This window comes from Carica papaya, chromosome 9, assembly GCF_054855325.1.
Source record: "Carica papaya isolate Zhongbai chromosome 9, ASM5485532v1, whole genome shotgun sequence".
NCBI lineage: Eukaryota > Viridiplantae > Streptophyta > Magnoliopsida > Brassicales > Caricaceae > Carica > Carica papaya.
Genome location: NC_142317.1, coordinates 14,249,827 through 14,394,005, shown reverse-complemented (window position 1 = coordinate 14,394,005; position 144,179 = coordinate 14,249,827). Strand labels below are relative to the sequence as shown.

General features: G+C 34.7%; 7 protein-coding genes and 1 long non-coding RNA gene across 44 annotated transcripts in view; 2 read left to right on the top strand and 6 right to left on the bottom strand.

Annotated features, from left to right (window-relative positions):
- LOC110807876 (Protein kinase superfamily protein) overlaps nucleotides 1-3,076 on the bottom strand; it is a 3,783-nt gene extending 707 nt beyond the window's left edge. The window contains exons 1-6 of the mRNA XM_088211006.1: nucleotides 2,648-3,076; nucleotides 2,378-2,512; nucleotides 1,866-1,998; nucleotides 1,557-1,752; nucleotides 191-315; nucleotides 1-51 (exon numbers count right to left, since the gene is read on the bottom strand). The exon at nucleotides 1-51 is cut by the window's left edge and continues 108 nt beyond it. Coding sequence (XP_088067132.1) covers nucleotides 1-51; nucleotides 191-315; nucleotides 1,557-1,752; nucleotides 1,866-1,998; nucleotides 2,378-2,508 — 636 coding nt within the window. The 5' untranslated portion in view covers nucleotides 2,509-2,512; nucleotides 2,648-3,076. The remainder of the gene's footprint in view (nucleotides 52-190; nucleotides 316-1,556; nucleotides 1,753-1,865; nucleotides 1,999-2,377; nucleotides 2,513-2,647) is intronic.
- Nucleotides 3,077-11,280: 8,204 nt separating this feature from the next.
- LOC110807863 (uncharacterized) lies at nucleotides 11,281-27,902 on the bottom strand. 27 transcript variants are annotated; one of them, XM_088210767.1, is made up of 8 exons: nucleotides 27,210-27,902; nucleotides 23,746-26,301; nucleotides 15,968-16,174; nucleotides 15,046-15,653; nucleotides 14,449-14,602; nucleotides 13,183-13,256; nucleotides 11,624-12,215; nucleotides 11,281-11,532 (listed from the first exon to the last, which is right to left on the bottom strand). In XM_088210767.1, exon 2 carries the CDS (start codon nucleotides 26,162-26,164, stop codon nucleotides 23,855-23,857), a length of 2,310 nt encoding a protein of 769 aa, XP_088066893.1. In that variant the 5' UTR covers nucleotides 26,165-26,301; nucleotides 27,210-27,902; the 3' UTR covers nucleotides 11,281-11,532; nucleotides 11,624-12,215; nucleotides 13,183-13,256; nucleotides 14,449-14,602; nucleotides 15,046-15,653; nucleotides 15,968-16,174; nucleotides 23,746-23,854. The 27 variants fall into 27 exon arrangements, with proteins under 27 accessions (XP_088066893.1, XP_088066892.1, XP_088066900.1 ...); XM_088210766.1 differs by having other exon boundaries at nucleotides 15,046-16,174; XM_088210774.1 differs by having other exon boundaries at nucleotides 14,444-14,525; nucleotides 15,046-16,174.
- Nucleotides 27,903-62,051: 34,149 nt separating this feature from the next.
- On the bottom strand, nucleotides 62,052-66,646 carry NBR1 (ubiquitin-associated (UBA)/TS-N domain-containing protein / octicosapeptide/Phox/Bemp1 (PB1) domain-containing protein). Of its 2 annotated transcripts, none has more exons than XM_088211279.1 (7): nucleotides 66,326-66,646; nucleotides 64,132-65,267; nucleotides 63,902-64,028; nucleotides 63,585-63,815; nucleotides 63,318-63,467; nucleotides 62,388-63,236; nucleotides 62,052-62,297 (listed from the first exon to the last, which is right to left on the bottom strand). In XM_088211279.1, the coding sequence occupies exons 1-7, from the start codon at nucleotides 66,347-66,349 to the stop codon at nucleotides 62,199-62,201; spliced, it is 2,616 nt and encodes an 871-aa protein (XP_088067405.1). In that variant the 5' UTR covers nucleotides 66,350-66,646; the 3' UTR covers nucleotides 62,052-62,198. The 2 variants fall into 2 exon arrangements, with proteins under 2 accessions (XP_088067405.1, XP_088067406.1); XM_088211280.1 differs by lacking the exon at nucleotides 66,326-66,646 and having other exon boundaries at nucleotides 64,132-65,068; nucleotides 65,178-65,267.
- Nucleotides 66,647-67,769: 1,123 nt separating this feature from the next.
- LOC110807868 (plant intracellular Ras-group-related LRR protein 9-like) lies at nucleotides 67,770-84,443 on the bottom strand. Of its 2 annotated transcripts, none has more exons than XM_022033158.2 (3): nucleotides 83,504-84,443; nucleotides 68,930-69,099; nucleotides 67,770-68,850 (listed from the first exon to the last, which is right to left on the bottom strand). In XM_022033158.2, exons 1-3 carry the CDS (start codon nucleotides 84,248-84,250, stop codon nucleotides 68,220-68,222), a joined length of 1,548 nt encoding a protein of 515 aa, XP_021888850.2. In that variant the 5' UTR covers nucleotides 84,251-84,443; the 3' UTR covers nucleotides 67,770-68,219. The 2 variants fall into 2 exon arrangements, with proteins under 2 accessions (XP_021888850.2, XP_021888851.2); XM_022033159.2 differs by having other exon boundaries at nucleotides 68,930-69,096.
- Nucleotides 84,444-86,139: 1,696 nt separating this feature from the next.
- Nucleotides 86,140-92,746, bottom strand: LOC110807873 (C2 calcium/lipid-binding and GRAM domain containing protein). Of its 5 annotated transcripts, none has more exons than XM_022033169.2 (10): nucleotides 92,052-92,746; nucleotides 89,509-90,705; nucleotides 89,209-89,391; nucleotides 88,851-89,134; nucleotides 88,521-88,637; nucleotides 88,302-88,343; nucleotides 87,910-88,172; nucleotides 87,650-87,810; nucleotides 86,668-86,938; nucleotides 86,140-86,566 (listed from the first exon to the last, which is right to left on the bottom strand). In XM_022033169.2, the coding sequence occupies exons 1-8, from the start codon at nucleotides 92,401-92,403 to the stop codon at nucleotides 87,735-87,737; spliced, it is 2,514 nt and encodes an 837-aa protein (XP_021888861.2). In that variant the 5' UTR covers nucleotides 92,404-92,746; the 3' UTR covers nucleotides 86,140-86,566; nucleotides 86,668-86,938; nucleotides 87,650-87,734. The 5 variants fall into 5 exon arrangements, with proteins under 5 accessions (XP_021888861.2, XP_021888859.2, XP_021888860.2 ...); XM_022033167.2 differs by having other exon boundaries at nucleotides 87,650-87,821; nucleotides 92,052-92,742; XM_022033168.2 differs by having other exon boundaries at nucleotides 86,816-86,938; nucleotides 87,650-87,821; nucleotides 92,052-92,742.
- LOC110807875 (transcription termination factor) lies at nucleotides 91,465-95,664 on the top strand. The gene is made up of 3 exons (XM_022033173.2): nucleotides 91,465-91,485; nucleotides 93,193-93,458; nucleotides 95,335-95,664. Exons 2-3 carry the CDS (start codon nucleotides 93,315-93,317, stop codon nucleotides 95,488-95,490), a joined length of 300 nt encoding a protein of 99 aa, XP_021888865.1. The 5' UTR covers nucleotides 91,465-91,485; nucleotides 93,193-93,314; the 3' UTR covers nucleotides 95,491-95,664.
- Nucleotides 95,665-120,567: 24,903 nt separating this feature from the next.
- On the top strand, nucleotides 120,568-121,376 carry LOC110809918 (Octicosapeptide/Phox/Bem1p family protein). Its single transcript, XM_022035901.2, has 2 exons — nucleotides 120,568-120,712; nucleotides 120,810-121,376. Exons 1-2 carry the CDS (start codon nucleotides 120,568-120,570, stop codon nucleotides 121,196-121,198), a joined length of 534 nt encoding a protein of 177 aa, XP_021891593.2. The 3' UTR covers nucleotides 121,199-121,376.
- LOC110809925 (uncharacterized) lies at nucleotides 121,046-136,006 on the bottom strand. 5 transcript variants are annotated; one of them, XR_015816123.1, is made up of 4 exons: nucleotides 135,637-136,006; nucleotides 131,047-131,404; nucleotides 124,164-124,437; nucleotides 123,677-123,937 (listed from the first exon to the last, which is right to left on the bottom strand). It is a non-coding gene; the product is annotated as an uncharacterized LOC110809925 (long non-coding RNA). The 5 variants fall into 5 exon arrangements; XR_015816125.1 differs by having other exon boundaries at nucleotides 124,164-124,428; XR_015816124.1 differs by having other exon boundaries at nucleotides 124,164-124,420.
- Nucleotides 136,007-144,179: the final 8,173 nt, after the last annotated feature.

Sequence of the window (144,179 nt, the reverse complement as noted above, 5' to 3'; positions counted from 1 at the left end):
ATGGTTGTAGTGCTTCTTCTCTCCCTGCCTTAATGTAACAGTACTGTACAACTGGCAACATATAGCCATTGCAATTAAGCACTACTTTTGTCAAGAGGATATTAAGATAGAGATTGAGAAAATTATAGAAAGACAGTCAAGGATGAAATAAGAAAAAGAATAAACTATGAGGTATTCTTTAAGGAAGTACCTCTGGTGCCATCCATCGGTAAGTTCCCGTTTCAGCAGTCATCATTTCTGTTAATGATTCTTCTCTAGCTAAGCCAAAGTCTGCTAGTTTTACTGTCTTGCGGTCTGCTGTCAAGAGCAAGTTCTCTGCGAAGAAAACAATTCAAATCAAGAAACCACTCAAAGCAACCAAATTCTCCTCGTGTGATGCTTGTAGACAAGCATGCACAAATTAGGCATCAACCTTCAGTTTAAGGAGCATTGTTAACATTCTAAGAGACACTCACAGAGAAAATCATATAAGATCTCTATTGTAAACAAAGTTGATGCATGTGAGACATTAAGGAACCATCAGGATTATAGTTAATCATTGAAGCAATATACTCTTTCTAGCCATGTAGAGTTGCTTCATCAAGCAGTCATCAAGGCCCTAAACTGCTAATGCTTGCCAAGAAATTTTCAATCTGTCCCTAATGTTATTGTCCTGTAGCCAAATGCTGACAGCATTTGGCTGTGATGCAGAAGAAACTGATTTAAGAAACCAGACGACAAACAGTCATGAACTACAATTATTCCCCTCCACAAAAAATGAATTACTCTTTTTACATTTTTACCATGTTAAATAAAGTCTGTTTTTGTAAAAGAAAAAATAGAAAAAGCTAGATGGAATATTAAACCATTGTGGATACCTCCGTTAAGGATATGTAGTTGCAGAATGTTACTTTCACCAAAATCATATTAGTTTGTTATGATAAAATTTAATTTAATCACAACAGTTCTACAAATACACTAACGAGTTAAGTCATAGGCTTGTTGAATTAAACATTATAAATTCATTACCGTCAGTTCATAATACATTCACAAAATAATGAGTTCTACGTTTTTAATAAATTTCAAACTTGTGGCCTTCAAATAAATTGTTAGAATTTTAACTATTAAACTATCATATTGGTGGTAAATAAAGTTTTTTTTTTTAATTATGTGAATAAAGGTTCAAAGATTCACTACCTACCTACCTCACTTCAGACACAACAATATACATGTCCAGATATGAGATACGTAGCCTTGGGCCTTTCTCAAAAGCCAATATTGACTTTATAGTAATGACTGAATAACCCGACAACAACACTTCTAAGAGATGAAGGCTAAATAATGAAAACCCTTATATCGATAAACTGCCCTGTTTTGGCACCCTACAATATACCCAGGCAATGTTTGAAACAGTAGATAGTAAGAAATAGTATGAAAATTTGATGTTTTCCAATATAACCAATAGAATACAGGGACAAACATGAGCTACCATAAAAAGTGTCATTTTACAAATTCTAAACCTTCTCCTACCAAATTACACCTTAAAAGCACCAGAGAGAAAGGATACAAAAGATTACCAGGTTTGAGATCTCGGTGTATGATGCCATGAGAGTGTAAACATTCCATAGCACGAGCAATGTCAAGGGCAAAACCAACAGCAACACCAGTATCTAAGCACCTCGGCCTCATGTTCAACAAATATTTCCTCAATGTTCCTGCCAGCAAAAGCTCAGTCACTATCACCATAGCAGGTTCTTTGCAGGCACCTATAAACTGTTGAAACACAAAGGATTCAACATTTACAACATTTAAGTGTTAATTACAGATAAAATTTACAATAGTTTCCAAATACAGCTAGCCCACTAATCTTGAGATCAAAATAAAACCTTGACTAAGTTTTTATGTTGAACTCGAGATAACATGGAAACCTCTCTTGCAAACCGTGCTTCTCTCTTGGCGATTTCTTCTGGAGTTTCTCCATTGTGGACAATTTTGATTGCAACAGTCTGGTTTTTATACCTTAAGCAAACAAAGGCAAAAAGAAAAGCAAACCACTGAGACAACACCAAACTGTAAACCCACCAGAGCAGGAAACTACTAATTTCTTGCGAAAGAGCTAAAACCAAATTTATCCCCAACAATCAAATGCAAAACAGATTCAATTGTCAAAAAAAATCCCGGGAAACATAACATGGGAAGATTCTGAATCAACATAAAGAAAAATGCATTAGACCAACCAATTACTGATAACTTAATAGGAAGATGGATTTCTCAATCTATCAACAGGGAACCCAATTCCTTAATCTGAAAAACATATAGTCTCAGCTAAATTTCAACTTACAGAGACCAACAAAGAACGAAAAATATAAATTTAAGGAAAGAGAAGTTGCAGACTTACTTTCCTTCGTAGACTTTGGCATGGGCACCCTCTCCAATTCTTGGGCCAACAAAGAGATGCTTGGGATCAATTAGCCATCTGGCATCTAATTTGAACTCATCAACTGAGTGATACCTATTTCCAGATTCCATAATCCTAACAGACGAAAAAATTAAACATCTATGCCTATCTTGCTTCAAAATCCAAAAAGGAAAGCATTGAAAAGCTCGTTCACCACAGTGGTACAGTTGGGATAAGATGACATGAAACAGGGAAGCATACAAGACATACTCTGCGTATATAATCTCGTCTGAAGAATCAGGCCCGGAGATCGAAACTGGGAGATTGATGGGTTACATGCTACTGAGGAGGCAAAAGCAAGAAACCCCATATGTACAAGCATAGAGGGGAGACTAGAGAGAGAGAGAGAGAGAGAGAGAGCTCCAACCCCAAAGAAATTTGTTTAAAATTTCATGGGGAAAGAGAAGAATCCCCATCAAGGGGAGCAGAGGAACCAATCACAAAGGCTGAAAAGAAAACTAAAGGTTTTCCCCATTAAAACCCAATGAAGAACAATGAAATGGGGAGATACGAGGTTTGGTGTTATATTTGTTTAAACGTTAAAGAGGGTACAAACAAAACAAATTAGAGAGTTTCTTCAGTCTAGATCTGCAGACAGAATCATGGAAGGGATTGAGTGTGTGTTCTTTTTTTTTTTAAAAAAAGTAAAAAAAAAAAAAAAAAAGCAGAAAGAGAGAGATATTTGTATTGGCAATAAAGAGTGTGGGAACCATATAGTAATCAAAAGCACATGGCAACTGATTTTGTCAAACATAGGGACAACCCACTTACAAAGAAATGCCTGGACTACCTACTTCAACATATGGAGCATCTTATACGTCCACAACTTACAGGAACAATCCTATAGTAATGCCCATATTTTAGCTTTGATTAAATTGACAATAGGGTTTTTTGATAATGTGTTTCGTTCTCTGACCCATATATATGTATGTATACAACAATCTAATCTTATTATTTTCTTTTCTACTAAAATTTTTAACTATTCTTCAGTTTCACATAATACCCATATTGTACATTAGTTTTCTTTCATACCCAAAAGAAGAAAAAAATTATTTTGTACTTTGCATGACTATGGAAGTTAACAGTTTTCTACCACAGAGAGTAAAAACCAGAAGTGGTAAATATATAATTTGTGGGAAATGAAGACACATTCTATAATATGACAATACGATGATAATTTTCATTATTTATCATATCATCAGTCTTTAAAAACATGTTCTTAAAATTTTTGCAGTTGTTTTTCGAAAAAAAAATAAAAAATGTTGTATATAAAAAAATAAAGAAAAAAAGAATTTAGCTCGATCATATTTTAATCTTTATCAATAACATGATGGTTAAACAAAAATTATAGGGTATGGAGCTAAAAATCTTGTTTAGTAAAATAACATAATAAAACAAATTAAAATAAATATTATAGGGAATATAGAGTAACTTGAAGTAAAAATTGATGAAAAATAAATTTGTTATGTTAATTGTTTGACCACCAATAAGTAAAAATAAATTGATGAGCCTTCTGTATTTATCTAGTTCACTAAATGATGGACCAGAATCAATATTTAACTTATGATATTTAGGAAGAGCTATCAAAGTAGGCTTAGTATCAAGTAATCCCATGTCCTTCAATATATCTAGTACGTATTTTCTCTAAGTAAGACAAATGTCAACTGAAGACCTGACAATCTCAACACTAAGAAAATATCTAAAATGTCCTAAGTCTTTGATGGTAAACTATCGATAACGAGAAGCTTTAATTGTTATAATATTCTGCTCATTTGTACCTGTAATTAGAACGTCACCAACATAAATGAGGAGGGCTAAAAATTACTATTGAGAAGATAAAGTGAATAAGCAATGATCATGGGCGGACTGTGAGAAACCATAATCACACAAATGTTGTGTAAAGACATGATTCCATTCCATGGAGGCCTGCTTAAGCCCATAAAGGGACTACTTCAATTTGCAAACTTGACCTTGTAAAGCTTTATCATAACCTTGTGGTAGTAGCATGTATACTTCTTCATGTAATGTACCATGAAGAAAAGCATTATTTATATCACATTGATGAATAAATCACTCTCTAATAGTAGCTAGTGCTAGAAATATCCTAATGGTCACTAACTTGGCAACATGAGAAAATGAATTAGTATAGTCAATGCCTTCAATTTGATTACAACCCTTAGCAACAAATATTGCCTTATACCTTTTTATAGAACCATCAGGTAAGTACTTAATTTTGTAAGCCTATTTTAATCCAATAGGTTTTTTTCCAGTAGGCAAATCAACTACTTCCCAAGTCTCATTGGTTTTAAGAGCCTGTAATTCATTTTGCATAGCGGTTATCCAATTTGCATAAGTACATGCTTGCTTGAAAGTTACAGATTTTGAAGTACTTGACACTTTTGCCAAGAAACACATATATTCAGGTGTAAAATTAGGTGAATGATAAAATTGATAAGTTCATAATGGATAAGGGGAACCTGTACCAACCTTTGAAACTGAATTTTGTTGGATGAGAAAGGATGGTTGTACAGTTGTTAATACAAAATCACTTAACTAGCTTGGTGGCTTTCTAATTCTAGAACTATGTCTGACAGGGAGTAAGGCTCTGAAGAAGACTCAATAGTAGCAAGTAATGTGACTGAATCTGAAGAAGGAGAAGATTCAATAACAGAGGTATTATTCAAGGAATCATAATCATCAAGAACATGAAATGGAAGAGAAGTATCAACATACTGAAACTTATAAGGAAAAATATCTTCATCGAATACAACATCACGAGAAACAAACATCTTATAAGAAGAGAGATCAAAGACCTTGTAAGCCTTTTGACCAAGATTGAAACCTAAAAAGATGCATTTAAAGACCCTGGGATCAAATTTACTTTTATGTAGAAATGTATTTGAAGTATAGCATAAGCATCCAAATGTCTTAAGTATGTTATAATATAGGGTTTAATGAAACAACATTTCAAAAGGAGTTTTTCAATGTAAAATAGAAGTTGATAGTTTATTTAAAATGTGGGTAGTCGTTAAAATTGATTCACCCTAAAATTTTGTTGGTAAACCAAATGGAAAAAGAAGAGCCCTTGTAATTTGTAAAATTTATTTATGCTTTCTCTCAACTCTATCATTTTGTTAAGGAGAAAATGGTGTAGATTTTTTTATGTAAGATGCCATGAGAAGAAAATAATTTTTGGCAGTTATTACTGGTAAATTCATTGCCATTATCAAATCTGGTAACTTTAATAGAAACATTAAATTGTGTATGCACCATTTTAAAAAAATGAGGAGAATGGAAATCACTTGTGTTTTGTATGTCATTAAAAAGGTCCATGTAAATCTACTAAAATCGTTAACAACGGTGAGAAAATAATATGCATTTGTCATAGATGGTTGAGAATAAGGACCCAAAACGTCAACATGAATTAGTTGAAAAATCTCAAAAGAATTAGAAACACTGTTTGAAAAACTAAGCCGTTGTTGCTTAGCTAAAGGATATACATCATACAAAAATAAATCTTGAGACATTTTATTATTTATAAAAGGAAGGTGAGACAACACCAAAGGAGATACATGACTAAGTCTTTTGTGCCATAAAAACACTAATTGTGCATACAATTTATTTTGAGAACCAGAAGCAACATTAAATGAGAATTAATAAACAAAAATTAGGAATTTTGTGAATATGTTTCAAGCAACCACTATGATAAAAAAAGCAGATCAACATCAAATGAAATAGAATCTAGGATGTATAACCTACAGACCACATTTCCCACAATCAACAATCTCTCAGTCTGAAGGTCCTGCAGCAAACAATATGAATAATAAAATAAGAATCTAATTAAAGTTGTTTCTGATAATTTATTGACTGATAACATGTTATATTTAAAGGAAAGTATATGCAAGGTTTCCGTAAGAATGAGGTTGGTATGTAGGTGAACATCTCTTATATGATGAAATAGTTTGAGTATTCCATCAAATAGGTATATTGGGGTTATACGATTTACTGGTTTAATAGGCTGAAGTTGTTTAAGGTCATGGCATATGTGATTCGAAGCTCCAGTGTCTATAATCCAACTCCCTACTTCTAACAAACTCAATGCACTACATGCAAAATTAGGAAAAATGTAACACCTAAAACTTTTTATTTTATTATTATTGGAATTTTGTTTGTTTTTATTTTATTTAAATAATTAATTTATAAGATTTTAATTTAATTTAATTTAATTTAATAGAAATAAAAATAATAATAATGATAAAATAGAGTAAAATTATTTTTTGGATTTAATTGAAATTGATTTTGGGAAAAGGGTGAAAATTTAGATTCTAGGAGTGTTTTTGAAAGGAAAATCGAAAACGGGGGTCAAAACGTAATTTAGAAAAATTACGCCACGTCAGCAGCCCCGGCCAACCAAGACATGCCGCGTGGCAGGGACGCTGACACGTGAAGCCATGCGGGACAGAGACACGTGGGCGATCCGCGTGCGTGCGATCGGACGGTCCAGATCCGTTCCCACGCGCACGGACGACCTAGATCAAAAGCGTGCATGGACGGCCCAGATCTCACGCGTGCGGACAGTCCAAATTTGATCACGCACGGACTGCCTAGATCGCATCGCGATGGACGACCTAGATTTATTTCTAATTTAATCGTGATCGGACGGCCCAAATTAAATTGTGATGGACGGCTCAGATTAAAAGGAGAATGTTATAAATAATCTCATCCATACCTAACCCCAAATCCTAGTCGCCAGAACCCTCGCCGGAGAAGACAACCCAGCCACCGGAGGAACCGACTGCCGCTACCCGCCGCTGCATCGGAGCACCTTTTGGTAGCCAAATGAGGTAAAATTTCTCCCATTGGCTCGTTTTTCGATGCTGAACCTCCCTGTGGCCAAATCAGAGCAAAATCACCGGTCAATTGGTGGCTGAAGTCCAGCAGCGTCGCTGCAGATTTTCTTAATTTTTTCCTCCGATGAGACCCTTTACGATTCCCGTTCGATGTAATTTTTACACCACTGTGACCACCGTCCTTTTCTCTATAGGTTGACCGGAGCAAAACACCAAATCACAACTCGCACCAGAGGATCCGCCGCCGGTAAGTCTCGATTTTCTGTAATTTTTTAGGCCATTGAGGGCCCTAGGGGTGTTTTATCATAGGAACCAATGCAAGTTTGGCCGAATTTGGCCGAAAACAGTCAGAAACGACCAACCCGAGGCCGTCGTGCCGGAATTCTAAAATTGGTCGAACAGGCCCTAGGTCTGATTTGGAGTTTTTTAGGGATATGTGCAGGTACCAGAAGTGTGTTTCAGTTTTCGAAAAAAAAATTAGGGACTGCCCGTAGGCGCAGTGAGAACCCGATTTCAGACTCCGAAACAAGTAAGGATCCCTCACCCTATTTCATATCACGGCATTAAATCTTAATAAATGATAAAACGGTATTTTATGAATTAATAGATATGTATAATTAATTAAGATTGCTAATGGGGTCCGATCCTGATGTACTTATCGGTCTGTTTTTGTTTGATGTATTTTACAGTCTAAATGCAGTATAGTATCTGATTGTTTATTCTGTGGTTTCGTATACATGAATAACTGTTTAATCTATTATGGTTTGAATTATTGTGAACCCGATGTTGTGTTGACTTGTTTGGTGTGCGTTGCTGGTTTGCGTATTTATGTTGATTGGGTAATCAGGACTAAGAAAAATAAGGATGGTATGTGAATTTATAAGTGGATAAGTCGACAGCCTCACTAGATATCCTGTGAGATGGTTGACGAACCGGGTCCATAGAGAACACTACCGGGAACGTGGTCTCTCATATCGGACGGGGTATGGAGACTTTAAATGTTTTGGCGTTCATACCGGACGGGGTATGGGGACGACCCGCTTCACCCTCATATCGGACGGGGTATTGAGGTTTATGGTTTTGGCACTCATACCGAATGGGGTATGGGGACGACCCTGAAATTAAGGAGAATGGTTCACGTGTAGCGGGGATCCCTATAGATCTCCATGAATACTAGTAGGCTGATAAAAAAAAAAATTTATTGTCTGATGATTGAAATACAAAAGTATGATATATGTTATGTTACAGAGTGTGCATGATCTTATGATGTTTATAATGTTATTGTTTTCATAAGTTATTTTTATGAATCTCACCGAGGTAAGCGAACCGTAAAGGGTTTTATTATTGATAAATGAATTTGTTATGAATTATGCTCTATTGGTCGTTTTTGTTTTCTACCAACCTTTATTACTGTGACAGTGAGATAGTGTGACATCTTTACTGGGTTAGTGTAACTCATTCCTTACTTAACCATTTCATATCAGGAGGACTTGGTTCCCGAGCCCGTTCCGCAGGAAGACGGTGAATAGAAGCCTAAAGATTTATTAGTTTTCCTTATAGTATTCATTCATAGTATTTCCTTCAGTTAGTTTATTCTTTCATATCTTTAATACGTTTTGATTATTGTGTAAGAGATGTTAATCATAATCTATTTCATTTCACTTCCGCACTTAGAATAAATATATACATTTCCTTTTAATTTCTCGGGCCGTTACAAAAAATGGTACCTGCAAAATCAATAAAGTGTGTCATGTTCACTATAGGTCCTTCTACTGTATGTAATATTCTTGCCTTTCATATACTTTGTCATTTCAATTTGTATAATGTTTTACATCTTGCTACTTAAATCTATTGAAACATCATTCTCATTCCCATCCTTAATGTCCACTTTTGCTACATTAGCCACATTACGAACTTCAGTTTTCTTTCTAGTTTCCACAAATTCTTTATACTAATATGGCACCCCATGCAGTTTGAAGCAAGTTTCTTTTGTGTTTCCTGAGTAATGGCAGTATGTACACTACAATTTTGACTTATCAGCTTTACGAAAATCAGGCTTACCAGGAAGCCTTTTATCAACAAGCCCTCCTTTATTCAATATTTTATAATTTTGACTATGCACCAACATTGTTGCATTACTTGACATCATTCATTCTTATTTGTACCTCTTTTTGCTTTTTAACTCTTAATACCATGGAATAAGCCTTGTTGATATTAGGTAATAGATCAAGCATCAGGATTTGATTTCGTACACCATTGTAATTGTCATTAAGCCCCATCAAGAATTGCATCAATTTGGTTGAAGAATTTTGATAAGCTACTTCTCTTGCTGCTCCACATGTACACTGTGACAAAGGCATCAAACACTGTAATTCATCCTATATCTTCTTGAGCTTCGTAAAATATTGAGGAACAGTTTGATTGCATTGTGTAATTGATCTAATTTATCTTTGAACTTGATATGACAAAGAGCCATTATAGATTCCAAATCTTTCTGCGAACTCATCCCACAAATCTTTAGCATGTGTGGTATACAAGAAATCATATATTATATCTTTTGAAATTGAATTCAAAATTCACGACTGCACCAAAAAATCTGTCTTCTGTCATTGCTCATACTATGTATTTTTGTCATTTAGTTTCTTATATTTCTCATTTATAAAACCTAATTTGAGTTTTGTTCCTAATGCTATCTCATAGATCTGCTCTACGTAAGATAGTTATCCTCATTCAACAAGGTAGAGACTAATGACATACCTAGATTGTCGGATGAATGCAGATATGGAGAATTTGTATTACTAGTGGCTCTCATTCTTGGTATAATTCCAAATCTTAGTTTAGCTTCTATGTTATTTTCTCTTATCTCTATTATTCTTTAATTTTTTCAAATATGTTAATCTCAATAACTCTAAAATCTTACAAATTTTGATTTTATTTTCTGTGGACCTTATAACTCTAATATTGTGAACAAATTTTTATAGATAAGAAAAATGATGTCTAGTGAGAAAAAAAATATTTTATTGATGATAGAAAAATGAATCATCTAATCATCCATAATTACAAACTCTTATTTATATGTAGAATTTGAAAAATAAAAAAGAAAAATTGAAAAACCACCTATATCCAAATGTAATAACTGCATAACAAAATAACAGAGTACATGATAACTTAAAGTGATACAGAAGTGATACGCACCGTATCACTAAACTTCTTCAATAATCACAATACAATGTCTTTTATGTTAAATCTATTTTCATTAAATTTTTTCATAAATAGAATAATAAAAAATATTCTACATAAACAAATTAAATTTAGTAGTAATCAAAATTAATATTAATTTTAATTTAATTAAGAAAATATTAAATTATTCATATTGATAAATTACTCCCATTTTCTTTCTCGAAAAATAAATACCTAAATTATTAACACAAAAATAAACAAATAAAGTTTTCCCAAATTTTTTATTTTTATCAGAAACTCTGCCACCATTTAATTTAATTGAAAAAAAAGGAGCAAAATCGGAGGCCGAGACCAGTCAAGTTAAGAAAGCGAGTGAATTGTCTGGATGCTCCATTTCTATTGTTAGTGGGTTTTAAAGGTGTTTGGCATTATTGATGAGCGGTTGGTAGGTTGATGGCGGTTGATTGGGAAGATGATTAGCTGCAACTGGATTTGTAGGGTTTACAGGACATTGCCCGGGGCCGCCATGTGCTGGTTGTTTATTAGGATTGCGTTAAGTTGAGCAAGGAGGAAGATGAGGACGGTGAGCACTTGAGGTTTGATCTTTGGAAGCTCCACTGTCATCAGCTTCGTAAACCTTGATTTTATTAGTTTTTGTTCATAAACTCCATTGTTTTTGTCTGGATCGTCCTTGAATTATAACCATAAGCTATTATTTTTGTTATTCTTCTTTTAATTAAAATTGACATCATTGGTGTTTTAGAAAAAAAAAAAAGTAGAAATTTTTAAAAATTATTTTGTAAAAAATATGTATATAACAAATATAAAATTTTTATTTCTCTATCGTGCATATACCAAACTACCTGTTTTGGAGTAGATAAATAACCATCATATCATGTCTAAGTCTATTTATTCATTTATATATATATATATATATATCTAAGTTCCGCCATAAGAGCCTTCCATTAGTTAGGATTTCTTCCCAGACAGGAGATCCATGGCCATGGCTTTGATGCTCCCATTGTCTCCAGTCAGTATTCTGTTGACTTCTTCATCACAAAAACCCTGCCACCAGAACCCATGTTTTCAGAATTTTTTAAACCTCCAGATACATTTTTACTCCACCTCGTAACTTAGTGTGCATAACACAGCTTACCATCTCGTGCAGCTCCTCAAGGATGGGATCCCACTCTGAAACACCACAGAGAGCATCAACAGACTGCTCCAAGTTGTATCCGTTGCTCCTCAGTACTCCTTGCTCAAATCAAACTCCTCGAAATCCATCTCCTCAAGTTCTTTAAGCAGGGTCTTTGCAACAATATCTTCAGTGATTTCCTCTGATAACAATGGCATACCCAGATAAGGAGATGGATTGGAATTATCTACAGGGGCTTTTTTCGTTGGATCACTGATGGGTTATGATGCAGATGAAGATGAAGGGGCCCGTTGAGGATCTAAAGAATAAGCATCCGGCACTGGATCATAAACAGATGGGGGAGAGAGCCTATCAAGGAGCAAAAACATAAGCATCCTGCACACCTTCTTGGTAAAATTCAGTTCCTCTTCTTTTGGCAGTTCGTCCGCTGACTTTATAATGGTCAGTTTAGGCTCATTTGGCCTTGGTCCAAGAATCTCCTGCATATGGAAAGACTGAGGATGGCAAAGTTGCACAGGCTTATATATTCTTTAGCAATCAGTTTCATTACCCATTTCCAAACAAAATATTGCAAAGATCATAGTCTTCTTTCCTGCCAACACAAACACAGATGCATTCAAATCAGTAAATAAATAGAAACTAAATTTGAAAAGAAAAATCATCAGACATGTTGCCAAGGACTAGAATCTCCTACAACTTGAGTGTAATACCCATTGATAATTATTCCTTCCACTAGTTTCATGAGTTGCCAACAACAAAGTCTCTACATTATCATTTTAGGCTACCCCAGCATGATTATCTTTATGCTCTAGTCTCTTTGCATGACACTCTCTACTATAATGATCATATTTTTTCCAATTATAGCACTAAATATGTGAGTAGCATTCATATTAATAGTGATCATATGTTTTGCATTTATGACTTTGGATGCGAGATTTACCTTGAGAATATTGATTCTCTCTTGCTCCTTGTCTTAAAGTTGTTATGAAATTTTCTACTTTGCTACTTCTGAATCTGAGCCTCATTGATTATACTGGGATCTAGGTGTTTCCTTCTCATTCTTTAAATCTACTTTAGCCTTTAAAGCTTGTTCTATTGTGCTCGAAGACCTTTTTATTCATACACATTGTATGACTCTAATGAAGGTTATAAATCATTAAGAGTCATGTTGTCCAAATTTTTTCAATGGCTGTCACCACATAATCAAATCGACTGGACAACGTACGTAAGATCTTTTTCATAACATGTCTCTTTTTTATTTGATCTCTATTATTTTTCATCTCATTTACCAACTTCTCTATTCGTGAAAAATAATCAAGAATACTTTCATCTTTTTCAAATGTTTCAACTTCGCCACAGACCAAGACATGATATAGTTATTGGATGAAACCCACAGCCATCACAGCATTATATCCAGGCACTAGTCAACTGTACAACCAATCCTCAAAAACTTCAGGCACTTTTTAATTACATCCAGAAAGCATTATCATCAACAAGAGCTACTACATCACCATCTTTGTCAGTGTAAGTTTACAGTAAGTTCAGAATCAGAAGCGAACCTGAAGAGACTGATGATTTTTGCCCCAAGTTCACTCATGTCAAGATCAACAGCTCATTTCCACTGACACAAGCACTGAAACGAAGAATGTCTGCTAGTTTTAGCATCTTGTGTCTGCCATCAGGGTAAATTTTATGCATAAAAAGCAATTCAAGTCAAGAAATCAACCAAAGCAAACCAATTCCCCTTGTAAATGCTGGTATACAAGCATGCATAGGCATCAACCTTCCATTCAAGGAGCATCTTTAACATTTTAAGACGCACTCAGGCACAAAGCTATACAAGATATTTATCCTAAATCATGTTAATGCACACACGAGAAATTAAATGAACTACTAGGATTATAATTAACAATTACAGCAACAAACTCTTCTTTGCTAGGCAGAGTTGCTTCATCAAGCAACCATCGAAGTGCTAAACTGTTACACCATTTACATAGAAAATTTCCAGTCTGTTCCCCAGGGTAGAATTTTATTTTTCTCATTATGATGGTGCATAGCCGTGATAAGGTTTTATTTATTATTGGAGTATTTTTAGTTTATTATTTAAGAATCTTAATAAATTTAGGAGTTTATTTTTTTAATTAGTATCATATTCTATTTGTATTAGGATTCGTATTCCTAATTCTATTATATTACTATTTCCTAGTTTAATTCTAGTTGGAAAAAGATTATTATGATAGCTTGTAATTTCGCTTATCGATCATTCAAATATTCAATAATACTTCTTAGTATTTCTCCCAATTTATTGTATGAATCAATCAACCCTTAGGCCTGATGCCTAAGAACCCTAGTGATATCTAGGTTCTTTTTTCCTGATTTCTTAGTAGGAAAATTAACCATAATTTGTCCAACATCATATTAGCCGTCCAGTTTCTTCAGTTCCCTGATTTCATCCTTGACTCGAACTAACTGTCCTGTGACAAACTGCTGACTCTTACAACATACTTCACTGTGATGCAGAAAACTGATTTTAAGTGACAAATGATAAATTGTGAACTACCATTATCCTCAACACAAAATCCAGAGTGAATGAACCATTTGATTTAATTGCATTTATATCATGTTAGCTCTTCATGTATTGCACTTTTCTGAATAAAGGTTCAGATTCACTAACTGCCTCACTTCAAGCTCCAAAAACCTCCATCTATTGTTACCTGCAGTTTCATGTAATACTAGATCATTCCCATACATAACAGTTGTTGTTTGTACCCAAAAGTGATTGATGTCTAGAGCCTTACAAGTTTTGCAAGAGACTTGTACCTTACCTCTAGATGGCGACACCAACAATCTTTTCATTCTTTCTCATGAATCATGCTGACAACTCAATAAGTTTCTTCTCGCTCTGCACGATTAGCATTGTTGTAGGTTCAATATGAAATATTGACCATTCATAGAATGACATGGCGTGTTAACAATTTCCTATAACAGAAAGTATAAACTAAAACTGGTAAATATGTAGTGTGTTAGATATGAAGAAACATTCTATTAAATAAGATAATGGGGTGATGATTTCCATTGATTATCGGCATAAATACCTAATTCGCCTCCGTATTATTTTGTTTTAATCAAATTTAACCCTGTTTCAACAGATTTTGTTCAACAGGTTTACCGTCAATGTGGGAAGAACAGTATCAGTTAGTAATTGATCAGAATCTGTTGAAACTATTACAGTTATGGCAGTTGAACGACATCAGTTAGTAGCTTAACAGAATCTGTTGTAACTATTCGTAAGCTGTTAAATCAACTATAAATAAGCTGTAGGAGAAGATCAAGAATAAATTTTGGCAGACTTAATAATAGACTATTACTTTCTTTCTTTTTGTATTATATGGAGTAGTCAAAGCCACGTAATTTGACTACACCTTATTGCTGTATCACTGAAGTCGTCTTTTTTCCAGTAGATATTTCAAACTCCTTTAATCTGCTTTGACAATAAAAGAGGCAGCTTCTAAACAATGTTGCCACTTCGAGACTGCATGCAATACTGCCATTGATTCCCTTTCATACACGGACCGAGACTTATTTCTTGCACAAAGGAGCTTCTTGCATTAGGACAACTCCTTACATGTCCCCCAAGCATCAGTTCTCCAACAAAAGGCTTAGAAAAATCTGGTAGCCCTAAAACAGAGCCGTTGTCATGACTTCCTTCAATTTATCAAAAGCTGCAACTGCTTCTGTACTCCACAAGAAGCCACTTTTTTCAGCCTGATAGAGAGGGCTTGCTGATCACTCCATACCCTTTGATGAATTTGCGATAATATCCCGTTAGCCCCAAAAATCCACACGAACTTTTCACTGTTTTGGGTTGTGGCCATTTCACCACAACTTCAATTTTCTAAGGATCCATTCTTACTCCATTTCTGGAGATAAAATGGTTCAAATACTTGATTTCTGTCTGCAAGAAGGAACATTTAGATCTTTTGCAAAAAGCTGATGTTCCCTTAACAGTTCCAACACTCTTCTCAAGTGGCTGCAACGTTCATCAATAGTTGAACTATAAATTAGAATGTCATTAGAAAACACCAGCTTGGACTTCATTAATTGATCTTGAAAAACATGATTCATTAGATCCTAGAAAGTGGCCAGTGCATTTGTCAACCCAAATAGCATTACTTCGAATTTGTAATAGCCATGATGAGTGCAAAATGCAGTTTTTGGAATATCATATTCTTTGTCTTTGATATGATGATATCCAGATCTAAGATCAATTTTAGAAAAGATTGACACACTGCATAATTCATCCAACAAATCATCAATAATAGGAATCAGAAATTTATCTTTTACCATAATGGAGTTCAGCTCATAGTAATCGATGCAAAATCCACGCGTTCCATCTTTTTTCTCCACCAAGGGCCTTATGTTGACCAGTTGCAACCGTGGCAGATTTTTTTCTTCTGTTTGCCTATTCTGATCACCATTTTCTTCACCAGTGCCTACAACACGGAAAACATTCCTCCTATTTGCTGCTGATCTTGTACCAATTTTTTCACACTGCCATTGGTTATAGGAATTAATTTATCAGAGTCAGTGGAGCCATCGAATGTAATCTCTGGTTCTTTAAATTTGAATTTTGACTTTTGAATTGAAAAAATCAAAAATTAAGGAACTAAATTGCTTCATCCAATCTACCTCCAAAATCACATCACATTAAATTACTTTGACATCGTAACAGACTTGATAATTCTGCATGATCCACTTTACCCCTTTGCATTCTTTTCTGCTTGTAATTTTCTGCCCAGTAGTCACAATCACTGTGAAGGCCTTCTTGCTGACAACTCTATTTTTCATCAGCTTAGCAATTTTTACATCAACAAACGAGTAGGAACTGCCACTATCCAGTAAGATTATCACCTCCGTTCTTTTCATGATCCCTTGGATTTTCAATGTTCCTCCAATAGAAATTCCTTCCATTGCTTGTAGGGACAATCTTCCCATATCCTCTTTTTCACGAGCAATTGCGTCCTCCTAATTATCTTTTTCTACTTCAGGTTCCAGACTTTCTTCCAAGGCCATTAACGTTTTAACCTTGCACTGATGTCCCAGGAAATTTGTTCTCCACATAGAAAAAAGGGATTGGATTCTTCTTGGTATATGTCTCATTCTGCTGGTTGTTTTTATATTGTATTCCTTTTTGGTTGGGCATGAGTTTGGGACAAATTTCTGAGGAGGAGTATATTGTCCTGTACCTGAGAAATATTGACTTTTTACCATCGCCATTATTGATTGTTCTTGCAGCAATGCTTGCTCAAATGCTTGATTTAAAGTATGCGGTTTAAGTAGTTTAATCATAGGTCTCATTTCAGTCTTCAGTTCACTAACAAAACTAGAGATAAAGTATATTTCAGTTACTGTAGGGTTATCACTCATCATCACGGCCCTTAAATTCTCGTGTTGCTCCCGATGCTCTATCACAGAACTCACTTGCACCAGCTTATTGAACTCTACAATGAAATCTCTTCGGTTTGGTCAAGGATATCGTCTACACAATTCTTCCACAAACAGATCCCATTATTCAGGGCCATTCCATGCTTGCCATCTGAAGAACCAAACATCCACCTTTTCTCCCAAAAATATGGATGTTGTTTCCACTCAATGCTCATTGGGAGTCCCATTCACTGAAAAGTATTTCATGTATCTTCTGATCCAGCCAAATGGATTTTGAAGAAAATTGAGAGAAAATATTCTTCATTTTTTGATGAATGATTTCCACACATATATATACAAGTCTACTACCCTAACAACCTAACAAATTTTGGAGAGAAACCTAACAAAATTCTGTTTCTAAGGACAAATTTGTTGTAACAAATTTGTTGGTGATTCTCTCCATTTATAGCACATAATAGCTGTAAATGGTTCCTCCATTTACAGCACATAACAGTTGTAAATAACCATTTTTAATCCTAATTTATTATTCTAATTATTATATTTTCTACATTCCCCCTCAATCTAGTTTACGTATATGTTGAGTAAATCTATATTAGATATTATGTCATCAAAGGTTTTCTTAGGAAGAGTTTTACTTAGAATATCTGCGATCTGTTGATTGGTTAAAATATGCATCAGAGTTATAGTCCCATCTTCCAATTTTTCTCCAATGAAATGATGATCAATCTCCACATGTTTAGTTTTATCGTGATGTACTGGATTTTTTGCCTTACTAATTGTTGATTGGTTGTCGCACCAGCATATTGTTGAGAACTTTTAATTCTTCAAATATTCTCTTCAACTATACACCTTCACAAATACCATGAGCGAGAGCTCTAAATCATATTCTGCACTGCTGCGAGACACAACAGACTGTTTCTTGCTTCTCCAGGTAACTAGGTTACCCCAAAGATAGGTACAATATCCTGACGTATATCTCCTGTCGTTTGTAGAACCTGCCCAATCCGCATCCATGTAAATTTCAACACCCTTTCTGTCTGTTTTTTGAAAGAATAAACCTTATCCTGAAATTTTCTTGAGATACCTCAAAATCCGATACACAGCACTCATGTGATTTTCTGTTGGCTGACGCATGAACTGACTTATTGTACTTACTGCAAAACTAATGTCTGCTCTTGTGTGAGCCAAATAAATAAGTTTCCCAACAAGTCTTTGGTATCTCCCTTTGTCAACCATTTTATTACTGATTCTGGATCCAAGTTTGATAACTGAGTCCATAGGGGTGTCAGCAGGCTTACTTCCTAGCATCCCATTCTCTTTTAGGAGATCTAGAATGTACTTTCGTTGAGAAACTGAAATCCCATTTTTTGATCTAGCTACTTCCATACCGATGAAGTACTTTAGTGCTCCAAGATCTTTTTTTTCAAATTCTTTGGACAAAAATTCTTTAAGTTTCTGAATCTTCTCAAAGTGATCTCCTGTAAGAATGATATCATCAACATATACAATTCAAATAGTCTTTTTACCTGATATGCAATGTTTGACGAACAATGTATGGTTGGATTGACATTGTTCATATCTTTTATGTTTTACAGCTCTTGTGAATCTGTCAAACTATGCTCTTGGAGATTGTTTTAAGCCCTAGAGTGATTTTTTCAATTTATACACTTTCTGAGAGTTGTTAGTTAATTCGAACCCTGGTGGTATATTCATATACACTTCTTCCAAATCGCCATTAAGGAATGCATTCTTTACATTTAATTAATATAGTGACCAGTCAAGGTTAGATGCAAGTGAAAGGAGTACTCGAATAGTATTGTGTTTGGCAACTGGTGCAAACGTCTCCTGATAATCTATACCATATGATTATGTATAACCTTTGGCTACCAGGCGGGCCTTAAGCCTGTTCACACTCCCATCTATATTATATTTGGTTGTAAAAACCCATTTGCATCCCACTTGACGCTTTCCTGGAGGAAGATCAGTTAGTTCCCATGTCTCATTCTTTTCAAGTGCCCTGATATTATCTAGGACAGCTAACTTCCATTCTGGAATTTCCAAAGCCTTATGTATTGTTCTGAGTTCAGGTGAACTGCTGTCTATTCTGCTCACAAAAACATGATGTTCTGAGGATAATTTGTCTAATAAAACATAGTCCTGTATAGGATGTTTGGTGCATGTTCGAGTGCCCTTCCTCAAAGCAATAGAAATATCATAATCAACGGAATCAAGAGTTAGTACAGAGATTACGTTACCTGGATTAGTGGGGAATTCATGGCAGTGCTTGGATAATTCGGGTGCTTTTCCTTTGTTTCTTCTTGTATAGACACGTAATTCACTCGTTGCAGGTAATGTGCTTTCTATAACAGGTTTTGGTTCTGATTTCTTTTGTGAGATTTCGGGTTCAATCTCCAAGGAAGGTTTGTCTGGTTTGTGGGTAGAGAAGTGGTACACACACATCCCACAACTGATATTCCTGAGTGAATGTCTCCCCCTAAATATCAGTGATGGGATAAAATGGTTGATTCTCAAAAAAGGTGACGTCCATGGTATTATAAAATCGGCAGGTTTCTGGAACTAGACATTTGTATCCTTTTTTATTTGCAGAGTACCCAACAAAAATACACTTTATTGCTCTTGGATCTAATTTTCCACGAAGATGTTTATGAATGTGGATATATGCTAAACACCCAAATACTTTAAGTGGCAAAGTGTTTAAGATGTGAGAATCATGAAAGATTTTTGAGAGAATAGTGTATGATGATTGAAACTGTAAAATACGGGAAGGCATCCAATTAATCAAATAGGTAGCTGTAAGGACAGCCTCTCCCCAAAGATATTTTGGTACATGTGTGGTGAACATGAGAGATTTAGCAACCTCAAGAATGTCTGTTTTTTCTTTCGGCTATGCCGTTTTGCTGTGGAGTATGAATGCAGGAGGTTTGATGAATATTGCCATGTTCAGTAAAGTATTTTTCAAGAGTATTTTAAAAATATTCACAAGTATTGTCGGATTTCAATACTTGGATGGTAGCATGAAATTGGGTTCGAATCATTGTATGAAATTTTTTAAATAGGGATCCCACTTCAGAATTTTCCTTCATGAGAAATACCCAAGTAATTCTTATATGGTCATCAATAAAAGATACAAAACACCTAGTTCCGGAGACGTTGGAAACCCTGAAAGGGCCCCAAACATCACTGTGAATTAATGCAAATGGTTTAGATGGTTTATATGGTAGACTATGGAATGAACTTCAAGTATGTTTAGAAAATTGGCAAACATCACACTGTAATGAAACTGGATCTTTTCCTTCAAATAGTAGTGGAAACATCCTTTTTTTGTACATGAAGTTTGGATGTCCTACTCTATAGTGCCACAACATAATATCATGATCATTATTTTTGGAAATAAGAACAGAGTTTTCACATACTGCATTGTGAACTTGTCTTTTAGAGGTGTTGACTTGAAACAAATATAATCTCGAGCTCATCCTAGCACCACCAATCGTCCTCCCCGAGTCCAAATCCTGGAAATTACACATATTAGAAACAAATTTCGCAGCACATTTCAAATCTTCACATAGCTTGCTGACAACCGACAAATTACAATCCAAATTCAGAACATGGAGAACTGAACAGAGTCAAATTTGGAGACAAATTTACAGAGCTCATTCCTGCCACTTTTGAGAGAGAACCATCTACAATTCTGATTGAAATATTTTCTTCACATCTTCTGTAATTTTGGAACATTGAGAAATCGCCACTCATATAATCAGATGTTTCAGAGTCTACCACCCACACCTGTCCTTTTTCTAAAAGAGCAGATAAACTATGAATATTACCTTTGTGTGCCACAGAGGCACTGACCAGGTGAGATTTCTTAGACAAGATTTGTTAGAGGGCTTCCAACTGTTCAGGGGTAAATGAGTCTTTTCTCATCTCATCAAAAATTACTTCCTCAGCCGTCATGTGATTTCCTCGAAGATTGCTGGAGGTCTCTGCTTTCGACATTTCCACTTACCCGAAGGTGGTTTCCAGTCACTTGGCTTGCCGTGAAGCTTCCAGCAACGTTCCTGAGTGCGCCCTAGCTTCCGACAGTGGTTGCACCAGGGCCTTGTCTTCTTCGTTCGACTGTCAATCGTTCGGGTTGTGAAAGTTGAAGAATTTTCAGTCTGGTGAGGTTGGTCATTCTCTCCCATCATGATCTCCCGACGACTCTCCTCGCATCGAACCTCAGACAAAACTTCTCGAAGACTCGGTAAGGGTTTGGTGCTCAGAACACGTCCCCGAATAGTGTCGAGATTTTTGTTTAGCCCTAGCAGGAATTTGAAGACTCGTTTTTCTTCCACAAAGATTTTGAAGTTTTTCGCGTCCTCGGGGCAGTTTCAGTGATGCTCTTCGAAGGCGTCCATCTGTTGCCAATTTCGACTAAGGATACTGTAATACTGGGTGAGACTGAGTTCTCCTTGTCGAAGGTCATGAAGAGTTGACTCGATTTCGAATATTGCAGAGGTATTTTGCTTGCTGGAGTAGAGTTCCTGTGCTGCCTTCCAGATTTCATGAGCAGTTTCGTAGAGAAGGAAATTCTCTCCGATTTCAGGAGTCATTGAGGTAATGAGCCAGGACATGACCATATTGTCTTCGATCTCCCAGGTTTGTGCATTTGCATTGGATGCTGGAGGAGGCATGAGCTCGCCAGTGAGGTGCCCATAACGCCCCCTTCCGCGGATGAAGAGACGGACAAACGACGACCATTGAAGGAAGTCGCTGCCATCGAGTTTATGTCCTGTGATACAGGATGATGGTAGTTCACTTACAGCTCTGATTGTTGCTGTGTGATGATAAGAACCAGAGGAAACTTTTAGTGGAGAGGATGGAAGCTCACCCGATGCCATTTTTTATTACGGCTCAGCAGGGTTTGATATCAATTTCTTTTTGGATCAGGTATTGCTCTGATACTATGAAGAAATTGAGAGAAAATATTCTTCATTTTTTTATGAATGATTTCCACATATATATATACAAGTCTACTACCCTAACAACCTAACAAATTCTGGAGAGAAATCTAACAAAATTCTGTTTCTAAGGACAAATTTGTTGTAACAAATTTATTGGTGATTCTCTCCATTTACAGCACATAACAGCTGTAAATGGTTCCTCCATTTACAACACATAACAGTTGTAAATAAGCATTTTTAATCCTAATTTATTCTTCTAATTATTATATTTTCTACAGATTTGTACTGTCAAAGACTAGAATTTCAATCTTAGGTACCAAACTCAAATTTTCAACTAGATATTGCTTGCTATTGCTGCTTCCTCCAGTTTCTCGCACCTCTGACTTTGGCAGAATACACTTATCTGCTGGATTAAGCTGGGGTTGGGTCATTGGCATCAACTTGGCTTTGGTTTCTTCTGAATCAAACAGCTCTAATTCCACTTTGTCAGGAGCTCTAGACATGAACTCTGACTTGTCAATAGTAATCTAGTTTTATGACTGATATAGGTGAGAAAAGAAGTTAAGATGTGGAGGGAGAGAATAGAACTAAGTTGAGAGAGAGAGAAAAAGAAAGAGAAAGTATGTTATATTATTAAGTCTGCCAAAAATTATCATCAATCTTCTCCTACAGCTTATTTATAGTTGACTTATACCTAACAACTTGCTAACAGTTACAACAGATCCAACAGATCCTGTTCAGCTACTAACTAATGTCATTCAACTGAAATAACCATAACAGTTTCAACAGATTTTGTTCCATTACCAACTGACACTGTTCTTCTTCCCACGTTGACGATAAACCTTAAAGGGTTTACTGACAAAGGTATGCAGAAAGTCATTTACTTGCCAGCAGTTCATCTTGGTTACACATGGTTAAGCATCTAAATACAAAGATGGAAAGGATTTCTTTAAAGGGCCTCCCTCTACAGAAATAGTGATTAGCAATATGCTTTGGATCACCAATGTAAATATTTTTGCTACAAGTTATAAAGAACATGGCACATTGTAGTGCGCAAGACCATAAGCAAAGGTTTTTATCCAACTGTAGCACTTAAGGACAAGCTCCCTTTTAAAGAGGGAAAGTGATGTTATGGACTCTTAAATCAGTGAAGTCCACAACACTAGCAAGTTTATTTCGTTTTCCAAGAAGCTTATTTCAGTTTTCTATGTTCTGTTCAGTTTCAATTACTTGCATTTTAGGTAGTTTTACTGTGGGTGGTCACGCATGTAGTGGGTAGTTTTATTTTCTTCTTGTTACTAGGTATATCTACAGAATGTGGGTTCTCTCGAATGAGTCCATTTCTCGTTTCCAACCATAGACAATAAACAAAGAAAGCATCTAACTCCAGCCTTCAATCTGATTTTACCCTTTTTACACCCATTACTAGATCCCCTAAATAGTGGTTATAACATGAACATTAAAAAAAAAGAACTTTAGTAATAAACAAATGAAATAATGAGAAGCAAATAAACATGAAAGAGACTGAAAAAACGAAATGAAAACCGGATGACAAAACAAGACCATAAAAATGTGACTTTCTATTTGAAAGGCGAATAGTATTCATCAGAGAGAATATTTTGCTAAGAGAAATATGAATTAGAAAAATAGAAACTAGAACTTTTCTAAGAGAATATTTTTAATTCCTTGAAATTTAATGTATAAAGAGGAGTCTACCTGCTTCTGTGACCTTTTGTGATGGGTACTTATGTGGCAAAGAGAACAAGTGTGATTCTCCACTTTAGGATGAAGGAAATAATAATCCACCAATATTCCAAATCAATGATCATATTACTTGGCCAGTTATGACAGGCATTTCCCCTAATACCTTATACGCAACATAGTCTGGAGAGATACCCTTCTGTTTCATTTCGTAAAACAGCTCATAGGCTTTATCAACATTTCCAAGTCCTTGGTACCCAGCAATGAGAGAAGTATAAGTAACTACATCAGGAGTAATTTTGTTTTTTTCCATTTCATCAATCAACGAATGAGCCATATCCAAGCGCCGTAACTTGCAAAATCCATCAATTAAACATGTGTATGTGACAGCAGTGGGTGAATGGCCTTTTCGCAACATTTCATCAAACAAAGCCCAAGCCCTCTTCATATCACCAATTCTACAAAATCCAGCTATAACAGATGTATAACAAATACTATCTGGTGTCAATCCCTTTTCAATCATTTCTTTAAATAAACTGTACGCTTCAGACATTTTGCCCCTTTGAGAGAACACGTTGATAAGAATTGTATATGTAACTGTGCTTTCTGTAACCCCAAGTTTAAACATTCTTGCATACAACTTCAAAACCTTCCTTGGACTTGACTGTCTAGCGAATTCATACAAAAGAGTGGAACAATGAACACCATGAAGTACATTCTTCTTAAGCATTAAAGGAAGAAGTTCAAATGCTTTTTCCAATTTTCTTCTTTTGCACAAATTATTGATGACTGAACTGTACGTATATGAATTAGGAATAACCCCAAGGTCTTGCATAAACTTAAGCAGTTCTAATGCTTTCTTTAAGTGCCCATCTTTGCAATATCTATCAACTATAACATTAAAGGTGAAAGTATTTGGCAAGACACCAGTTTGCTGCATGACACAGAAAAGCTCCAGTGCTTTGTCTAAGAACCCCATCTTACAAAATCCATGAACCAGCCAAGCAAAACTATAAATGTTTGGAACCAAACCACTGGTGATCATCTCCTCCAACAGGTTTATGGCAGATATCAGATCTCCCTGAATGCAGAACCCAATTATTAAGTGGTTATAAGACGTCTGGTCATACTCATAACCTGAAGCACCAAGGTTACGAAAAATTTCTAGTGAAATTTCCTTCATTCCACTCTTACAAAGACCGATAAAGAGTGAACTATATGTACAAAGAGAAGGCTTTATACTAAAATGCATCATCTCCTCAATCAAATTGAGACCTTTCTCAACATCCCCTTTCTTGCAAAATCCATCAACCAAAGGGCTGTAACTATAAATATCTGGTGATATTCCTTGGCTCTTCATTTCTTCCAAAACCTTCAAAGCTTCATACACTTCACTTTTTTGACAATAGCCATAGATAATGGCATTATAGCAATAAGAATTGAGAGGTTTGTTTTCAGATTTCAAATTCTGAATAAATTCCAAGGCAATTTCAACACAACCAGCTCTACTTAGTCCATCGATATATGTACCATATGTTACAACAGTCGGGTTTTCTCCATTATTCTCCATATCTTCTAGAATCTCAGTTGCTTGTTTGATATCTATTTCCTGCTCATGACATCCTTTGCAATAAAAGTTCATCATAATTGTATATGTGTAAACGTTGGGGGATGGCCCAGAATTCTTCATGTCCTTAAATAAACTCTTGACAAGTTTCACTCTGCTTGCTTCTACCAAGCACTTGAGCAAAAAATTGCATGAACAAATTCTTAATTCAAACCCTGTTTTCTTAGCTTGTAGAAATACATCCATGGCATTCTCTAGCATTGAGTTTGATGCAAACGTTCTCATAAGCATATCAGACACAATAGCAGATCTTTCAACATGCTCGTATGAATCCAATAAAATAGGAAATAAGTCATACAAATTCAAATTGGCTTCTCTATAGTACAAAACAATGTCTCTAAGCAAAGAATGTACTTCCATTTGCATTCCTGCCGATGCAAACACTTGAACAATGATTCTGAATGCATTAATCGAATCAATCCAATCATGCCTCCTTACAGCTCTAGAAAATCTTATTTCCCGGGCAACTTCCCAACTTAAAGACTTGCAAAGTCTCACAACTAGGCAGCATAACTTATGCGTTTTAGGAACATTACACGTCTTCTTCTGAGCACCAAACTTCATCCTTGGACCATTGGATCTATCAACTGCATTAGTTTCAATCATGAGACTATCCTCAAACACATGATCTTCCAAAAGAAGAGCAGAAGAAGCCGAGTAATACACCCTAAAACAGCACTTTTCAATAAAAAAAACAAGGCTCTGGATAGGCTTGGATTGAACCAAACATCTTCTTGTATAAGAGAACATTAAAACCCTAATTGAGCTAATGAATGTGAAACCTAACAAAGGATAAGTAACCAACATTAACGAACAAGACCACTACCATAGGACGAAGCATAAGTATGTAGTTCCTGTATCAAATCCAAGCATCCTATCAACAAAGTTGTCGGCTACAATGCCTAATCTTTGAAGTGTTGAGTACTTTGTATTAAGCTAAGAACCTTGAATAAGAAACCAACGAACACACTAGTCAATTTACCATAGTGAGAGCAAGCATAGAAATTGAAAAAATAGGAAAAAGAAACAATTTCAAGAAGAAAAATCAAGAAACAATAACGATTCTCTAACCCGACTTTAAGAACATAAACTTATTGCTTTCTACTATCTAGAAAATTGAAAACATTGATCGACTTTCCATGGAACCAAGATAATGAAACACGACTACTACTCATCAGTAATAGTCACATTAGCTTATGGGTGTCGCAACCCCTCAAAAATAAAATATTTTTGTTCAAGATTACAAATGGGAAGTCGCTATTGATCTTAATAGGAGTAGAATCAAACATTAACACATTCACCGGCATGAAAAGAGTAACTAAGTTTGGAAAATGGTCCTGGGTGTAAGACACCCACTTAATTGCAAAGGCTTCAATAATTTTGGTTAAGAATTATCTACTTATGTTATAAGTTAAAAGACAAATAAATCATGAGCAAAACCAAAGCTCTTAAATCCAGTTAGATTGATTCATGACAGGAAAATGCAAAAAACAGTAACTAAATGAGAAAAGTTAATGGCAAGGCAGCACTAACAGATGATAATTCTTAGCAAGCAAATAAATTCTAAGATCATCTTAAGAACCAGTTTTCGTGCATTTAAATCTTTTCCTCAAAAAAGCATAGGAGAAAAGATGACCAAACCCAAACTGACAAGCATACTTAGGAATATGTGAAAACAAAACAAGGCTCAAATACCATAAGTTACCTCAATGATAAACCAAATTCATCAGTATGCATTCAATGTTCACACATCTGAATATCCATGAATAACCCATTTATATAAGTTTTGTGATAATTCAAAAAAAAAAAAAAGGAGAGAAAAGATGATCAAGAAGGAAGGAGGCTATGTTACCTACTAGAAGACGAGGTCCCCCTTTTCTAGAACTTGAAGAAACCCAAAAATGAGTCCCCTTTCTTCGGAATTTGCTTCCCAGTTCTCCCCTTTTTCTGCCTTGCTTCCCTCAAGTTCTTTTCTCCATTTCTTTCTTCAATTTTCCAGAAACAGAGGGAAGAGCTTAAGTTCTCACCCCTTCTATGCTTTGTTTCTCTCTTCCTTCCCTCTTTTCTTCTTCCCACTTTTCCCTCTTTCTTTGCACTCTCCTATAAGTGCTAGGTTTCTTCCTTGCTTCTCAAACCCGTATGCCCACCATTTTTCCCTTGCTCTTTACTCAGTCTCGACCCCTTTTTATAGCCGAATTCGGCCACCTACACTGCTCCAAGTCACGGTTCTCTTTGTTACTCTTTGCTCTTTTCTCGTTATGTCTTTTGTCCTCTTCTCGTCTTCGTCGAGTCTCACTGCCGTGCTATTTCTTCTTCCATGTCGCTGTCCTCGGTTTCGTCTTGCTCACAATCATCATCACGACCTAGAGCCCATCATCACATCGTCCGCACACCAATCCTCGCCGCCTGTAACACTTGCTCGCATCTTCACGCCAACATATACTCAGCTCGATCACCATCGTCTACCCTAAGCCTTAAGCCCTCTCTTTTCTTCGTCAACATCAGAAGCGGGAAGAAGAAGACAGTGAAAACCTGAAACGACGTCGTATTCGGTGTTCAAGGGGATTGAACTGGTTTGGGCTCAAATTTCATGGTCTTCAATTCCGGGTTAGGTTTGGCAAAACTTAGTTTTGTAACGATTTTGGGCCTAAGAGAGATGGACTGGGCTTCATGAATTTTGGACTTTTCTTTTTTTCTTCCCCTCTCATTTCCTTCTTTTCTTTCTCTTCATTTTTTTTTCCTTTTTCCCTTTTCTATCTTGGATTAAAAAAAAAAAAAAAAAAATTCTTCACTTTTCCTCCTTTTTTTTTTTTTTTTTTCTTTTTGAAGCAACATAATGACAAAAATAGTGTGAGTAAATTAAATAAACAGTTCGTGTTAATCGTTTAAATTGAATTTTTTTAATGCAAACTTAAGTTACAATAAAACTTATTATTATAGAAGAAACTAATGAATATAAATTTTCAAAAACATATACATGTGATGAAAAATATAAAGAAAACGTGTCTATTGAAATAGAAAAAATAAGAACAATTATGTCTTCTTAAAAATATAAATTTTGAATTCTATCAAAACTTATTTGTAAAGAATTTTATAGAATTCAACGCCAAAGAGAGACTTAAACTACTAATCAGATTTAGTTATCTATAACTCAATGAAGAAATTAAAGCAGAAATTGGTCGATATATTAGTCTCACCTTAGTACCAAAATTTTACACCCTTAGGCAATTATATATCTTTATTATGTATATTACTGAAGAGAATAACTGATCATAAAATTTATTAAAATTTTATCGAAAAGCTCAAGAATCAATGTTTTATATCACTCACCATTTTTAAATTACGAACAAATTTTTTTCTAACTATGAGAGAATAATGCAAATATATTAACTTTTAATTTCTTATAAATTAGATATTATAATTATATTAATATAAAACTATTATGTTTTTTTATAGTCTATTATTATAGTTTTAGTACATTCACAATTTTATCTTTATTAGTATTTGATTTTTTTATTTGTATTAGCAGTGTTACTTCTAATCTTAGTAGTATTGTTGTTTTTTATCTCATTATAAGTGGTATTTCTAATCAGTTTTAGTATTTTTTGTTTAGTTCTACTTGAAAAAATTTAGTTAATACTATATAAGTACTTTTTTAACCTTCTTAAGATAATCATTCCATTATCAATAACTTCAAACATTTTTCAATTTACGGTTGTGTGATACACTAAAATTTTTAAATTTAACATTTAAAATTCTTAAATTTAATGTTTAAAAATTTTATGTGAAAATTTATGTTTTGATTGTTAAAATAGTTGCTACTTTATTCTTTTGTGTAATTACGTGTAAATACATGACAATATTCGTAATTAGGCGTGTATCTCAAAGTTTTTGATCTCTTTTGTCTCTCTTACGAAAATTGTCTTAAAGCTTTTAATATTCTTTATCTCTCTTACAAATATTGTCAATCTTCCAACTTTTTCTTTGATTCTTAATTTAGATTATGCACTAAATTTGATATTTATTTTTAAAACCTTAAATACATTATTATCTTATATATAAATTATATCATGGCTACTACACAATTCCGTCCATTTTACATAACTTTAGAGGTTAAATTTTCTTTGAGACCTTTTTTCCAACATAGTTTTTCACATGCATTAACCATAAAGTCCTATGCCTAAAACATTATAAGAAAATGATATGACAGTTGCAATATTTTAGTAATCAATAACAAAAAAAAAAAAAAAATCGAATAAATAATATATACATATAATGAATTAATTATATTAAAGCATTAGATTTTCCTTAAAATATCATATAACAAATCGTTGTAAATATCAATTTTATAAACTTTTGTTTTTTTCTATTCAAGTTTTAGAAAGGCTCTCAACGTAGATAAAAAAAGAAAACGAATTTAGCAATATGAATCTAAGATAAATATTAGTATTAACTCACTTTCTTACATTGATAATAATGTGTGCAGAGAGTAAAGTATTTTTTACATTATTTTTATAAGATTCATTTATTTATTTACAATAACTCTATGGTATTAATAAATTTGTACATCAAATTATATATTGTTAGAAAGGTGTCAATGGAAACTTTCAACCCACGCCCAAATTGTATGATGAGAGAAAATTGAAGCTAAAAAATAACAGTTTTATATTCTAATTTAATTAATCAAAAAATAAGAATCTTGCATGCTTTGTTTTCATCTTATTTTTATTTCATTATATTTTTAAGTATCTATCTTTTTTCATTTTGTCTTGTTTTTCGTTACTTTATTTTATGTATAATAATAATAATGGATAATATGCAAACCACCCCGAGTCTTTTAGTCCTTTTATGTCTGTAGTCCAAATTGGAAGTTTAAAAGTTTAGACTCTCTCTCTCTCCTCTCTCTCTTCCATAGCCGTCACCCACCGCCAACTTTCTCTCCTCAAGCCCCTTTCTCGTCTCCCCACTCTCCTTCTCGCCATGTCGATCCTCCTCAACAACACTTTATCTCCAATTTCACTCTCGACGACACGCTCCTCTCCAGACCAGATTTCTACCTTTCTTCCTCCTTTGCTCTCCACGGCATCGCTTCTCTTTTCGACTACTCCATTTACGGCACTGCTCACAGTCGTGCTCCATTCCGGTCATCACCTCCGCCGACTGCGTGGGACTTCAGGGTGGTCGATGCCGATGGCCGGACGTCCGGCGTCGATTGCTTGTGCAGGGAGTTTCCTGTAGTTTTAAAATGGATAGCGATCTTTTGGTTTGATGAAATCTGTTTTGTCGTGTATGGTGTGATGACAGCGTGATGATGGCGAGGATGAAGAGATTCTTCAAGTGGGTGATAGAATTCATTGTATTTTCTTGATTGATAGTTCAAGAAGAAAATTGACTCTTCTTTTTCTTCTTCTTGCTATTTAATTTAACTTCAAGGAATCGAAATAAATAAAGAAAAAACATTTTTTTCAAAAAAGATTTTCTTTGTAGAAAATGTATTTTATATATCGTTCTAAAATTTATAAAAATTTCACAGTTTTTATTTGTTCAAAAAATAAATTCTAATTATTTGTAATTTACATATATTAAAATAAAACATTTTTTCAACCCCAGGGTTTCCTTAATTTTTATTTTTATTTTCAATCGTCTTTTTGTGTATAATCAAAAGACACTTTTTTATTTTTATTTTTATTTTCTTTTTCTTTTTCAGTGCTTAGCAACAGATTTGGTAATTATGTTCGTGGGACGAAATCATAAGAAAAAGAATTCTGGGGAGCTGGAAAAGGAAATTAATGATAGAGTTTGAAATCATAAGAAAATTATGATTGTATTCGAAAAATTTTTAAAATATGTTTTTAGTATTTTTATTTGTGCTTAATATTCTACAAACACACAGCCTAATACATATATTTATAAATAAATATATGCATGAAAAGTATTTTTATATTCTAAAAGAAATTTATATTCTTCTACTGTACGATAAATGAGTCTTGAATTTTTTTTTTTTTTTTGAAAAAAAGAAATATTTTTATTAATTAAATAAAAAAAACTTTTAATATCTTGTATTAGAACTGAATTCGAAGTTTATTAGATTTAAAACCAATTTTGATTATTTTGTATACCGTGAAGTGAATGAAATTTGAAATAACTTTAAAGATTCACTTATAATTTTATATATGAGAGTTTGACTTTATGAATTATGGAGACAAAAAAGAAAAACTCCATAGAGTGGATTCTGATAACTATTGTTCAGACATGAATTCATATAATCAAAGCCACCATGGTCGTGTGAAGAAAATTTTAAGAAAAGAGTTGAAAAACACCATGGCAGTGAGTGGAGGAGCTCAAAACAAGAGACCAAGGTGACATCCCAAGCTGATCATGGGAACAGCAAAAAGAGAAATGACGGAAGTGATAAAACTGAAGAGTGGTTAGATAGAGACACCAACAGCAAAGACATCATTAGAATAAAAGAAGAAGCTCAGGGCTCCATGGGAAGGTTTTAGAAATACTCGATAATGATGATGTTAGGTGTTGGCTTCATGAAATTGATTTTGATGATGATGATATGTTAGATCGTGAAAATTGCGAGGGATAAAATAGTGAGAAATACTCACTGAACACTCCAGACACTTGATGAAGATGAGAAATATCCAGATGATCAAGAGAAAGCAATTGAGTTAGGAAGTATAACATGAGAAACCCAAGTTAAGGATGATGAGAAAATCAGGAAATATATACTTACATAGAGAAACTTCTCAATGAAATGCTGTTTGTACTCTTTGTACTGTTCTGATTATCTGTATCGGAGTTGTGAAAAGCTACCATGTTGCTTGGCTTATGAAAATGGATTCAGTACTCATTTCAAGATTCTGCTCGCCATTGTCATCATCATCATGGCATCACAGCTTACACAAAAGAACAGACACAGAAAACCAAAAGATCATCACCCATTTCAAAACTACAGGAAATATTCTCTTTAGTTTCTCTGGAAGGTGCTGTTCCTCATGATGCCATTCCACTATATACTGATGCTTGTAATACTCTGGAAGAGGATGACAGGAACAGATGGCCTTTGATCTATATCGAGCTGGTGCTAGTGTTTATATAAAGCTTGAGAAGCAAGGATTGCTCTTTCAATAGTAATGGAATACGACATACCATGCATGCAAATTTTTCATTTTGTGAGATTCAGATGATAAAAGTAATAACTCCATTGTTATCTGCTGCATATTTTGGAGTTTGCAAACCACAGTGCTCCCTGGGTTGATTTGTTTGTCAAATAGGCTGAATTTTTCTCTACTTATATAATTCATTTAATGGGTTCTCTCTAAGTTTGAGAATTATTAACCTTCATCTCAATGTAAAGCCAACCCGCACCTTAATATCGAACTTATTAGCTAACTTCTTTTCACCAAAAGATTGTTCTGGCAAGCAATTGAGGGAAACAGAAACATACTTTAGGTTCACATAGCAGAGTTGAGTTTATAATTTTTTAATTCAATTATTTGTATGTTGGCAAAAATGTCTTGTCTGAAATAAAAGTCTGGTATGAGCTATTCGTATTGAATAAGAAATGATTATGTATGCATTCTACCCTTTCAATTTTACTGGGTAAAATATATTTTCTGCTTGCTTTTCACCGAAGGCTGTCTAAAGATGTAACACACACAAGCACCTAAGGATTTCCGACATAATAGAAGGATTATTACAAACTGATTCACCTTAGATTTTTAATTTCACTCGAATTTTTTATCAAAACTTAAGTTTTTCATTCAATTCCATATCAAGGTGTTTTACGCTTCAAACGTTTTCTTGAAAGCTAACACATAGTTAAGCAAAACACTCTGTTCTTTTATATGAATATGAAGAATTTTCTAGTATACACTATTTGTATGTTTGAAGATGCATAAAATTACAAATCACGTAGAAGCTGAATCATGGTGGTATCCTGTAGAATTGTAAAAGTTAAAGATATATGTTTCTAATAGGACTTGGAATTTGTTTTTTAATATTTTAGATGTTTCTTGTGTTTCTCCTCATTTTTATGGAATGGGCCATTTCTGTTGGATTCTGGGTGATTTGGCTAGAGATAAATCCCAGGACTTTCAGAGATTGTGTCTCACTTTTTTCTTTGCATTTAATTGGGTCAAGGCGAAATATATGTTTCATTTTCAATCTAGATTGAGACATTAAATCCCTATTCTGACACTTGCTTTTGAATTTTTATAAATAAAACTTTGTTTTATTTTCAAATGATTCTATTAATTCCCAAAAGAGAAAACACAAATTGTCAGAGAAGCAGTAAAAAAATAGAAAAGAGGCTGGGGTTTGGAGAATGAAAACATACATCCCTGCACATAAACGTTTACACACACATGTTGGAATTATTAAATAACATAAATATTGCATATCATTGACAGCCAATTACAACTCTAATATGAATTCCGTTAAAGAAGAACTCTCTCTAAAGTTAAAATAAAAAACATATAATCATCATTGTTATTAAAATGGTTAAAATGCTATGAGTGAAGAGAGATAAAAATTAAAGTTCAGCAGTTATGATTAGAACAACACTACTGATGGGAAAGGGCCACCTCAGGATCAAGAATCATGTATAACAACAAGTTGGTGTTGGAGTAAATTAGGAGACTCATAAAAGACCAACTGAGGTTGAAAAATGGTCTTGCTTAGAGAACCCGTGCATTGAATACACATTTCAGCAGCAGGAGATGCATTAGATGGCATGGTAATTGTATCCTAACGAACAAATTCATCCACTCAAATGCATCACAAAGAGTAGAAATAAAGATCTTTGGTAAACATATAAAAATCCTATAACATTTTGGATATGGGAAGATTAGAACAACACTACTGATGGAAAAGGGCCACCTCAGGATCAAGAATCATGTTTAACAACAAGTTAGTGTTGGAGCAAATTAGGAGACTCATAAAAGACCAACTGAGGTGGAAAAATGGTCTTGCTTAGAGAACCCGTGCATTGATTACACATTTCAGCAGCAGGAGATGCATTAGATGGCATGGTAATTGTATCCTAACGAACAAATTCATCCACTCAAATGCATCACAAAGAGTAGAAATAAAGATCTTTGGTAAACATATAAAAATCCTATAACATTTTGGATATGGGAAGATTAGAACAACACTACTGATGGGAAAGGGCCACCTCAGGATCAAGAATCATGTTTAACAACAAGTTGGTGTTGGAGCAAATTAGGAGACTCATAAAAGACCAACTGAGGTGGAAAAATGGCCTTGCTTAGAGAACCCGTGCATTGATTACACATTTCAGCAGCAGGAGATGCATTAGATGGCATGGTAATTGTATCCTAACTAACAAATTCATCCACTCAAATGCATCACAAAGAGTAGAAATAAAGATCTTTGGTAAACATATAAAAATCCTATAACATTTTGGATATGGGAAGATTAGAACAACACTACTGATGGAAAAGGGCCACCTCAGGATCAAGAATCATGTTTAACAACAAGTTGGTGTTGGAGCAAATTAGGAGACTCATAAAAGACCAACTGAGGTGGAAAAATGGTCTTGCTTAGAGAACCCGTGCATTGATTACACATTTCAGCAGCAGGAGATGCATTAGATGGCATGGTAATTGTATCCTAACGAACAAATTCATCCACTCAAATGCATCACAAAGAGTAGAAATAAAGATCTTTGGTAAACATATAAAAATCCTATAACATTTTGGATATGGGCAGATTAGAACAACACTACTGATGGGAAAGGGCCACCTCAGGATCAAGAATCATGTTTAACAACAAGTTGGTGTTGGAGCAAATTAGGAGACTCATAAAAGACCAACTGAGGTGGAAAAATGGTCTTGCTTAGAGAACCCGTGCATTGATTACACATTTCAGCAGCAGGAGATGCATTAGATGGCATGGTAATTGTATCCTAACGAACAAATTCATCCACTCAAATGCATCACAAAGAGTAGAAATAAAGATCTTTGGTAAACATATAAAAATCCTATAACATTTTGGATATGGGCAGATTAGAACAACACTACTGATGGGAAAGGGCCACCTCAGGATCAAGAATCATGTTTAACAACAAGTTGGTGTTGGAGTAAATTAGGAGACTCATAAAAGACCAACTGAGGTGGAAAAATGGTCTTGCTTAGAGAACCCGTGCATTGATTACACATTTCAGCAGCAGGAGATGCATTAGATGGCATGGTAATTGTATCCTAACGAACAAATTCATCCACTCAAATGCATCACAAAGAGTAGAAATAAAGATCTTTGGTAAACATATAAAAATCCTATAACATTTTGGATATGGGAAGATTAGAACAACACTACTGATGGGAAAGGGCCACCTCAGGATCAAGAATCATGTTTAACAACAAGTTGGTGTTGGAGCAAATTAGGAGACTCATAAAAGACCAACTGAGGTGGAAAAATGGTCTTGCTTAGAGAACCCGTGCATTGATTACACATTTCAGCAGTAGGAGATGCATTAGATGACATGGTAATTATATCCTAACGAACAAATTCATCCACTCAAATGCATCACAAAGAGTAGAAATAAAGATCTTTGGTAAACATATAAAAATCCTATAACATTTTGGATATGGGAAGATTAGAACAACACTACTGATGGGAAAGGGCCACCTCAGGATCAAGAATCATGTTTAACAACAAGTTGGTGTTGGAGCAAATTAGGAGACTCATAAAAGACCAACTGAGGTGGAAAAATGGTCTTGCTTAGAGAACCCGTGCATTGATTACACATTTCAGCAGCAGGAGATGCATTAGATGGCATGGTAATTGTATCCTAACTAACAAATTCATCCACTCAAATGCATCACAAAGAGTAGAAATAAAGATCTTTGGTAAACATATAAAAATCCTATAACATTTTGGATATGGGAAGATTAGAACAACACTACTGATGGGAAAGGGCCACCTCAGGATCAAGAATCATGTTTAACAACAAGTTGGTGTTGGAGCAAATTAGGAGACTCATAAAAGACCAACTGAGGTGGAAAAATGGTCTTGCTTAGAGAACTCGTGCATTGATTACACATTTCAGCAGCAGGAGACGCATTAGATGGCATGGTAATTGTATCCTAACGAATAAATTCATCCACTCAAATGCATCACAAAGAGTAGAAAAAAAGATCTTTGGTAAACATATAAAAATCCTATAACATTTTGGATATGGAAAGATTAGAACAACACTACTGATGGGAAAGGACCACCTCAGGATCAAGAATCATGTTTAACAACAAGTTGGTGTTGGAGTAAATTAGGAGACTCATAAAAGACCAACTGAGGTGGAAAAATGGTCTTGCTTAGAGAACCCGTGCATTGATTACACATTTCAGCAGCAGGAGATGCAGTAGATGGCATGGTAATTGTATCCTAACGAACAAATTTATCCACTCAAATGCATCACAAAGAGTAGAAATAAAGATCTTTGGTAAACATATAAAAATCTTATAACATTTTGGATATGGGAAGATTAGAACAACACTACTGATGGGAAAGGGCCACCTCAGGATCAAGAATCATGTTTAACAACAAGTTGGTGTTGGAGTAAATTAGGAGACTCATAAAAGACCAACTGAGGTGGAAAAATGGTCTTGCTTAGAGAACCCGTGCATTGATTACACATTTCAGCAGCAGGAGATGCATTAGATGGCATGGTAATTATATCCTAACGAACAAATTCATCCACTCAAATGAATCACAAAGAGTAGAAATAAAGATCTTTGGTAAACATATAAAAATCCTATAACATTTTGGATATGGGAAGATTAGAACAACACTACTTATGGGAAAGGGCCACCTCAGGATCAAGAATCATGTTTAACAACAAGTTGGTGTTGGAGCAAATTAGGAGACTCATAAAAGACCAACTGAGGTGGAAAAATGGTCTTGCTTAGAGAACTCGTGCATTGATTACGCATTTCAGCAGCAGGAGATGCATTAGATGGCATGGTAATTGTATCCTAACGAACAAATTCATCCACTCAAATGCATCACAAAGAGTAGAAATAAAGATCTTTGGTAAACATATAAAAATCCTATAACATTTTGGATATGGGAAGATTAGAACAACACTACTGATGGGAAAGGGCCACCTCAGGATCAAGAATCATGTTTAACAACAAGTTGGTGTTGGAGCAAATTAGGAGACTCATAAAAAACCAACTGAGGTGGAAAAATGGTATTGCTTAGAGAACCCGTGCATTGATTACACATTTCAGCAGCAGGAGACGCATTAGATGGCATGATAATTGTATCTTAACGAACAAATTCATCCACTCAAATGCATCACAAAGAGTAGAAATAAAGATCTTTGGTAAACATATAAAAATCCTATAACATTTTGGATATGGGAAGATTAGGATCCATAAGGACTCACCTTAGGCTGAAAATTCTATTACTTCATCAAACCTTATTATTGCAACGCTTAATAGATTTGGCATCCCTCTCCCGTACGAGAACTTTTTTGATGTATAAATAAAATAAATATATAAGAGATTCAGTGATTGTTGCGAATCATAATCCCTAAACCCTAATCATTTACATGATATAAATTAAATTAGCAAGAACTTTATCTATCTGCATATTGCTTGTCACCTAATCATTTTATTCATTCAATTAAAAGTTTATCTTTAAATCTAAAGACAATATTCAAAACTTACTTAATTTTAATTTATGAGCTTTTATTCCATTTTCTAGTTGACTATTATATTATCAAGAAGTCAAGGATTGAATCCAATAAACTTATCACATGAATTACATATATATATATATATATGTATGTATACGTATATGCAAGAAATGGCGTTAAAATTAAAGACTAATTCAATACTTATTTATTGACTAGAATAATATATTGCTCAATTAGTTGATATATTTTTTCTATGTAATCATTATCATAATCTTTTTATAATAATGTAATTAATTAGAATAAACTAGAATCTCTACTATAATGTTAATTTTCTTATTTATAGATAACAATTCTGAATATATATTCCACTTGTAACAATATAAGAGGTATCAGAAAATAAAGTTTATATTTTTTCTCCAAAATTTTCATGGTATTAAGACCAAAATAAGGTTGTTTTTGGATTTTTAATTTTAGAATCTTTTTCAAATCCTAAAATAGTATAATAGGCTTAATTGATACCCACTTATGAAGATCTACTCTTACTACCATTTTAGATGAAGTACTACCCTCATTGTTGGCTTGCCTCCCCCCCCTCCCCCGAACTCCAGCGACCATGTGAACCACACGGGCCGCCAACAGTAAAAGCGTATGAGTGACGCGCCGTCAGCAACAAGAGCACGTTAGTCACATGCGTAGTCAGAAAACCCTTATCTGGCCAGAGAATCATTGCATCACTATAAGAGAATCCCAATTAGGACATATTTGACCTTATCACATGCGATCTAGCTCAAATCGTGCATCTTCGGCCTTTGTTCATGCGACTGCCGCGTTTTTTTGCTCACTGAGCTTTTGTTGCATCCCATTGCATACAAAGACGACTTATCTGCTCTTTTTGCATTCTGAATCATTTCAATCTGGTCTGTCTGCGGACTGAGCCGAGCCGCGTTCTGCCTCTGTGTCTACCATTTCTTCCTTGCTAGACCGGATTGTTTCTGGTCACATCTTCGAGCTTGTAACATATTTCATTTTTTAGACTTAATCTTGCTGTTTTGCTGCTGGTTAGAAGATTTATTCTTTTCCCATAAGATTAGCTACTAGATAATGCTCTTTCCCTATTTCTAGTTACTTTAAAATGATATAAACAAAAATATTAATTGTTTCTAGTTTGGATAATCCCTCATTATAAATCAGTCCCATAAACTTTGATTGAATTAATTATCTTACTTAGTTAAGATCTTGTTTATTTTTATCAAAGATAAATGAGTGCAGGGTTATATTATTAGTGATATGAAGAAACCATATGTCCCTACTTTGGAATATAACAGATAGAACTCTAAAAACTCTTTGGCAATGTCTTGACTTATTAATTCCATACAATCCCACATTACGCAGACATATCAATTGCTCAATACTGTAGGAAAAATATGAAATGCAATATCTCTTACATAGTCACAAATCGAAAATGATATCTAATGATGCAGAACCTAAAATTAACTAGCGTGATCAAGAATGATAGGAACTAAAGCCATTATAAATGAAAGAAATAGAATGGAAAAATATCATAAGGTTATACTTTGATAAGTGGATCCACTACTTGTTCAACAAGATGGTAAAAGAGTCTTTCTTTAAATGAAACATTCTTAATATTATTAAGATAATTTTTGAATACTTACAATGAAAACTTGGTAGTCTATTTATAGGCTAAGCCAAAAAAATAGAAAAGAAATAAAATCTCTTAATTTAATTTGCAATTACATAGGAAATAAATTAAAAATTAAAAATTAAAAATTAATTTCTTAACTAAGATAGATTTAGTCTTTCCCTTTAATTAAAAGAGATTGTGACCAAATTAAGCGGGAAGACATATAGAAATAAATTAAAAATTAAAGGTTAATTTTATAACTAAGATAGATTTAATATTTTTATTTAATTAAAAGAGATTATGGTCAAATTAATGGGGAGACATTTGAAAATTTAGAGTCGACCATAAGATCTCCTTTTTTGGCCTATTCCCTCATTTTTCTTTGGATTGTGTATTCCCTTTATAGTTCATGTCCATGTTCACATCATCCCTTCCCCTTTCAAAAATGATTTGTCCTTGAATCAGACACTTCTTATGCAAGGGTTTCACTAATCATGCTTTCTTTGAGAAAATATCTTGTAAAACAACACTATTAAACGAAGAAAATTTGAGGTGAGTTAATAATTTTTTCTTAAAAGATGGCCTCCTTAGCTATTTCATATAATAATATTCTCTTTTCATGTTGTTCAATTCTTTATTTCCTCTATACTTTATGGAGTTTTTGAGTTGCTGTTGATCTTTGAATACCTCCTCAGGTGATAGCGGTGCAAGTGTAAAATTCTGATAGCTTATGTTAAAGGAATAACGATTCTTATAGCCGTCATAAGTTACACGCTTATCATACTAGCAGAGTCTTCCCAGTAGGATGTGACAAGCATGCAGGGTACAACATCACAACATACTTTATCAGTGTATCACCCAATAAAAAAGGAAACTAGTACATGCTTAGTTACCTTCATCTCTTCACAGTTAGTCAATTACTGCAACTTATAAGGGTGAGAATGACACGTGCAAGTTAACTCAAGGTTATCAACTAGAGTAGTACTAGCAATGTTGGTGCAACTACCCCCATTTATAATAAGATAACATACATTTATATTTATAAGACAACGAGTGTAAAACATATTTTCTCTCTGGTTACTTTCTTTTACCTTGACTTGAACATTCAAAACTCTTCTAATAACAAAAGCTTCCCTTTGAGCTGGATATTCAACATTTTCCGCAACATCCTCAAATTATGGCATTCTCTCATTATCTTCGCTTTCACGATCACTGGCACTATCAATTCTACCATCATCTCTCAATAGCATGATTTTCTTATTTGGACATTAGAGGCGATATATATGGTTTCGAGACACCTAAAGCCTTTAATTGTACTATGCTTTTGAGATGAGTTCGGTGTCATACCTTTTGTATCAAGTGGTGTAGACTTTTTCTTTTTCTCGTATGTTCCCTTACTTTCTTTTTTCTTTGGCCATTTCGAGCTATAGGTAGGGGTGACATATGATGTGTCCCTCCTTCTGTACTTCAGTTGTCTCTTTATTTTTATGGCCATGTGCACCATGTCTTCCAACTCTGTATAGTGTTGCAATTCTATCATGTTGGCGATGTTTCTGCTAAGACCTTCGAGGAATCTCGCCATGGTTGCGTCAAGATCTTATTCTATATTGGCCATAATCATGGTCATTTCCATCTCCTTATGATAGTCCTTAATGTACATAGATCCCTGTGTCAAGTGTTGCAATTTTTGATGCATTTCTCTATAATAGTAAGAAGGTAGGAACTTTTTTCGCATGATGGCCTTCATCTCTCTCCAAATGGAGATTGATTGTTCCCCATTACGCTGTCTAGTGAAGATTAATTGATCCCACCACACTAAAGCATAATCAGTGAATTCTATAGCTGACAACTTGATCTTTTTTTCTTCACTATAGTTATGGTAATTGAAAATCAACTCCACTTTTCTTTTCCACTCCAAGTAGATTTTTGCATCATTCATAATTTTGAAGGGTGGTTTCGTCATTTTAATAGAGCTGATATTATTGTCCATCTTATCTTATCTCCTTCTAACCCAATCTTCCTCTTCATCATTACAAGACTCAGCCTCATTTTCAGGATGTTAAGTTCTAGGTCGTCTTGTATTAGGGGTCCCCTGTCTTGTCGCATTTCGATCACTATTCACGTCATCTACTTTCTAACTAAGTCGTGCCAATTCTGCATGCACAGCTTGTATAAAGAGCATTATATTGGCGGAGCTTTGATGCTCACTTGACATCTTAAGAAGATTTCTCACAAATGGTTAGTAAAAAAAAATTTCCTCACTAGTTCTCTGGTATTTCACTCACTTGGCCTTTATCCTCTGATAATCTCACATACTCTTGTCTTTTACCTTTTTATCTCTTACCCTAAAGTTGAGTATCGAATAAATCCTTTTGAATCAAAGTATTCTCTAGTATTGTTTTAAGACACCGCAAAAAGTCCTATAGAATAAATACTGCACCAATACTAGAAGCAAGAGTGTAACACACAGAGAAAAAAGGTAGTGTATTATCAATTACATTAAGCTCTAAGATACAATTTATATGCTTAGATGTATCAGGGAACTAAAGCTTAAAACAATAAAAAAAACTGATAATAGAAATAAAAATTAACGGTTTATAGAAGATGTAGGGATTTGATATTGCCTTAAAGAGAAATTTAAAAAATATTCCTACCAATCTATTCCTAGTGTACGTTGCATTCTATATAAAAATAAATGTAGCCTTTAATGAACTGTGTAGGTGTGAATGCACGTGGTTGTAAAAACAATTGCAGAATAAAAAGGAATTTTTTTCTTATGAAGAGTTGGTTCTTGCACTATTTTAAAGAAGGATGGTTAAGTACAAAAAAAATAAGTACTTTCCCGATGAGTATGTTACTTGATCGAGATTTCTTTCCTTTATTTCCTTTCTTTTCTCTCTTCTTTTTTTCTCTTTTTTTTTTCTTTTATCAAGTCAAGAAAGTGTTAATTGATGTTATGTCTTGCTCGGATCGATGTATGAGGAAGTTCTTCTTTTTTAAATAGATGAAAAAAATAAACAATATAATAATTTAATAGTGCAAAAGTGAAAAAATAGTAGATTTAGGGAAACAAGTAAAGAAGTCAATATACCACATGGCGTGAGTTTATGGAAGAAGATTAGGTTAGGCAGTCATAAATTTCTTGAGTGTACCTGTTGGAAGGTGGGCAAAGGTGATAGAATATGGTTTTGGAAAGATGAATGGATTAAGGACTTTAAGTTGAGAGATCATTCCCTGAGAATTTTTGCTACTGCACTTTAGAATGACAGAGTTGTGGAGAAAGAAGTTTGGGTGCTGGGGGAGGGTCGAGGCTGGGATGTGCTAGTCATCAGAAATTTGAATGATTTGGAAGTGGAAGAATACAAAAAATGGTTGCTCCTTTTATCTCAAATTAGGTTGGGCAACCAAAGGGACCGATTATGTGAAAATTTAGAAAGTAGAGGATTTTTTATGTCAAATCTTACTACAACCAACTAATTAATGAAGGTGGGAGGAAGATTCATGTGTTGTTAATTAAACAAATCTAGATGTCTAAGGCCCATCTTAGAATGATTTTCTTTGCTTGGGAAACTACTAGAGAAAGTATCGTAACCATTGAATGCTGATGAGGAGGGGTAAAGTAATGGTCAAAGGTGCCATCTTTGTGAGTTAAATGAGGAATCATGCAATCATATCTTGCTTTAGTGTTTGATGGTTTATAGAATTTAGTCTATGGTTTATGAGTTTTTGGGGATCAACTGGGTAATAGTAGGCTATATGTGGAATGAATTGTGGGCATGAGTGGGTATTTGTAAAAAAAAAACTCACCTATTCCTAATTCCATTAACTATTTTTTGAATGGTGTGAAAGGAAAGGAACGTGACAGATTTTTATGAAAGTGAGAGAGATTTTATTATTATTAGAGATAAAGAGATTCATACTTTTGGTTATATGATTTTGGGTCATGACATCAATGAATTTGATGATTTAGAGATTTTCATTGACCATTTGATTAATATGTAATTATTTTATAAACGGATGGTACCCCCTTAGTACCTATGTTAATATTTATATTACATGTACTTTTGTTTTAAAAAGAAAACAACATAAGCTTATTGGTCTCTACTATGTAGAAAATTAAAAATATTGATTGAGTTTCTATAAAATCAAGATAATGAAACACGACTACAACTCATAAGTCACATTAGCTTGTGGTTGTGGCAACCCCTCAAGGGTAAAATATTTTTATTCAATAATACAAATGGGAAGTCACTATTGATCTTCATAATAACACATTCCCTGCCGTGAAAAGAGTAACTAGGTTCGAAAAATGGTCTTAGGTGTGAGACCCCCGCTTAATGGCACAGGCTTAATTTTTTTATAAAAAAAGGCATAGGCTTAATTAAGTATTTTAATTAAGAATTTTCTATTTATGTTATTAGTTAAAAGAAGAATGAATCATGAGACAAGCCAGAGCTCTTAAATCCAAGTTAAATTGAACTCAATGAGTGAAGTTAATGGCAAGGCAGTAACTAAAAGACAAAGACTATGCACTCTTAGGCAGCAACCTCCAGAAGTAATCAAGTATAGCATCCCTCAGTACTACCATCAAAGCTGATAATTCTTAGTAAGTAAATAAATTCTAGGATCATTTTAAGAACCAGTTTTCGTGCATTTAAAATCTTTTCCTCAAACAAGCATAGGCAAAAAAGATGACCAAACCCAAATTTATAAGCATACTTAAGAGTATGTGAAAACAAAACAAGGTTAGATACCATAAGTTACCTCAATTACAAACCAAATTCATTAGTATGTATTTCATTGTTCACACATTTGAGTATCCATGAATCACCCATTTAAATAAGCTTTGTGATAACAAAAAAAAAAGAAGAGAGAAACGATATTCAAGAATGAAAGAGGCTATGCTGCTTATTAGAAGATGAGGTCCCCTTTTTCTAGAACTTGAAGAAACCCAAAAAAGGAAAAGTCCCTTTTAGAGGAATTTGCTTATCGGTTCTCCCCTTTCTCTGTCTCGCTTTCCTCAAGTTCTTTTCTCTGTTTCTTTCTTCAATTTCCAGAAGCAGAGAAAAGAGCTAAAGTTATCCCACTTCTATGTTTCATTTCTCTCTTCCTTCCTCTTTTTTTCTTCTCACTTTTTCCTCTTCTTTGTACTTTCCTATGTGTACTAGTTTCCTCCCTTGCTTCTCAAATTCGTATGTCTACCGTTTTTACCTTGCTCCAAATTAGGGTTCTCCTTGTTTCTCGATTCTCTTTTCTCGTTATGTCTTCTGTCCTCTTTTCTTCTCTGTCGAGAGTCACCGCTGTACTATTTCTTCTTCCTATCCTTTTCCTCTGTTTCGTCTTAATCGCAATCATCATGACCTAGATAGAGCTAATCATCACATCGTCCGCCCACCAATCCTCACCGCCTATAAAACTTGCTCACATCCTCATGCCAATATGTACGCAGCTCCGTCATCATCGTCTACCACCTTAAGTCTAAGCTCGCTCTAAGAGGCAGTGTAAAACTGAAACGGTGCCGTATCGGGAGTTCCAAAAGGCTTGAACTTGGGGCTTTGATATGGTTTTGGGCTCAACCAACTTGATGGTCTTTAATCTGTTAGTTTTATAAGAATTTTGGGCCTAAGAGAGATGGGTTGGTCTTCATGAATTTTTGGTTTTCTTTTTACCCTCTTTTTTCATTTTTCTATCTTGGATTTTTCTTTTTTTGATTCTTCACTTTCTCTTTCTTTGTTTTTTTTTGTTTTTATACAATATAATGACAAAAATAGCGTCAGTAAATTAAATAAACATTTCACAAGTATCATTTTTATGTCATTTTTCAATACGAAATTAAGTTATGATAAAACTCATTACAATAAAAGAAATGAATAAATATAAATTTTCAAAGGTACATTTTTTAGTCTAAAAAGAAAATGAATCTATTGAAGTTGAGTAGAATAGTTATATTTTCTTAAGAATATAAATTTTGAGTTTAATTAATACTTATATACGAAAGAACTCTATACAATTCAATGCAAAGAGAAACCTAAACTAATAATTGGATCTAATTATCTACAATTCAAGGTTGAAGTTCAAGTAAAAATTGGTCGATTTGTAATTTCATCCTAGTACCAAAATTTTACACTCGTAAGCAATGTATGTTTCTATTATGTATATTACTTAAGAGAATAGCCGAGCATACAATTTGTTAAAATTTTATGGGAAAGCTAAAAAATCAATGGTTTACATCATTCACCACTTCAAAATTATGAATGAGTGTTTTTCTGACTATGAGAGAATAATTGTTGGCAATTTAATTTTGTTGTAATTACTAAGAGAATAAATTTGATAATCAAACAAGCACTTAAAATTTTATTAATGAAAGAATATAAATTTTATAATGTTCACAAGACAATTTCACACTCAAACCTGTTATGTATTAACTTCTTGAAACTAACAAATCTTACTCAACTTTTTTTCACCTCAAACTTCGATATATTTTTTCTATTATGCCTAAACTCTATATATAGGTACCAAAGTTGTCCCATTGTCCTTCCTTTCTTTATTGTTGATTAATTCTCACTTAATTTTCTAACAAGATTATTTACAGTTTAATTTCCCAATAAAATTAAATCCAACTCAACATTAAAATCAAGCTTAATTTTCCAACATAATTAAATCAAATTTACTTTTCCAACATCCTCACTTAAACTTGATTTAACTATTCTTGGCATTTTTCTTTAACTTCATACACTACATTTCATTTTTTTTTTCTTTTTCTCATTCCTTTTTCCAGATGCTCTAGCTTTTTCTCTTTTTTTTTTCTTTTTTTATATTCCCATTGCCAACTTTGTCGTCATACTTTTTCTGTTAAAGAAAATAAAAAATATCCTCCTTTAATTCATCTTCTTTGACACATAAAGTAGACTTGTCACCAAATTATATCTACTCAAAATAATTATTTATCTAACTATCCCATGTTGGTGGTGCTTGCTTTATGTCGTATAATGCTTCCTTTAATTTGCATAGCTTGTTCTCTTCCCCTTCAGCTAGACATCTTTATGACATTTCTTGATATGTTGTAATGTCTATGAGTACTGGTTAAATATCAGTAGTTTCTATTGGTTTACTATGGAGAACAAGTTTGATTGATGATTGTCCACTCTAATTGTCATCGTTCTTATTTTCATCTTCTATTTGTTCTTTTTCAAATTCATCTACTTTCACATCATCTTCTTCATCCCACATTTTTGGTTGTTCTCAGTTTCTTTAAAGTTTTCTAGCTCAATTGGTGCACAATTATATGACTCATAAATTTCTTTTAAACTTCTTACTTGTCTTAAAACTAATTTTAGAGCAGTTGATTCTTGTATGACATTTACAGTGGAACTTGGGCTTGAAGGAATGGATTCATCATATTCATAGAAGATTTCCTTGTTTTTAGTCATATTACTCCTGCAACTTCAGTGTAATACCCATTGATAATTATTCCTTCCACTAGTTTCATGAGTTGGCAACAACAAAATCTCTACATTATCATTCTAGGCTACCCCAGCATGATTATCTTTATGCTTTAGTCTCTTTGCACGACACTTTCTACTATAATGATAATATTTTTTCCAATTATAGCATTGAATATGTGACTTGCATTCATATTAATAGTGACCATATTTTTTTGCATTTATGAATTGGATGTGAGATTTACCTTGAGAATATTGATTCTATGTTGCTCCTTGTCTTAAAGTTGTTATGAAATTTTCTACTTTGCTACTTCTGAATCTGAGTCTCTTTGATTATACTGGGATCTAGGTGTTTCCTTCTCATTCTTTAAATTTACTTTAGCCTTTAAAGCTTGTTCTATTGTGCTCGAAGACCTTTTATTCATACATATCTTGTGTGACTCTAATGAAGGTTATAAATCATTAAGAACCATGGTGTCCAAATTTTTATACTTTTTAATGGTTGTCACCACATAATCAAATCGGTTGGACAACGTACGTAAGATATTTTTTTATAACATTTCTCTTTTTTATTTGATCTCTATTATTTTTCATCTCATTTACCAATTTCTCTATTCGTGAAAAATAATCAAGAATACTTTCATCTTTGTTTTACTCCATTAGCTGAAACTGTCTTTTCAATCCTTGCAATCGTGTTTGTTCAACAAAATATTCCAAACATCTTTTGATATTTTGGTATGAAATATTTTTTTCAGGACCAAAAGCTCCATATATTGACAAATTAAAAATAAAGCCTTTTAATTTAACGAACGATCGTGAATAAAGTCTTGTAATTCTTCAATTGACGCCTTTTTATTCTCAACAAGAATTTTTTCTAGAATTTTACCATAAGCATTGTTTCTCAAATACAATTCCATTAAGTTCTTCCACATTGCAAAATTATTTTTTTCTTTATCAAACTTGAAAATTAGTGACTACACTTATTGAATTTGAACGCTTATTGTTGAGCTGGAAGCCATATCAATCGAACCTTACGCTCTGATACTAGATGTTGACTGTTTAATTTGTTGTAATTGCCGAGAGAATAATTTGATACTCAAACAAATACTCAAATCTCTAAGATAATTTCACATCTAAACCCGCATTAGTTTATTGAAGCTAACAAATCTCTCTTCGGCCTAAACTTTATGTATAAGTACCAAAGTTTTCCCATTGCCTTCCCCTTCTTTATTGTTAATTAATTCCCACATAATTTTCCAAAAAAATCAATTAGAGCTTAATTTTCCAACAAAATCAAATCCAACTCAACATTAAATTAATCTTAATTTTCCAATAAAATTAAATTAAGTTTACTTTTCCAACAATAATGCAAATATATTAGCTCTTAATTATTAAATAAACTAGATATCATAATTATATTAAATATACAACTATTATATTATTTTAGACTCTATTATTATAGATTTAGTATGTTTCTAATTTTGTCTTTGATAATATTTAATTTTCTTAAATGTATTAGGAGTATTACTTCTACTCTTAATAGTATTATTATTTCTTATCTCATTATAAGTAGTATTTTTAATCAATCTTAATTTTTCTTTGTTTAGCTCTAATCGAGAAAATCTAGTACTATATAAGTACTTTTCCAATCTTATTGAGATAATAATTCAATTATCAGTGACTTAATTTAAAAAATTTTTAATTTTCGGATTGTGTGATTTGTTAAATCTTTTAAATTTAATATATATTATTCTTAGATGTAATGCCTAAAAACTTTAGGTACAAAAGTCAGATTTTTATTCCCGAAACTTTAAATATATCATTATCTTATATAGGAATTATATGTTATGAATACTATGCAATTCAATCCAATTTACATAGCTTCAAGCATTGAATTTATTTCTAACCCTTTATCCAATATATTTTTTTCATATGCATTAACCATAAAGTCATATTTATAAACATTATGAGAAAATGTTATGACAATTACCAATAAGTTCATTTAATAAGCGGTAACAACAAAATTTGAATCAATGATATATATATATATATATATGTATATATAATTAATGAATTAGTTATATTAAGGTATTAGATTTTTCCTAAACTATCAAATAATAAACCATTATAAGTATATTAACCTCATAAATGTTTGTTTTGTTTTCATACGCAAATTTTGGAGAGACCCTCAACGGGGACAAATGAAGAGGAAGGATTTAGTGATAGGAATCTAATTCAAACGTTAGTATTAACTAATTTTTTTGTATTAATAGATAGCACAGTGAGTTAAGTATTCTTTGACATGATTTTTATAAGTTTCTTTTATTCTTTTTTTTTTACAATAATGATATCATTTTAATAAATTTTATATCAAACTATATTCAATTTGTGCATAAATTGCAACAATCCACCCGTTGAGAACTCTTCCACTTTTTTCTCTCTCTCTCTTCATGTATGTCACGCAGATATAAAGGCAAATCAAGAGGATTGCATAACATTGAGGCTTGGTCCAATTACTAGAAGTATTTCCAAACAATTGAAGACCAACATTCAGATCTATGTGCAAAGGATGCTTTCTAATTATCCTGGACTGAGTTATGGAGACAATATCCAAGAATCTAATTTGGTGCATTTAATTGGGCCTTTGGGCCATGATCTTGCTTAAACTGAATTGGATTACAAGCTTATTCTATGTGTTTTGAACTTCAAGAAGATAATGGGCTTGCATAATATATTGACAACAACTATATAAGTAGTTCAGCGCCATCATTGTAATTACTTGAGCTCCAAGAAGCTTATTTTCATTATGACCAGCTCTTGTATATTGCTTGGGATTTAAGTATTTTTTTTTAGCTTATATTCAAATTGCTTGCTGACCAAGAAGCTTCCCTAGAGTCTTGGACAAATTTATGCCTATTTTTAAGGGATTTATTTCCTACATTCAAGTTGCTTGCTGATTAAGAAGCGTCCCTAGAGTCTTGGATGAATTTATACCTATTTTAAAGGATTTATTTCATTTTTTTGTATTTTCTATCTTAATAAGGAGTTCGGTTTCAAAGGAAAACATTATCTTTGACCGAATATTAATCCTATTTAGGTTAGGATTTCTATTTCCTTTTTCAATTAGGAATATGTTATTTAGGAATTACCATAGCTTAACTAAACCCTAGCCCTATATATATGGGTGTTCGGATTATTCATGGTAGATTTTTTTTTTTTTAAAATTCTCTTTTATTTAAATGAGATTTGTCTTTCTTAATCATATGCTAAGGTGTTTCAACCTATTTAATTAAGCTTTAAACTTAAAAAATAGAATTGATTCTTCCTATTCAAAAAGTATTTGAAAGCTTTGTCAATTGAGTTTGGGTTTCAGTCATAATTTAATTGAAAACGTGTTTAAAGGATATTTTGACAAACTCTTTGATTACTTGAGTTCAGCAGGAGTTAGCAGTACCTTTATGACCAAAAAATTGAGGAAAAGATCCTTGGTTTTCGCATCAGCTTGGTATTAGAGCTTTGGCTCAATCAAGTGGTTATGTATCCCTTTCTTTTATATTTTTTGTGCTTCAGTCCTTGTGTTCTTCCTTGTTGTGTGGTTTGATCTAATATACAAAAAAAAAAATTCTTGTGTTACAATGTTTGCTTCTAATCTTGCAAATCAGTGTTCAATTCACACAAAACACACATAATTGTTATTGAAGATTATTTGGGTGATCTTAGGATTAGAGTTTGCTTGTTATTCTGATTAGGATTGACTGGTGTGATGGTTTGAGATTTCGTTAGGAAATTTTAGATTTCTTACATTAATTCATATTGTCTTTTATTGATTGTTAGTTTCTTTTCTTGTTATGTCCTTTTTGTATTCCATACATAATTAGATAGTTAATTGTGTCTTGCTAACTAGATTAATTTCAATTTGCAAACTGATTTCTTTTCCTAGTGTGTGCATTCTTCTTATTCTAGTTGATTGTCATTGTCTAAATTGCTTAGGAATATTCTTGTACTGTTTGAATTGAATTTGTGTGTTGGGTTTAAAATCTTAATTTTGACTAATTGAAACCTACAGCATACGACCAAAGAAAGACTTGAGTGGTAAAAGACTTGAGTGTTACATTTGTTTAAAAGCCAATTAAGTGAAACATGAGAGTATTACTGTGAGGTTTTCTTTTTTTCTTGTATTTTTTTTTGTATTGCTGAATTTTAGAGATAATAATGGAGTCTTTAGATATTGATATGAAGCTTTGGGTTAAAGCTATGCAAAAAATGATTATGCAGCATCAAGAGAGACTTGATAGCTCGAACAAAGGGAAACGTTCATCATTAAAACTAAAGAGACCAACCTATGTAAGGACTGATAGTGATGATGAGGATGGAGAGGGAGAAACCAATGATAATGGAAACACTCAATCTGCTCTTGATAAGAACATTTGGACCATTAAGATGAAGATTCCACCGTTCCATGGTAAGAATGATCTTGATCCATATGTTGAATGAGAGAGAAGCGTGGAGCTGATTTTTGAATGCCATAATTATTTTGAGGAGAAGAAAGTCAAGTTAGCAGCAGTAGAATTTAGTGACTATGCTCTTGTATGGTAGAACCAATTGGTGATAGCTAAAAGGCGCAATGGGCAGAAACCCATTACTACATGGGAGAGAATGAAAAAGGTCATGCGTAAATGTTTTGTACCTTATTCTATTATTGTGATTTGCATTTTAAATTGCAGGGTCTGGAGCAAGGATACAAAAGTGTGGAGGAATATTTCCAAGAGATGGAGATTGCCATGATTAGAGCTAATATAGAAGAAGATAGAGAGGCTACAATGGCAAGATTTTTAAATGGCCTTAATTGAGAGATTCACAACATTGTCGAGTTGCAGAATTATGTGGAGCTTGAAGACATGTTGCATATGGCCCTCAAAGTTGAGAAACAAGTGAAATTCAAAGGAAAAAGTGCAAGCACCTATTCGGCCAAAACAACTCTATGGAGACCGAATTCTTATTATCAAAAAATGGTGCTTAGTTTAAAAAGGAGGACAAACCGAGGCCTAATAAAGGCAATAGAGGAAAGCCTAGGAACATTGATAATACTTCTATTAATTCTGATTTCAAATCTAATAGTAGGAGTATTAAATAATTTAAATGTCTTAGTTATGGTCATATTTCTTCTCAATGTCCTAATAGATGTGTTATGTTTATGAAGGATGATATTATTTATGATAACAGTAAAAAGGAGAGTGAAAATGAAATGCCACCTATGGAGGATTGCGGTGATGTTGAGGTGGAAGAACCCATTGATTTACAATTATTGGGTACTAAAAGGATGTTGAGTTATAATATAAAGGAAGAAGAAGATGAAGCTCTTGCACAAAGGAAGAATATCTTTCATACCAAAACTGTAGTGAATGGAAAAACTTGTAGTTTGATAATTGATGGAGGGAGTTGTGTCAATGTTGTTAGTACAGTGTTGGTGAACCAGCTGAAGTTACCAATCATGAAACATCCAAAGCCATATAAATTGCAATAATTAAATAATGGAGGTGAGTTGAAGGTATGAAAACAGGTGATGGTGCCTTTTAACATAGGCAAGTACCATGATGTGGTAGTGTGTGACATGATTCCCATACACACTAGTCATATCTTGTTAGGTAGGCCATGGCAATTTGATAGAAGATCTTCATTATGGATTTGAAAACAAGTTTATGTTGGAGAAAGATGAGAAGAAACATATATTGATACCTCTAACACCAATGCAAGTGATGGATGATCAGAGCTAAATTATGCAAGCAATGGATGAATACTTAAGGGTCTGGTCGAACAAAAGAATAAGAGTGAGAGTGAGCCAAAAAAGAAAGAAAGCATAGAGAAAACTAGTGAGACCAAACACTCTATGCCCAAATTGGGGTGGGGGGTGGGGGAGGAGAGGGGAATGAGAAAACATTTAGTGTAAACATAAAAAAAAATAATCGACCATAGGAATGGGAGTGATAAGAGTGTGAGTTTATTTATTAGAGAAAAAGAATTGAAGAGAGCTATGACCTATCAAAAGGCTTTAGTCGTACTTAGGTACAAAGAAGCTTTATTTACTAATAACGACTTACCCAAACATTTGCTTAGTGTTGTTGTTAATGTTTTGCAGGATTTCGAAGATGTGTTCCCTAATGAATTACTACCTGGATTACCACCAATAAGAGGAATAGAACACCAAATAGATTTCATCCCTGGAGCTGCCCTACCAAATAGGCCGGCATACAGATGTAATCTCGATAAAACCAAAGAGATATAAAAGCAAGTGGACCAACTATTAGCAAAGGCACATATTAAAGAAAGTTTGAGTCTGTGTGTTGTTTCAGTCCTACTGGTTCTTTAGAAAGATGGAATTTGGAGAATGTGTGTCGATTGTCGAGTTGTGAACAAGATCACGATCAAGTATCATCATCCTATTCCATGATTAGATGATATGCTTGATGAACTTCATGAGATTATTTTGTTTACAAAGATTAATCTAGTCACTAGTTACCATCAAATTCGCATAAAGGAAGGAGATGAGTAGAAGACAGCCTTTAAAACTAAACATAGGTTTTATGAGTGGATGGTGATGCCCTTCGGACTTACTAATGCACTTAGCATATTCATGAGGTTGATGAACCATGTCTTGCGTCACTTCATTGCTAAGTTTTGTGTTGTGTATTTTGATGACATTTTAATTTATATTAGGTCTTTATATGAACATATAGAGCATCTTAAGTTAATATTTTCTCCATTTCTAAATGCATGTTTTGTTTAGAAGAAGTCACATTCTTAGGTTATAAAATTAGCATTCATGACATTAAAGTAGATGAAGAGAAAGTGAAGGCTATTAGGGAGTGGCCTGTGCCAAAAAGTCTTAGTGATGTGAGGAGTTTTCATGGTTTAGAAAGTTTGTATAGGAGATTTGTTAAATATTTTAGTACCATTATGGCACCTTTAACCGAAATAATGAAGAAAGAAGTATGATTTAGGTGGGAAAAGGGACAACAAATTGCTTTTGATACATTAAAAGGTAAACTAAGTAGTGCACCAATTCTGGTGTTACTTGATTTTAATAAAGCTTTTGAGATTGAATGTGATGCTTCAAGGAAAGATATTGGTACTGTTTTGTTGCAGGAAAAAAAGCTCGTGGCATACTTCAGTGAAAAGCTTCATGGAGCGCAACTCAACTATCCCACCTATGACAAAAAGCTCTATGCCTTAGTTCGTGCTTTGGAGACATGACGTCACTACCTCTTGCCTGAAGAGTTTGTTATACATTCTGATCATGATTCATTGAGACATCTCGAAGGGTAAAACATGCTGGACAAAAGGCATGCAAAATGGGTAGAGTTTATTGAATCATTTTCCTTCAGGATTCAATATAAGAAGGGTAAGAAAAATGTTATTTTTGATGAGTTATCAATGAGGTACAATTTACTTTCTATTATGAGTTCTAAGTTATTGGGTTTGAGCATATTAAAGAACTTTATGTGGATGGTGTTGATTTTGGCAATGTATATAGTGCATGTGTTAATTATGCATTTAATGACTTCTATAGGTATGATGGATTTTTATTTAAGAAAAACAAGTTGTGTACCTAGGAGTTCAATCTGTGAGGTATTAGTGCATGAATCACATTGTGGGGGATTAATGGGACACTTTCGCAATAAAAAAACAGTAAATATCTTGACTGAATACTTTTATTGGTCTAACATGAAAAGGGATGTTGAAAAGTTTTGTTCAAGATGTATTACATGTACGTAGGCTAAATCTATAGTTAAACCGCATGGTCTTTACACACCATTACATTTATCTTCTCATCTTTGGGATGACATTAGTATGGATTTTGTATTGGGGCTGCCTAGGACTAGAAAAGGTTGAGACATAATTTTTGTTGTAGTTGATCGGTTTTCTAAGATGGCACACTTCATTACATGTTATAAAACTGATGATGCTACACATATTACTGATTTATTCGTTGCTAATGTTGTTCGATTGCATGGTATTCTTAGAACTATTATTAGTTATAGGGATGTCAAGTTTTTATCACACTTTTGGCGTGTTCTTCGGGCCAAACGTGGAACCAAGTTGTTTTCTACTACTTTTCATCCTCAAATTGATGGTTAAACTGAAGTAGTTAATAGAACACTTGGACAATTATTAAAAACCATGTTGCGTTCTAATATGAAATCTTGGAAATATTGTTTGTCATTTGTTGAATTTGCTTATAATAGATACATTTATTTTTCTACTGGTTATTCATTATTTGAAGTAGTCTATGGCTTTAATCTTCTAACTCCATTAGATTTAATGCCTTTACCTTTGAAAGAAATTGTTAATATAGATGGCAAGAAAAGGGCAGATTTGGTAAGTCCATTCATAAGAAAGCTAGAGGTCAAATTGAGAAGAAGAACAAGTACTATGCTAACCAAAAGAATAAGGGAAGGCGTGTGATGCAATTTGAACCTGGAGATTGGGTGTGGGTGCATCTTCGCAAAGAGAGGTTTCTATCTAAGAGAAAATCTAAGTTAGATGCTAGAGGCGATGGTCCATTCCAAGTGCTGGAGAAAATCAATGACAACACCTATAATATTTATTTATCAGGTGAATATAGAGGTAGTACTACTTTTAATATTGTTGATTTATCTTCCTTTGATATTGCAGACTATTATTCGAGGTCGAATGCTTTTGAGGAGAAGGGGAATGACGCATATATCAAGGCAAATCAAGAGGATTGCCCAACATTGAGGCCTGGTCCAATTACTAGAAGTATTTCCAAACAATTGAAGACCAACATTCAAAGCTATGTACAAACGATGCTTTCTAATTATCTTGGACCGAGTTATGAAGACAATATCCAATAATCCAATTTGGTGCATTTAATTGGGCCTTTGGGTCATGACCTTGCTTAAGCCGAATTGGATTTCAAGCTCATTTTATGTGTTTTAAACTTTAAGAAGATAATAGGCTTACACAATACATTAACAACAACTATACAAGTAGTTCAACATCATCATTGTGATTATTTGGGTTCCAAGAAGCTTATTTTCATTTTGAACAACACATGTATATTGCTTGGGACTTAAGTATCTTCTTTTTTTAGCCTACATTCAAATTGCTTACTGACTAAGAAGCTTCCCTAGAGTCTTGGACAAATTTATGCCTATTTTTAAGAGATTTGTTTCCTACATTCAAGTTGCTTGCTGACCAAGAAGCATCCCTACAGTTTTGGACAAATTTATGTCTATTTTAAAGGATTTGTTTCTTTTTTTTTATTTTGTATTTCCTATCTTAATAAAGAGTTCAGTTTCAAAGGAAAACATTGTTTTTGACTGAATATTAATCTTATTTAGGTTAGGATTTCTATTTCTTTTTTTAAATTAGGAATCTATTATTTAGGAATTACCATAGCTTGATTAAACCCTAGCCTTATATAAATGAGTGTTCGGATTATTCATGGCAGAAAAAAATTTCAAAAAAATTCTCTTTCATTTAAGTGAACTTTGTCTTTCTTAATCATATGCTATGGTATTTCAACTTGTTTAATTAAGTTTTAAACTTAATAAACAGAATTGATTCTTCCTATTCAAAACGTCTTTGAAAGCTTTGTCAATTGGATTTGGGTTTCAGTCCTAATTTTAATTGAAAATGTATTTGAATGGTATTTTGACAAATCCTTTTAATTACTTGAGTTTAGCAGGAGTTAAAAGTACCTTAGTTTCTGTGTCAATATGTATATATATGTATATAAATAAAAAAACACCACTTTTCACATAAACATCTAGGAAAAACAGGTAGAAGAAATCAAGAAAAGGGAACTCTTCTTTTTCTCTCTCTTTCATGGCCACCACTCACCACCAACTTGCTCTCCACGATGTCGCTTCTCTCCTTCTTGGTCATCACCTCTGCCGTGGTCGATTCGGGTGGTCGGACGTTCGGCTTCGATTGCTTGTGCAGGGAGTTTTCTGTAGTTTTAAAATGGGTAACGATCTTTTGGTTTGATGAGTCTGTTTTATCGTGTAATGGGGTGATGACATGGTGGTGATGACAAAGATGAAGAGATTCTTGAAATGGGTAATAAAATTCAGTGTATTTTCCTGATTGAATTATTGTTTTTTGTTTGTCAATTAATAGAGCAAGAAGAAATTTGACCGTTCTTATTCTTGTTCTTGTTCTTGACACCATATAAGAAATTTAGTTCAAGTTATCAAAATAAATAGGAAAATATTTTTTCTTAAAAATTTTTTTTGTGGAAAATATGTTTTATATATCATAGGGGATTACCCGATTTGCTATTTTTTTTTAATATTTCATTCTAAATTTTATTATTTGAAAGAAAAATCATAAATATTAAATCTCACAATATTTATTTGTTCAAATAATAAATTTTAATTATTTATATTAATATAATTAAAATAAACCCTTTTTGGGTAGGGGTTTGTATAGGAATTATTATAAACTCCAGCGTTTTCTTTAAATTTTATTTTTATTTTTGATAGTCTTTTTGTGTATCATCAAAATTCACTTTTATTTTTTATTATTTATTTATTTTTTTTAGTACTTAACAACATATTTGGGAATGTATTGTTCATAGGATAAATCATAAAAAAAACGATTATTTGATATTCTCTACTAAATACATATTTTTATAAATAAAAAATATTTTTATATATTAAAAAAATTTATATTTTTTTAATGATATTATCGATAAGTGGACGAAGAAATTTTATTTTTAAAAGAAAAAGATGTATCATTATTGATTAAGGAAAAAAGAATCTTAATTCTAATGATATCATGTCATAGATTGGAATTTGAAGTTTAATGGATTTAAATCCGATCTTGATCCTTTACATATTGTATTTTAGAAACTCAATTGATAAGGGTCTGACTATACAAATTATGGTGGCAAGAAGTAAACAATCCATAGAGATGATTCTGATGACTTTTGGTCAGACATGGATTCAGATAGTCAAAGCCACCAGAGAGAAAGGGAATTGTCAGATGATGGAAATAGGGATAACAAACCTTATGATTGAGACAGAGATAATATGAGCAAGAAAAGAGTAGAAAAACACCATGACAGTAAGTGGAGGAGCTCAAGACAAGATATCATTAGCATAAAACTTATGAGTGGTCAGATAGAGACATCAATAGAAAAAGACATCATCAGCATAAAAAAAGAATCTCATGGCACCATGGCAAGGTTTTAGAATCACTTGATCATGATTATTCTAGGTATTGGCCTCATAAAAATAGTCCTCTTAAAAGGAAACACTCAAGGCACTTGAATGAAGGTGAGAAAGATTTAGTTGATCAAGGGAAAGCAATTGAGTTGGACGCCTATAGGCATTCAAGTAGGAGGGATTGTTCAAACTTGGAGATTGGCAAAGCATATTCATGTGATGAGATTTCAACATTGAAGGAAAGCCATGAGCAGAGAATTTCGAGGGTTTACAAATATAATATATCAGATGCTAAAATCAAATGTAACTCATCAGAAAACATTAACAGGTGTGGTCATTATAAATCTGAAAATTGTTAAAAGGGTCTCACTTCTGCAATCTTTTTTGGAATACTAGTTTGATGTAATTGCAAGAGCAAACAAGAATTCTATATGCACCACAAGTTTAAATTCTATAGAAGACTCTGATCCATGGTGCAGGCTAAGGAGTCAGTCATCAAAGTTTGAGAGGCACTTGAAATGAGTGGAGGAGAGAGCTTGTTTTTCTGCAGGGTACCCAGTGTACAAAAATAAATAAAAGAAACATCATGCACTGTAGAATTCTGTAGTCAGGCATGGTGGGAAAGGAAATTTTTATATGTTATGCAGTTGCATTAGAAGAATGAGAAGAATTGACCTTAATAAATCTAGTACAGTTTAGAAGGGTATTTACAATTGGAAATGACATAATGTTGGAGAGATGATGAGAAGCCCAAGTTAAGGATGATGAGAAAATCAGGAAATATTTACTTTCATTTTTTTAAGAAAAAAAGTTTTAAGTGAGTAAAAGACAATTATCTAACAAGTGAATCTTATAATCATGTGATACTTTTCGAACTCTAGTTTGGAGATTCGGTTTATACCTAACACAAAAGTAACTATATATTATGTTGTGTAATAATACTAGAGATATCAGCTTATGAGGGATATCAATAAGTTTATTTAAGTCTTTGTCTGCAACAAATCTCATAAACTATGCTAAGATATTGGCAGCATCCATCTGAGTGCAGATAGTCTTTAAGTCTTTTTGTTTTAGTAATTTCTGATCCTCTTGATATTGATTGACCAAAAAAAAAAAAAATTAATTATTTAACTTTAGTTAATTAATTTTTTAAGTATTATGTTGTTTTATATTAAGCCTTTGAATTTTGTATTAAAAAACGAAATTCTTGTAATTCTGACTTGACATTGTTCTCTTCTAAAACTTGCCTAGAGATGTTACAGTCTTTCTCCTTAACCCTAAAAAAATATTTGATTTCATAAGAACCTTTTGACATTTTAAAACCACTTTTGAATAGCAATATTTATTTTGATAACTTCAACTGAATTGTAAGCTGTGAATGGCAAGAACAAGAACAAAAACAGTCAAAATTCTTCTTGATCTATCATCAACAAAACACACTGAATTCATTAACCGTTTCAAGATTCTGCTCACCATTTTCATCATCATCATGGCATCACAGCTTACATAAAAGAATAGATACAGAAAACCAAAAGATCATCACCCATTTCAAAACTAGAGGAAATATTCTCTTAAGTTTCCCTTCCTTTTAATGCTCTAGAAGATGTTGTTCCTGATTATGCAATACAACTATATACTGATGCTTGTAATATTCTTGAAGAGGATGACAGGAAACAGATGACCTTTGATCTATATTGAGCTGGTGCTAATGTTTATATAAAGCTTGAGAAGCAAGGATTACGCTATCAGTACTAGTGGAATGTGATGTATCATGCATATAAATTTTTCATTTGTGCGATTCAGATGATAAAAGTAATAACTCTATTTTTATCTGCTGCCTATTTTGGACTTTGCAAACCAGAGAAATCTATTACTCCCTGGGTTGATCTGTTTGTCAAATAGCTGGATTTTCTTTATTTATATTTCATTTAGTGGTCTCTCCCTCAGTCTGAGAATTTTTAAGCTTCATCTCAGTGTAAAGCCAACCTGCACCTCAATATGAAACTATTTAGCCAACTTATTTTCAACCAAAAGATTTGTTCTGGTAAACAATTAGAGGGGAAACATAAACATGCTTTAGTTTCACGTATCATAATTGAGTTTATAATTTTTTCATTCAATTATTTGCATGTTGACAAAAATGTTTTTGCCTGAAATAAAACTTGGTGAGTTAATTCATATCAAATAAGAAAGGATTCTTTCTGTATGCATTCTACCATTTCAATTTTACTTGGGTGAAATATAATTTCTGCTCTCTTTTTACTAAAGGTTGTGAAAAGATGTAACACACACGTGCACCTAAGGATTTCCGAGAGGATAGAAGGATTATTATGAGTTGATTCACCTGAGGTTTTTTCTTTTCAATCTCATATTAAGATATTTTACGTTTTAAATTGTTCTCTTAAAGCCAACACACAATTAACCAAAACACACCTTCTTTTAAATGAATATGAAGGATTTTCTAATATAAAATATTTGTATGTTTGAAGATGCATAAAATTTCAGATCATGTAGAAGTTGAATCATCACGGAGGTATCCTGCAGAATTAGTAAAATTTCAAATCTTTTATTACCTATTCCTTCGTTATGCAATACTTTTTCTTTAGCCGATTTATCTTTTTGTTCTGCATTCTACCTGCTTAAATATGTAAATTTCTTTTACTCAGTGTATCATGCACCTGAATTGTGAAAGCCCAATAATCCATGTTTAAGCGCATAGTTCATCCTCTCTTCATTGGTTGCAGTGCCCATGTAATATATTCAACTTCATTGTCCCTGACGATATATTGTTATTGTTTCAGGCTTATCTTTAGTGCCATTATAGTGTCAAGACTTGCAGCAACAAGTAGAAAAGTGTTAAGAATTTCAAGAGGTTGATCCTATTTTAGTCAGTACCACTTCTTCCATCCAAGTTAAAAATTTCAAGAGGTTTTTGGTGCCTGCCTTTGACAAGAACACTGGTTAATAAGAACAAACTTATTTGACGCAGACAAAGATCTAATTTTTATGTAATTTTAATACGATATTTTTATGCGATCATGTTGGTACAGAAGAAAATATACGAGTAATGTTTTTAAAATTTTCCGTTTTTATGATGGTGGTGGTGACGACGACGGTGATAATTATTATCATTTTTTTTATTATTATCAGAACTAATATTACTATTATTATACAATTTAAAAAGAAATAATAAATTATTTAACTTAGTACCGTATTAAATAAATCCCTCTTTATTGAACGTACAAAAAAGTATCATACTAAAATCAAATTTTTTTAACCATGTTCTGGTACGTGCAACTTAAACCTAATAATATATTGACCAAAATTAATCCAATATGAATTTATACTTGTTCCTCTCACCCTTCTTTTGTGATCTGTATTAAAAGATCCAGTTGTTTGTGCTGCAATCTGGCACAATCTTAAATTAACTCTCAAAAATCAACAAAGAATAATATAATAGTTTCTAAAAACTTTTTACAAATATATACAACATAATATTATATTTAGTTAATTATATTAAAAACTTAACAACTGTCAAAATCATAAAACTTACATGATAACAAATTAATTATTATAATTATTTAAAGTATGTTTTTTTTAAAAAAAAAATAATTTATTTAAATATACACACACACACACACACACATATATATATATATATATATACACATATACACACACACGAGTACCTAAGCTCCTGCCACAAGAGCCTTCCAGAGGACCATTGAAGATCATTGTAAAACCACGCTTAAGTTCATTATCCCACTTTATTTAGTTACCATGCATATATTAAAATATCCATTTAGGAGTACATAAATAACCAATATATCATGTCTATATTATTTATTTATATATATCGAGTATCTAACTTCCTGCCGTAAGAACCTCCTATTGATTAAGCTTTCTTCCCAGAAAGGAGATCCATGACCACGGCTTTGATGCTCCCATTGTTCTTCTTCAGCAGCATTTTGTTGGTTTCTTTATCACAAAAACCCTGCCACCAAAACCCATATTTTCAGAATCTTTTAAACCTCATATACATTTTTACTCCAGCTCGTAACTTAACATGCATAACACAACTTACCATCTCCTGCAGCTCCTCAAGGATCGTATCCCACTCTGAAACACCACAAAGAGCATCAACAGACTGCTCCAAGTTGTAACCGTTGGTCCTCAGTATCTCCTTGTTCAAATCAATCTCCTTGAAACCCATTTCCTCGAGTTCTTTAAGCAGGGTCTTCTCAACATCATCTGATGATAATGGCTCATCCGTAACAGAAGGAGATGGACTGAAACAAATCTCCTCGAGTTGTTTAAGCAGGCTCTTCTCAACATCACCTGACGATAATGGCACACCCGTAACAGAAGGAGATGGATTGAAACACTTGTCCTCAAGTTGTTTAAACAGGCTCTTCCCAACATCATCTAATGATAATGGCACACCCTTAACAGAAGGAGATGGATTGGAAGTCTCTGCTAGGGCTTTTTCCTTGAGATCACTAATGGGGTGCGATATAGATGAAGATGAAGGGGCTTGTTGAGGAGCTAAAGGATACTCTGGCATTCTGTAAGATACAGATGAAGATGAAGGGGCCTGTTGAGGAGCTAAAGGATACTCTGGCATTCGGTATGATACAAATGAAGATGAAGGAGCATGTTGCGGGCCGAAAGGATAAGCATCTGGCATGCAATAATTCTTGAAGGCGTTCAGTTCCTCTTCTGTTAGTTGTTCATCATCAGCTGACTTTGCAGGTTGAGTGTATCTGTTTGAGCTTCTGTGACACTCCCGGGAAAGGTCATCCAGAGTGGGCTGCAGAGTTATGTCTATACCGCCAAAGTCATTAGGCATAAGGCTAATAGGCGATGCATTCAAATTCAGACCCAAGAAGTTAGGAACTGTGTCACGCAAAAAGTCAGATGCAAGGTCCTGGACCTTCATTAGCAAAATAAAGATTGATTAGTTAGCGATATAAAAGTGGTTGGAGAGGACAGTAATACTAAAGACAAGTCTAACCTCTATAAGAACCCAAACTCGTTGTCCAAATTTAACACCTAATGGTGATGCCATCCTCCAATAAGAAATATATCGACCTGGTAACTGAGGTGCAGTAAAATCAACTGCTACATTAAGTTCTCCATTCGGAGGCACCCCACAAGGAGGAACCTGCCACAGAATGAGAAGATGATAATAAGCTCATGAAAGCCATCAAAAATATAACTTATCTAGACCCAAGAAAAATATAATGAAAAAGAAACAAACATAACATAAAACAGTAACAACCTCTAATTCAACCCTCACTGTAGGACTAAATCTGTCTCCGTCAATCCACAAAAGCTGCGTTCCACGAGCCCACACCAAAGTACCATTGTTCCGCATCCGCCAAATCTTAGTAAATGAGGTGCATGGAGACATCATGGTACCATCCAATACATTCACATCCTGAATGAAACGGCTATCTAGTTTAGGCTTGTTTTGCCATGCTCCAAAGGGACCAATCCAAGTGTTCTGTGGCTGAAAAACATGAAACAAGATTAAGACTACAAGACACTTAAATCATGAATATTGAGAAACAGAGTCGATATAAAAGCACTACATACAGGAGTGTGTAATTCCTTGAGCAAAGATCGAGAAAAGCGATGTTGCACAGGCCTATCTATTCTGTAGTAATCAGTTTCATTACCCATTTTGGAAAAACAAATGCTGCAGAGATCATAATCTTCCTTCCTGCCAATACAGACACACATGGACCAGATAAGTGAATAAATTGAAACTAATTTTTGAAGAAAAAAATAATCATCAACATCCTGAGGGCCTAGATTTTCCTTACACTTTGGACTTGTAACGATGTCCAAGAATTGGATGAACCCCACAGTGATCACATTTTACACCCTTGTGGAACATGCCTCCCATGGCATCACGAATATGGCTCCTTCTGAAAGGACTAATGCGAGGGCACATATAAGGAGGTACCACATTGTTATTAGTGACAGGAGTACCACTGAAGAGATATTCTTTAGAAGCATGATAACCAAAACCAGCATTATCCCCTTTACATGGGTAAGAAGACTTCACAGGATCACCAGAACTACTGGATTCATCAACAATAAGAGACTTCCCTCTGAGATTATCACTACCCTCTTTAGCAGTATTTTTATCATTCACAGGAGAAACATTAGATTCAGGAGGTCCTAAGTCTGCAGCATCAAACTCATGCAGATTCAAGTCACTGGGAGGGTCCAGATTCAGATCAACTGTTTTAGGAGCATGAGTATTTGAAGAATCCATGCACCTATTCACATTTTCTGGGATGTTTTCAGAAGATAAATCCACAGATGAAGTCTTTGGCAAAGTTTCCATCAGACCACTATTGGTAGCAGTTGGCTCCATTGGTGCCGATGGAGCCACATGACTCTGAGAAGGACTATGCTGTTCCGTTGAATTAAGACCAAACTGAGGTTGGGAATCTGGAATCAAGTAGGACTGTCGTATTTTTGACAAGCATTCTACAAGGTCAGCCAAAACAGGACTGGTAGATGCAGCTCTCGAAGCAAAGTCAAGAGATACCTTTGAAAGAACTTCTAGTAGTGGCTCGGGCATAGATTTCAATATTTCAGTGACACCTTGAGTATTGATGCTTGGTAAGGGACCTTGGACCTTAGGGGACATAATTGGGGTTGAACTTCTACTCATTCTTACAGAAGAGTCAGCAGAAAGTTCACTGTTCAACCGCACATCAATCCTCAAAAACTTCAGGCACTGCCTCACTACATCCCGCAAATCATCATCATCAACAAGAGATACCACATCACCATCTTCATCAATGTAAGTTAAAGTAAGTTCAGAATCAGAAGGGAAACTGAAGAGATCAATGACCTTTGTCCTCAGTCCACTCATGTCAAGATCAAGCTGCTCATTTCCATTGACACGAGCACTGAAACGGCGAAGTGTGTCCCCATATTTCACCTATAATGATAACCAAAATTAAAAATTTAATGAGTAAGATAGGCAAAGGCAACTCCTAAGATTGGTGGTAAACCAAAATGACACGATAGCATTCATTCTCCCATGTGATGTGCCTATCCCTTGGAGCCTTGCCATGTTTTTGCAACACAAAGAAATATAGAAATTTGTCTTCAGAAAAATATCTAACAACTAGGTTCACAATGAATCGCTTCTGGCATATCTAATCCAGGAACAATCATGTAAATTATCCAAATAAATCATCAACCAAATTTTAGAACGAAGTCGATGTACCACGATGCAAGTGGGAAAATGCAGATTAAAAATTGTGAGAATGTTTTCTGCGTGTCACAACTTATAATCCATAAGGAAAAAAGCATGTATTTAAGTGTGCATGATAGCACATCATCTTCAGCTAATTTATTAATCTATTCTCATAATTTTCCTTAACCCAATTGCTTGATGTATATGGTATTGAACCATATATACATATATATTTCTATTTACTTACAATTGAAGAAATTTCTACATATGGTAATGGAATTCAAATTCGACTTTGGCTATTTAGACTCACAAACCAAACCCACTTGAATTGAATATAGAATTTGTATACTGTTCTATTTCACCTCTACTCTATTCTTATATCTATACCATGGAATTAGGAATTTGAAACAGGCGTCAATAACCCTGAAGAACAACCAAAGAACCGACAGAGAGAAGTCAATAGAAAAATACATCAACACCATACATATTCCCTGAACAGTTAATTTTACAGATAAAGGAGGAAGTTAATCTCGCACGAAAGGGAAAAGAATGACTCTTTACTTGACGAGAAAGCTGCATCAGGCATAATAAACACCCTTAAAACTAAAACATACTACAAATGGTTTAACGTAGTAAGACGAACTGATCAAATTACAGTGGTTAAAAGGATCCAATTTCTTCCCTTAATTTCCCCAAACCCCTGTTTACCGTAACCTCGAAGGAACATAATTTCCGAAGAGTAAAGAGCAGAATTATATACTTAAAACCAACCAAAAAAAAAAAAAGGAGAATCGAACCTTTATGACAAAAGTAGACTCCATAGCTTCAGTAAACAATGGGGGATATGAGGCGTTCCGGTGAGCCGCGCAGAATATGCAGCTAAGAAGAAAAGAAAACCCTAGCCCTAGCCCTAGTCCTCCAGATAACGATTGAATTTATACGGAAAATAAAACAGGTGGATAAAATTTTTTTTCAAAAAAAAAAAAAACAAACAGATTAGGAGAAGATCCCTGAGCGTCCCTGTAAGTCGCTTGTGAGGAGAAGGCGAGTGATGTTTCAACAACGAACCTCCTATTTATTTTCATCAAATTTATCCATTGCCTTACCCAATAAGCATCTTGCGTTGGTTTGACTTTTCTATTTTTCTTCCTTACGAAGAAACCCGCTGCGAGCAGGAAACCGAACCAATTTTGATAGGTAGTGTTCTAGCGCGGTAAAGTCTAGGGTAAAGACCAATGCGTTTAATACGTGGAGTGATAACATCAAGCCACGCGTGAAGGTCAAATTTTTATAATATGCGAAAGGTAGAAAATGTGGTCAACCGAGGATATCTTCTCCTAATTTTATTGTCAGGATTATTTATTTTTTATGATTATGTTTGTTTGGAGATTGATGATTCTTTAATTTTAAAAAATTATTTTTGAAATATTATAAAATTTATTTGTAAATTCAAAATTAATTAATTGTAAGATCCTGTAAATTGTATTTAAATTAAGTTCATATGAAATGTTGTATTATTCCTTTTAATACAACATTGATGAAGCACAGTATAAGATCAGAGCAATGTTACCATTATTGCTGCCAAAATGAATGAGAAGAAGTCTGGGTAATAATAGTCTCTGCTTTGATGAAAATGTTGTTGTTATGGCTGTTTTTGTTATAAACAGATTAATGGTGATGTTATATATTTATATATATATATATATATATATATATATAAAAGGAAGGATTCAGGGTTTGGTTAGTAACTAATGGATTTAATCGGAGAGGAACTGTTGAGTACTGAAATTAAAACATTATGAAGTGGGATTTTATCTATAATTTTGGAAATTATGTAATGATCCTTTATAATGCAAAAGTTCTATATATTTGAAAACAGCTTAAATAATTAACTAGCTATTGGAAAATGAAGTTTAAAGAACTTGCCCTTTTTTTCAAAAATAAATTAATCTTTTCTTTAAAATTCATTCTAATTTTGTGAGATTAGTTTCATTTTAAATGCCGCAAACAATTTTGTAAAAATATGAACCAGTTTTTTTAACTTTTTTCAGGAAAGAAAAAAATATATTACATTCATCATGTCAATATAATAAAGTTTAGCAATGTGTCGTAACTCCTAAAAATCTTGAAATTAATTTTGATATTGGAAGTCAGATTGATTTTAATTGTGTTTCTTTGATGTTTCTCTCTGGTTCTAACAACTCGTTTAAAATACTTCTGACCAGAAAATCAACCAAGAAAAATCTGAAACGACCTGTTCATTCTTTTTACAGGATATCATGTCAATGAAATTTAGAGACACATCAGAAATGTTGGCAAAAATCGCAAGAGTTACAACGATGACATCTAAAACTTCATTTCAAAGTACAAACTTCAGCACCTTACCTACTTATCATCCTGCAAAATTGATTTTCTCTTTGGAACTAAACAGGGAACAGAAATGAATATGCTATATTTTCTTTTCATCAACCAAGATCCTAAGTGTTAAGGGCATACCTCAGTTATATCTCGAGTTTAAATTCCCCATATCCTCTTAGTGTTGTTATTTATCTGAAAAGATCCTTTTGATGCTGAAAATAAGAATGACAGCCCCGCAGCAACCACAATGGAAAGCGCTTCTTGAATCTTCACCAAGGTTACACACCATCAAAGTAAAGCATGACCGCTCGAAATATTCATGGACCTTCAAAGTTATAGCTGCTGATCAAGGTAAGTGTCTCTTCCTCTAGGAGATCCTAAATATTCAGTCACAGTTTCTGTAACGCCTTTCAACCAAGAGGTGCTCCGTGTCAACCATCCAGTTTGTGCTTGTTCATTCTCTTCAAGCATGGACTTCTTTTCTTCTTCCACAAGTATGTCAACCCACCTCTTAGCCATAAATAGCTTCACAGCTTCAACCCCTTCCTTCACAACATCCATTGGTGGAATCACAAGAGGATTCTGTTCCAGATTGAGTTTGGTTAATTTGTCAAGCCTACCAAACGTATTTGGAAGAGCATGAATCTGATTGTTGCTGAGATCAAGTTCCTTTAGATTTGTAAGATCACCAAATGTGTCAGGAAGCTCAGTCAAGTCACTAAAATTGCTGCTCAGATTGAGAAATTGAAGATTGGTCAGCCTCCCAATTGAAAGTGGTAGGCCTCCGAGCTCATTGAAGTGAGCATCCAGATGATGCAAAGACCTCATCTCCCCAATTGATGTGGGAAGGGAGCGAATCTTGTTCAAATGGATTAAGAGTCTTTGTAGATTCACCAATCCAAACCCAATATTAGTAGGCAAATAAGTCAGCTGGTTGAAGCTCACATCCAACTTGACCAATGACCTGAGAATTTAGAATGCAAACTACCATTAAGAGAAGGATATTTAGGTTCAAGTTCAGTTTTATGATGAAATACTATCACCTGCATTCGCAAATGCTGTCAGGTAAGGCAGTTAACTTGTTTCCAGAAACATTTAGGACTCTCAAATTATGTAACAGTCCAACAGAATCTGGCAGTGTCTCCAAAAGATTGGATGAAATGTTAAGTTCTTCGAGTTTTAGCAAACCAGCAATCGAGTCAGGAATGACCTGCTTATAATCATCATGAAAAAAGAATGACCTGTTTATATCAATTAAATGTAATGTGTTCCCTCACCATTAATACTCACCCATAGCACCCAACATAATAGCAAAAACTTAAAAATTCAATTGTAACTCCTGATATAACAGTATTGCTGCTTCCATTATATCTCACTCATAGCACGTGATTATCATGATAACCAATATGTCATATATATACAGTATAGTTGCTTCCATTTGAAGAAAATTGAGAGAAAATATATATTTTTTTTTAATGAATAATTTCCACACATAAATGTACAAGTCTACTACCCTAATAACAAATTTTGGAGAGAAACCTAACAAAATTCTGTTTCTAAGGACAAATTTGTTATAACAAATTTGTTGGTGATTCCCTCCATTTGTAGCACATAACAGCTGTAAATGGTTCCTCCATTTATAGTACATAACAGTTGTAAATAACCGTTTTTAATTCTAATTTATTTTTCTAATTATTATATTTTCTACATTCCCCCTCAATCTAGTTTACGTATATGTTAAGTAAACCTAAATTGAATATTACGTCATCAAAGGTTCTCTTAGAAAGAGCTTTACTTAGAATATCTGCGATCTGTTGATTGGTTGAAATATGCATCAGAGTTATAGTCCCATCTTCCAATTTTTTTCTAATGAAATGACGATCAATCTCTACATGTTTAGTTTTATCGTGACGTACTGGATTTTTGATCATACTAATTTGTGATTGGTTGTCGCACCATACTTTCATAGGCATATAGTTGAGAACTTTTAATTCTTCAAGTATTCTCTTCAACCATACACCTTCACAAATACCATGAGCGAGCGCTCTAAATTCAGATTCTGCACTGCTGCGAGACACAACAGACTGTTTCTTGTTTCTCCAGGTAACCAGGTTACCCCAAACATAGGTACAATATCCTGATGTAGATCTCCTATCGTTTGTAGAACCTGCCCAATCCGCATCCGTGTAAATTTCAACACCCCTTCTGTCTGTTTTTTGAAAGAATAAACCTTATCCTAGAGTTTTCTTGAGATACCTCAGAATCCGACACACAGCACTCATATGATCTTCTGTTGGCTGATGTATGAACTGACTTACTGTACTTACTGCAAAACTGATGTCTGGTCTTGTACGAGCCAAGTAAATAAGTTTCCCAACAAGTCTTTGGATCTCTCTTTGTCAATCATTTTATTACTTATTCTGGATCCAAATTTGATAACTGAGTCCATAGGGGTGTCAGCAGGCTTACTTCCTAGCATCCCAGTCTCTTTTAAGAGATCCAGAATGTACTTTCGTTGAGAAACTGAAATCTCCTTTTTTGATCTAGCTACTTCAATACCGAGGAAGTACTTTAGTGCTCCAAGATCTTTTATTTCAAATTCTTTGGACATGAATTCTTTAAGTTTCTGAATCTCCTCAAGGTGATCTCCTATAAGAATAATATCATCAACATATACAATCAAAATAGCCTTTTTACGTGATATGTAATGTTTGACGAACAATGTATGGTCGGATTGACATTGTTCATATCCTTTATATTTTACAACTATTGTGAATCTGTCAAACCATACTCTTGGAGATTGTTTTAGGCCATAAAGTGATTTCTTCAATTTATACACTTTCTGAGAGTTGTCAGTTAATTCGAACCCTGGTGGTATATTCATATACACTTCTTTTTCCAAATCGCCATTAAGGAATGCATTCTTTACATCTAATTGACACAGTGGCCAGTCAAGATTAAATGCAAGTGAGAGGAGTACCCGAATAGTATTGTGTTTGGCAACTGGTGCAAACGTCTCCTGATAATCTATACCATATGATTATGTATAGCCTTTGGCTACCAGACGAGCCTTAAGCCTGTTCACACTTCCATCTGTATTATATTTGGTTGTAAAAACTCATTTGCATCCCACTTGACGCTTTCTTGGAGGAAGATCAGTTAGTTCCCATGTCTCATTCTTTTCAAATGCCCTGATCTCATTTAGGACAGCTAACTTCCATTCTGAAATTTCCAAGGCCTCATGTATTGTTTTGGGTTCAGGTGAACTGCTGTCTATCCTGCTCACAAAAGCATGATGTTCCGAGGATAATTTGTCCAATGAAACATAGTCCTGTATAGGATGTTTGGTGCATGTTCGAGTGCCCTTCCTCAAAGCAATAGGAATAACAGAATCAACGGAATCAAGAGTTAGTACAGAGATTACGTTACCTGGATCAGTGGGGATTCATGGCAGTGCTTGGATGATTCGGGTGCTTTTCCTTTGTTTCTTCTTGTATAGACACGTAACTCACTCGTTGCAAATAATGTGCTTTCTATTACAAGTTTTGGTTCTGATTTCTTTTGTGAGGTTTCGGCTTCAATCTTCAAGGAAGGTTTATCTGGTGATGGATTTTGTGGGTAGAGAGGTGGTACACACACATCCCACAACTGATATTCCTGAGTGAATGTCTCCCACTGAATATCAGTGGTGGGATAAAATGATTGATTCTAAAAAAAAGTGATGTCCATGGTATTATAAAATTGGCGGGTTTCCGGAACTAGACATTTGTATCCTTTTTGATTTGCTGAGTACCCAACAAAAATACACTTTATTGCTCTTGGGTCTAATTTTCCACGAAGATGTTTATGAATGTGGACGTATGCTAAACACCCAAATACTTTAAGTAGCAAAGTGTTTAAGATGTGAGAATCAGGAAAGATTTTTGAGAGGATAGTGTATGATGATTGAAACTGTAGAATACAAGAGGGCGTCCGATTAATCAAATAGGTAGCTGTAAGGACAGCCTCTCCCCAAAGATATTTCGGTACATGTGTGGTGAACACGAGAGATCTAGCAACCTCAAGAATATGTCTATTTTTTCTTTTGGCTATACCGTTTTGCTGTGGAGTATGAACGCAGGAGGTTTAATGAATAATGCCATGTTCAATAAAGTACTTTTCAAGAGTATTTTCAAAATATTCACAAGCATTGTCAGATTTCAATAGTTGGATGGCAGCATGAAATTGGATTCGAATCATTGTATGAAATTTTTTAAATAGGGATCCCACTTTAGATTTTTCCTTCATGAGAAATACCCAAGTAATTCTTGTATGGTCATCAATAAAAAATACAAACCATTTAGTTGCGGAAACGTTGGAAACCCTAGAAGGGTCTCAAACATCACTATGAATTAATGCAAATGGTTTAGATGGTTTATATGGTAGACTATGGAATGAACTTCGAATATATTTAGAAAATTGGCAAACTTCACACTGTAATGAAACTGGATCTTTTCCTTTAAATAGTAGTGGAAATATCCTTTTTAAGTACATGAAGTTTGGATGTCCTAATCTATAGTGCCACAAGATAATATCATGATCATTATTTTTGGAAATAGGAACAGAGTTTTCACATACTGCATCGTGAGCTTCTCTTTTAGAAGTGTTGACTTGAAGCAAATATAATCCCGAGCTCATCCTAGCACTGCCAATCGTCCTCCCCGAGTCCAATCCTGAAAATTACACATATTAGAAGCAAATTTCGCAGCACATTTCAAATCTTCACATAGCTTGCTGACAGACAACAAATTACAATCCAAATTCAGAACATGGAGAACTGAACAGAGAGTCAAATTTGGAGACAAATTTACAGAGCCCATTCCTGCCACTTTTGAGAGAGAACCATCTGCAATTCTGATTGAAATATTTTCTTCAAATCTTCTGTAATTTTGGAACATTGAGAAATCGCCACTCATATGATCAGATGCTCTAGAGTCTACCACCCACACCTGTCATTTTTCTAAAAGAGCAGATAAACCATGAATATTACCTTTGTGTGCCACAGAGGCACTAACCGAGTGAGATTTCTTGGACAAAATTTGTTGGAGGGCTTCCAACTGTTCAGGGATAAACGGATCTTTTCCCATCTCATCAAAAATTACTTCCTCAGCCGTCACGTGATTTCCTCGAGGCTTGCTGGAGGTCTCTACTTTTGACATTTTCCACTCACCCGAAGGTGGTTTACAGTCACTTGGCTTGCCGTGAAGCTTCCAGCAACGTTCCCGAGTGTGCCCTAGCTTCCGACAGTGGTCGCACCAGGGCCTTGTCTTCTTCGTTCGATTATCAATCGCTCGGGTTGTGAGAGCTGAAGAATTTTCAGTCTGGTGAAGTTGGTCATTCTCTCCCATCATGATCTTCCGATGACTCTCCTCGCGTCGAACCTCAGAAAAAACTTCTCGAAGATTCGGCAAGGGTTTAGTGCTCAGAAGACGTCCCCGAATCGCGTCAAGATTTTTGTTTAGCCCTAGCAGAAATTTAAAGACTCGCTTTTCTTCCACAAAGACTATGAAGTTTTTCGTGTCCTCGGGGCAGTTCCAGTGACGCTCTTCGAAGGCGGATATCCATCTGATGCCAATTTCGACTAAGGATACTATAATACTGGGTGACACTGAGTTCTCCTTGTCGAAGGTCATGAAGAGTTGACTCGATTTCGAATATTGCAGAGGTATTTTGCTTGCTGGAGTAGAGTTCCTGTGCTGCCTTCCAGATTTCATGAGCAGTTTCGTAGAGAAAGAAATTCTCTCCGATTTTAGAAGTCATTGAGGTAATGATGCAGGACATGACCATACTGTCTTCGATCTCTCAGATTTGTGTATTTGCATCGGACGCTGGAGGAGGCATGAGCTCGCCAGTGAGGTGCCCATAACGCCCCCTTCCGCGGATGAAGAGACGGACAGACGACGACCATTGAAGGAAGTTGCTGCCATCGAGTTTATGTCCTGTGATACAGGATGATGGTAGTTCACTTACAGCTCTGGTTGTCGCTGTGTGATGATAAGAGCCCGAGGAAACTTCTGGTGGAAAGGATGGAAGCTCACCCGAGGCCATTTTTAATTACGGCTCAGCAGGGTTTGATATCAATTTTTTTTTGGATCAGGTATGGCTTTGATACCATGAAGAAAATTGAGAGAAAATATTCTTCCTTTTTTTTATGAATAATTTCCACACATATATATACAAGTCTACTACCATAACAACCTAACAAATTCTGGAGAGAAACCTAATAAAATTCTGTTTTTAAAAACAAATTTGTTGTAATAAATTTGTTGGTGATTCCCTCCATTTACAGCACATAACAGCTGTAAATGGTTCCTCCATTTACACTACATAACAGTTGTAAATAAACATTTTTAATCCTAATTTATTCTTCTAATTATTATATTTTATACACCATTATATCTCACCACATGATTATCATGAACATCAGTAAGTTTTCTACACACACACACATGTATATAACAATCATGAATGAGAAACTAATATCTTTTCATTCTAAAAATATAAAATGAAATTCTATTGATACTATACATTAAAAAATAAGTTCTAAACTCAACATGGTAATTAAGATGGGATTACCATCCCAGGAAAAAACATCATAACACAGTACATAATCCTCTAAAACTAAAGTCCCTCTTTTACCCACGCTTTAAGTATCCATTAAAAGTACTTTAAATAAAATTACTAAATAGCACATCTAAAAGAGCATCAACATTATAAGGCCTCCAAAATTGAAACGTAAGTCAAAATCATGCCAATCAAAACTCTAAGGAATCCAGAAGAACTCTCGGAAATGAAATTTTATGGTCCTGCAACTAGGATCCCATTATGGGTCAACTTACCATGATGTGTTGCCACAGGTCTGCAACTTGTTTAACAAACATTCTTCCCTTTCTATCTATGTTGAAACTTTAGAATTCAGGACTCATACCACTGAGCCCATCAATCTCTGCAATGAAGGGACCTGAACCTCTTTGGTATTATTTTTTGACGCCTTTATTAATGCAATTTACTTACATAAATATGGGCTCATACCCAGTTAGACACGCTTTTATTCTCCGAAATAGCACCAAATATACATTTCCTAATTAATAGGCTTTCCTACATAATGATAATTATAAAATTCGTAATTAATCCAGTCTCCTAATTTTCTTTCCTAACTACTTCAATTTCCTATATAAAAGATCATTATAGAATTCATAATTAATCCAATCTCCAAATTGAATTCCCAACCAAATCCTAGCCAACTACTGGATCCTATTTCTTCTTCCCATGGGTCCCACAATTGTAGCCAAGGGTATGAAATCCTTCTCTTCTATAGACATGACATTATACCCTCCCTTCGAGGGTGCTTGTCCTTAAGTGCTATAGTAGGATAGCAGGCTGCATCTACCCAAAAACTAATTTTTGCTTGCTCTAGCCCATAAACCAAGAATAACTTGGGTGGCCAGAGCCAATTCACTCTGATTGAAGGGTACAAAGTCATTGAACTGTTTCAATGCAGTGATTTTTTTTTTCTGGAGACATGAAAAATTAGATGAAAGCATGACCGAGGAGGCAAATCCAGCTTGGGAACCATGACAATACGCTCCCATACTGCAAAAAGACCTAATACCGCAAGTTCAACTTTTGAGAGGATCTTTGTTGCAAAGATACTTGGCAATACGATTGGAGCTTGAAAAGCCTGATATTGATGCAAGTTTCTTGTAATGTGAAGGTAACTTGGAGGGCCTTCTCAATAAAAGGTCTCATGGTGGGGCCTAAAGCCCACGGCAGTTAATGCTCAAAACTGTCTTAAAACCAGTAAGAAGCAGTACAAAAAAAATCCAGAGGAAAGCAATATTAATCAAGCAAGAGGGGACTACTGTAACACACACTTGGACTCTGGGCCCTTTCTTTCTTTGCTACCATCATCCATGATAGCCTTGGTTTCCGTAACAATTGCAAAACGGGAGACCAGAGCCTGATCGATGAAGCAATGGGTGCTTCCAGAGTTTCAAGATTAGGATGGATTCTACATGTGAATGAGCTTGAAACTCCAATGTTGTTATTTGGGAGCTGCTAGGCATGCAAGGATATTACCGGGTGCCTCTCATCTGGTAGAACTCTTCAAGGACGCTAATTTACTCATGGACTCTTTTTCTACCTTTAACCAGAAGAGTCTCTTACATCAATTGCCCAACACACATGCAAGGCTTGTCACAATTGAAACGAAGGCCCTCCTTGCAACTCCATTTCAATGCGACTCAAGTGCTTGATAAACAAGTCTCTGTTGGGGAACCAACATTGGAACGTCTAACAAAGGAAAGGGTACACATCACACACAATTCATATAGCCCCACAAAGCTCATGGCCATGGTGGTTTCTACTCGATAAAATATTCCTGCAAGCCATTGATAAAAATCTCGACTTCATGTTCCCAAGTCAAAGAGCCCACAGAGGCAAATAATTGATAAATTTTACCCGGTATTCCTCAAAGAAGTGGTCTACCACAACTTTGCTAGCTCCCCAAATTTACTGTTGTAAACAGGGGGTCCAAACCTCATGTTGGAATTTCAGTCAAAAGTTTGCCATGTTATGGCCAACCAGTCACGTTTAAGCATCAAGAACAATGACTCTATCGCACTCAAGATGTAATGATGCTAAGTCCAACTTGATCCTCTTATCGCGGCTTAACAAGTAATTGAATCAACTCAGCCAGCCTAGTAGATAACCGTTGCCATCAAAACTGAGAAACTCGAGCTTTGAATATCTAGGGATGTACTTTACTCCCATTGTGTTCTGTGTTACTGGGTCTCTTCAGTATGCAGTGCTTGTTTTCCTCTTGGGTGGCTCTCCTTTTGGTTTGGGTCCTAAGAGTTCTCTAGACAAAAGTTCAAGTTGTCCGGTTAGCTCCTGTACTTTGTTTTATCGCAGAGTCCTTCTCCCTCTTAGCTGATCATGATTTCGATCTTCTGGGTACATCCGCATGAAACCTTCGGACTGCCACTTAAACACCTGAAGTCATCTATAGCATTCGGCATTTATACAAATCAGTTATAACACTGCAACTGGGATCATGTTATGGGTCAGCTAGCAGGGAATGTATCTTGACTATAGATAAGCTCAGAAGAAGAGGCAAGATTTTGGTCAATGCCTGTTATTCTTGCAAAAAGGCGAGAGAAAACTTGCAATCATGTTCTGCTCTAGCGTCTAGTGGTTTACAGGCTATGGTATATGGTTTATTGCACTCTTGGCATCAGCAGGGTGGCTTCAGCTAGCTATCTTTTGGGTTGTGTGGAAAAAGAGGAACATAAGGGTTTTTGAAGGGGTTGATGATACAAATGGGTATGATCTACTTAAAAATAGATAGTGTTTTGTTACTGGGTCACTCCATTCATTTATTTGTGGAGTTAGGGAACTTATTAGACAATCTACTTGATTTCTAAATCGTTTGTAAATGGGATGGTACTGCCTTGGTGGCAAATTAATACACACTTTTTATTTCAAAAAGAAAAAATGTCTTGCCACAAGTCTGCCGCTTGTTTAACAGACTTCCTTTCTACTTATCTTTGAATGGGAGTCAAGACCCATTAGAGAGGACCTACAGATCTCTACAATGAGCCTATTTATAGCCGAAATCTGGCGGGTAGATGCGCCAGTCTATTAGAGAGGACCTACAGATTTCTACCTATCTTGCATTTTTACTCTTTTGCCCATGTACATTTATTCCCATTTTGGCCTTCTTCCTATAATATACTCTTAATGGTTTTGTTACATAAAGGAAGAACAACATTACCTTACAATGTATAAAAATAGAGAGAAAACCTGGAGGGGAGGGCATATAAGACTAGATAGATAGAAGAAAATAAGAGATAAAAATGAAGACCCCAGAGGAAGAGTAGAAAAATATTAGACAAGCACGAAGAACAAGAGAGAGAAAAAAACATCAAATCCCAATGATCAAATTAATAACTCAGTGTTTATATAATAACTACGAATAGTCTACCAAATAACTAGATAGAATATCTTATTTATAGACGCCAAAATAAAAATTATATAAATAAAAAAAGTAAGTTAATTAATTAAAATATTCAATAATAGAAATAATTAAATAAGAAATAATAAACATATTCTATATTGATATTAGTTCCTAAATAACCTAAAAACCTAAATAATACATAAACATTACAATTATATAAATATATCTTCTTATAGAAACATGTTCACTTCATATCTTCCTATTCTACATCATCAGGTATAGCTAATTCATTCAGTTTGATAAATATTTCTCTAACATCCTCCTATTTTTATACCAACACTGACTTGAACATTGAGATAATCGCATACGAACAAACTTTGGTGCCCTTACCAAATCTTTTTCCTTTTCTGGTATGCAGATTCAGCAACATAGGAATAAGAACTAGAACAAACAACCAATCCAAGCTCCTGCCAGATGCTGGTTCACTTTATATCTTCCTATTCTACATCATCAGATATAGCTAATTCATTCAGTTTGATAAATATTTCTCTAATATCCTCCTATTTATCTACCAATACTGACTTGAACATTGAGATAATCGCGTAGGGACAAACTTTGGTGCCCTTACCAAATCTTTTTCTTTTTCTGGTACGCAGATTCGACAATATAGGTATAAGAACTATGAACAAACAACCAATCCAAGGATAACTCCTGCCAGATGCTTCTAAAATTTACTTTCTTTCTATTTCTATAGGATTGTGTAGAAGTACCCCTGACACTGTGACATACAAAAATGAACTTGGAGTTCAACACATTAAAGTTGAGATTACACAACTGAATACTTGAAGAGAATTGAGAGGAAAATATTCTGCTTCTAATTTTCTTTCATGAATGATTCACATATATATACAATTCTGTTGCTTCTAACAACCTAATAAATTCTAGAGAAATCCTAACAAAATTATGGGGAAGAGGAAATCCGTTGGTGACACCCTCCATTTACACAGAACAGAATGTGTAACTCATATTACAAACAAAAATAACAACTGTAAATAAATGTATTTAATCCTAACTTATTCTTCTAATTATTTATTTTTTACACTCCCCCTCAATCTAATTTACATATATGTTGAGTAAACCTATATTGGATATTATATCGTCAAAAGTTCTCTTGGGAAGAGCTTTCGTTAGAATATCTGCAATCTATTGATTCGTTGGAATGTACATCAGAGTTATAGTCTCATCTTCCAATTTCTCTTTAATGAAATGACGGTCGATCTCCACATGTTTGGTTCTATCATGATGTACTGGATTTTAAGCCATACTGATTGTTGATTGGTTGTTGCATCATACTTTTATAGGCATATTGTTGAGAACTTTTTATTCTTCAAGCATTCTCTTCAACCATACACCTTCACAAATACCATGAGCAAGCGCTCTAAATTCAGATTCTGTACTGTTGCGAGACACAATTTACTGTTTCTTGCTTCTTTAGATAACCAGGTTACCCCAAACATAGGTACAACATCCTGATGTAGATCTCCTGTCATCTGTAAAACCTGTCCAATCCGCATCATTGTAGATTTCAACACCTCTTCTATCTGTCTTCTGAAAGAATAAACCTTATCCTGGAGTCATCTTGAGAAAAATCAGAATCCGATACATAGCACTCATGTAATCTTCAGTTGATTGATGCATGAACTAACTTACTGTACTTACTGCAAAACTGATGTCTGGTCTTGTGTGAGATAAGTAAATAAGTTTCCCAACAAGTCTCTAGTATCTCCCTTTGTCAACCATTTTATCACTGATTTTGGATCCAAATTTGATGACTGAATCCATCAGGGTGTCAGCGGGCTTACTTCTTAGCATCCCAGTCTCTTTTAGGAGATTCAGAATGTACTTTTATTGAGACAGTCTCTTTTAGGAGATTCAGAATGTACTTTTATTGAGAAACTGAAATTCTCTTTTTGGATCTAGCCACTTCCATGCCGAGGAAGTACTTCAGTACCTCAAGATCTTTTATTTCAAATTCTTTGGTTAGGAATTCTTTGAGTTTCTGAATCTCCTCAAGGTGATTTCCTGTAAGAATGATATAATCAACGTATACAATTAAAATAGCTTTCTTACTTGAGATGCAGTGTTTGACAAACAATATATGATCAGATTGACATTATTCATATCCTTTATGTTTTACGGCTCTTGTGAATCTGTCAAACCACGCCCTTGTAGATTCTTTAATTTATATATTTTCTGATAATTGTCTGTTAATTCGAACCTTGGTGGTATATCCCTATACACCTCTTCTTCTAAATCGCCATTAAAGAATGTATTCTTTATATATAATTGACACAGTAGCCAGTCAAGATTAGATGTAAGTGAGAGGAGTACCCGAATAATATTGTACTTGACAACTGGTGCAACGTCTCCTGATAGTCTACACCATATGATTGTGTATAGCCTTTGCTTACCAGGCGAGCCTTAAACCGATTCACACTCCCATATGGATTATATTTGGTTGTAAAGACCCATTTGCATTCCACTTAACACTTTCATGGAGGAAGATCAGTTAGTTCTCATGTTTCATTCTTTTCCAGTGTCTTGATCTCATCTAGGACAGCTAACTTCCATTCTAGAATTTCTAAGGCCTCATGTATTGTTATGGGTTCTGGTGGGCTGTTGTCTATCCTGCACACAAAAACATGATATTCCGAGAACAATTTGTCTAATGAAACATAATCTTATATAAGATGTTTGCTACATGTCCGAGTACTCTTCCTCAAAGTAATAGAAATATCAGAATCAACGGAATCAAGAGTTGGTACAGAGATTACATTACCAGGGTCAGCGGTGGATTCATAGCAGTGCTTGGATGATTCAGGTGCTTTTTCTTTATTTCTTCTCGTATAGACACATAACTCACTCGTTGTAGGTGATATGCTTTCTGTAACTGGTTTTGGTTCTGATTTTTTTTATGAGGTTTCGGATTCAGTCTCTCGAGAAGATTTGTCTGGTGGTGGATTTTGTGGGTAGAGAGGAGGTACATTCACATCCCACAACTGATATTTCTGAGTGAATGTCTCCCCTAAATATAAATAATAGGACAAAACGGTTGGTTCTCAAAAAAATGTGACATCCATTGTATTATAAAAACGGCGGATTTTCGGAAGTAGATATTTGTATCCTTTTTTATTTGTAGAGTACCCAACAAAAATACACTTTATTGCTCTTGAGTCTAATTTCCCACGAAAATATTTATGAACATGAACATATGCTGAACAACCAAAGACTTTAAGTGACAAAGTGTTTAAAATGTATGAATCAGGAAAAAATTTTGAGATGATAGTGTAAGGTGATTGAAACTGTAGAATACGAGAGGACATCCGATTAATCAAATAGATAACTGAAAGAACAGCCTCTCCCCTCATGACCTTCTGACGACTCTCCTTGCGTCAAACCTCAGAAAATATTTTCCGATGACTCGACAAAGACTTGGAGCTCAGAACACGTCCTCGAATCTCATCAAGATTTTTGTTTAGTCCTATCAGGAATTTGAAGACCTGCTTTTCTTCCACGAATGCTCTAAAGTTTTTCGCGTCCTTGGAATAGTTCCAGCGACGCTCTTCAAAGGCGTCCATCTGCTGCCAACTTCGACTAAGGATACTGTAATAATGAGTGACACTGAGTTCTCTTTAAGGTCATGGAGAGTTGACTCGATTTCGAATATTGCAGAGGTATTTTCCTTACTGGAGTAGAACTCTTGTACTGCTCTCCAGATTTCGTGGGCAGTTTCGTAGAGAAGGAAATTCTCTCCGATTTCAGGGGTCATTGAGGTGATAAGCCAAGACATGACCATGCTGTCTTCAATCTCCCAGGTTTGTGCATTTGAATCGGACGCTGGAGGAGGCACGAGCTCGCCAGTGAGGTGCCCATAACGCCCTCTTCCACGGATGAAGAGACGGATAGACGACGACCATTGAAGGAAGTTGCTACCGTCGAGTTTATGTCCTGTGATACAGAATAATGGTAGCTCACTCACAGCTCTGGTTGTTGCTGTGTGGTGATAAGAACCAGAGGAAACTTCTGGTGGAGAGGATGGAAGCTCGCCTGATGCCATTTCTGATTACGACTCAGCAGGATTTGATTTCTTCTTGGATCAGGTATGCTCTGATACCATCAAGAGAATTGAGAGGAAAATATTATGTTTTTAATTTTCCTTGATGAATGATTCACATATATATACAATTCTGCTGCTTCTAACAACCTAACAAATTCTAGAGAAATCCTAACAAAATTATAGGGAGGAGGAAATCCGTTGGTGACACCCTCCATTTACACAAAACAGAATGTACAGCTCATATAACAAACAAAAATAACAGCTGTAAATAAATATATTTAATCCTAATTTATTCTTCTAATTATTTATTTTCCACAATACTAATTCAAAAAGTTCTTTTTTCTTCCCAAGAAAAAGGGTATTATAAATATGGCACCATGGAGGTGTATACCCGTGTGTGAGAGAAACTTTAAATGTTACCAAGAGAAAAAAAATCTAAGGTTCCTTAAGTCCTCTCCTCTACTAAGAGACTGACCCTTAAACAAACTATAACTTTTTTAATAGAAAAGAAGTATTATAGAGAGAAAAAGAAGTACAAATCAAAAGAGAACTACCTGTCATCCAAAAATAAAGAGAAAAACAAACAAAAAAAAATGCTTGGCCAGGATAACAAAAAGAACTTGGTAAAGAACAGCCAAACAATTACTATGAAAATCAGATAAAGTTCTTATAGAGACCATGAGCCTTAGCCCAACAAGACACCAAAAAGATCTATCCTATCCGAAAGAAACAAAAAGCGCAAGAAATGATTCTCAAAATCCTAGTGTTTCTCTCCAACCACAACACCAACAAGCCAGCAAAAAATGCCTGTTTCTAAAAAGGTCTATCCTACTCTTTCCAAAACCATAAGAAGAAATAAAGCTCTCAAGGTCAGAAGTAGACCAAATAGACACCAAAATCAAATAACTGATTTCTTGATGCTAATATATGTTTGCATTAATTGTAAAGAGAAAAAAAAAGGAAATGTTTGCATGAATTAGAGGAACCCTTGACAGTTGCAGCATCATAAAAACTGTTATGGATAAATACTATACCAGGCTATTGTATATTCCTCAATGGGCATTTTGCAAATAGCAATCCAAATTCTGAAAAGTTGTTCAACCAAAACAGATACACACCTGTACATACACGGACATGGACACATACAGGTACACATATGCATTTATATGTTTGTCTAGAGAGAGAGAGAGAGAGAGAGAGAAGCAAATTTATATGAACAGAAAAAACACCCTCCGAATGAGCTCTGGTAATATATCTACCAGTCACCGGGTGCACAGAAGCCAAATCTCAGTTAAATGGTTTTTACAAATGAGAACATCGCAAAATTCGCCTAATAAACAACTATTGCAAAGTCTAATTGCCAAGAGAACGTCAATACTAAATAATCAGGAGAAACACCCAGGTTAGCATGTTGCATACGATTTATCCAGATAGATTAACAGCGATAATCAACGCATCTGCCAGTCAATAAAAATAAAACCCAACTAATATAATTTAACTAACCTCAAGATGATTATCAGAGAGGTTAAGCACAAGCAAGCCTTGAATCTTCCCGAACGCCTCAGGAAGAATCCTTAACTTTCGTCCCGACAAGTCCACGTGCTCCAACAAATTCCCAGACGCCTCCTGGAGGATCCCAACAACTTCCTCATTGATTTCCTCAGTCGATGACGAGCTCTCAAGCGCGCCATCCGCAACCTTCTCCGCTGACTCATAAATCCTCACTAGCGTTGCCTCCGCCTCCTTTAAGAGCTTCCCATAGGCCTCGTGCATCTCGTCGAGTTGCAGTATTGACTTGTAAAGACTCTTCTCCTTCTGCGCGGCTTCGCGGCACTGCTGCTCCTTCTCCGCCATGAGAGACCGCCATTGAAGGCGATCCACGTCAGCAGGGCGTGGGGAAAGGACGAGTTCCTCGAGTGATTTGGAGAGCGAAGACTCGATCTCCTCCACTTTTGCGCGGGCCCTATCAACAGTCTCGTGGTCGGGGCGGGGCCCCAGTGTGCGGAGGACGGATCGGGTCTGGGCGACGTCGGATATGGCGTTGGTCATTGAGGCCAAGACCTTGGGTTGGGTGAGGTGAGGCATCTGGTTCACAATTTCTTGCGTTTGACCGGACTTAGATGGCGACGATGGTGGTGGTTGCTCGATGTCAAAATCCGGCGTTGATGAAGCGGAGGGTCTTGGCCCGAGAGAGGGGAGTCGGGCCATGACGTAGGAGAGAATCGGGAAGTTCTTCGGGTTCGGATCCATCGCCGGTTGAAGAAGAGAAATACTGGACTGAATGGATATGCTAATCGCCGATTGCTGATTGCTGATTGCTGATTGCTGATGGCTGATGGCTGATGGCGAAAATGTTGAAGAGCCTGTTAGTTTTTTCTGTTGTTGGAAGGTGTTAGGCTGAAGGAGAACGTGGCTTCTTGCCAGCGATGATCGGGGAACTTAATATTATTATTATTATTTTCAGAGTATGATAATTACCTCCCTGTAATATTTCATATTTAAATCGAAATTTGATAATTACAAAAAGACAAACTAAAATGTTTTGGTGCAAAAAATATGTATATATATGATATATGAGATTAATTAATTAATTAATTACTTTTTAATAAACCACTATACATATAAATTCTAAATTTATTTTCTAAAAAAATTATGACAAACCTGATATTATATTGATAGATAATATAGAGGAGTTGAGAAGTTGGTTTGCATAATTTCATCCAATAGAGTTGTGTGGTAAGAGAAAATTGAATCTAAAGGCTGCAGGTTGTATATTTTTGTATGATTCTTGGTGGTACTGAGAGCTATCGCAATACAAAATTGAGATTTGATCATCTTGACATAGAAATTTTTTTATTTCATATCTACAACTTAATTGGAACACTTTTTTTTAAGTTTTTTAAGTAAGTTAAAATTACTAGTGAAGTGAAGTAAGAAACTATAATCCTTACAATCTATTTGTTTGGTGGTAAATAGTAATTAATTAATATATGATATTCTACGCCTATGATAAAATTTTGTTTGTTTTTACTTCCAACATGATGGAATATTTTATTGTAGAACCGTATGCAATGCACAATAAATGTCTGTACGGTTGTTCAATTCTCTTTTTTTTTCTCATTACTTGTTATCTCGTCTCCTCCCTTCATCGGACGAGATAGAAGAACCATTCTATCATCAGGGTAATGATCCATTAAACCGCTAATTCTTTTTATGAGGCACAAGTGGAAGAATTTATCCTGGAAGTGGAAGAATTACTGAAACTTCGCGAAACCCTCTCAAGAGTTTATGTACAAACAACGGACAAACGCTTATGGATTGTATCTAAAGACGTGGAAAATAGCTCCAAATAGCAAATTTAAGATAAATTTTAAAAACTACCGAATCGATGATATTTGATGGGCTGATAATTTTCTTTCCGTTATACCTTCATAAAAAATATTTAATTTCTATTATACATTTCTAAACAAAAACTCTATTTTTATATAAATAATAATATAAACAATAATGATTTATTTTATCAAATATAAAATTTTAACATACAAATTTAATTAAATTTTTATATAATTTATTTATTTTTCATTACATACTTCTTATATAACATTTACTATTTATATAGTAAAATATGAATAAATTAATAATTTGACTGAAAATACAAACATACAATCTTATCATCCAAATAAAAACAATTATCATTAACATACATTAATATATAATTATACAAATATAAAAAATTTTGTTATTTTAATCATATGTCATTATCATTCAATCACTATTATTAATATACATTAATTACCTACAACTAAAATTTATTTAAATAGGGCGTTAATGGTGTTTTTAATTTTGAATAATGTATAGATATATAATTACACTCATATATGCATATGTTGTTGTTGATAAGTTTCAAATTCTATTGTTGTAAATATGATGTATAATTCTTTTTGAGAAATAGAATTATTAATTGATCTACTTTCTAAAATTTAATTATATTGATAACTTTATCTACTATAATTTTATAAATTATTATATTTTTTATAAATTTTAAAATTATATGATGAGAATATTACTGTATTTTTATCCATTGTAGAAACTATTATGAAGATTTTAAATTACTTTGAGTAAGTGACAAAAAAATTCAATTACGAATAACAACAAATTATGATCTTATGATATTATTATGTAATATTCATTATCTTGTAAATGAGGGTTAGTATTCATATATTATAATTCCGACAATTTTTTTTATTTACAACTTTCATCTAATTGAACAATTTTTTTATTTACAAGTACTTTTTTTTTCTTTTTTCTTGAAAAAAAGTGATCATAAGATAGCAGAAACTGTAGTAGTTGTCCAGTGCAACCATCCTCTTGTTGTGTTGTGAAGAGAATTTCTCTCTGAATCATCTCAAATATTTCCCTCAAACGGTTCGTGAATTTCTCTGTTATATTTCGAGTGATTCTCTGCTGGAACTCAGAGCTTTTCAGCCAGACAATCCCTAGATAAACATCGCATTTACAGGCATTATGAGCAAGGGCAGACCTCTCAATCTGGTATCTCAAATGGACCTGCATATAGAAATCTTAGCAAAATGAAAATACATTTGAAGAAATATTATCATAAATATGATTATTACTGAAACAAAAGTGCTGATTTTTCAGACACATACACGAAAACGGTCACCAAATGGAACATTATGTAGGATCATGGCTTCATTTATAAGCCATCCTTGATCATTTGCAATACGAGATTTTTGTTGTGTGCATGTGACATCTCCAAAAATAGAAACTTAGGGGTTGAACTTGTTAGACACATGCCTTTCAGAAACACCAATCTTTTGAGGTTCCCATCTAGTAGTTTCATAATTTAGACAACTAGATTTCTCCATTATTTTATGCTCCCAACTCTCCTCCAGCAAAAATCTCCATTGCTGACTCCATCTGCAAAACCGCAACTGATTATTTCTCAGCAGCTATACGTGTCCATCTGTATATTTACAATACATGGATACCAGAACCAGAGAAACTCCTGAATCTGTGAATTCCATTGTTATAACATCGACATAATTTTATGAGATTAATGTGTATTGAGCCTAAGATTTAACCATAGACAAACCACATTGTACTCTCTAGCACTTTTCATAGTGAATCTAGATTTCATCTTTCTAACTGAGCAAGTTACCCTGATCGAACCATGTAAATTCCTTACCTTTTACATGTTCTACATTGTTTTCCTGTATAATTTTGTCCATATAGCATGCATGCTAGATAAAACCCACAAGGAGATCAAAAGAGAATGGCAGAAGCCAATATCAGACATTTTGAGCTCTAATAGGTATATAATTATACATTTTTTAACTCCATACTTTTTACCAGGTTTCATCACAGACAAAGCTCCTCTAGCAAGCAATTAGATGTCTCAACTCTAATAGGCATATAATCATCTTTCCTCGAGTTTGATTGTATATGAAGCTTCTCTTGTGGATGTTATCCATTCCCAGTTTCATACATCAGAGGAATCCTTATTCCATTGCTTATTGTGGCTATTTGGTTCGAGTAAATTGAATCTTAGAAACATACTTCTGCATAGTAAGTAGTTCCATGATCCCTGAATGCCTGAAAAACGAAATGGAGAATAGCATAAGTACTTACCTTAATAGGAAGTTCAGCAGCATAAACCTTGGACTTGGATTCCTCAACATCTAGAATAATTCCTGCTTCTTCAAGCTTTATAGAGTCATCTTCTTGACCCAGCTTCTCTTCTGCAGTTTCTTCTCTCTGCTCCATACTCGAGGTTCTGGTTCTCCATAAGCCTGTAATTGTCCTTATATGCACAACAAGGTGAATTAACTTTTATGATTATTCATGCTGGCTATGAAAGGGAGAGTTTTAACTATTTCATAACAGTATACCTGTAGGCTTCACTAAATGATACAAATGAGTGGAAGTGAAATCTAAACCTTCCTTCTTCATCTTGAGCTTTTGCACCATGCCTTGCATCAACTCCCCGACCTTCTCTTAGAATTATGACTAGGGAGGGGCTACCCATAGAAGACAGTGAGGGAGGAAGCACTTGTATGTCTTCTATATCCTCCCATAGAAAGAAAACTTTTGTTTTATGCCCAAAAAAATTGGCATAGAACCCCAGAATTCTTGCAGATAAAAATATTCTTCCCTGCATCAGAAGTAATCTCAATTGAGCGGTAAGTCTCTCAGAGGGAAGCAAGTATCTAAATGTTATAACTATTACAATCACTAAAAACACAAATACATATGAACCAGGAAATTCTTTTGTGTTGCTTACTTTCTGAACATTTGAATGTAGTCCCATATTAGACATCAATATCTGATACAATATTATGCAAGGTTAAGTTGTTTATATGATATAGTAGCATATCCATAATAACTTTAAAAAGGTCCAACGCTTACCTAATTTAGAGATTTCTGGAAAGGAAATACAGGTTTAGTCATAAAAGGTCAGTTTTAAGAGTTACTATACAAACATGGAAAGGACAAGTACCACCTGCAAAGGCATTTTTCTCTTCAGCTGGCATGTAAAATCACTGATAAGAAATTCTTCAGGTGGCAAACCAAACAGTTTCTGGAATGCAGAATTCCTCTGCGGTGACCGTATATTTAACTGTCAAATATGAAGCACAGAATAAGCTATTGATAAATCCAATTTTAAGGAAAGGAAAAGGAAAAAACCTGTCAGTTCAGATGAACAAAATAAGTGCACAAGGGTTCACAGGAATAACAAGATAAATTGTCAATCAAAATAAAAAGGGCTGGGTTGATAAGCAAGATTGCACAAATGATACCTCCAAACAAATATCAGGAGATAAATTTTTACCTTCTTCCCTATTTCTCTGCCCATCCTTGTTAAATATTCCTTAATCATTTCAACACCTTTCTTGTTGTCCAAAAAAATTCTCAAGTGCAGCTTTGATGCAAAAGACTGAGAGAGTCTTCCCTCAAGCGAGACCCACAAGTCTGCCAGTTCATCAGATTTATATTTCAAGAAGTTGATCTCAGCATGCCCAAGTGAGGCAGCCTGATCAAATGGACCATCAAAGTAAAAAACTTCCATGTTCAGCACTGATGGCAGTTCTTCCATAGAATCAAACTCCAATATTTCTGCATAACATCTTCAAAAATCTGTGAACAGCTATTATTGTGACAAAAAAATCCCAGGCAAATGAATGTCTCACCATTCCATTGAGGGTCTTGAGCCTGAAGCTTGACGGAGCTCGTTTTTGTCTTGCCATTGCAAGTGAAGACCACATATGGGTCTGAAAATCCTGTTGATTCCAGAGATGGTATATTTCTCCCTTCAATTAAAGCTACAGTGAGAACCCATCCAGCATCTTGAGCTTTGAGTCCATGATCACTTCCTGTTGAAATAGATGAACAGTATTATGTTAATCTTGGGGCAGAGAGAATTAAATACCACCAATTCTATAGGTGTTCTAAATGTGGATAACATTAATAATGTAATGCAAATTGTTTACCTCTTCGCAACCTAGCTTGTACAAAGTGTGAGATCATCCTATAAACATGCTCCAAATGAATGAATAGTATACTGCAAGTGAAAAGCTCCCCTAAACTGTCTGGCAAATCAAGTCCATAAAATTCCAAGCCATTAACTTTGCCCGGCTCACAAAACAAAATATGCACTAGGACATAGAAAACCATAAAAGCTGCAGAAACTACAGTAAAATTCCAAAAGTATTCAAGTGCCAAATCCCAATCTGACTGGTGTTCTGTCAGCAGGTTTGCCAAAACATGATCCTTGTCTCTTGAATCCTTGGAATCTAGAACCTTAAAATGCTTAGACAGCAAGTCAGAAAACTGGTCAAAGCTTTCCTTCAGCCCCTGCCTAACGCCTCCTTGAATCATACCTCTTATCATTGTGTTCTGGTGGAAACAAATACCCCATGACACAATGAGGTGAGATGATTCTTCCCCAGAAGATAGCTCTGGTCCAGGCATAATATTGTAAAGCAACTCAACCTTAAAGGTGTTTCCATATGGAACTTCAGGTGTACTTACACTGGCATATAAAGAAAACTGCTGCCCATCTGCTGTGATATATGTTTGCTGCTCAGTAGCTTTAACAGCCTTAACTAATTTTGTTGCAGATTTTTTGTAAGTAACAACTCGTGTCAAACAGGAGGTATCTCCTGATTTCCATTCCCAAGGCCCCTCTTGCACATCTGTTGTCCCTTGCAGTTGTTCCAGATCTTTCCTGAACTGTGAACCAGGAGCAAAAAGAAATCTATTAAGATCACGTGTGGAGACTACATATATCTGATCGAGGAGAATTCCCCCTTGAAGATTTTCTGGCATTCCTTGTTCATTGTCTCTTGAATATAATATTTCCATAGCTTCCTCAAAACTACAACTAGTGGAAAATTCATCTGCACAATCTTCATAATCAGATAGTATGCCCAATTCAGAAGGATCGATATTTCTTAAGGGTGCCTCATTCTTATGGAATAACCTCTCCAGACGATTTGCAACAGCCTTTATTATTTGCTTCCCTTCAGGTATCTTCCGCTGTGCAGTTTTCGAACAAACCATATCATCCGATGCACATGATGCTTCCAATTCTTCAGGACCCTCAATGTTAATGTTTGAATAATGGAGGTGGTTGTTCAGAGTGACATGTCCTTTTCCATGTAAAGATATACTAAGGAGAATTTTCCCTGCATGTGCAAAGGGAAGATTTATAACGTTTAAAGACCTCTTCAATCAAGTTAAAAACTTTTGTGTACTCGCTCCACCAAATCATACTATTTTAGCAACTTTCACCAACCAAGGTTAAGAATTCCAGACATGGTAAGCATCTGAACTCACAAATCTAGAAACTGTTTGGACATCTAAAATGTAATGAATCTTGGGCTGCTTTTAGTAGATGAAAACATTTAACAGTTTTCAACATTTAGGTGCATATATGTATTATACATGTGTATATATGTATGTATGAACACTGGCTCTTGCAACATAAATAGTTCTGTTTTCTAGTGAGAAGAAGAAACTGCTGTAACATTCTGTTTGCATGTTTTTTACTGGAAATGCTTTTGTTTACATTTAAGCCATATAAAAGCATATATAACTTACTGTCTATTTGATTTTATAAATATATAAGCATTCAGAAATCATTTAGTTCAAATAATAATAGTCCATCATATCCTTTGGATTTTCTAGATGCATGAATCAGCATATAAGTGCATTTAACATATTGAAAGGTCAAATATAATCATGGAAAGGTAACATACATGTACCATTTATTTTTTATACATGCATCATGGAAAGATTACATATATTTTATTATTGGTTATTTTGGCAGCAAATGATCACAAGTTCTGCAATCTCATCAAATCGCTTATGTTCTGAAGCAGGCACCAAAACAATGGCATTACAATTCAGAAATATCTTGCTAATTGATGGTAATGACGCGCATGGTGTTGATGCTTGTGTTTACAGTAAGTTTAAGGGAAATTTTGAAGTCATTATCTGTTTATATGTCATGATATATTATTGTTTGGGACTGATAAAGGACTATAAACAGTACTAAGAAACATTTTTCTGCAACTTCAATATGAAAGATTTAGGTGAAACACAATGTGAGGCTCTGATTATCTTCAAGAAGCAAAATCACGCCTCTTAGCCGGCTTTGATATTATTCTCATTCTGGTTTTCTAACAATTCGTGTATGTCTTTTATTGATATGCAAATATATATATAAGTAATCTAAGAATGTAGCTAATTGATGGTAAGAGGGGCATGTTGAAAATTCTCCTAGATTCTCTAATCCTGATGTATAAGCATACACATATTTATACATGCAAAATATGTATGCAAACATATCAGCACAGATGCAAAAATCACTTACATGCATATCTACAGATGTATTTTATATGCATATAACTTGACTTCCATTTGATACCAAATCATTCAAGACTCTCATTAAGTCATATCATCAAGCATGATGAAGACAATAACCAGGAACTAAATGCATAAATAGATAGACAGAGAGAAAAAGGCTGACCGCAGTCCTGCCCAAAACACTTCCCGTTCTTGGGCCGTCTTTCTATAGAGAACCATGTTGGTGGCAATATCTGATTATCTTCCGCAGCAACCGAGCAAACCGGAATCCGAACCCGACCCATTAACTCCCCCGATAGATTGAAGAACCCAGAATCATCCTCGTGGTGGAAAACAGACACAACAACCTCCTCATCAACATCATGGACCCGGAAAAGAAACTCTTGGTTCCAAACAGGGTTAGTAGTATTCTTTAAAATCTTAGTCTTGGATTTGAACATGCCAACTTGAAGCTTCACGTAGGAGTTCTTAAGAGGCAAGTCCTTAGCTTGGAACAGAAAAACGTACAGCCTCATGGAAAAGAAACTTAAATTCAGATAGTATTGCTATCTTGAACGAAAGGGAATAGAAGCCGGGCTCAGATGCAAGTGGATTGGAATGGGTTTTAGAGGCAAGGAACAGGAGGAATCATGACGAGAGGTGCTTGTTCGGGAAAAGAGAATAAATGAAGGAAAATCCATAAGAGAAACGTGGAGAGCAGAGGGAATAAGAAACTATGGAGGGAAAGGTAGGTCGTAAGGAAAACAAGGATGGTCACCGTCACCTTCTCTGGTAAAACTCATTTGCGTTACCTCAGCTTTTGTGTATTGGAACTTGGACACTTTTGGCTGTACTTTTGGCATTATTTCTTTTTGCTTGTCTTCTTCTGTGAAATTCCGAGGAGGACTTAAAAATTAAGAACATATTCTTTTACTTTATAATGAAATATGATCGATTTTAAGTACATAAAATGTGAACTCATTTTAAATTCATTTGTTTTTTATCCAATCAGATTTTAAGTAAAATCTAAATTAAACTCATACTTATATTATAAATACTAACCTAAAACCCCTATGTACATTAAATTATTATATATAGTCAAGCGGGATAGAACAAAATCTTCTTCTTCTTCTTCTAATCCAAACCCAACACCCATTTAATAAAAAAAATATATATATATATAGATATTTCATGGTGGATAATTTTGGGTGACGTGGAATTTAAATTTTATTCATTTTCTTTTTTCTTTTATATATTAACATTAATCACCCATTTTATTAATTTAAGCCAAACAGTTTCCCTTCTATCCTCTCCTCGCTAATCAGGTCTTGTCAATTCGCCCAAGACTGACATCAGCATCCCAACACAGTGCCGCAGTCGATTTGCGAGTACACTTCCGAGATCCAGGCAGGTCTCTCTCCTCCACCACACAGAGAGAGGGTCGACCATGTTACAGTTTCCGGCTTCCATGACCCAATATCCATGGTCTACGACGATGATTCCGACGTCGTTTTTGCTCCCATCTCAGTGGCCCCAACCTCACAGCGAAGAGCTTCTCCTTGCCATGGAAGAGTCCGAGTTCGAAGAAAAGGTAGTTAACATCTGATCTCCATTTCCAGTCTTTACGTTTTACTATGTAAATTGATTCATTAAATCGTCGTTTATGCATAAACTACGAATCTATTTTTACACGATAGTCTCTTCTCTTCTCTTCTCTGGGTTTTTTTATCAAACGCTTAGAGGATGGAAAGTAGAAGTACCCAGCAACGCTTCAAGGAAATTCCTTAATCAGTTCAATTTGTGGCTTTATTATCTAAATCTTATTTAGACAAAAAATTGAGGGGACGATTTCCGTATCAAATTCCTCAAGAACCGAAATTTATTATTGCAAATCTTTTACGGGAAGCTCACCTGAAAACTATTATTTTGGCCACTGTAATACGACAATTCTTGTGAATAAAAACTTTTTATTATGAAGTCAGAGGGGTTGAGTTTCATTTAGAATACAATGCCTTTATATGTTGAACAGGCATAAATGTTAGAGATAACATTCCGGGTATCTTGGCTTCCTTAAGTTTGTAGGATAGAATTCCTTTTTTCCCATGAGTTTTGTTTGCTCTGTTGTGACTGTTATCTGGTATGGTAATTGTATTCATTTGGCCATTTGTGTTGATCACTTAATTGGGAAATTATAGATTCTTCAGTAAGTTATGTTGCATCAGTTTAGAAGACCCAATTTTTCATGGGATTTACTGTGTATTCAGAGGTTTAATGTATTTTATGCCCCCGTGAATTGTTTTCTGCTACGCTCAAGCATACATTAGGCAGTCATGATCTGTTAAACTACAGAATGTTCACTTTTGCAGCACGTTTTGCTCATAGGACTAAAAGATTTTTGCAAATGAAAAGTGAATGCATGCCTCAGACCTCTAAGGTGTGACAGAAAGAAGTTTCAAACAAAATAACACTACAAACCAAGGTAGTGGAAGACTAGAAAGAAACATATGGGCTGCTGTTTTAGACACAAGTAATAAGTAAATAGATCCACTCTTAGTAAAGTTACTTAAGTTCATCAAGTAAAAAAATATTATATACTGGTCCAAAAGAAATTTTCTACCCATGGCTACTTACGTAAAAGGTAATAATACTTCTAGTCAAACCTTTTAGATGAGACCAGCGCACAGTGAGGATACTTTATATATCTCTAATTTTCTGAAGCAGAATTTTCGATAACCTCCAAAATTTGATTCTTGTATATTTGATGCCGTTATTCATCAAGGACAACAAACTGCCTGTTAGGGACTCTATGCTAGTTAAGTTTTATTACGAGGAAGAGTCAAATTTGAGATAGCTACTAATCAGTTCTCTGAATGTGGGGATCCAGAGCTTATGACAATTGGTTGATGAAGAGAAGCTTATACTGGGTTTTAATGAAACTTGTTTAGGCTAAGCAAAACTAACCTCTTTGGTCTTTTTTTTTTCTTTTTCTTTTGTGGTTGTCAATTAAGTAACATGGTCTCCGAGAAGATTGATTCCATAACTTTCTATGCCTGCCACCTCATTCTATCAGTTGAGCTGTGCTATGCTTCTGTTCTGCCATTTATTTAAATTAATAGCTGCAGAAAATCGAATCATGGCTTCGAAGGTAGAGCTTTCTAACTATATCATATTGTCTCTATTATGTTGCCTTGAAAATACACTATATTACTTCTGCTGTGCTATTTATTTAAGTTACTTGCAGTAGATAATCAAGTACAACTTTCTGAGCACATGATTTGAAATAAGTCATGCTGTAAAACAAGTTGGCAGAATGACACTGCTTCTCCTCTTGTGAGGGAGAATTTCAAGGCCCTCCCTCACTGTGGGAGTCAGTTAAGCTGGCTAGGACTCGGAGGCTGATTACATTATGTTTGTATTCTGGAAGAAAAGAACTAACAAAATGATAGCCATAATGTGGTTTTTTGCAGTGTAATGAAATAGGAAAGACCAATAGTAACCTGATTGTGATTGGGAAAACCTCTGCGTATAACGATAAAGAGGATTACGACGAAGAAGCAGATGATGAGGATGCTGACAATGCAGAGGAGTCGGATGGTGAAGAATTCGAGCAAGAAACAGGGTAAGGGTGCCATGTATTTAATAGATGTTAACTATGGACTTAAAGCTGATCAAATGTGCTCAATCATTATGTTGCCTTGCTTTTTGATATTTTGTCTTTGCATACAAGATTCTGGATGAAAACTCAGATAATAATGAAATGTTATGTAAATCAAAAGGCAGCGAAAGAACCTTTTTCATATTGTCTTTTTCAGTGAATCAAATAAGATGTCCAAAAAGAACTGGAGATAACAGGCTAGGAGATTGAAGATTTTAAAGAGATGAAGGTGCAAATTTTGTTGAGAGTTTCTCTTATTGATGGCCATAATAAAAAGCAGGAGAATCATGGTCTAAATTATTTCTTTTTTTAAAAAGAAAAAAAGAAAAATATTGTTTGAAAATTATAGCATCTTCTCCTAAAGAATATTTTAAGTTCAAACGTGGATGGGGTCTTTCTTGGCTACCAAGTGGCTTAAAGGAGGTTACTATGATATTATCTCTTACTTGGGCATTGAGAATGAATTTTTTTAAAAAATTCATGGATGGGTTATGGTCACATTTTAACTTTTGGTTATAATGAAAGATTAAATTAATGCTATTCTTTTGAGTACAAAAATAAATCACAGTTTAAATGGTAAAAAAAAAAAAAATAGAATATTTGTAGAAATGTAAATAATCAGATATTTAATATTTTATTTTATTAAATTTAATATTTTAACATTTTTAATGATTATAATATCTAACTCATATATTATTCATTTTATTGTAAGATTGTAATAAAATTTAGAGTTAGTTATTCTATTTATTCATGCCTTATAATAAAAAGTACCACAAATAGGAATCAATTTTAACATATTTTTTATTTTTATTTTTTTTAAAAAAGAAGTTTACTTAGTGAAATTTGTTGAGGAATAAAATTTTTATAACCTTTTTTCCACTTTTCCATTTCACTCACAATGTCAATTCCTCGTACATCGTACAATTAATTACCCGTAGCATGCATGATTTTTTTTAAAAAAAATAGAAATTTCAAAGTAAAAAATTGCATATCCTCGTCTCAATCAATTTTTTTTTTTTTTTTTTTATCAATTTACAATCACATTATCAAACCTTAAAATTTTTTGTAATTTTTTATTTGGTATTGATTAATGATTTTACCTGTTTTGTTACATCATTATCTCCTATACTTGTTATTAAAGTTGGTGCTAAAATTTATCGAGTAAATGACAGAGATTGCAATGATTAGCACTAGGGTAAAATGTTCAATCATATTCATGCACACAGCCATGGTAGTAGCCAGAACCTTTTACGTGTTGTTTAAGAAATTTGAGGGGATATTCTCCCGGCGATAATGAAGTCCTCGAAAGGAAGTGATTGATTGAAGCTGGTGAAAAATCAAAGACTGTTAATCTTGATTTTGGAGAGGGATCGACATGTGGTAGTAAAGAGATTTCCTTCAGCGATTTGGGCGGAGAGAATGATGGCTCTAATCTTTGAACTAGACACAAAATGACATATTTCTATGATATTAATTAATTTTTCGTCGAATTTAACAAAAACTAGTGTATCCAAATCTCCATTAGGAAGCTAACAACATAAAGTCACAGAGAACCCATACAAATTTCCAAGCATCACCATCAACTCTACAATAATAACAACAATTTGTTTATTAATTGAATTCTAGCGACTCTAAAATAGAAGTTGATATAAAGAGTACAAATTATTTATCGGTGAATCTGATAGACTTTCGGTGCAAAATTAAAATTGAAACAAGAAATGGTGATGAACGTACAAATGATAGTGACTGATCCATTGAGAGGATTCTGGTAAGTCCATTGAGGTAATGTAGCATGACAATGGCAAGGAAAAACACAATAACTACAGAGAAACTTGATATAAAGAGTTTTTTTTTAATCACCACCACATACCATGGGTTTCTACATCTGGTCTATGTAAAATAAAAAAAGGTCCAAGTGATGACGAAGTTGAGAGGGACGAAAATCAATGAGTTATTTTGAAGAAAGAAAAGTTTCAAGATATATAACTGTATATCTTCATACCAATCAATTTTCTTTCTTTATGAATTTATAATCACATTATCAAGTCTTAAAAGATCTCTAAATTTTTTTTTTTAGTATTAGCTAATTATTTTACTTGTCTTGTTTCGTCATCTTCTCAAATGCTTTCTATCAAAACCAAAGATATTCAACGAACAATGACAAAGATTTTAGTGACCAATAATAGGATAAAAGGTACTATCATATTCACGCATACAAAGAGGGTAGTAGCCAAGAGATTTAACGTGTCATTTGAAAAAGCCGATAAGATATTACACTAGCAGGAGGGAAAGGACACTAGTAAGTCCACTGGGGTATTGTGACGCGTCATTAGTGGGGATGAAAAACGATATTGACACTATAACTACAGAAAGACTTGATAGAAAGAGTGTTTTAAATTGAGGTATTATTGCACACAATGAGTTTTTGCATTTGGTGTATGTAAAATTAAAGAATGTCTAAATAATGACTAAGATCAAAGTTGTTTTGAAGAAACATAAATTTCAAAGCACAAAAATGCATATCCTCCTCTTAATCAATTTCCTTTTAAAAAAAAAAAGAATGTCCAATCACATTACCAAACCTCAAAGAATTTTTATAATTTTTGTTTTTTTAGTATTGGTTAATGATTTTACTTGTCTTAATAGTTAGTGATTCATAGAGAAGACTTTAGTGAGTCCACTGAGATAATGTAACGCGTTGTTAGTGGGGAGAAAGACGATATTGCCATTATAACTATAGAAAAACTTGAATAAAGAGTGTTTTTCTTTAACTTAGTACGACACATCATTGGTTTCTTCATTCAATATATGTAAAATCAAATAAGATCCAAGTGATATCGAAGACAAGAAAGAAGAGAATCAAAAATTTGAAAGCACAAAACTATATATCATTATCTCAATCAATTTCCTTTTTTTTTTTATCAATTTTCAATTACATTATAAAACCTAAAAGTATTTTTATAATTTTTCTTTTTCTCGTATTAATTAATGATTTTTCTTGTCTTGTGTTGTCATCTTGTCTTATACTTGATATCAAAGTTTGCACTCAAATTTATAAAGCTAACTATAAATATTGTAGTTACCAACAACAGAGTAAATTTTTTTATGATATTCATGTAATCAGTGAGGGAAGTAGTCACGAATTTGACGTGTCATCTAAAAAACCCGATGGGATATTCCACTAGAGTGAAAGAAGTCACTTAAAGAAAACGATTGATCGACATCAACAAAGCATTAAAGACAAGAAATCTAGATTTTGGATAGGAATCAACATTTGACAGTGGAGAGATTTGCTTATGTGATTTGGCGGGAAAAATAGTGGCTTTTGTAACACCCAAAGATTTTTCTTTTATTTTTATTTTTATTTTATTTTAATTTAATTTGAAATTTTGTTATTTTTATTTTTATTTTAATAATTAATTTAGAAAGTTTTAATTTAATTTAATTTAATTTAATAGAAATAAAAAATAATAATAATAAAATGGGGTAAAATTATTTTTGGGATTTAATTGAAATTGAATTTGGGAAAAAGGGGTGAAAATTTGGATTATAGGGGTATTTTTGAAAAGAAAATAAAAAATTGGGGGTCAAAACACGATTTAGAAAAATAACACCACGTCAGCAGCCGCGTCAACAGCCCGGTCAGCAACCTCGGCCAACCAGGACACGCCGCATGGCAGGGATGCTGACGCGGGAAGCCACGCGGAACAGAGACACATGGGCGATCCGCGTGCGCACGATCGGACGGCCCAGATCCGTTCCCGCACGCACGGACGGCCCAGATCAAAGGCGCGTGTGGACGGCCCAGATCTCACATGTGCGGACGGTCCAGATTTGATCACGTACGAACGGCCCAGATCGCATCGCAATGGACGGTCCAGATTAAATCATGATGGACGACTCAGATTAAAAGGGGAGGGTTATAAATAATCGCATCCACACCTAACCCTAAACCCTAGCTGCCAGAACCCTCACCGGAGAAGACGACCCAGCCACTGGAGGAACTGGCCGCCGCCACCCGCCGCCGCACCGGAGGATTTTTTGGCCGCCAAACAAGGTAAAATTTCTCCCATTGGCTTGTTTTTCGATGCTGAACCTCCCTGTGGCCAAATCGGAGCCAAACTATCGGCCAATTGGCTGAAAAACACCGCCGAAGCCCAGCAGCGCCGCCGCAGGTTTCCTCAGTTTTTGCCTCCGATGAGGCCATTTCCGGTTCCCGTTCGATGTAATTTTTATACCACCGTGATCACCGTCTTTTTCTCTACAGGTTGACCGGAGCAAAACACCAAACCGCAGCTTGCTCCGGAGGAGCTGCCACACTCGAGAGCCCTGCCGCCGGTAAGCCTTGGTTTTTTGTAATTTTTTAGCCCACCGAGGGCCCTAGGGGTGTTTTATCACAGGAACCAATGCAAGTTTGGCCAAATTTGGCTGAAAATGGCCAGAAATGGCCAACTCGAGGCGGATCGTCGCCGCGAGCGGGGGCGCCGTCGCCGGAGCACGATGGAGCCACCGTGCCGGAATTCTAAAATTGGCCGAAAGGGCCTTGGGTCTGATTTGGAAATTTTTGGGGACATGTACAGGTACCAGAAGTGTGTTTTAATTTCTAGAGAAAAATTCAGGGAATTTAGAGATTATCCGTAGACGCAGTGAGAACCTAATTTTAGACTCCGAAACAAGTAAGGATCTCTCATCCTATTTCCTATTACGGCATTAAAGCTTAATAAATGATAAAATGGTATTTATGAATTAATAAATACATATAATTAATTAAAGTTGCTAATGGAGCCCGAATTTGATGTATTTTTCGGTCAGTTGTTGTTTGATTTATTTTACAGTTTTAAATGCAGTATGGTGCCTGATGTGTTTATTCTATGGTTTCGTATGCATGAATCATGGTTTCATTTATTATGGTTTGAATTATTGTGAACCCGATGTTGTGTTGCCTTGTTTGGTGTCCATTACTGGTTTACGTGTTTATGTTTGATTAAATAATTGAGATTAAGAAAAGAATGAAAAAAGGTATGCGAATTGATAAATGGATAATGTCGACAGGCTGACTAGATATCTTGGGAGATGGTGGACAGACCGGGTCCATAGGGAACCCTACCGGGAACGTGGTCTCTCATATTGGACGGGGTATAGAGACTTTATGTGTTTTGGCACCCATACTGGACGGGGTATGGGGACGGCCCGTTTCATCCTCATACCGAACGGGGTATTGAAGTTTATGGTTTTGACACTCATATCGGACGGGGTATGGAGACGGCCTTGGAATTAAGTTATTAATGTGAATAGTTCGCGTGTAGCAGGGACCTCCTATGGATCCCCATGGATACTAGTAGGCTGATAAAAAAGAAAATTTGTTGCCGATGATTGAAATACAAAAGTATGATATGTGTTATGGTACAGAGTGTGCATAAATTCATGATATTTATCATGTTATTGTTTCTTATAAGTTGTTTTCATGAATTTTATTGAGGTAAATGGACAGTAAATGTTTTTATTATTAATAAATAAGTTTGTTATAAATTATGCTCCATTGGTCGTTTTTGTTTTCTACCAACCTTTATTTCTGTGACAGTGAGATAGTGTGATGTCTTTACTGGGCTAGTATAACTCATTCCTTACTTAACCATTTTAGATAAGGAGGACTTGGTTCCCGAGCCCGTTCTGCAGGAAGACGGCGAGTAGAAGCCAAAGAATTTATTAGTTTTCCTTATAGCATTCATTCATAGTATTTCCTTTAAGTTAGTTTATTCTTTCATAAGTTTAATTTGTTTTGGTTATTGTGTAAGGGATGTTAATCATAATTTATTTTATTTCGCTTCCGCACTTAGAATAAATATATACATTTTCTTTTAATTTTCGGGACCGTTATAGCTTTGATTTCGAACCAGGGGCAAAACAATGATATATTTTTATGATATTAGTTAATTTCTCGTCAGATTTGACATAAACTAGCGTAATAGATCTCCTTTAAGAAACTAACATCGCCAAGTCATTGAGAACCCAAACAGCTCCCCAAGCGTCACCATCAACTTTGCAACAACAATAAATCACTAATCAAGTGAATTCCAACAAATCTAAAACAGAATTCAACCTTCAATCTTATTTTTGGTATATAATTAAGATTAAAATAAGAAAGGGTGATGAACTTGTAGATGATAGTGACTGATCCATAGAGACGACTCTAGTAAGTCCATCGAGGTAACATAAAGCATTGTCATTGGGGTGAAAAATAAACTTGCGACCATAACTTCAAATAAACTTGATAGAAATAGTGTTTTTCTTTGAGGCACTACCACACATAATAGGTTTCTGTATTTGATGTATCTAAAATAAAAGCCAACCCTGAATCTAATAGATTTTTAGTATGAAATTAAGATTAAAACAAGAAAGGGTGATGCAATCCACAGAGAGAATTTTGGTAAGTCCATCAAGGTGATGTAACATGTGATGGTTGGGCGAACATAATATTGTCATCATAACTACAAAGAAACTTGATAGAAATAGTATTTTTCTTTAAGTCACGACCACATACCATGGGTTTCTACATTTGGTGTATGTAAAATCAAAGAAAATCCAAGTGATGACAAAGATGAGAAGGGAATCAATGAGTTATTTCAAAGAAACTGAACTTTCAAGGGACAAAAATGCATATCCTCATCATAATCAATTTCCTTTCTCTATAAATTTACAATCAAATTATCAACCCTCAAAGGATCTTTGAAATTTTTATTTTTTATTATTAACTAATTATTTTACTTGTCTTGTTTCGTCATCTCTTTTATGTTTCATATCAAAGCTAAAACTCAAATTTATAGAGTTAATGTAAAGATTTCAATTACCTGCAGTAGGATAAACGGTACTATCATATTCACGCACATGACAAAAGGTAATAACCACGAGCTTTGACGTGTTGTCTGGGAAATCTGATAAGATATTCCACTAGTGGCAAGAAAGTCATTTAAAGGAAGCAAACAACTAGCGCCAACGACGAATTAAAAAAAAAATAAAACCTTAATTTTGGATTGAAATCGACCCTTGATAATGGAGAGATTTGCTTCATTGATTTGAACGAAGAGAGGATGGCTCTAATCCTTGAACTAAGGGCAAAACAATGGTGTATTTTTATGATATTAGTTAATTATTCACCTAATTTAATAGGAACTAGCTTATCTAAACTTCCATTAGGAAGCTGACATTGTAAAGTCACAGAAAAACCACACAAATCTCCAATCTTTACCATAAACTTTGTAACAACAACAAATCACTAACCAATTAAATTCTAGCAACTCTAGAACATAATTCGACCTTGAATTTGATACAATTTTGGTACAAAATTGAGATTAAGACAAGAAATTACAACGAACCTACAAATAATAGTGAGTGATCCACGGAAAGGACTCTAGTAAGTCCAATGGGGTACTGTAACGCATCATTGGTGAGTTAAAGGACGATATTCACACTATAACTACAGGAAAAGTCGATAAAAAAAGTGGTTTTCATTAATTTATGGCCACACACTATGGGTTTTTACATTTAGTGTATGTAAAATCAAAGTCCAAATGACGACTAAGATGAGAGGAAGGGGAATGATGAGTTGTTTTGAAGAAACAAAAATTGCATATCATACTCTCAGTCAATTTCTTTTCTTTACTAATATCGATCACATTATCAAACCTCAAATAATTTCTATACATATATATATATTTTTAGTATTGATTAATTATTTTACTTGTCTTGATAGTGAATTAGCCATGAAAAAGACTGATAAATCCACTGAGGTAATGTAACGCACTGACGGTGGGATAAAAAATGATATTGCCACTAAATTACAGAGAAACTTGATAAAAAAAGTGTTTTTCTTTGAGTTACTACTATACACCATTTGTTTCTTCATTTGGTGTATGTAAAATCAATTAAAGCCCCAATGATGACGAATACTAGAGAGTAAGAAATTAATGAGTTGTTTTAAAGAAACATAAATTTGAAAGCACAAAACTATATATCCTCATCTCAATTGACTTTCTTTCTTTATCAATTTTCAATCACACTATCAAACCTCAAAGGATTTCTATAATTTTTCTCTTTTTGGTATTGATTAATGATTTCACTTGTCTTGTTTCCTCATCTCCTCTTATACATGCTATCAAAATAAACACTCATATTTATAAAGCTAATAACAAAGATTGCAGTGACCAGTAGGAGGATAAATTTTTTCATCATATTCATGCACAAGGTGAGGGTAGTAGCTGTGAATTTGGTATCTCATCTAAGAAATCTACGCAGATATTCCACTGCAGAAAGGAAGTTACTAGAAGGAAGTGATCGATTAATGCTGACAAAGCATTAAAGATAATAAATCTACATATTGGATAGGAATCGTCACTTAACAATGGAGATAGTTGTAGCGCCCGGAAAGGGGCCGAAAAAAAAAAAAAAGAAAAAAGCCACGTCAGCAGGCCCGGTCAGCAGTCCCGGCCAACCGGGACCTGCCACGTGGCAAGACCACGTCGTTCCGGAACGGGCCATGTTGGCGATCAGCGTAGGCGTGATCGGATGGCCCAGATCAAGCGTGCGATCGGACGGCCCAGATTAAAACAAAATGGACGGCTGAGATCAAAAGGCAAAGGGTTATAAATAGAACCCCCACACCAGACCACAAACCCTAGCCGCCTGTCGCTCGCCGGAGAAGACAAACCAGAAGCCGGACGCCGCCACCCGCCGCCGCACCGGGGAAATTTCCGACCGCCGATCGAGGTAAATTTCGTACCCCGACTCGTTTTTCCACGCTGATTCCTCCTATGGCCAAATCGGAGCCAAAATCCCGGCCAAACGGTCGGAATACACGGCCGAAGCCCAGTGGTGCAGCCGCGCCCCTTCTCGGTTTTTGCCTCCGATGAGGCCCTTCCCGGCCTCCGTTTGATGCAATTTTTATATCACCGTGATCACCATTATTTTCTCTACAGGTTGACCAGAGCCGAATCACCAAAACACGAACCTCACCGGAGAGCCGCCGCACCCGAGAGCGCCGCCGCCGGTAAGCTCCGTTTTTCCGTGATTTTTTGGCCCCCCGAGGGCCCTAGGGTTGTTTTCTCGCAGGGACCGATGCGAGTGTGGCCGAATTCGGCCAGAAACGGCCGAAAACAGCCAACCCGAGGTGAATCGCCGTCGCCAGCGGCGGTGCCGTCGCCGGAGCACGGCGGAGCCACCGTGCCGGAGTTGCAATATTGGCCGAAAGGGGCCCTGGGCCTAATTTGGGATTTTTTTGAACACGTGCAGGTACCAGTAGTGCGTTTCAGTTCCCCGAGAAAAATTCAGGGAAAGTTAGGGACAGCCTGCAAGCGCACTGTGAAGCCGTGTTTGGACCCCGAAACGAGTAAGGACCCATCACCTTATTTCCTATCACGGTTTTAAAGTTCAATAAATGATAAAACGGTATTTCATGAATCAACGAATGTGTGAATTTTCCTAAGGTCGCTAATGGAGCCCAAGTCTAGTGTATTTGTCGGTTAACTGTTATTTGGCCTGTTTTACAGTTTTAAATGCAGCATGAGGTTCGATGTTTTCATTTTATAGTTTCGTGTGCATATTTTACTGTTTTATTGATTATGGATTAAATGACCGGGATATTGATGCTGTATGTTGTCTGTTTAGCATAAATTACTGTTTGCTTGCTTGTATGTGGATTAATGATGCTGACTGAGGAAAAAGAGAATGAAAAATTATGTAAATGGGTAATGGTATAATGTGGTCAGCCTGACTAGATATCCTGGGAGATGGTGGACGGACCGGGTCCGTAGGAAACCCTACCGGGATTGTGGTCTCCCATACCGGACGGGGTATGAAGATCTTATGTGTTTTGGCGCCCATACCGGACGGGGTATGGGGACGGCCCGTTTCACCCTCATACCGGACGGGGTAATGAGGTCTATGTTTTGGCGCCCATACCGGACGGGGTATGGGGACGGCCCGTTTCACCCTCATACTGGACGGGGTAATGAGGTCTATGGTTTGGCGCCCATACCGGACGGGGTATGGGGACGGCCCTGGAATGGATTTCAAGTGTTAAGGATTAACGGGTAGCGGGACCCCTATGGATCCCCATGGATACTAGTGGGCTGGTGAATCAGGAAAATATGTTGTGTAACGGTTGAATTACGAAAAGTTTGATAGGTATTATGTTATATAGTTCATATATATGTTTTCATGATGATAATGATGTTATTGCTTTCGTATATTGTTTTATGAATTTCACCGAGGTAAGTGAATGGTAAAGGTTTTATTATTAATAAAAGGATTTGTTGTAAATTATGCTCTATTGGTCTTTTTGTGTTTTCTACCCACCTTTACCTCCGTGACGGTGAGATATCGTGATGTCTTTACTGGGCTAGTGTAGCTCATTCCTTATTTAATCATTTCAGATCAAGAGGACATCGTTCCCGAGCCGGTTCCGCAGGAGGACGACGAAGGGGACGCCTAAAGACTCCCTAGTCACATTCGTAGTTTTTTTTACTTTCAAGTTTCTCCTTTAGGTAGTTTAATCTTTTATATTTTGTGAGCACGTTTTTGGTTTTAGTGTAAGGGATGTTATTCAAATTTTGACTTCGCTTCCGCATTTGATATTTATAATATAATTTCCATTTTAAATTTCCGGGGCTGCTACAATAGTTGCTTCAGCGATTTAGACAAAAGATGATGACTTTGATTTCGATCCAAAGGTAGAAAAATGGTATAGTTTTATGATATTAGTTAATTTATTGTCAGATTTGACAGAAACTAGTGTTTTTAAATCTTCTTTAAGAAATTACTTCGCTAAGTCATCGAGAACCCAAACAGCTCTCCAAGCATCACCATAAACTCTGTAACAACAATAATAAATTGCTAAAAAGTGAATTTTAATGACTCTAAAACAGAAAAAAGAATATTGAATATGATAATGTTTGGCATAAAATTAAGATTGAAACAAGAAAGGGCGATGAACCTATAAATAATAGTGAGCGATCCACAGAGATGACTAATAAGTCCATTGAGGTAATGTAAAGTGTCGTTGGTGGGGTGAAAGACGATATTGCCACCATAACTGCAGATAATTTTGATAGAAAGAGTATTTTTTTTGGAGTCACTACCACACACAATGAGTTTCTACATTTGGTGTATGTAAAATAGAAGTCAACGTTGAATCTGATAAACTTTTGGCACGGAATTAAGACTAAAATAAGAAAGGGCAATGAACCTATAACTGATGGTGAGTGATCCACAGAGAGGATTCTGGGAAGCCCATCGAGGTTATGTAACGTGTCGATGATGGGGCGAAACACAATATTTCTATCATAATTGCAGGGAAACTTGATAAAAAGAATATTTTTCTTTGAGTCACTGCCACACATCTTGGGTTTCTACATTTGGTGTATGTAAAATCAAAGAAGGTCCAAGTGATATAGAAGATCAGAGGGAAGGGAACCAATGAGCTATTCTAAAGAAAGAGAAATTTAAAGGCACATAACTGCATATCATCCTCCTAATAAATTTTCTTTCTTTATCAATTTACAATCACATTATCAAGTCTTAAAGGATCTCTAAATTTTTTTAATTATTGATTAATTATTTTATTTGTCTTATTTCGTCATCTTCTCAAATGCTTGCTATCAAAGGCAAAGATATTCCACCAGTAATGATAAAGATTTTAGTGACAAACAGTAGGATAAAAGGTATTATCATATTCACGCACACAACGAGGGTAAAAGCTAGAAGATTTAATGTATCGTCTAAGAAATCCAATAAGATATTCCTCCAGCGGGAAGGAAGCCCTTGGAAGGAAGCAATCGACTGCAATTGACCGGTGCTTGCGAAGAATCAAAGACAAAAAATCTTGATTTTGGATTAGAATTGACACTTGAAAGTTGAAAGGTTTTCTTTAGTGGTTTAGACAAAGAGAAGATGGCTCTAATCTTTGAACCAGGGGCAAAAAAAGGTATATTTTTATGAAATTGGTTAATTCCTTGCATTATTTGACAGAAACTAGTATATTTAAATTTCGATTAAGAAGCTAACAACGCAAAGTCACAGAGAACACAGAACTCTCCAATCTTCACTATAATGTTTGCAACAATAACAAATGTTTAACCAATTGAGTTCTAGCAACTCTAAAACATAAGTCAACCTTGAATCTAATATAATTTTGGTACAAAATTAAGATTGAAACAAGAAAGTGTGACGAAAATGCAATGATAGTGAGCGATTCACGAAAAAGACTCTAGTAAGTTCACTAAGATAATGTTATGCGTCATTGGTGTGGTGAAAAACAATATTGACATTATAACTATGGAAAAACTTGATAGAAAGAGTTTTTTAAATTGAGTTATTATCGCACACAATGGGTTTTTGCATTTGGTGTATGTAAAATAAAAAAAGGTCCAAATAGTGGCTAAGATGATAGAGAAGGGAATTGATGAGTTGTTAAGCAGAAACAAAAATTTTAAGGCACAAAAATGCATATCCTAATCTCAATCAATTTCATTTCTTTATCAATTTTCAATCATATTATCAAACCTCAAAGAATTTCTATAATTTTTGTGTTTTTAGTATTGGTTAATAATTTTACTTGTCTTAATAGTGAATAATCCACAGAGAATATCTGGTAAGTCCACCAAGGTGATATAATGCACTATTGGTGGGGAAAAAGATGATATCGCCACAATAACTATAAAGAAACTTGATAGAAAGAATGTTTTTCTTTGAGTTACTAATACACACCATTGGTTTCTTCATTCGGTATATATAAAATCAAATAAGGTCTAAATAATATCAAAGACAAGAAAGAAAGGAATCAATGAGTTGTTTTGAAGAAACAAAAATTTCAAGGCATAAACTTATACATTCTCATCTCAATCAATTTCCTTTTTTTTATTAATTTTCTATCAAACTATCATACTCAAATAATTTTTATAATTTTTCTCTTTTTGGTATTGACTAATGATTTTACTTGTCTTGTGTGGTCATCTTCTCTTATACTTGATATCAAGGTTAGCGTTCGAATTTGTAAAGCTAGTGACAGATATTGTAGTGACCAACAACATGATAAAATTTTATATCATATTCATGCACACGATGAGGGTAGTAACCATGAATTTAACGTTTTATCTATAAAAAATCTGATGGGATATTCCCCAGAGGGAAAGAAGTCACATAAAGAAAGCAATTGACCAATGCTAATGAAGAATTAAAGACAAGAAATTTGGATTTTGGATATAAATCAACATTTGGTATTACAAAGATTTGCTTCCATGATTTGGGCAGAAAGAGAATTGTTTTGATTTTGAACCAAGAGCATAAAAATGGTATATTGTTATGATATTAGTTAATTTCTTATTGCATTTGATAGAAAATAGCGTTTCTAGATCTTCTTTAAAAAATTAACATCGCTAAGTCATCGAGAACCTAGACATATCAACTTTACAATGACAACATATCACTAACCAAGTGAATTCCAATGAATCTAAAATAGAAGTCAACCTTGAATCTTATAAATTTTTAGTACATAATTAAGAATTAAACAATAAAGGGTGACAAACTTGTAAATAATAGTGACCGATCCATGAAGATGACTAGTAAGTAAATCGAGGTGATGTAAGGCTCCATCGTTGGGGTGAAAGACTATTTTTCCACTACAACTATAGATAAACCTGATAGAAAATTATTTTTCTTTAAGTTGCTACCACACACAATGGATTTCAATATTTGGTGTATGTAAAATAAAAGTCAACCATAAATCTGATAGACTTTTGGTACGGAATTAAGGTTGAAACAAAAAAAGGTGATGAACCTATAACTAATAGTGAGCGATCAATGGAGAGAATTCTGGTAAGTTCACTACGTTAATGTACTGTGCTGATGGTTAGGCAAACACAATATTGCCATCATTAATGCAAAGAAACTTGATAGAAAGAGTGTTTTTCTTTGAATTACTAACACATACCATGAATGTCTACATTTGGTGTATGTAAAATCAAAGAAGGTCCAAGTGATGACGAAGATGAGAAGGAAGGAGATCAACGAGTTATTTTAAAGAAACATAAATTTCGAGGCCCAAAACTGCGTATCCTCATCACAATCTGTTCCCTTTCTTTATCAATTTACAATCACATTATCAAGCCTCAAAAGATCTTTAAAAATTTTCTTGTCATATTATTAATTAATTATTTTACTTGTCTTGTTTTGTCATCTCTCCTATGTTTGCTATCAAAGTTAACACTCAAACTTATATAGTTAATGACAAAGATTTCAGTGACTAGCAGTAAGAAAAATGTGATCTCATATTCATGCACACGAAAGGGTAATAATTAAGAGCTTTAACGTGTCATCTAAGAAATTTGATAAAATATTCCACTAATTGGAAGAAAGTCCTTTGAAGGAAGCGATCGATTAGTGTTGGCGAAGAATAAAAAAAATAAAATCTTGATTTCGGATTAGAATCGACACTTAATAGTGGAGAGATTTGCTTCAGTAATTTGGACTGAAAAAGGATGGCTTTAATCTTTGAACCAGGGGCAAAACAATGGTATATTTTTATGATATTAGTTTATTACTCACCTAATTTGACAGGAGATAACATATCTAAATTTCCATTAGGAAGCTAACAATGTAAAGGCACAAAAAAACACACAAATCTCCAATCTTCACCGTTAATTTTACAACAACAATAAATCGCTAATCAATTAAATTCTGGCGATTCTAAAACATAAGTTGACCTTGAACTGATATAAGTGTATGAAATTGAGATTGAAACAAGAAAAGGAAAAGAACTTGTAAATGATAATGATTGATCCACAAAAAGGACTCTACTAAGTCTAACGAGGTAATAAAATACACCATTAGTGGGGTAAAAAAATGATATTCACACTATAACTACTGACAAATTTGATAGAAAGAATGGTCTTCATTAAGTTATGACCACACACCATGGGTTTCTACATTTGGTGTATGTAAAATAAAAGAAGGTCCAAATGATGACTAAGATGAGATAGAAGGGAATCAATGAGCTGTTTTGAAGAAATAAAACTTTCAAGTCTTAAAATTGCATATCCTCATCTTAATCAATTTCTTTTCTTTATCAATTTCAATCACATTATCAAACCTCAAATGATTTCTTTAATTTTTCTTTTTTTTTGTATTAATTAATTATTTCACTTGTCTTGATAGTGAGTGATCCATGGAGAAGATTGGTAAATCCACCTCAAATCTTGATAGTGATTGCTGCACTAACGATGGGGAAAAAGATGATATTGTCAATATAACTATAGAGAAACTTGATAGAAAGAGTGTTTTTCTTTGAGTTATTATCAAACACCATTTGTTTCTTTATTTGGTGTATGTAAAATCAAATAAGGTTCCAGTGATGACAAACACTAGAGGGTAGGAAATCGATGAGTTATTTTAAAGAAAGAGAAATTTGAAGGCACAAAGCTATCTATCCTTATTTTTATTGATTTCCTTTCTTTATCAATTTTCAATCACATTATAAAACCTCAAAGAATTTTATAAGTTTTCTCTTTTTGGTATTGATTAATGATTTTACTTAAATTGTTTCGGCATCTCCTTTTGTACTTGCTATCAAAATCAACACTTAAAGTTATAAGGTAATGACAGAGACTACAGTGACCAGAAGTAGGGTAAGATTTTGTATAATATTCATACACACGACGAGGGTAATAGGCACAAATTTGATGTGTCGTCTAAGAAATCTGCAGGGATATTCCACTAACAAGAAGGAAGTCACTAGAAGCAAGAGATCGAATGGCTTCAACAAAACATTAGATACCAAATCTACATGTTGGATAAGAGTCGAGACTTGGTAGTGGAGAGATTTTCTTCACCGATTTGGATGAAAGAAGATGGCTTTGATTTCAAACCAATGGTAGAAGAATGGTATATTTTTATGATATTTGTTAATTTCTCATCAGATTTGATAGAAACTAATGTTTCTAAATCTCCTTTAAGAAGTTAACATCCCTAAGTCATTGAGAATGCAGACAGCTCTCCAAGTGCCATCATCAATCTACAACAACAAAAATAATAAATTGCTAACCAAGTGAATTCTAATGACTCTAAACCAGAAGCCAATCTTAAATATGATAAATTTTTGGTACAAAATTAAGATTGAAACAAGAAAGGGCGATGAACTCATAAATAATAGTGAGCAATCCACAGAGATGACTCTGGTTAGTCCATCAAGGTAACATAAGGCTTCATCGATGAGGTGTAAGACAATCATACTACTATAACTGAAGATAAACTTGATCGAAAGTTTTTTTTTTAGAGTCACTTTCCCACACAATGGGTTTCTGCATTTTGCATATATAACATAGAAATCAACGTTGAATTTGATAGACTTTTGGCATGGAATTAAGATTGAGACAACAAAAGGCGACGAACCTATAACTGATAATGAGTGATCCACGAAGAGGATTCTGATAAGTCCATCAAGGTTATGTAACGTGCCAATGATGGGGTGAAACACAATATTTCCATCATAACTGCATATAAACTTGATAGAAAAAATATTTTTCTTTAAGTCACTACCACACACCATGGGTTTATGCATTTCATGTATGTAAAATCAAAGAAGTTCCTAGTGATGAAGAAGATGAGAGGGAAGGGAATCAATGAGTTGTTTTAAAGAAAGAGAAATTTCAAAGCACATAACTATATGTCCTCCTCCCAAATAATTTCTTTCTTTTACTAATTTACAATCACATTATCCTTAAAGGATCTTTGAAATTTTACTTTTTATGGTATTGATTAATTATTTTACATGTCTTGTTTCATCATTTTCTTTTATGCTTGTAATCAAACCCAACGCTCAAATTTATAAAGCTAATGACAAAGATTTCAATGACCAGTAGTAAGATAAAAAGTATTGTCATATTCACGCATAGGACAAGTAACCACGAGCTTTGACGTGTCGTCTGAGAAATCCAATAAGACATTCCAATAGTGAGAAGAAAGTCCTTAGAAAGAAGTGATCAACCGACACTCAGAAAGAATCAAAGACAAAAAACCTTGATTTTGGATTAGAATATACACTTGACAGTGGAGATATTTGCTTCAATGATTTGGACAGAAAGAGAATGGCTTTAAGCTTTGAACTAGGGGCAAAAAATGGTATATTTTTATGAAATTAGTTAATTCCTCACCTGATTTGATAGAAACTAGCATATCTAGACTTCTATTAGGAAGCTGACAATGCAAAGTCACAAAAAACCCACATAACTCTCCAGTCTTTACCTTCAAATTTGCAATAAAAACAAATCACTACCCAATTGAATTCTAGCAACTCTAAAACATAAGTTAACCTTGAATTTGATAAAGTTTTGGTATGGAATTAAGATAAAAATAAGAAAGGGCAACAAACCTGCAAATGACATTAAGCAATCCACATAAAGGACTCTAGTAAGTGCCTCGAGGTAATGTAACATGTCGTTGGTGGGTAAAAGATAGTATTTACACTATAATTATAGAAACATTTGATGGGAGTGTTTGTCACTGAGTTATTACCACACACCATGAGTGTTTGCATCTGTTGTATGTAAAATCAAATGTCTAAATGATGACTAAGATGAAAGGGAAGGGAATTGATAAGTTTTTTTTAAAAAAAATAGAAATTTCAATGCATAAAACTACATATCTTCCTCTCAATAAATTTCATTTCTTTATCAAATTTTAATCACATTATCAAACATCAAAGGATTTTTATAATTTTTATTTTTTTTAATATTGGTTAATGATTTTACTTGTCTTGATAGTGAGTGATCCATGGAGAAGACTCTAGTAAGTCCACCGAGGTAATGTAATGCACTGTCAGTGGGGAGAAAGATGAAATTGCCACTATAACTACATGGAATCTTGATAGAAAGAATGTTTTTTTAGTTACTACCACACAACATTGGTTTCTTCATTCAGTATACGTGAAATAAATAAGGTCAAAGTGATAAAGAAGATAGAAGGGAAGGGAATCAATGAGTTATTTTAAAGAAACATAAATTTCAAGGCAGAAAACTATATAACCTCTTCTCAATCAATTTCTTTTTTTTTATCCATGGATCTTTTTCTCATACTTATTCAATTGGAAATAGTGAGCCAATTCCTAAATTATGTTTCGTAATTTCATAATCCAATTTCTCAATTTATAATTGCCTCTTGGATACAAATCACGAGAATGTATATTCTTCCTCGAATCTTTTATTGAAAGGTAAAGGATTAAATCCTTTTAAGAAATAAAGTTTTTGATCGTAAGATGAATCAAACCAAAAGACCCCTTAACTATTAAGGGGGTCAATCACATTATCAAATCTTAAAGGATTTTAATAATTTTCCTCCTTTTAGTATTGATTAATGATTTTACTTCTCCTGTTTTGTCATCTTCTCTTGTATTTTCCATCAAAGTCAATGCTCAAATTTATAAAGTTAATGACAAATATTGTAGTGACCAGTAACAAGGTAAACTTTTTTATCATACAAGGTGTGCATGAATATGATAAAAAAGTTAATGAAAAATATCCGATCAAGTTTCTTTGACGTCACGTCAAATATTGCACCTTATCAAGTTTTAATCCAAAAGTAACAGTTTTTTCAACTAATGGCTATATCAACCTTGTATGTAACCATCACTTTTTTTCCTTTAATTTTCTTCCATTTAGCATCAGGTTGAAATGTGCATGTTATCTCTATTCTAACTAAGGATTATGAAAAATCAATTTTCTTCAATTGGATGCATTTCGAACACATGCATTATATGAGAATATAATTGAACTAAGCTAAGGGCTTTTCATGTTTTGTTATATAGAACAGTGACTTATTCTCACTATAGTTATGTGATCAATTACTCTTCTTTCTCTTTCTCTTTCTCATTAACTCAAATGTATGATGTTGCAGGCATTTAGAAGATTATATGAACAAGTTGGTCTTGGATGGGTTTATGTCGTTACTAAATATGAACCGGTATGTCTTTTTGTTCATTATGATCTTTAGCTCCATTAGTCTGTTCTTCCATATGAAGTTATAATGGATGAGAAAATTATGTTTTCTTTTTTCTCTTCGCAATCTATGTTTTATTACTCACTTAATAAGCTTGGTATTTGCAGATCACAATAATAGTTGATGTCATATATGGTGTTTGGGCTAAATATCGTCATCAAATTATAGGTCTATTACTGTAGCAGGATGATCTTTGCTATCACAACTCCTTTATTGCACTTTTTTTGTGATCTCCTTTTCAATACTTTATAATTTTTGGTTTTGTTCTATAATGACAAATTATATATCTTAAACAAGTCTATGATGATAGACATCTTATGTCTAAGAGAGGTTTTTTTTTATTTTACCCACATAGGATATTAGGATCTTCAACTAATTAGAGAGATGCATGGGAACCCTTTTTTCTTACAATCTGTTTGGATAGTAGTAAATGATAGTTAATTAATGTATGATATTTTATGGGTGTGATAATATCCTGTTTGTTTCAACTTCCAACTTGATGACATGGTAGCAAACGGTATCCGATTAACACATTTTGGATAAATTTTAAAAGCAACTGAATCGGTAGTATGTGATGGACAAATAAATATATTTTCCATTATACTGTCATAAAATATGCTTAATTCCTATTATGTTTCTTTAAAATAACTCGTTGATCTTCTTCATTCTCATCTTCGTCATCACTTGGACCTTCTTTGATTTTACATACACCAAATGTAGACATTCATGGTATGTGTTAGTAATTCAAAGAAAAACACTCTTTCTATCAAGTTTCTTTGCATTAATGATGGCAATATTGTGTTTGCCTAACCATCAGCACAGTACATTAACGTAGTGAACTTACCAGAATTCTCTCCATTGATCGCTCACTATTAGTTATAGGTTCATCACCTTTTTTTGTTTCAACCTTAATTCCGTACCAAAAGTCTATCAGATTTATGGTTGACTTTTATTTTACATACACCAAATATTGAAATCCATTGTGTGTGGTAGCAACTTAAAGAAAAATAATTTTCTATCAGGTTTATCTATAGTTGTAGTGGAAAAATAGTCTTTCACCCCAACGATGGAGCCTTACATCACCTCGATTTACTTACTAGTCATCTTCATGGATCGGTCACTATTATTTACAAGTTTGTCACCCTTTATTGTTTAATTCTTAATTATGTACTAAAAATTTATAAGATTCAAGGTTGACTTCTATTTTAGATTCATTGGAATTCACTTGGTTAGTGATATGTTGTCATTGTAAAGTTGATATGTCTAGGTTCTCGATGACTTAGCGATGTTAATTTTTTAAAGAAGATCTAGAAACGCTATTTTCTATCAAATGCAATAAGAAATTAACTGATATCATAACAATATACCATTTTTATGCTCTTGGTTCAAAATCAAAACAATTCTCTTTCTGCCCAAATCATGGAAGCAAATCTTTGTAATACCAAATGTTGATTTATATCCAAAATCCAAATTTCTTGTCTTTAATTCTTCATTAGCATTGGTCAATTGCTTTCTTTATGTGACTTCTTTCCCTCTGGGGAATATCCCATCAGATTTTTTATAGATAAAACGTTAAATTCATGGTTACTACCCTCATCGTGTGCATGAATATGATATAAAATTTTATCATGTTGTTGGTCACTACAATATCTGTCACTAGCTTTACAAATTCGAACGCTAACCTTGATATCAAGTATAAGAGAAGATGACCACACAAGACAAGTAAAATCATTAGTCAATACCAAAAAGAGAAAAATTATAAAAATTATTTGAGTATGATAGTTTGATAGAAAATTAATAAAAAAAAGGAAATTGATTGAGATGAGAATGTATAAGTTTATGCCTTGAAATTTTTGTTTCTTCAAAACAACTCATTGATTCCTTTCTTTCTTGTCTTTGATATTATTTAGACCTTATTTGATTTTATATATACCGAATGAAGAAACCAATGGTGTGTATTAGTAACTCAAAGAAAAACATTCTTTCTATCAAGTTTCTTTATAGTTATTGTGGCGATATCATCTTTTTCCCCACCAATAGTGCATTATATCACCTTGGTGGACTTACCAGATATTCTCTGTGGATTATTCACTATTAAGACAAGTAAAATTATTAACCAATACTAAAAACACAAAAATTATAGAAATTCTTTGAGGTTTGATAATATGATTGAAAATTGATAAAGAAATGAAATTGATTGAGATTAGGATATGCATTTTTGTGCCTTAAAATTTTTGTTTCTGCTTAACAACTCATCAATTCCCTTCTCTATCATCTTAGCCACCATTTGGACCTTTTTTTATTTTACATACACCAAATGCAAAAACCCATTGTGTGCGATAATAACTCAATTTAAAAAACTCTTTCTATCAAGTTTTTCCATAGTTATAATGTCAATATTGTTTTTCACCACACCAATGACGCATAACATTATCTTAGTGAACTTACTAGAGTCTTTTTCGTGAATCGCTCACTATCATTGCAGTTTCATCACACTTTCTTGTTTCAATCTTAATTTTGTACCAAAATTATATTAGATTCAAGGTTGACTTATGTTTTAGAGTTGCTAGAACTCAATTTGTTAAACATTTGTTATTGTTGCAAACATTATAGTGAAGATTGGAGAGTTCTGTGTTCTCTGTGACTTTACGTTGTTAGCTTCTTAATTGAAATTTAAAATGCTAGTTTCTATCAAATAATGCAAGGAATTATCCAGTTTCATAAAAATATACCTTTTTTTGGCCCTTGTTCAAAGATTAGAGCCATAATGTGTTCACCCTCATATCGGATTGGGTATCGAGGCGATGGAATGTATGGCGCCCATTATCGGATGGAGTTTGACGACGGTCAGTTAATTGTAATATTGGATATTGGGTTCATGAGTAGAGAGAACACCCCTATGGACTCCCAAGGATACTACTAAGCAAGTAACAAAGTAAAATTATTGTTTCTCGTTCTCTTATGTGTGAAAGTGAAAAGTAATATGGATATAGATCTTTATACGTTGTCTTTGAAAAACTCGTTATGGTAAGTATTAGACAATGTCTTCAAGTTTCAAATGTATTTAAATAAAGCAAAGGCTCCATTAGTTGTTTTTCTAATTTTTTTTACCAATTTCAATTTTTCGTATATGTGATTAGTGTGATATTCTTGTTAGGTTAGTGTAGTTCACCCTTTCATTAACTATTTCAGATCAAGAGGACCAAGATTCAGATCCCGATCAGTAAGAGGGTTGTGATTAGTTCACTATCTGGACTCTCTTCAAGTGCTAGTGAAGGTTGTCGTAAAATATTTAGTTATTCATTTTTAGTTTTATTTCTTTAATTTCTATTTGTCTTTTAGAAGAGATATTCTTGTATCCCTATTGGGCATTCAAAATTATTGTATAAAAAATGTAAACCCTAACTTTATTAATCACTTCCGCATTAAATTTATGAATTTATTTTTCTTTAAGTTCCGGGTCTCTACAGTATATGTGAGTCTCATCAATTGGGGATCCTGAAAGACCAAGTGTATGTAAAATGGGGTTATGAGGTGCTCAACAAAATGAGAGAGTCAAATGGATAATTGAGGAAAAACAGGGTGATGAATTAGTACATGACTGTGAATGACCTTAAGATATACAGAAGGATAGGGGAGGAATGTTGTGATTGTAGTATGGTTACTGGACATTGGGAATAAACGAAAAAAAGGGCAAGAAACGTTATGTGACATATTGGCTTACAAATGAGTAAGAATTGGAGGGCAGAGGGTCGAGGAAAGGGATACATGGAAAAATCAAAGATGAATGAGGGAGAAAACAGATGTTTAGATTGAACAAATGCATGTATCCCCTAATTTGGTTATAAACCTTTTTATTTGTTAGTGTGAGAGTTAAATTTTTACTTACTAAGCATGCGTAGCTCATTAGATTATAATTACAAAACAGGCAAAACAAGAGCAAGACCAAGAGGTACAACACTATGAAGCTTAAAGTGTGCAGAGATGTTTTAGATTATAGCAGAATAGATTTTATAGGGAAATTAGCAAAAAGATATATATGTATAATCAACATAGAAGTAAAATTTTCCTTCTTGGAATGACTTACTATTAGAAATATGTAGAATGATAGATACATTTGGGAGATGTGTAAATTTAAGTGTTATGTATCCCTATAAATTGTAGGGCGGAAGTGTGGTGGGATGGTACCCAGCCCCTCTTAGGGTATGGGTTGTTATAAATGTTACGATAATTTATATTCAATAATAATTTAACAATTTAGTCCACTAATAAAACAAAAAATATTTAGTTTATTACATTGTTACATAACTCAAAACGATAAATACTATGAGATTGTTATATACAAAAAGATTATAATGAAATCGTAACAATAAAATCCAAATAAAATTTATGGAAGTTCCATAGTTTAAGTATTAATATGACTTATAAACCTGTAATATGGATAGATTTATATACAATACATTATCTTCAAGGAAATATTTAAGTTTAGTAAATATTTGATGATATAATGAATATGATTGTATTTATGCACATAGTTGTAAAAATAAGTTCATTGAATTGATTCGAATAAATAGATTCTTGTTAGAATTATATTACTTATAAAATATTTCTAATTTTTTTTTTATTAAAGTATTGACCTCACTAAATACGAGTAGAATACTATGATTTTATGTGGTTATTTATTTTAGAAAGATATTCATTAAATTGTTTGGTATAGATAGGATTTTGTATTAAACTATTTTACGTGTTTCCATATCTTTCAAATTTCTTATTAAAAGTAAGATATGATCATCATTGTAAAACAAAGAAAAGAAGATTGGAAAGACAATTGAGTAAATAATTTTTGCATTAGTGATGACTGTTTTTCACTTTTTTATAGCTTTATTTTAATGAGTTTTTTTTCTTCATCATTCATGGTGTATTTTCTTTGGATTTTTTCTTAGTTAAAAAGTAAGAAATATCTACGAGAGTAAAATTGAATAAGTAAGTATTTTACCTTAATGAGTTTGTACCAATTAAAAATCGCGAAATTAAGATTGGTTTAAGAAGTAGGCTTTAGAAAAAAGCCATCATTAGCATTGTTTTAGATTTTAAAAAAATAGTGAAATTACTTAAAAACGAATTATTTGTCCACAAAATATGAACATGAATTACTCACATCATTAAGATTTAAATACAAAATTAATCTTATTACCTACACTACTAAGATTTAAATAAGAATTAATCTTAAAAAAGAAACAAAACAAGGTTTATATAATGAATTAAAATTATATAATACTAAAATCTATATGTACAAAATCTTTTATTTAAGATTAAATAAGTAATATTATGCCAACAATCCCTTTAAGTGATATTGTCAAATATCAACATATGAGTTTGTAAACCAAAAAATTACTCATATTTACAAGTAACAACTCATAATTAGTTTTAAAATAGCAGGAACAAAAGAATATAAATAAGTTGGAATAAATGATTTTTTTATTTAAAATCAAATATCTAAATTTATGCTAACAATTCCTTCAAACACAAAAGTCGTATGCAAAATAAAAAATCAATAATTACTTTAATTATTCCATTAAATATTTAAATCATACTTAATTTATATACATTAAATAACTAAAATTTTAAAAATTAAATAAAAATAAAATAATTCTGAAACAAATATCTATGAATTGAGACAGGAAAGAAGATTTCTTAATGCAGGAGTAATAAGAAAAGTTTTTCAAAATTTAAAATATAATAAAAATAAATAGTAAATACTTATTTCCATTTATTGGTAATTAAATTATAAAATATAAGATGTCTATTTTCTTTTAGGAAAGAAAGTTCACAAATCGATTTAATAAATCTTTTAACTCCTCCCCGCGTTTCTCTCCATGAAAATAGGACTTGTCAACTTTCTTTAACCGAAAAACCCACTCGCCTATAAATACCCCCTCAGTCTCCCTTCCCAAGTAAGTTTCTTCTCTGCTCCGGAACCTTCTTCCCGCTCTCACACACCAAAGCCATGGTGAGTCAGACACGCTCTAACAGTATCAAGTTTCTATGCACCTATGGCGGCAAGATCCTGCCTCGCTCCTCCGATGGCGCGCTCCGTTACGTCGGTGGACTCAACAGAGTCCTCGCCGTTGACCGCTCTGTATCTTTTGCAGGTTTCTTGATCTCCCTTTTTTATAAGATACTTTTTTCTGTAAAAATTTAACCATTGCTAGAGCATGGTGGAATAACAATAATTTATTGTTATCACAGAGTTGATGGTGAAATTAGTTGAGTTCTGTGGATTCTCAGTGACGTTACGGTGTCAGCTGCCTGGGGGAGATTTGGAGACGCTAATCTCCGTAAAATCCGACGAGGAGCTAGCTAACATTATCGATTTGTACGATCTGTCTGCGCCAGGTTCGAAGATCAGAGCCATCCTCTCTCCTCCCAAATCGATCAAGCAAATTTCTCCTACGCCAAGCCTCGTTTCCTCACCAAAATCTCCGTTTACGGCCTTCGGTTCTCCACCGGCGCCGTTCTTTCCCTTTGTTCCAACAACTTCCTCCCCGCTGGTGCAATATCCCTTTGGATTTTATATTCGATGCAGAGATGCTAGGAAGTCGTTCCCGGCCGCTTGTCACTGCAACCATCGACATTGATTTTAAAGAAAACATTGCAGGGAGCCACCCGCAGTAGATGATGACGAAGAAAAGAAGGTATAGACAAAAACAAAATAGGAGATACGGAAATTAAGTTCCAATTTCTTGTGTGTCTTTTTGAGGTTTCATGCCGCAATTGTAAATCTTTAAAGAACTAAAAAGAAAATTTGGATTCGGAGGATATGCACTTTTTGTGTCTCTTTTTTAATTTTAATTTTTTATTTTAATAAGAAATAATAAAAAACTAAAACTGAAATATAATTTAATTTAAAACAAAGCTCTCTCTTTCTGGGATCTCCATAAAATGTCTCCGTTGTTGGATTGTCACCAACTCTGGAATATCAGAGCTAGAAGCACAATTTGCCCCCTGGGTTGTCATTGTATAAAAGAAAATTAAAGGATTAAATTGTAATTATATTTCTTCTTCTCTACACTGGGTCCTTTTCTTCAACATAATTCAGATATAATGTTCATTATCAAACAAAAATTAATGCAAATATTTTTTAAAATTAGAAAAATCAAAATTATAATAACTAATTTAAATGAACTCTCTCTCTCTCTCTCTCTCTCTCTCTCATCCCCCCACATACCTGAATCCATCATTTATCTCCGTTGTTCACAGACATTCGTTGAAGGGTAGCTTCAGCGGCTCGATCAAAAGCTGTGGCGAACCCATTCTCTGGGAGCCCTGGTGATAATGTTTGTGGATCTCTCCCGAAAGCTAAACCACAAATGTTATCAAAGGTAAGTCGAAGCAAGATGTTTTGAAGGTCAATCGGCTTGCCCTCCAGTTGAGCTGCTTCAAGAATAGGACCGATTCACCCATCGACACATGGCTTGACCAAGAGTCGGGTGGTGAATCCTACTGCAGCATTCTTGACCCGAAAAAGCCATGCATCACTATCAGAGTTAAAGATTCCTTCGCCAACCAACTGTGCTAACTATTAACGTACGTGTCAGCCCAACGCCGTATGACGAACACGCGGCAAGCACTGAACGACAAACATATTACGCTTCCCTTATATCCCCTTGCGGTAACCCTAACGGCGAAATTTGGGGCAAACAGAAACAGACAACAACACGAATGCAAAAATTATTTACTCAATTGTCTTTCCAATCTTCTTTTCTTTGTTTTACAATGAAGATCATATCTTACTTTTAATAAGAAATTTGAAAGATATGGAAACACATAAAATAGTTTAATACAAAATCTTATCTATACCAAACAATTTAATGAATATTTTTCTAAAATAAATAACCACATAAAATCATAATATCCTACTCGTATTTAGTGAGGTCAATACTTTAATAAAAAAAAAATAGAAATATTTTATAAGTAATATAATTCTAACAAGAATCTATTTATTCGAATCAATTCAATGAACTTATTTTTACAACTATGTGCATAAATACAATCATATTCATTATATCATCAAATATTTACTAAACTTAAATATTTCCTTGAAGATAATGTATTGTATATAAGTCTATTCATATTACAGGTTTATAAGTCATATTAATACTTAAACTATGGAACTTCATAAATTTTATTTGGATTTTATTGTTACAATTTCATTATAATCTTTTTGTATATAACAATCTCATAGTATTTATCGTTTTGAGTTATGTAACAATGTAATAAACTAAATATTTTTTGTTTTATTAGTGGAATAAATTGTTAAATTATTATTGAATATAAATTATCGTAACATTTATTGTTACCCATACCCTAAGAGGGGCTGGGTACCATCCCACCACACTTCTGCCCTACAATTTATAGGGATACATAACACTTAAATTTACACATCTCCCAAATGTATCTATCATTCTACATATTTCTAATAGTAAGTCATTCCAAAAAGGAAAATTTTACTTCTATGTTGACTATACATATATATCTTTTTGCTAATTTCCCTATAAAATCTACTCCGCTATAATCTAAAACATCTCTGCACACTTTAAGCTTCATAGCGTTGTACCTCTTGGTCTTGCTCTTGTTTTGCCTATTTTGTAATTATAATCTAATGAACTACGCATGCTTAATAAGTAAAAATTTAACTCGCACACTAACAAATAAAAAGGTTTATAACCAAATTAGGGGATACATGCATTTGTTCAATCTAAACATCTGTTTTCTCCCTCATTCACCTTTGATTTTTCCATGTATCCCTTTCCTCGACCCTCTACCCTCCAATTCTTGCTCATTTGTAAGCCAATCTGTCACAGAACGTTTCTTGCCCTTTTTTTCGTTTATTCCCAATGTCCAGTAACCATACTACAATCACAATATTCCTCCCCTATCTTTCTGTATATCTTAAGGTCATTCACAGTCATGTACTAATTCATCACCCTGTTTTTCCTTAATTATCCATTTGACTCTCTCATTTTGTTGAGCACCTCATAATCCCATTTTACATACACTTGGTCTTTCAGGACCCCCAATTGATGAGACTCACATATACTGTAGAGACCCAGAACTTAAAGAAAAATAAATTCATAAATTTAATGCGGAAGTGATTAATAAAGTTAGGGTTTACATTTTTTACACAATAATTTTAAATGCCTAATAGGGATACAAGAATATCTCTTCTAAAAGACAAATAGAAATTAAAGAAATAAAACTAAAAATGAATAACTAAATATTTTACGACAACCTTCACTAGCACTTGAAGAGAGTCCAGATAGTAAACTAATCACAACCCTCTTACTGATCGGAATTTGAATTTTGGTCCTCTTGATCTGAAATAGTTAATGAAAGGGTGAACTACACTAACCTAACAAAAATATCACACTAATCACATATACGAAAAATTGAAGATTGGTAAAAAAAATTAGAAAAACAACTAATGGAGCCCTTGCTTTATTTAAATACATTTGAAACTTGAAGACATTTGTCTAATATTTACCATATTAGTTTTCACTTTCACACATAAGAGAACGAGAAATAATAATTTTACTTTTTTACCTGCTTATTAATATCATTGGGAGTTCATAGGGGTGTTCTCCTTACTCATGAACCCAATATCCAATATTACAATTAACTGACCGTCGTCATACTCCATCCGATAATGGGCGCCATACATTCCATCGCCTCGATACCCTATCCGATATGATGGTGAACCATATCTCCCATGCTTTTCTGGTAAAGGACTTCCAGCTCCGTCTGACTGAGGTAACGTTGACAGTAGGGTTCCCTATGTACCGGACCTGTCCGCCCTTTCCCTGGGTAACTAACAAGTCTTTCACATACATATTTTCATCAATAAATAACCAACAAACTCATACCAATATCTCACATCACATTCACAGATCAATTAAACTACATTCATGCTGACGGTATATAACTAAAATAACTAGATAAGTTGATAAGACTATTAAACTATAAATTAAGAACATATACTATATAAAAATCAAGAAAGTAGGACAGTATAGGAAAATAAATAGGAAACCAAGACAATTATGAACTAACCGATTCCGGCTCTACTACTAATTGTAATTATTTTTAGGATTTTGTAATTTTTCACAAAAATACAAAATTATACAACGATAAGCCTCAATTTACCATAACGGAGGATAGGGTGAAAAATTCTTACCCAAATCAGTGTTTCGAGATGTCGAGCTGTCTACTACGCATCCTAACGAGTACCGGGTTCCCTAGACTTTTTCTGTAGAATTTAAAACACTCGCCACATACCTAAAAGTACTCCAAAAATTCAAAATAGGTGTCCAAAACTCATTCCGACCAATTTTAGGGTTCTAGTGCTGAGTTTATCGCCCACGACCGTGGTTTGCCTCGGTCTTGCCAGTTTTTGCCAGTTTTAGCCGGTTTTGGCTGTATCCCTCCAGAAAAAAATGTTAGGAGCCTCAGTTGGCTTTAAAATCACAAAAAAAAATCGAACCTACCAGCAGGAGACCTCCGAGTGTGACGGTTTAGCTGAGGTTCTTTCTTCGGCTACCATGCACAGAAAATGACGATGAACACAATGATCAAAAAATACTTGAAATGAGAATCGATAAGGGGTTCATTGGAGGAATTTTAGAGTTTTAGCCACGGCAGCTCTGCTGGGCACTGCCCACAGTTTTCGGCTCACCCACCTTCTCTCTTGCTCCGATTTGGCCACAGGAGTACTCGGAATCAAGTTCTGAGCTGGTATGAAATTTTTTACCTTTTTTGGTGGTCGGTGGTGGCTTCTATGCGGTGGCGATCGGCAGTCGGCCTCCTTCTTCGGCGTCAGGTTCTTCTTCTCCAACGTGTACTGGTGGCTAGGGTTTAGGTTCCTGTACGATGTGAAGTATTTATAATCATCTCGCGTTGATTTGGACCGTCCTTCGCGATCAATCTCATCCGTCTGATCATGCTTAAGGAGGAAACGAATATGCACCGTTCATCGCAATTAATCTCGACCGTCCGATCTTGCCTAAGAGAAAAACAGATCTAGGGTGTCCACTCTCGCGGGATCGATCTTGGGCCGTCCGATTGTGGGGCACGCGGATCATAGTGTGGCCTCTCATGTGGCACCGACATCAGCGCACCTTACCATGTGGCGCACTCATATTTGTCAAGGCTACTGACTGGGCAGTCTTACATGGCTTAACTTTTTCTATTTATACTTTGACCTCCTGTTTCTAATTCTTCTTTCAAAAACACCCACAGAACTCAAATTTTTACCTTTTTTTCTCAAAATTATTTTCAATCTCATCCATAATTTATTTTTTCTCAAAATTTTACTTAAATAAAAATAAAATAAATTATTAATTTATTTTAAATTAATATTTAAAAAACAAAAAATTTATCTCGGGTCGTTTTTCGGGCTCGAGTATTACAACTCTCTCCCTTTTAGAAAATTTAATCTTTCAAATTAGTCACTCTCTCACTCAGTTGAACAGCTGGTGGTACTGGGCCCTGAAGCTTAATTCCAGTTCCTGAGTGACCTCTTCCTGCATATAGTTCTGCCATGGGACCTTGATGAATGGAATTTCTCAATTGTGGAGTACTTTACTCTTCCGGTCTACAATGTCTATCGGTACCTCCTCATAGGATAGATCCTCTTGGAGTAAAAGGAGTTCGTGGGATAAGATTTGTGAGAGGTCTAGGTTGTACTTGTGTAGCATAGATACAAGGAACACATTATGAACCCTGAAAAACTCTGGAGGTAGTGCCAATATATAGACAGTCGTACCAATCCAGTCTAAGATCTTAAATGGTCAATCGAACTGGGGATTTAATTTTTTTTTCTTGTGAAACCTACTGATCTTTTTGAAAGGAATGACCATAAGAAACACTCGGTCACATTTCTCAAACTCCAAATCCCTCATTCGGGAGTCCGCATAACTTTTTTATCTGATCTAAGCTGTCTGAATGTTCTTCATGATCTTAACTATTTTGGTTGTAGTCTCATCCACAAGATCTGGGGCAAATAATGTTCTATCACCTACCTCTTCCCAACATATCGGCGATCTGCATGGGTAGCCATACAATGCCTCATACGGAGCCATATCGATATTTTCCTTATAGCTGTTATTGTAGACGAACTCTATCAGAGGTAGGTGATCATCCCAATGGCCCCAAAAGTTTAGAACACAAGCTCGAAGCATATCCTACAGTGTGCGAATCGTCCTCTTTGATTGTCCATCGGTTTGAGGGTGGAATGTGGTGCTAAGGGACAATTTCATTCTAATGGCTTACTGAAAACTAAACCAAAATCGAGAAGTAAACCTAGGGTCTCTATCAGATACCACTGACACTGGAATTCCATGTAACCTAACTATCTCTCGGATATACATTCTTGCTAACTTGTCTAAGGGGTCAGTCATCTTGATAGCCAGAAAGTGAGAAGACTTAGTGAGTCGAGTGACAATTACCCAAATGACATCATGTCCTGAGCGTGCCTTAGGCAATCCAGTTATGAAATTCATTGTGATATGTTCCCACTTCCACTCTGGAATCGGTAATGACTGAAGTAACCTGCCTGAGCGTTGATGCTCTACCTTAACCTGTTGGCATACCAGATACTTGGAAATAAAGTCGGCTATCTCTCTTTTCATTCCGCTTTACCAAAATCAGGGTCACATACTTTGATATATTTTAGTACTTCTGAGATGTATGGCGAACTTAGAGTTGTGATCCTTTATCATGATGTTCCTTTTTAGTTCTCTGTCATCTGAAACACACACCCGTCATGAAACCTGAGCAATCCATTGACAGATACTCAAAATTCTAGATGTACTCCTTATTCTGCATCTTTCTTGAGGGCAGTTATGATAGAATCGGTTAATTAGGCTTCTCTTATTTTTTGGATCAATTCGGGTTGGATAGCTAGGTAGTCCAAGCATGTAACTCTCTTTAAGTACTGAAGTCATATCTGTTGTGCGACCCCTATTATTGTGCATTCAAAAATCATTATGTGAGCTAATATACCTACACTTTTTCTACTGAAAACGTCAGCCACTACATTGCCCTTATCCAGCTGATACAAGATATTACAATCATAATCCTTTAGGAGCTCTATCTAATGCCTCTAATGTATGTTCAGATCCATTTGAGTGAATATGTGCTTCAAGCTCTTATGGTCAATAAAAATCTCAAAAGTCTCCCCATACAAGTAGTTGTGCTAAGTCTTCAAGACGTGAATAATGGCGGCAAGTTCCAAGTCGTGGGTGAGGTAATCTTTCTCATGACTCTTCAACTATCTGTACCCATAGGCTATGACCTTATCATGCTGTATCAGAACACAACCCAATCCCAGGTAGGAGGCATCACTGTAAATTGTATATCCACCTATCCTACTTAGTAAGGTCAACACAGGTGCAGTAGTCAACTGCTTCTTGAGTTCTGTAAAGCTTCTTTCGCAGTTCATGTTCTATTTAACCTAATGTTTTTCTTTGTGAGCCATGTCAAATGAGCGACTCGGTTAGAAAATTCTTCTATAAACCTGCAATAATAACTTATTTTTTCCAGAAAGTTACGAATCTCTTTGACCGAGGTCAATTTCTCCCATCCCAGCGCTGCCTCAACTTTTTCGAAACTCGCTGATACTTCATCCATTGATATGATGTGTCCTATAAAGGTAGTCTGCTCGAGTTAGAACACACACTTACTCAATTTTGCATACAGTTTCTTCTCCCCGAGAATCTGCAAAACCTAAGTCAGGTGGTGAGCGTGTTCTTCTCTACTCTTTGAATAGATCATAATATTATCGATAAATACATTGATAAACTAATCCAATAATTATCTGAAAACCTTATTCAACAAGTTCATAAAAATGGTTCGTACGTTGGTTAGTCCAAAGGGCATGACTAGGAACTCATAATGTCTGTACATGATTCTGAAAGCTGTCTTGAAAATGTCTTCTGACCTGATCTTTTTTTAGTGGTAACCCAAACGCAAATCTATTTTGAAGAAAACCTGAACACCCTACAACTAGTCAAAAAGGTCATCAATTCTTGGGAAGGGGTATTTGCTCTTGATCGTAACTTGATTCAATCCTCTGTGATCAATACACAATCGTAACATCCCATCCCTTTTCTTTGCAAATATCACTTCAGAACCCCAAGGAGATACATTATGTCAGATGAAACCCCAAGGAGATACACTATGTCAGATGAACCTACTGTCTTATAATTCATTGATATGTTTTCTCAGTTCTTCCATCTCAACACGGCTCATGCGGTAAAGGGCAACATAGATAGTCTGGGTGCCAGACTGAAGATCTATGGTGAACTCAACTTTTTTGTCTACTGACAGTTTGGGTAGTTCATCAGGAAATACATTCAAGAAGTCTCGGACTACAGGGATCTCTTGAATACAAACTTTTTTCTTATGTTTGCCTTGTATTACTTCCGAGTTCGCTTCAACATCTAGCTTAGTGAGGTTGTAACCTCTGTCCTAGATAAGAGGTCTGGCCTGGTTCTGATTCTGCGGGCACTCTCTCGCGTAGTGCTCGGTGCTCTCACATATACGACATGCATTAGTAAGACGATAGCAGAGTCGGTCCCCATGATCCTTGCCACAGTGCTGCCAAGTCCTATCGCATCCTATTACTTGAGGTTGAGGAGGAGCTTGAGTTACTTGGCATAGACCTCTTGTTCTACTAAACCAGTGCAGTGGGTGTTGGTCTACGGTGTGAAACTGGGGGTATGAGATTCCCAACTGCTGGAGAAAAGATGCAAAGGTTCATCTCCACTAACTGTGCATTGGCTAGAACGGGTGAGTAGGTATTGAGCTAAATACGTACAGCTACTGTATGATCTTAGGGCTGAGGCCCCCATCAAACTTCCTTGCCTTCTTGCCTTCATCCATCATGGGTGAAACTGGGTCCTATGGAAGAGGAACTGGATTGTGCTGTGGTGGAACCGGGTGGCCCTGTGGCAGTGCTGGATAATACGGTAGAGTAGCAGGGTTGTACCGAAGTGGTTCCGGATCTTCCTACTGCAAGGGTAGCTCAAATTATGGTAGCGGGAGAGGTTCAGGTAGCTCCCTCCTTTCCTCCCAAGCTTGCTGGGCAGAGATGAGTCTCTCCAGCATCTCAAAGAGTCGGTCACATCCTCTCGAAGTAAGTCATCCCGGGCTACTCAGTTTAGTCTTTCTATCCTCATTTTTTTATACCTTATTTCATAAGGAATGGTTGAGTGATAGTTTGTTTTTTTAGTGTTTTTAAGTCTTTATGTAAGGAATGATTCCGAGGAATGCGGCTCTGATACCAACTGTAGAAGCCTGAAACTTAAAGGAAAATAAATTCATAAATTTAATACGGAAACGATTAATAGAGTTAGAGTTTACATTCCTTACACAATAATTTTAAATGCCTAATAGAGATAGAGAAATGTCCATTCTAAAAGATAAACGTAAATTAAAAAAATAAAATGAAAAGCGAATAACTAAACATCCTTCACTAGCACTTGAAAGGAGTTCGGATAGTAAACTACTCACAACCCTTTTGTTGATCGAGATCTGGATCTTGCTCCTTTTAATTTGAAATAGTTAATGAAATATTGAGCTACACTAGCCCAGTAAGAATATCACACTAATCACATATACAAAAAACTGAAGATTGGTAAAAAAAAATAAAAAAAATAACTAATGGATATCTTGCTTTATTTAAATACATTAGAAACTTGAATACATTTGTTTAATATTTACCATAACGAGTTTTTCAAAGACAACCTATGAAGACCCATATTCATATTACTTTTCACTTTCATACATAAGAGAACAAGAAATAATAATTTTCATTTCTTATTTGCTAACTAATACCCTTAAGAGTCCATAGGGGTGTCCCCCCTACTTGTGAACCCAATATCCAATTTTACAATTAACAGGTCGTCCAAATACCCCATCTGATAATGGGTGTCGTACATTTCATCATCTCGATACCCCCTCCAGTATGAGGGTGAACCATATCACCCAAACCTTTATGGTAAGGGACTTTCCAACCCCGTCCGACTGACGTAACGTTCACGGTAGGGTTCTCTATGTATCAGACTCATCTGCCCTTTCCCTAGGTAACCAGCAACTCTTTCACATACAGATTTTCATCAATAAATAACCAACAAACTCATACCAATATCTCATATTACATTCACAAATCAATTAAACTATATTCATGCTAACATTATTATATAACTAAAATAACCAGATAAGTTGATAAGACTATTGAAATATAAATTAAGCAAGTAGGACAGTATAGGAAAATAAATAGGAAATCAAGACAATTATGAACTAACATATTCTGTCTCCAATAGTAACCTGTAATTATTTTTAGAAATTTTTAATTTTTCACAAAAACATAAAATTATACAACGTTAAGCCTCAATTTACCGTAACGAAAAATAGGGTGAGGGATCCTTACCTAGATCGGTGTTTTGAGATGTCGAGCTGTTTACTACGCCTCTTAACGGGTATCAGGTTCCCTAAATTTTTCTGTGCAATTCAAAACACTTGTCATATATCTAAAAATATTCGAAAAATACAAAATTGGTGTCAAAAATTCATTACGACAAATTTTGGAGTTTCGACGCCAGTTCCACCACCGTGCCTCAGCGTGGCTGATTTTGGCCGATTTTGATTGTATCCCTACAGAAAATTACGTCTAGGGCCTCGGTTGGCTGAAAAATCATAAAAAAAATCGAACTTATCGACAAGGGGACCTCCGGGTGCGGCGGCTCCATCGGTCTTCCTTCGCGGTTGAGATTCTTTCTTCGGCTACCCTGCACAGAAAAGAACGGTGAACACAATAATAAAAAAATTACATGAAACAGAAATCGAGAAGGTGTTCACAGAGGAGTTTTGGAGTTTTAGTCACGGCGACTCCATCAAGCTTTGTCCGTAGTTTCCGACTCACTCATCGTCCCTCTTACTCCGATTTGACCACAGGGTACTCGAAATCGAATTTCGAGGGGTTAAAATTTTTTTTTACCTCTTTTGCGGTCGGTGGTGGCTCCAACGTGGCAGCGGTCGGGCTCCTTCTCCGACATCTGGTTCTTCTTCTCCAGCGAGGGCTAGCGGCTTAGGTTTAGGTTCCCGTTTAATGCGAAGTATTTATAACCATCTTGCGTTGATTTGAACCATCAATCGCAATTGATCTCGTCCGTCCGATCGTGCTTAAGGAGGAAACGAATCTAGTCTATTCATCGCGATTAATCTCGACCATCCGATCGCACCTAAGGAGAAAATGGATATGGGTCATCCACATGCGCGAGATCGATCCGATTCGTCAAGCCTGCTGACTAGCCGGTCTTACCTGTCTGAACTTTCTCTATTTATATTTTGACCCCCTGTTTCTAATTTTTCTTTTAAAAACACCCAATAACTCAAATTTTCATTCATTTTTCTCAAAATTATTTTCAATCTCGTGTCTAATTTATTTTTTCTCAAAATTTCACTTAAATAAAAATAAAATAAATTAATAAATTATTTTAAATTGATAATTAAAGAATAAAAAATTTATCTCGGGTCGTTTTCCGGGCCCGAGTATCACATATACAAACCAAATTATGCACCTACATATGTCATGCATATTTATGTGAAAAACAAAGAAACATTGGGGCATCAACCCCTCGCCCATCAACTAGGCCCATTAGTATCACATATATTCGCTCCTCCACTAGAGCACATAAATGCATACACACACATATATATATATATATAAGGATTCCATGCAGTGAGACTATCAATAGAGCACATAAGGCATCAATTATATTACCAGCAAAATTTTGTGATAGACCGAGATAACAAACTTTGTTGTTTTGAGTCCCATTGGTCATTTGAAATATGTTACTACAAATTTTTGGTGCTTTGAATTTTTTCAATGATTTTGTTTATTCTTTATTTTTTAAAAAATAAATTTTGACAATAGTTTCATTAAAAAGGAAAGAATCAAGAATACATTGCCACGGGAAGCCAAAAAAATTCCTACAGCTCGCACCCGCAAAACCGCGGTCTTGCGCGCAGTCAACTCGCATGGGTGCCAACATATGCATGCGTTGCGCATTGGGCACAGCATGGCCACGTTTGTGTGCGGCAAGATGCCTACGTGCAGGCCATGTTTGCCCATGTTGTGCGCTATACGTGCACAACATGCAAAGGCAAGCTTGCGCGGCCGCTATACGGCCATGTCTCTACTTAACTTTTCGAATTTCTGCCACAACCCTCTAATTCCCTTTGAAAAGCCCCTTCCCCTTTCATTCTTTACCAATTTCCATTTCTTCGAGTTTTACCAAATTAGAGAGAAGAAAAGAAATTTTAGAGAGAGAAAGAATGAGAGGAGTAGGAATTTCGCAAGCTTATTTAAGGAATTTCTATGAGCTTTTTCCTTTGTTTCTGAATGGCTAATTCGGTTCGATTCTGATAAGGAATTCTCGGTACTTTTACTTGCATTTATAAGTCCTTTTTATAGTAAATTAATTTGATGAAAATGAAGAAATTATTGAAAAGGACTTTCATGCTTGATTGGTAATTTATCTCACTTTATATTTGTTTGGTGATTTGTTTAGATGCAAAATATTTTATTTTTGACAAGATGACAATATGGGATATGTGTGGGATAGACCCTTTGTCTTATCTTAGTAATGGTGATGAAGGTTAGTTTAAGGAGCTCCAGCTTCCATGAATGCTTTGATGGGGAAATCCGAGGTAATGGCCCCTTGGGTATGTTGATGAGCCCCACCAGGTTCTGAACATGGAATAACTATGAATATGTGATAAATTTGAAAATGTAATGGATATAAATGTAGTACTGAAAAACAAAAAAGAAAATAATAAAAATTCATTTAACTGTTATCTTTCAGAGGTTTCTATTTCTCCATCCTTTGAACAAATGTTGATGAATCACTCACTATGAATAATTAACATTTTCCTCTAACGAGAGTAGACTTGCAAAATGATATGTAGGACCACAGTGACGACAAACGGTCGTGGTCATAAATTATAACTGAAACAGTTATGGAACTAACATAAGAAAGTTATGGGATTGACCTAAAAAGCTATGAGATTAACCTCAGAAAATTATGGAACTAAACCAAGAAAGTTATGGAATTGTTCCAAAATGAAAAATGAATTGGCCCCAATGAAAAAAATAAAATGATTTGGTCATTCACAGTAGTAGTTGAGAATCCCCTCTGCTCTTAGTAGATATATGTTAAAACGAGTTCGCGCAAAAGTTAGTAAAAGACGAAATACAAATACCTGTAGTTGAGGTTAAGAGATTATGGTGTTTTTACTGTGAACCTAGTTTGATTAACTTCTACTAGGTTTCTTGTCTATCATTTGTTCTGTGCTATCTTTGTCTTTATTGTATTATTACAATCACCTATTTTCATAAATCAAATAACAATCTTTTTTAAGTATCTAAATTGTGCTTGTCCATGGAAGCTTATGAGGTGAGTTCATTTTATTGTGAGAGTTGCATTTTTTAAAAGCTAAATACTTTCCAAACCTTAGCAATATAGTATAAATACTATTTTTCTTACTGAGTTTACATGGAACTCACCCTCAATATGTGCTTCCTCCAGATGATGAGAATGATGATGCGCTCGATGTATTGCCCTTGAAGCTTGTCCGCATCCCTTTTCGGATCCTTAGGATAATTATGAGTGCTTTGTAACGCTTGCGCTTTGATGACTCCTTTATAAACATTTAAATGTCTCTATTTTGTATATTCACAATTTGATAGTTGGTCATTGGCTTTAGGTGTAATGTGAACCTTGATATTTTTATGTAAGGAAATTCTATTTTTCTGCTTCAATTTAATTCAATTATTAGCACTCAGTATTTGTTTCTGTTATCTGGCTCCCTCTTACTATCATATTGGGATATCATAAAAATATAATACCTCTAAAATTTTATGATAGACTGAGATAACAAACTTTATTATTTTGAGTTTTATTGGTCATTTTAATTTTATTAATACTTAAAATTTCTTGTATTTTGAATTTCATTAATAATTTTTTTTATTTTTTATTTTTTAAAAAATAAATTTTGACACCATTTTCAGAGAATATGGCGCAACAAGAGGCATCAAAAATGCCCGCAGCCAGTACCCGCGAGACCGCGAGAATTTTTTCCGTCCATTAACTAGGTGGAAAAATCAAATTATGTACATAAACTAATTGATGAGACTCACACACAGAAACCAAATTATGTACTCGAATATGTCATGCAAATTTACGTTAAAAAAAAAAAGAGAAACATTGGGGCACCAGCCACTTGAGCCATCAACTGGGCCCATCAATATCACATATATTCACTTCTTCATTGGAGCACAAAAATGCATACATATATATATATATATATATATATAAGGATCCCATGCAATGACACCATCAGCAGAGCACACGGGGCGTCAACCCCGTGACCCAATTATTGGGCCCATGATTATGCAGATTACACTTCCCATGGAACACAGAAATGCACACTTATCTTTATATGAGAAAGAATAAATCCATATCACCATAATTTCAAATTTAGTACTCAACATCAACCCTTCCCTTTTGAACACAGAAACCAATTCCATTCTATACTCTATTCCTACACATTAAAGCTCGCAGAAACTCTTACGGTATCTTCTCTTTTTTTTTTTTTCTTTTCACGTATTGAACTCTCCTTCTGCTCTAATGGATCTCTCATTTTTCTCGTCCTGGCTAGCTCGATTTTTATCTCCTATCCGATTTCATCCCTAGCCTCTCCCATCTCTCTATTTTTTTTCTTTTGTTTTTCTTGCTTTCTACTTCACTAATTTCCACCAAGCAATTCTCATATCCGACCTCTAATGGCTCCTTTATTCACCCTCACTGTCCACTTGATTATCCTCTCTAAGCTCTATCATAACAACCACCCCCCACACAAAATCCAAGTCATTTCAACACCCAAAATCATAATTCTAACACAATGCTAATTCAGTATGTAATTTCTATTTGTGTTGTGAAAGACAAATTTAACTTACATCCTGCTCCCGAGTAATAGTATTAGGTTGCAGTGTTAGTCCTCTTTCGAACCCCTCTCGTCAGTGGCTGGATTTCAATCAAAATCCTTGCATCTTCTCGATATCTTAGATAAAATAGAGAGTTTATGGCTTGACTCTCTTTTCTTCACTTATGCTGCCACACACGCACAAAATGCACACAGATCTGTCCTGGAGATATGTTTATATAGGGAGGTCTCGGTCTGGCTTTAAGGAAGTCAAAAGTAGGAAATAAAAGGCCAAGGAGGCTACCTCTCGTCACAGTGGTGCCTGCGACTGTCATGCGAGGCGTTCTGGCTACTAAATTCTCTTCTTCTTCTCTCTTCCATCCACAAGTCCTAGATTACCGATTTAAAGTTTTCTGCCTTTATTTTTTCAATCTTATCCCCATTTTACAGTGGTCATGGTTCGATCGTGGCCATTAAATTAGAGACAGTTTAAACCATTAGATTTAAGTCTTCCTCTCTCAACCGTCCAATCTGCCACAAAAGACTAGCATGGCATGACCTCGGCCGTTCCCTCGTTGAGCAATGTGATCCTGACATGTTCTTTAAATGTGTAAGTTTTGAATTGGTTGCACGGGACATGTCAGCAGCTTATCACAATTTACAGTTTGCCCCACACAATTTAGAGTTTTCCCTAAATCTTGAAAATAGTATTCATTTGGGTCCCTTTTAAAATACAATTTTTTTTTGTCCTTCTGGGTTGTTAAAACATTTCTCTAGACGTATCTCGTATAAGCAACTATAATACTCAGCTTGATACATCTCATATGAATAGCTTATAAGATACACTATCACTAACATAAATTATTTGGTAAATTGTGAATTAAAGTACTTTAAAATCTAGGTGCCAATTGAAAAAGGAAAACATTTATGGGATGCTTATGAAACTCATTACTGTAAGAAATAAATAGCCGTAATCCGGAAGTGTAGGATTAAACTACTTGGAAGTCATGCATTATACAAAACGAACTTCAAATGGAATATAAATTATTTATAGAATTCTACATGCATCGAGTTTTATTTATTTTGACTTAAATTTTTATTACCTTTAAATTAAAATGTGTTAATTTGTAAATATTTTCCACATAAATTTTCAAATTGTTAATTTATACAAACCTTGATGTTAGTTTTCATATTGAAAATATTATTGATTACAAGAGAGTGGATCAAACAACTATATATTGTTTGTTTTATATAATATATTATATATATATATTTATATTAAAGAAAAACACATTAATATCTTATTTTTGTTTAAACTTTTCTCAAGTTGCAAATATAGAAAAGCTCAAAATCATGTAGTTCTTGCTGATGTAAGAGGAGAAAAACTAAAACATAAATTGAAAAGAGATCCAAGAAATTGGAACTTAATTTTCATATTCCCTTTTTTTTGTCTTTTACTTCTTTTTTTGGTCATCATCTACTGCGGGTGGCTCCCTAGCATGTTTTATCTAAAATCAATGTCAATGGTTGAAATGACAAATGGCCGGGAACAAGTTTCTAGTGTCTCTACATTGATTATGAAATCTAAAGGGATACTAAACCAGTGAGGAGGAAGTTCTTGGAAGGAAGTGAATGAATAGCGCCGGTGGAGAAAGGAATGCCATAAACAGAGATTTTGGAGAAGAAACAAGGCTTGACGAAGGAGAAATTTGCTTGATTGAGTTAGGAAGAGAGAGGATGGCTCTGATCTTTGTACCTAGCGCAGACAGATTGTAACACCCGGGTCTAGAAATTTGATCAGGAATAATTTTACAATTAATAAAATAACATATTAAAATAATTTAATTTTTATTCTATTTTAATTTTGTGAAATTTTCGAGAAAAATGGATTTAGAGACGAAATTGAAAATAATTTTAGAAAAATAGAAAAAACTATGAATAATGATGGGTGCTTTTGAAAAAAAAATTTTAAAACATAGGGTAAAATCACAAAAATGAAAAATCTGGCCAAGTGGGACGGCTATGTCAGCAGCAACGGCGAGTCAGAATGGTCGCGTGGTGGACACACTAACATCGTTTCCAAGCAGAAGCCACGCGAACGATCCACAGTCTGGGTAATCCAACGGTCCAGATTGCATCCCACGCACACGAACTGCCCGGATCTATTTCCACTTCAGACACAATCGGATGAATGGGATTGATCATGATGGATGGTCCTGATTTACACACGTGATCGGCCTAAATAGGCAACGATCGGACGATTCTCCTTAGTCCACGTCGACTCGAACGAACGGCCTAGATCGAGAGAAAAGAAGTATTTAAACTCCTCTTCACAGAGAACCAAAACCTTAGCCAACAGAGGGGTGACCGGAGAAGAAGAAAAAGTGTGGTCGGGAAGTGAACTAGACGTCGGAGAATGAGATCGACCACCATCACCGCCGCACCGAAGCCACCACCGACACCAAAAAGGTAAGATTTTCCTCCCCTCTGCTCAAAATTTAATCATGAATCTTCCTATGCCTATATCAGAGCTAAAAGGTCGAAAGGTGAGCTAGAAAATACGAGCGATGCTCGTTCGAGCCGCCACGGCCAAAATTCAAAATCCCCTCCAATGAGCCCTTTCTCGATTCTCGTTTTCCATGATTTTTTGACTGTTGTGTTCCTCATTTCGTTCTGATGCAGGTTAATCGAAGAAACACCCTGACTGCAAAGGAGAAATGGTGGAGATGCCACACTAGGAGATTCTTTCGCCGGTAGGGTTTTAGTTTTTGCCTTTTTCAGCTAACAGATGCCAATTTAGGGTTTCGGTACAGCGGTGGCACCGTGCTTCGGTGCCGGCTCCGTCGTCCACTGTGGTGGTTCCTCTCAACCTGGCCATTTTCAACCGGTTCACGCAAGTTTTGGCCAATTTTGCATAGAAACCTGTAAAAAACCAAGTTGGAGGGTTTCAGTTTTTGCCTTTTTAAGCTAATAGAGGCCCTCTAACTTGGTTTTTTTTACAGGTTTCTATGCAAAATCGGCCAAAACTTGCGTGAACCAGTTGAAAATGGCCAGGTTGAGAGGAACCACCACGGTGGACGACGGAGCCAGCACCGGAGCAGGGTGCCACCGCTGTGCCAAAACCCTAAATCGGCCGAGAAAGTTTTAAAACACCTATTTTTTCTTTTTGAGATATTTTTGGATATGTGACGGGTATTTTAATTTCTGCATGAAAAATCTAAAAAATCTGAGAACCGTTAGGAGGCATAGTGAAAAGTACAGTGTTTCAAATACCAATCTAGGGTACAAATCCCTCATTCTTTTTCTTATTATGGTAGATTGAAACTCAATAATCAATAATGTTGTGTTTTGTAAAAATTACACTCACTAGTGGAGCCGAAATTGATAAGTACGAAATTGTTTACTTTATCTATACTGTTCATTAGTTGCTAGATTGTTATTGTTGCTTACCGCATATACTTTAATTCATAGATTTAGTTGCTTCTCTTTCATTGATTACCAAATCGTTATTTTCATTTGTTGACTATTTTGAAAAAAATACCCTAATTACGTTTCTTATTTGTTAAAGTATAATTTTTTATTGTCTGCTTAAATTATGTTCTATTGATTTACAATTATGAAATGAGATGTTGGTATGTAATTGGTGATTGGTTGATGATGCGAACCCAAGTATGAAAGGCTTACTGGGTACCTTAGGAAATGGTGAAGGGAACCGGTACATAGGGAGAACCCTACCGTGGACATTACCTCAGTCGAACGGGACTGAAAAGTCTCATATCGGAAAGGGTTAGGAGGTATAGCTCATCCTCTTACTGGACGGAGTATTGAGGCAGTAGTATGTTTTATGCCCATTATCGGATGGGTTATAGGGACAGCCAGTCAATTAACAAATTGGATATTGGGTTCACGCGTAAAGGGGGCATCCCTATGGACCCCCAAGGATATTGGTAGGCATGTAAGGAGGTAAGTTTACTATTTATTATTCATGTAAATGTGTAACATAAATGATATTCGAATTATTATCCTCATAGGTCAGTTTTAAAAACTCATAAGGGTAAGTATAAAGTAAGACTTTTATGTTAAATGAATTTATTTAAGAAAAAAAAATGGTTTCATTGGTTGTTTTATGAATTTTTTTTACCAACTTTTGGTTTTTCGTAATCGATAATAAGTGTGATATTCTTACTGGATTAGTGTAGCTCATTCTCCTATTTAATAATTTAATATCAAGAAGATCCAGATCCAGATCCTGAACAGTAGGAGGGTAAGTTACCCCCTAGACCTCATCAGAGTTGCCCAGCGGAGGTTAACCTATAGGATTTTTATTTCGTTTTGTTTGAACTATCTATCCCATCACTATGAACTGCTACTATAAAAGGACATTTCTGTATCCCTATTAGGCATCATGATTTACTGTGTAAGAAATAAAAATCATAAATTCTAAATTGTTGTCGCTTAAAATTGATATAATTCAATATTTTCATTACCTTAAGCTTTGGGCTTTTACAGTTGGTATCAGAGTTGCATTCCTTAAAAATATTCCTTACACAGATATTTAAAACACTAAAATACAACCCGACACTTAATCTTTTCTTGTGAAATGCAAGTACAAGGATATTAGGAGAGGAAGACCCCCACTAAACTTAGTAGCCCGCGATAGGTCGCCTCAAAGGGATGTCGATCGACTCTTTGAGGTGTTGGAGAGACTTATCTCCTCCCAACAGCCTAGGAAGAGATGAGGGAGCTGTCTGATCCTCCCCTACTGCCATTGTATGAGCCACCCCTGTAACAAGAAGATCCAGTGCCATCCCGATATAATCTTGCTCTTTCACCATATCATCCAGCACCGCTGCATTACAATCTGGTGCCCCCACCATCATAACACAGTCCCTCTTCAACGGGACCCAATTCCACCCATGATGGACCTAGGTTACATTGAGAGGTATAAGAGATGAAACTCATCTACTTTTACAGTGACATCCTCCTTCAAAGAGGTCGAGTATTGGTTAGCTGAGACAGAGAAGACTTTCGTAACTCTTGGGGTGGTTCTTGAATAGAAGATTGCACTTGTCATCTACATGCTCGTGGGTGAGGCAGGCCGCTGGTGGCAACTGAAATAGACTACCTTGCCTATTCCAGTCACTTGGGAACAGTCCTTGATAGCTTTCAATGTAAAGTACCTACTAGAGCATTTTTGGAAATTAAAGGAAATAGAGTTTGAACACCTAGTCCAAGGTGAGATAACAGTGTCTAAGTATGTCCAGAAGTTCCTAGAGTTGTGTTGGTATTCTCCTTAGAGTATGATGGATGAAGGCAGAAAGAAAAAAAAGTTTGAGTGGGACCTTCATCCTAAGATCAGACAACAACTCTATGTATTCGAGCTCAGCACCTACTCAGCAGTTCTGGCCAAGGCACAGCTAATAGAGTGGAATCTTCGCATTTTTTCTCCAGCAGTTAAAAATTTCAGACCCCTAGTCCCACACCGTATAGCAACACCTATTGTACCGACTCAGTATAACAAGAGACCTAGGCTTGTGACTCAAGCTCCTACTCAGGCTCCAGCAACAAGACATGATAGGATTTGCCAGCACTGTGGCAAGGATCATGGAGACCGACCCTGCTACTACCTCAACAATATCTGTCGCATTTGTGGAAGTGTTAAGCACTATGCGAGAGAGTGCCCGTGAAATCAAAATCAAGGTAGACCTCTCATCTAGGCTAGAGCTTACACAATCATCTAATAATGCTGAAGCTAACTCGAACATGATATAGGTTACGTACACTGTTTGTAATTACCTTGCACATGTTTTGACTAATACTAGTGCTTCACATTCTTTTGTCTCACATATTTTTGTAAATTATTTGAATGTGTTACCTGAAAATCTTGATTCTGTACTGTTTGTGTCTACTCTTAGGAATAGAACACTACTAGGGAAGATCATATACAAAGCTTGTATTGTAGAAATAGTATTTAGTAAATTGAGTGTAGACCTGATGGAAATAGACACGGGGGATTTTGATGTAATTATGGAGATGAATTGGTTAGTGGTATATCATGCCACTATAGATTGTTTTCATAAGAAGCTTGTTTTCAATCTTCCTAATAAAGAGTCATTCACAAATTAATAAAAGTTTTAGATATTATTTTATCATGGCAATCGCATTGTTTATATGACACTTTAACTCGGTTGTTCTTTTCTACATCAGGCAAACCTAAGAAAAAAATTTGTATTCAAGAGATCCCTGTGGTCCAAAAATTTTCGGATGTATTTTCTGACGAAATACCCAGACTGTCAGTAGATAAGGAAGTCGAATTTACCATAGATCTTCAGCCCGAAACCCAGCCTATCTCAGTTGTCCCTTACTGCATGAGTCGTGTAGAGATGGAAGAACTGAGGAGACAAATCAAAAAATTACAGGATAGTGGATTCATTCAGCACAGTGTATCTCTTTGAGGTGCTGAAGTCATGTTTGCAAGAAAATGAGATGGGTCCCTGAGGTTGTGTATTAACTATAGGGGGTTGAACAAATTCATAATAAAAAACAAGGGGGGCCCAAGGATCGATGATCTTTTCGATTAGTTACAAGGTGTTTAGGTTTTCTCCAAGATTGACTTGCATTCGAGGTATCATTAGGTAAAGATCAGGACATAGGACATTCCCAACACATCCTTCAGAACCAAGTACGGATACTATGAGTTCTTGGTTATGCCATTTGGACTAACCAATATGCCAGCTATTTTTATAAACTTGATAAACAGGGTTTTCAAGCAGTTCCCAGATCAGTTTGTCATAATATTTATTGATGATATCCTAGTCTATTCAAAAAATAGAGAGGAACACGCTCAATACCTAACTCAGGTTTTACAGGTTTTTAAGAAAAAGAAGCTATATTGAAAATTGAGCAAGTGTGGGTTCTGATTTGAGAAGACTACCTTCCTAGGGCACATAACATCAAAAATGGGGGTATCAATGAATCTCGAGAAGGTTGAAGTAGTACTAGGTTGAAAAAAATTGACTTCGCTTAAGGATATTTGTAACTTTTTGGGAATAACAGGTTATTACCGCAGGTTTATGGAAGAGTTTTCTAGCCTAGCTTCTCTCTTGACCCGGTTTACAAAGAAGAACGTTAAACTTGAGTGGAATGAGAATTATGAAAGGAGTTTTATAGAACTCAAGAAGTAGTTGACTACCGCACCAGTTTTGGGTCTACCGAGTGGGACATGTGGATACACAATGTATAGCGATGCTTCCTACCTAGGGTTGTGCTGTGTTCTAATGCAGCATGGAAAGGTCATAGCCTATGGGTTCAGGCAGTTGAAAAGTCATGAAAAAAATTATCCCACCTACTACTTAGAACTTGCTGCCATTATTCACGCCTTGAAGAACTTGTGCAACTACTTATATGAGAAGACTTTTGAGATTTATACAGATCACAAGAGCTTAAAGCATATATTCACTTAGAAGGATCTCAATATGCGTCAAAGGTATTGGATAGAACTTCTCAAGGACTATGATTGTAAGATTTTATATCACCTGAGTAAAGACAGTGTGGTAACTGACGCGCTCAACAAAAAAGGTGCAAATATATTGGCCGCTTAATGATTTCTGAATGCAAGGTAATAGGGGTTGTGCAACAAATATGGTTTCAGGACTTGAAAAAGATTATATATCTAGTCAATCTAACTATCCAACCTGAACTGATTCAGAGAATAAAGAAAACTCAATTGATTGATTACACCCTAGCATCTCTTAGGAATGATACAGAACAGAGGGTAAATCCAGAATTCTGAGTCTTTACCGATGGTTTACTAAGGTTGCAGGACAAGGTGTGTATCCCAGATGATAGTGAATTAAAAAGAGATATTATGATAGTGGCTCATAACTCAAAGTTCACCATACATCCCGAAAGTATTAAGATATATTAAAATATGCAACCCAGATTTTGGTGGAGCAAGATGAAAACAGAAATTTTCAATTTCCTCTCCAAGTGCCTCGTATGTCAACAGATTAAAGTAGAGCATCAACGCTCAAGTGAGCTACTTCAACCATTACCGATCCCATAGTGAAAATGAGAATATACCACCATGAATTTTGTAACAAAGTTGTCTAAGGCATGCTCGAAAAATGATGTCATCTGGGTAATTATTGACCGCTCACCAAGTCCTCTCATTTCTTGGCCATTAAAATGACAAACCCCTTAGACAAGCTAGCAAGAATTTATATATGGGAGATAGTCATGTTACATGGAGTTCCAATGACAGTGATGTCCGACAGAGTTCCCAAGTTCAGCTCTCAATTTTGGTCTAGTTTTCAGCAAGCAATGAGGACCAAACTGTCCATCAGCATAACTTTCACCCTCAAATAGATGAACAATCAGAACGAATAATTTGTACACTGGAGGATATGCTCAGAGTTTGTGTTCTGGACTTTGGAGGACATTAGGATAATCACCTATCCTTAATAGAGTTTGTCTATAATAACTGTTACCAAATAATTATCAGCATAGTCCGCGTATAAAGCATTGTATGGCCGACCCTATAGATCGTCGATCCATTGGGAAGATGTGGGTGATAGA

Bases quoted from the DNA above. Each gene is read 5' to 3' on its own strand.
- LOC110807868 (XM_022033158.2), bottom strand. From the start codon at position 84,250: ATGGATCCGAACCCGAAGAACTTCCCGATTCTCTCCTACGTCATGGCC. The intron at 69,100-83,503 runs GTTAGTTAAATT...GATGATTATAAG, and splicing joins TCTCTGATAATCATCTTGAG to CAGGTCATTCCTGACTCGAT. The intron at 68,851-68,929 runs GTGATAGTATTT...CTAAATTCTCAG, and splicing joins GACAGCATTTGCGAATGCAG to GTCATTGGTCAAGTTGGATG.
- NBR1 (XM_088211279.1), bottom strand. From the start codon at position 66,349: ATGGAGTCTACTTTTGTCATAAAG. The intron at 65,268-66,325 runs GTTCGATTCTCC...TTATCATTATAG, and splicing joins AGTCTACTTTTGTCATAAAG to GTGAAATATGGGGACACACT. The intron at 63,468-63,584 runs GTTGTTACTGTT...ATTCTGTGGCAG, and splicing joins CAGTGAGGGTTGAATTAGAG to GTTCCTCCTTGTGGGGTGCC.
- LOC110809918 (XM_022035901.2), top strand. From the start codon at position 120,568: ATGGTGAGTCAGACACGCTCTAACAGTATCAAGTTTCTATGCACCTAT. The intron at 120,713-120,809 runs GTTTCTTGATCT...TTGTTATCACAG, and splicing joins CCGCTCTGTATCTTTTGCAG to AGTTGATGGTGAAATTAGTT.
- LOC110807873 (XM_022033167.2), bottom strand. From the start codon at position 92,403: ATGAGGCTGTACGTTTTTCTGTTCCAAGCTAAGGACTTGCCTCTTAAG. The intron at 89,135-89,208 runs GTGAGACATTCA...GATGTTATGCAG, and splicing joins TCAAGACCCTCAATGGAATG to AAATATTGGAGTTTGATTCT. The intron at 86,939-87,649 runs GTAAGTACTTAT...GCGGTTTTGCAG, and splicing joins CTGCTGAACTTCCTATTAAG to ATGGAGTCAGCAATGGAGAT.
- LOC110807863 (XM_088210766.1), bottom strand. From the start codon at position 26,164: ATGTTGGTTACTTATCCTTTGTTAGGTTTCACATTCATTAGCTCAATT.
- LOC110807875 (XM_022033173.2), top strand. From the start codon at position 93,315: ATGTTACAGTTTCCGGCTTCCATGACCCAATATCCATGGTCTACGACG. The intron at 93,459-95,334 runs GTAGTTAACATC...GGTTTTTTGCAG, and splicing joins AGTCCGAGTTCGAAGAAAAG to TGTAATGAAATAGGAAAGAC.